This window comes from Mytilus californianus, unplaced genomic scaffold (assembly GCF_021869535.1).
Source record: "Mytilus californianus isolate M0D057914Y unplaced genomic scaffold, xbMytCali1.0.p SCAF_6, whole genome shotgun sequence".
Lineage (NCBI taxonomy): Eukaryota > Metazoa > Mollusca > Bivalvia > Mytilida > Mytilidae > Mytilus > Mytilus californianus.
In genome coordinates this window covers 98,783,741-98,901,203 of record NW_026262712.1, presented here as the reverse complement: position 1 = coordinate 98,901,203, position 117,463 = coordinate 98,783,741, and the positions used below count along the sequence as shown (strand labels likewise).

Genomic DNA, 117,463 nt, shown 5'->3' with positions numbered 1-117,463 from the left:
CAAAATGTTGAAAAAAAATCAAATGGTAAACGTTGAAAAGAATAGTCATAGTGGGTCATTAGTTCACATAGGACAAGAAAACATTCCTTATCATGGCTGTATTTTTGTTGTATTTGAGCGCATGAGGTCATCATTTAAACTTAAAAGTAATCTGAACAGTGTCTACAGTATACAACTATATCAAAACGCATTGTTGATTTCAGCTGCAACTCAAATGAGCCAACAAATTAAGAAATGTTTGATAGATATTTAAAACGATAACAGTCAATTTCATTTCTATGTTTTGGTTTTCATTTATTGAAAAGGATTGCCTTGTATTATGATTACTACACCATACCCGCGACATCGAGGGTCCATGACTGAATTAAAGAACCTACACTACTACTTTTGCATAGGTACTTTTCCAGCACTGTAATTTTGAAGTACTGAAAATGTACCTGAATAATGTAACTTTTCAAGTACTACAAAATTATTGTACTTTTTCAGTACAATAATTTTACAGAAATACTAGGAAAACCCGGGTTTTACTGGGTAATACTGGGCAATACTGGGTAATATGAAATACTGACCTGAATTATAAAGAGGATTAATCACAAATGCAATACATTAAAGATTTTTATAAAAATAAGATATAGTATTTTAATTTATAAGTTCACTTGTTTGAGACTCTTAATATAAAGTGTATAGATCTGAGAAAATATTAACATGATTAATGGTCCAGCAACTCTTAGACAAGTGTACATGAAGACACATAAGACGTATGTAAAAAGCTTTTCTTAATAATCCTCCTAAAAATCTATCTAATCGCCACTCAGTCTAGATTGGTCAAAGTGTTGACTTAAAGTCGAAGAACTCAATTTGTTTTTTTTTAATAAACATAACTAATATTAAGAATTAACAATTATACGTAAGGAAAATAACTTTTATACATTTTTTTATCATTACTAAAAATGGTTACTAAGTTTGAGCATATGTTTATGTACATCACTAATTAATAAGTAATTATTCATATCATAACACAGATTTGTTGATGTAACAATAATCAGCTTTTTGATTTCTGTAAGTGTCCATGGCCTGTCCCCTTAGGGTGCTTATTTAGCAATATGATTGTATAAAAATGAAAATGTACAATTCACTTAAACACTGCCATAAAATTCATTTTTTCAAAGTTTCAAATCGGATTATTGAAACATTAAAGCTTGGAAATTAACAAGGTATCCTGAAGTGTGCCTACATAGAATTAGTGGAGAAAAGGAAAAAATTGAATTTTCAATCTTCAGTAATGGCCCTCAATGGTTATCTGTATAAAATGCATATATTTAGCTGTAATGTTATTAAACTACAACAAGTTTTTACTATTTTGTGTACAAATAAGCTTGAAAAATCATATTACCCAGTATTGCCCAGTATTACCAGTTTCTGGGAGTATTGCACAGCCCGGGAAAACCCGAGTTTCCCCGCCTGGGTAATACTTTGCCAACCCTGAATGCACTTGATGATTGGTTTTTTTTTTTTTGCGAGGGTATCACCGGTTCATCAAATATTCTGTTCAAGGGATCTCGAGATAGCCTTCTTGCCTGATTGATTTTTTTAATATTGATCTTACTTTTTTTTATCTAATAAAGTAATAAGTTCACATATAAGCCTTTATCTGTTATTTATTGTGTTTTCAATTTATTCATCTCTCTCTCTCTCTCTCTCTCTCTCTCTCTCTCTCTCAATGCAATAAAAAAAGAGATTAGTAAGCAGCGTATTATATCCTTTCAAAAATTGGATGATTATGTATAGATGACAATGTTATGACGACAAGCAACATAATACAATCGAGAAGAAAAAAACAATATCTACCTGTAAATAATCGATATTTAATCAGGAATTTGTTTTGTCTAGAATTGTTAATATTTATTTATCTGAAAATCTTCAATTTTGTTTTATTCTTTACATACATGGAATTACTTTTTATCTACTTGCAAATTAGCCTGAAGCGTGCAAATAAGCAGACACGTACGTTGTTAAAACTTGAAAAACAGGCAAGGGACGACAAAACGAAACAACCTACAATCTTTTGAACACTACAAAATAGAAATGACTTATTATTGATTACATTTTTGATATCCTGTACAATACATTTTACTATTTTTTAAAACAACTAATAGAATAAACCGAGCAAACAAAATGATGTTATTCATCATTTGCGTAATGATCTAAAAATGATTTGAAAACATATTTTACTGCATACCTCTGCTTCATACAAAAGGTTATAGTCAAGTTTAATTACATCCGTCTGTTGTGTTATTTTATATATACATTTTTTTTTATCTTTTTGGAACAGATAGACAAGCCCAAACTCCAGTTACTTCGATGACTGGGCCGTATATATTAAACTCCTTTCCTCGTACTTTTGACTTAAACGATTTATTACCAGAAATGGCTGTCTTAGACATCCTAAAAATGGGCGAAAGATTAGTGATAACTGGCTGTAGTAAAGGTGAAAATAAACTTTTTGTTATTAATACATCAGACAGTAGTTACCTTTGTCATACCCTGCGGCATTCCAATCCATGGAAAATAACTGAAGTGGATGTTCTTGGTGCCGACATGGTAGCTTTGTCTTATCCGATATCCCACACAATAGAAATAATAAACATATCAACAGGAGAAGTCGAAAATGTAATTCACGTAAGTGGTCGATGTTATGCTCTATCACAGAGTGGAGAAAACCTATGTTTAATAGTTGAAAGAAGCATTCAAATAGTGAACCTTCATGACGGAAGTGTCATCGACTCACATTGTTTGCCTTCGGATGGAGTGGATTATATTTGCCCATACAAAGATGGGATCTTATATACCTACATTAATGCGCTGTACTATTGTGACTATAAAGGCACCATACATTGGGAATTTAAGAATGAACACATTATGTTTTTATCTGATGTTGCGACAGATAGTCGCGGCTATATTTATGTCACAGCGGCCAAACCTTATGACATAATACTTATTTCATCCGATGGCAAAGAACATCAAACATTTTTGCAAGGAGACGCGCTAATGAAAATCCATTTCGATATGCGAAACAATTGTCTTCTTGTATTTAAAAGGTTAAACAATGTTGTCTCATTGTTTGATATAAACTTTAAAACAAAGACCATGTAACTAAATACTTAATTGAAATAATTTCTATATGAGAATAAAGGCAATATATATATTATATATATATACGTCTGAACCAGTGACAACTCTACAACAGATTTATCCATCGGATCACCAGCAGTGATGGTGATACATGGCTGTGTACATTCTGTATATACAACTCGTCTAAACATCATCCTAACAATGTTAGATCTGTAAATTTGCTTTCGCAAATATTTTGTTCTTCCCTCGCCGGGATTCGAACTCATGCTACTGAGATATCGTGACACCAAATCGCCTCCAAGCAAATTTACAGATCTAACATTGTTAGGCTGATGTTTGGACGAGTTGTATATATATATATATAAACAAGTCTAAATTGAAAACAACGTTCAAACCTTTGATTGCGTTGGATAAAAACCGCAATTTTTATACGTGTGCATGCAAAACAAATTTCTTGGTAGAGTGGTCTAAATACAGCACAAACAACATTTTCCAAAAGACCAAAAAAAGTGAAAAAGTATATTTTAACAAAACGCATTTGACTGGTTATATATATATATATATATATATAAAACCAGTCTAAAGGGTACAACATCACCAAAAAATGACAATAAACGAACAAATGTAACTATAAAAATTTCGGATAACAGATATCCTTCATCAGTATGAGCACGATGTAAAATGAATCAGATCAATCTATTCTGATTATTAAACTATAGCAATCTTTAATTCTATACAATAAAAAAAGTGAAACAGTTTCACCCGAACATCATATGTAGAGACGCTAATAAACTTTTAAAATTTCCCCAAAACATGCCTAAAAGGAAAATAGTAATTAGAGATATGAACTGGCACAACTCTAAAATTCTAAAATGACGTCAGTTAAGATGTTACAACAACTGCGTGTAAATACATTCCCCCCCCCCAAAAAAAAACAGCACTGATCGATATAAGCTGGTAAAATATGTCAAACAGAGGCTTTTATCATCCCAAATAAATATTCAGTATTTGTTGGCAAGTCAGACATCGTTTCTCAGAGGGCATAAATGAAAAAACATAGAATGAGTCACTCATTTTCCCTACCATCACTCATTTTCCTGACATCGTTTATTTCCAGTTACTCCGGCTTCCTTACTTGACCCTTACAGTTTTAAGGATTCTTTTGGACTTTTTTGAATTTTACTAGTTTAAATACCAGGGTTCTTTTCATTTGGTAGGGATGTACAAGTACGCATTCACGTCCATTTTTTCAACCTTATCCCAAATTTACTATTATTTTTTCTTTTCATTATAAAACTGCTATTTATTTGGGATGATAAAAGCCTCTGTTTGACATATTCTACCAGCTTATATCGATCAGTGCTGTTTTTTTGTTTTTTTTTTGGGGGGGGGGGGGGGGGGATGTATTTACACGCAGTTGTTGTAACATCTTAACTGACGTTATTTTGGAATTTTAGAGTTGTGCCAGTTCATATCTCTAATTACTATTTTCATTTTAGGCATGTCTTTGAGTCGTTTTTTGGAAATTTTAAAAGTTTATTAGCGTCTCTACATATGATGTTCGGGTGAAACTGTTTCACTTTTTTTATTGTATAGAATTCAAGATTGCTATAGTTTAATAATCAGAATAGATTGATCTGATTCATATTACATCGTGCTCATACTGATGAAGGATATCTGTTATCCGAAATATTTAAAGTTACATTTGTTCGTTTATTGTCATTTTTTGTGATGTTGTACCCTTTTAGACTGGTTATATATTATATTTTGTAGTGTACTGTATCATATTTATATGATCCATCGCCCAGTAAGATTTATCGTTGGCTATTATTCAGTCATTACACATATATATATATATATATATATATATATATATATATATATATATATATACAAGTCTAAATTGAAAACAACGTTCAAACCTATGATTGTGTTGGATAAAAACCGCAATTTTTATACGTGTGCATGTAAAACAAATTTCTTGGTAGAGTGGTCTAAATACAGCACAAACAACGTTTTCCAAAAGACCAAAAAGTGAAAAAGTATATTTTAACAAAACACATTTGACTTACAGGTCGAACAACTGATGTTCTTAAACCCTGCTGACTGCCATTGGCGATTTCTAAATAAATTGATCACCAGATGTAAAAAAAAAATGGATCTTTCATATTTATTTAATACCAAACAGAAAACAAAAAACTTGCAGTAAAGATAGTATACCGCAAACATGAGGTGTAAAAATTTGTACACCATATCCGGATTTCGACAATTAATGTCTCTTCAGTGATGTTATGGATCGAAACGGTATTTGGAAGGCCATATAATTTACCTCAATTTAGGATAGACTCTTAAACTTTAAAGAGTCGAAATAGGATGAACGGATCATATAAACCCGAAGGAAAATATAATACAAGCTCAAACGAAAAAAATATAAACAAGTCTAAATTGAAAACAACGTTCAAACCTATATATATATATATATACATATATATATATATATATATATATATAAAACATCTGAATAATAGTCAACGATATTTCCCACGAGGGCGCTGGATCGTTACGAGTAACGATACATGTACACAATAAATAAATTATATAAACGCTTAAAAAGTGTACACAACAACACCAATAACAAAAAAAGGAACTATAAATGTAATTATTTATAAATATTTCGGATAACAGATATCATTCATCAGTAAATATGATTGTGATGTTGAATGAATCATATATCAGCCTACTTAAATTAAACTATAACAATCTTGAAATTTATACAATAAAAAAGTCAAACCGAACATCAGGTAAGACACTTGCACAATTCTAAATATGTGTTAAACACGACATAGGTTATATGACTAATTACAGCAGAGAGTTCAAATATATGCTTTGAATAAAAATAATAATGTGCGATATGAACTAGCACAATTCTAAAGCTTTAACGGTGACAACAGTTATGATGTTACAAGAACGATTGCGTCAATAAGAATTCCAAATAAACAGCACTGAACGATCTAAATTTGTAAATATTTCAAATTTGACAACGGTAGAGTAGTTACAACAGAGTCTGCGTATTTAAACATCGCAAACAAACGGCCGTTAAAATATGATAAAAAATTTTGACTATGGTTAACTAGTTGAACGTGGCTTGGCACTTTTACATCCCTCAAAAAATTAAGCAATTTAAATTGGTATAGTCAACAGATTTAGAGATGAGTAAAGTAAAGAAATAGAAACAGAGACTGTAATAATAAGTAATATAACCCAAATGTGAAGCACTGCATGGAGTCGAACTACATCTTTTCATTTATCCCATTTGGTGCCAAAGTTGTTAATGTTCTTATCCAAAATCTTTCCCGAGTGAGTCTATCCTCCCTAGACCAAGCAGAGTTGTGGTCAATGATTGTAAAGGTCAGTCGATTGAGATCTGCCTTAGTGTGGCCAGGGGATCTCAAATGTCGACTGAGAGGGAGGTCTGGCTTGCATTGGTAGTCGCTACGATGACCGTTCATTCGTTTGTGAAACGGCTGTTCTGACTCGCCAACATACTGTTTACCACATTTACACTGTAGGAGATACACAACATTTGTAGTCTTGCAATTAACATTGCAAAATATGGTGTATTCTGTACCAGTGGAGTGACTGTTAAAAGTCTGGGTAACCAGTATTTGTTTGCAAGTCAGACATCGTTTGTTCCCGCAACCCTTGCAAGAGCCCACAGACGAAGAGCCTGCTTGAGAGGATAAATCAGCTCTCACCAGCAAGTCTTTAAGGCTTTTGGGCCTACGGAAAGCCAGTACAGGTGGCTTGGGAAAGATCTTGGATGGTTTAGGATGTTTTTCGATTTCTTTCCAATTTTCGCGGATTAGGTGAGATAAGTTGTCAAATTTTGGATGGTAAATCAACACAAAATGCACCCTCCTGTTGACCTTTTTGACCTTATATTGTAAAAGTTCATCTCGGCTGATGTTGTTAGCACGAGAAAAACCTTTATCAATGTCTTTTCTTTTGTAGCCCCGATGTTTTAGGTGACCGCGAAGTTCTTGTAGTCGTTTTTTTGCAATATCGTTGGTGGAGCAAATCCTCTTTATTCGTATGGCCTGGCTGTAGGGAATGCTCTTGGTGCAATGTTTAGGGTGACAACTCAAAGGAGATAGATATTGATGTTTGTCTGTGGGCTTGCAATACAGATCTGTAAATATGTTTCCATCCCTCACTTGCGTTGTAGTGTCAAGAAATGTGATCTTATAGTCAGAGATTTCATATGTGAATTTTATTGAGGGATGGGCATCGTTGGCATGTTGAATGAACAAATTTAGTTCTTGTTCAGTATTATCCCACTTCATGTCAATATCATCGATAAATCGGAACCAAGAGAGGGGTTGATAAAGAGAGGAATTGAGAATTCTCTGTTCTAATTTCCCCATAAAAATATTGGCATAAGACGGGGCCATCTTTGTTCCCATTGCTGTTCCATTAACTTGGAGAAAGTGTTCACCATTGAATGTGAAGTTATTGCATTGTAATACCAAAGTTAGAAGATGGATGAGACATTCAGTCGGTGGATGTAAGGTGTTACGAGAGTTCCAGACTTCCCTACAGGTTTCAATACCATCATCATGGGGGATGTTAGTATAGAGGGAGGTAACATCAAGCGAGACAAGGATCGTTTCAGGTGGGAGAGGGTTCAAAGATTCCATTTTCTTAAGATAATGTGTTGTGTCTTGTATATAGGATGGTAAATTTTCCACATGTGGTCTCAGATGAAATAAATTCTGATATTTTCTCTGTAGGGTGGCCTCTATACTAACATCCCCCATGATGATGGTATTGAAACCTGTAGGGAAGTCTGGAACTCTCGTAACACCTTACATCCACCGACTGAATGTCTCATCCATCTTCTAACTTTGGTATTACAATGCAATAACTTCACATTCAATGGTGAACACTTTCATGAAGTTAATGGAACAGCAATGGGAACAAAGATGGCCCCGTCTTATGCCAATATTTTTATGGGGAAATTAGAACAGAGAATTCTCAATTACTCTCTTTATCAACCCCTCTCTTGGTTCCGATTTATCGATGATATTGACATGAAGTGGGATAATACTGAACAAGAACTAAATTTGTTCATTCAACATGCCAACGATGCCCATCCCTCAATAAAATTCACATATGAAATCTCTGACTCTAAGATCACATTTCTTGACACTACAACGCAAGTGAGGGATGGAAACATATTTACAGATCTGTATTGCAAGCCCACAGACAAACATCAATATCTATCTCCTTTGAGTTGTCACCCTAAACATTGCACCAAGAGCATTCCCTACAGCCAGGCCATACGAATAAAAAGGATTTGCTCCACCAACGATATTGCAAAAAAACGACTACAAGAACTTCGCGGTCACCTAAAACATCGGGGCTACAAAAGAAAAGACATTGATAAAGGTTTTTCTCGTGCTAACATCAGCCGAGATGAATTTTTACAATATAAATTCAAAAAGGTCAACAGGAGGGTGCCTTTTGTGTTGACGTACCATCCAAAATTTGACAACTTATCTCACCTAATCCGCGAAAATTGGAAAGAAATCGAAAAGCATCCTAAACTATCCAAGATCTTTCCCGAGCCACCTGTACTGGCTTTCCGTAGGCCCAAAAGCCTTAACTTACAAGACTTGCTGGTGAGAGCTGATTTATCCTCTCTAGCAGGCTCTTCGTCTGTGGGCTCTTGCAAGGGTTGCGGGAACAAACGATGTCTGACTTGCAAACAAATACTGGTTACCCAGACTTTTAACAGTCACTCCACTGGTACAGAATACACCATATTTTGCAATGTTAATTGCAAGACTACAAATGTTGTGTATCTCCTACAGTGTAAATGTGGTAAACAGTATGTTGGCGAGTCAGAACAGCCGTTTCACAAACGAATGAACGGTCATCGTAGCGACTACCAATGCAAGCCAGACCTCCCTCTCAGTCGACATTTGAGATCCCCTGGCCACACTAAGGCAGATCTCAATCGACTGACCTTTACAATCATTGACCACAACTCTGCTTGGTCTAGGGAGGATAGACTCACTCGGGAAAGATTTTGGATAAGAACATTAACAACTTTGGCACCAAATGGGATAAATGAAAAGATGTAGTTCGACTCCATGCAGTGCTTCACATTTGGGTTATATTACTTATTATTACAGTCTCTGTTTCTATTTCTTTACTTTACTCATCTCTAAATCTGTTGACTATACCAATTTAAATTGCTTAATTTTTTGAGGGATGTAAAAGTGCCAAGCCACGTTCAACTAGTTAACCTTAGTCAAAATGTATTATCATATTTTAACGGCCGTTTGTTTGCGATGTTTAAATACGCAGACTCTGTTGTAACTACTCTACCGTTGTCAAATTTGAAATATTTACAAATTTAGATCGTTCAGTGCTGTTTATTTGGAATTCTTATTGACGCAATCGTTCTTGTAACATCATAACTGTCGTCACCGTTAAAGCTTTAGAATTGTGCTAGTTCATATCGCACATTATTATTTGTATTTAAAGCATATATTTGAACTCTCTGCTGTAATTAGTCATATAACCTATGTCGTGTTTAACACATATTTAGAATTGTGCAAGCGTCTTACCTGATGTTCGGTTTGACTTTTTTATTGTATAAATTTCAAGATTATTATAGTTTAATTTAAGTAGGCTGAAATATGATTCATTCAACATCACAATCATATTTACTGATGAAGGATATCTGTTATCCGAAATATTTATAAATAATTACATTTATAGTTCCTTTTTTTGTTATTGGTGTTGTTGTGTACACTTTTTAGGCGTTTATATATTATATTTTGTTTGTGATTATGTTCATAGATATACATAGACTTGATTAATGTGTAATGCTACTTTTAACATTCATAGAAAGACTGGTTTTGTGTTGCCTGGTACACAAAATGAGACAGAATAAACCAAGGGGGAATAAAAATCAAAAGTTGAGGAAACACAGACAACACTATAAGTAAAGAAAACACGACAAAAACACACACAAAAAGCAACAAAATAATATACAGAAAACTGGAAACTGAACAAAAGTAAAATAACAAAAATGCGGAACTCCAAGGAAAATTAAAAACGGAAAGTCCTTTATCAATTGGCAAAATCAAAAGCTCAAACGCATCAAACGAATGGAAAACAACTGTAATACTCCTGACTTGGTAAAGGCATTTCCTTATATAGAAAAAAGTGGATTAAAGCTGGTTTTATAGCTAACTAAACCTTTCACTTCTCACAACATGAACACCAGCCAAATCCAGGTGATCTTATGTGCACTGGACGGGTAAGAAAATCCTGCTCCACTAGTGGGATGTGTTTTATGACAAATGAGAAGTTCTATTTTGGTGTTGTCATACAACAGGGAAAGAGGACAGGATTGTGGCTACGCATTTGAAATATTTCCATCGTCATCTGTCATGATGAGATAGACAAATCACCCGGTTACGTTATTTTAGTTTTATAGTTTACCGGTATGTATAAGCAACCTTAGAAAAGAAACGCAGCTCCGACGTTGTAATGAAACGACATTATTTTCACACATTGGTTATACGCCTTATTTTTAGCCTGGATTTTTAGAATTCGTATTGTCATTTGGTAAAGTCACGCTGATTATAAGGTGTACAGTTATTCCGTGTATAATGACGAAGTTCAGGTGTGATTATTACCCGTGTTTATAGCAAATCCTGAATACACCGTTTGGTTGTGCGCCTGACAGAGGCGGAACGTACAGATTAGGTAACAGGGATCGGGTAATTTGGTACATATACTATTGGAATCGGTATCGGATTCGACTCGGAACTTGTTAACTATTGGTAATATTAATTATGTGGAAAACAAAGAGGCCTGGAATGGTGACATTTTTAATCTACACCATTGTCCTATATTATTTATATATAAAAAGTTAAATTCTGCGGGCAGTACGTCGTCTGAGCATGCGCGAAAGCGTATAAGACACGGATCGGTAACGGACTCCGAATCTGGATATTTTCTCGAAAAATTGGCGTTTTCTGCGGAAAAAAGATTGTTCCAAAGACAAATTTAGGAAGTACAAACCACTACATTTATACGTCATATCACAAATATTTCCGACTTTGTATGGTTTCAGAGGAGTTGCGGGTCAATGAAATCGGTCTCTTCCTTTAGTAGTATAGATAAGACACATTTAAAAGCTCAATGTACTGATCATACTATTATATTTTTATTTTAAGTTCCTGCTTAATATGAAACATATTTTAGAATACGGCTTAGTATATCACCGTGATTTCAGAAATAATTATTTTTAATCGAAATGGTGCCATTACGTCAGTGCTTCTTACAGCTATACTAGTACTATCCAGTGTGTGACTAGGGATCTACATCTTTATGCTTAAAATGAAATGATGTGAAACGTCTTCATTAGTTATATATATCGTTATCTATTGGAGGATAATAAATTTAAAACAATAAAATACATTTTAACTTTTGTATTTTTCAGTTTGAATTTGATATTGACACGAAGTAGTATTTGAAAGATGATTATGAAAATATATATATTTTGGTTTCAAGTAACGTGTTTTAATATCCAAATTTAGATTTCAATAAATCTTAACAAAGTTAAAGGAAAAAAGTATTTACATTGAACTTCATCATACTTTCTGCCAAAAATACGAATAAAAAATACATAATCTCCCTATGCTACTACAATGTTAGAGGTATAATCGATCTCACGCACTAATACCGTATCAGTTATCTTTCCGTTTGAGAATCATGTACAATGTACAAGACCCAATAGATCTGATACTGACCTTGTTGTCAATAAAACAGTTTGAATATCATAAATTTCAATCTTTTTCTCAAATGGCTTCCGATAGTGTGACATCATTGCTAGAAGCAAAACGTTTTTGTTGAAAGTCGACTATGACCAGACGTGGTAAAAGGGATACGTAATGACTCATTGGAACGATAAACAATGGTAAATTGCGGTTACAACAATTGGAACATATCCGTCGTCATCTGTGAAACAAATATTCCATACCAGTCAATCAACTCGTCCTGGTGTTTGTAAAATTTTTGAATTTATCAAGGAAATCATGATAGAAAAGCAAGCTCTGGAATATCGTATCAACTGGAAGGTTTGTACTCCATATACAGCCGCTTAGAAATGCCATAGAAATGGAAAGTTCACAATTGGGAAGCTGAAATCATCTCTTTTGTCGTAAAGTTTTGTTCTCAATCGACCCTCTTCGTCAATTTCTAGATGTAAGTTAAGATATGAGGCAGACTTAACTGTATCTGTCGTATCCTTTAGTTCAAGTTCGATGGGATAGATGTGTTCAACATAGTCACCAAACTGATAAAATTGATTTTAGTAATGTATAAGGAGGTTACGAAGAGCACTTGGAATACCCAGCAATATAACGTTGTGTGTAAGGACACTTATATAATTTTAGTATCCAATAAAGTGAAGGAAGATCCTGTTCTTCATCTTTTGTTGAAATTCCAAAAGAACATAAAACAGACCTATGAAAATTCAGGATTTCTCTCTTAGTAAGGGTCGTGGGGGTATACGTTGATTTTCCAAGTAAAATACCAAATTCATTTATCAAGCAGTTTATGTAATGTGATTTACAGACAAAAAGTATGTTGTTTGAGGCTTTATCTGCGGGGACAACAACACATTTGTCATTGAGGTGGGACAGTTGCTTTGCAACATTTGCGTCTTTAAAGATTGGTGTATTCATAGACCCATTCAGGTTTTTTTAAATTCTGATTTGTATTAACGACCTCACAGCCTTAATCCATTCCGAAAGCGTATCGAATCCAACAGTATTTTGAAGTTTCCAATTGATGGATTTAAGCTCACGATATTTCGGTTATTTGGATAATACATTTAGCAGGGAACTGTTATTGACAATGTTTTGGTCACTAGTAATATAGTGGCCAGCCGGATTATATATGAATGGGGAACTAACACAGGTGCAATCGGGAGGTTTACACTTGAAGTCGTCGATATTGAGATCCTGCAATACGTATGTGTAATAGAAAAGTTTAGTTGCAATTAGTTTGGTATAAGATATGGACCAATTTCGTTTTGCTCAAAAGTATTAGGTTGAAACAGAATGCATCCATATATGTAACCTTTTGTTAATTGTTAGTACCAGGAATAAACAGGCCGACTCAATACTTATACCCATGGACTTTGTGACACATTTTTGAAAATGAGAATGGCCAATTTCGAAACATATATGTATATATACTGTTTGAATATACTCTCGATGACATATTTAAAACCCGAAAAGCTGCTTCTAACGAAGCAATTAACTGCTACATCGACATGCTAAAATTAAAAACATATAAAATATAGTTTATGTAATCCATCGCACTTCAGCGTTACCACCAAGGCTGAAAAAGAGCGTCACAATGCCACCATCTTACTTCAGTGTGATCATCAGGTTTCGGACAACCATTGCGGTTTCAGAGTCCTACACATATATAGTATTGTACATTTCTTATGTAAACATGATTTGGAACAAAAATTAACTGAAATTCTTGTGCCAATTTTTATCCAAGTGTTCAACATTTTATGGATATGACTTCAATTTGTAAAGTTTAAATTGTTGCCTTTTTTTAATCGAATAGCAGAGAACTTTTAGGAAATATCAATAAATACATGAAATATGTAGGACTAAAAAATACTTTATTGAAAATTATTAAAGACGGTTGTAAAGTATCTGTGTCGAAACCTCATTAAATTCCATTGCTTCAAAAGTTTCTGGCTTTTGTCCAAACCAACATAACAGTCACAGGTCAAAAGTATTTCACTACTCGAAATTTGCACTAAATATTTTATATACAAACTTTTCTTTTAATTGTCCTTACGTTATACTTTGTCCGATCTGAATGAAATCTGTACCAATAAATAAAGAAATAAAAACAAGTTTTTGCAATAATTCAGAAATGTTTGCGGGGTTTATACATATAAAGAAATGACTGTTGAAAAACAACTCTTACCTTCTGCACGGAAAAAATATATATGGGGATCAATGAAACTTAAGTACAATGTTCTTATTGAATATTATGTTTTTTTTCAGTTATGACATGTCATAAAGATTAACCCACCATTTTCTTCGGAAAATGTCTGTACCAAGTCAGGAATATGACAGTTGTGTTTCACTCATTCCATTGGTTGATAACGTTTGATTTTGTCAGCTTTTATGGACTTCCCCTTTTGAATTTACCTTGAAGTTCGGTATTTTTGTGATACTTGTTTATCCTAGGCATAATAACTATTTAAAACTGGACGCGTTGATGAGTTTGACAGTACAAATTGCATGACAATCGGACCTGAAATTATATTTTGACATTTTTTTAAATGTTAAATGTGTTGTATATGAAATACATAGTGGTATTTTCGAGTGGTGAAATACTTATGACCTCTGACTGTTATGTTGGTTTGCAAAAATATGACTGCATACATGTGAACACTACTGGAGACGGCAGGCCATATTATTTATGAAATGACATTGACCAGTGGAAAAAGTAGGTAAACGCATTTCATCAAAGTCAGAATCGAAGAAACATGGATTCGACTAATTTCAGGTTCTTTAATAGGCATGTACTATTGAATGTGGTGTTTAGTTCGAAAATTATCACTTATTTTCAAATTATTATCTACACTGGTTTTATGTTTCAAATGTATAACTGTTAACAGCAAATTAGAAAGTTACATTAGAAATATGTATACTGCTATCAATAAATAATAAATAAGATAAATCTCACAAAACTGTGAATAAACTGGTAAAATCGTGAATTAATATGTTCATTTCAATGTTTATCATGTTCATCAAGTCCACTGACTGAATTAATAAATAGTTTAATCTGGAGTGAAGTGATGAAATGTTGTCATGCAGAACATATAAAGCAACGACACGTTTAATGCCAGTCAATTTGTTCATGAACAATACGTTAAACATTCCTCATTCACAATCATCTTCCCGATAGCGGACTTCCTTCATGGCCCGAGAAATGACCAACTGTGATCGGTTTCATGTACGGAGCTTCAATAATCATTTTACCACTTTCCGAAAAAAATGCTTTAACAGCCATGGGATCTACAGTGTCGGGCAAATGAAACTCTCGATTCAGTTCTTTTGTAGATGTTCTACTACCAATACGCTCCATTCTGCTAGCACTTATTACAAGTTTCTTGTCGACAGTTTTTACAGATAGCTCCTCTGGATTGAAGTCTTCAATATCAACCTCTACACGAAATTTTTTGTCGGATTCTATCGGTGCCGGTGATGAGTCGACACTATTTCTTGTGTCGTATTTAGACGACGAAACTGAAGTCGACGCCTGTGGTGTGAATTGTTTTGGCGAGGAATTTGACATTGTACTCTGTACACTAGTGTATGGGGGTGCAGCACCTTTTGGTCCAGACATAAAGGTCGTAAACGATGACGTGTGCCCTGAAGGTATTTGAGAGGCACTAGGCGGCGGAGTGTTTCTCGGTGGAGTACTCGACACATGTGGACTCGTTTGCGGAATGATACGATGTGTCGTTCTCGGGTTATCCATTACTTGTGGATACTGCGGTGTCGGTAGTGGTGCTTCAACTGATAAAACACCGTCAGAAGATATTGTACACTGTAGTTGTAATGGATCTACTTCGCGTGGAATGTTTACTTCACGGCTAAATTCACGGCTCACTGATTTTGATCCATCCTTTTCTTGGTGAGATGCGTTAACAACTACCCTATCTCCGTCCATTTTAACATTAACTTCTTCCGGTTGATAATCCTTCACATTAAATCTTGCCCGAAACACTGGGCGGCCATTTTGATCTTTTTCAATTACTGATTTAGCATCCTCCATTCCATCTTTAAATCTGAATTTATCGTTAAGTGATTCTAGCCCGTCATCGCACGGTTTTAGGTTAAAGAAATCTCCTCTCATTCTCTCTATATCCGATTCCCATTCCTTGCGTCTCATATCCATGTCTCGCTCCATATCTTCCCACACTTTACTTTGTCTCTCCTGAAAACTTAAGTTGTCTTGTTGGATTGGGATTCGATGTGCCATATTTGCACAAAAACGTCAGGTGATCTGCAATTAGAATGAACATTCTGTAAAGACATGTATGTCAGATCTAGTGTAACCGGAGATCATGATTCTTCTTACAAAATCACTTTGTCTTCTCTGGGACTCAAATCCGGGACCTCTGTATTAAAATGTACACAGGCAGCGCTGTAACCGACTGAGCTAAAGAAGTACTTCCCTAGCTCAACCGCTTACAGGCGGAAACCCAGTTGAAATTAGACAAAAGAAACGGAACTCTTTGTTAGAGAAGGTTAAAAAGACCAAGTTGAAAATTTGAATGGTTTACATCTGTTTCTATGGGCTTTAAAAGTTTAATGAATGTGCATAGTTTAGGATTTTATGCGTCTTTTTTTTGGCATGTGTTTTTACTTAAATTATGGTATGGAGATTCGAGATATTTGTAAACTTTAAAATTGTACTCAAATTTTCACAAAACAGTCGATTGTGGTAGGTGCAAATTCATGTGGATCGTTTTTGTGCATAAGCATAAATTCCACCGAAAAAAAATTTAAAGAAAGATGATAGATTTATATTTTTAAGCATTAATTTGCATCTCTGCAGTGACAGTTTTTTTTGGGAAAAAATCCTCAAAATGGGCAATAATTTCATCGAAAAGAGAAAGTCCAGTACACTTTTTCATGTTCAGGCGACGCGTGTTTGAGTTGACTATTCTGTCTTGAAAACGTATAAAAAAAATATTTGATACATCATCTCGCTTCAGAATCTATTATTTTTATATATTTAGGCTCTTGGTTGATATAATGACATTATTAATGTACAGTACTAAAAAATAAAATATATGGGTCAAGTGAAATACCTTTCTAATGAGTCATAACAACAGAGTAGGTGTGTTCGAATAACAAATTTTTACTAAAAGTACTTGACGACAGACTTTTCAAGTGGATCTAAAAAATGCATAACTTAAAAAAAACGTCATTTTTTGTGTGTGTTATCTAAGTTAATTAGTCTTCAATCTCTGAAAATTCTTAGTCTGCCCTTCCACGACATATTTATTTAAAACTTTTTTAAATATTTTTGAACTTTCGAAAATTCCCCCTGACAACCGATCAAACAATAGTTTTTAAGTTGATCAAATGCATAAAAGTACATTAAATGATGCTTAATAGTTAGTAGATACATTTGTCTTTTAAAATACAACTGGCATATAAGGATCGTAATGATGCTATGTGGATAAATTTATCGGTTTTCAAGAGCTAAATTGACAGCGCGTCATCACTACAATGGCTTCCATTTTTACGATTACAAAAATTAGGTGGCGTAATGGGGAGATAATTTTGACGAAGTAGAATCCTGACTGCTTATGGCTGGCTAAGTATCTACTACATGTTCTAAGGGAAGCAATCCCGTCACATCTCCCCTACCTCCCATTATGACTCAAACAACATTCCCTGGCTAGAAATCCTCTCTAACCACCGTGGGTTTTTTAGTTGGGCGCCAAATGTAACCGGAGAGCATGATTCTGCATACAAGCAAACGATGGCAGTATCAATGTAAACATTGTACACGTAAAACAGTGTAATCAAATAAGTCTATCAAAATATTAGCATTGTAAAATAAATGTATAAGTTCTATTAAAAAATTGTAAGCACAATGTCAGATCAAAATATTATAGAGCCTAGTGAAAGCCCTTGGGCTACACCTATTTTGCTTGTAAGAATCGGATATTTAATACAGAGAAAAATACAAAGATTGAACCGTCTCTTGTTACACTAGTATAGTTGTGTTATTTTAAAAAAGCTTTTGTCATCGTTACTATTAAATACCTAAAAACTCAATCACAATGCTGTTCTTATAAAACTTTGTTACAGGCGTTTGGTAAATGTAACCCCCTTTTCTATTGTTTTTTTTCCTTGTTTTATAATTTTTTCTGGGTAAATATTCTGTAATATTTTAACTTATTTTCATTTATCTAATGTGTTCTTATATAAGTCTATTGGAGGGTCAAATTTATTAACTACTGTAATACCGTATGCAGTTGCGTTGTCGCTAGATTATAAATTGTAAGGGATCTGGGGGCGGTAGCCCCCATAAGCTTAACGATTATCGTAAAATTATGACTGAAAATCAAAAAAAAAATATTTGTAAGCAAATAATATTTCCTTAAAAAATTAAAATACATGTAAAAAAATATTAAGAAGTAAGGGCGGGTCTATTCCCCAAGCGCTATTGCTTTTTGTTACCAACGTTTTAACTAAACTATCTCATACGTCTTAGATTTTACTCTTGTCGTTGTCCACGGTTTCAATATACAAACAAATGCCAGAAATGGCTGCTATATGATTTAAAACCTAAAATAAATCGGAGTGAAAACAAAATCAACACAATAGACTGAAAAACGGCAAAATTAGGTAAAACATGAAAATGCTGCTTTTCTGTACAATGGATATTATCTTATATTTACATATACATTACCTAACAGTGTCCATTTCTGTACGGTATATTAATTCAATGGAAGTTACATTAAGTCACAACACATTATTGTATCCGTGTAGATGGAATGTATCTTACGCCTAAACTAGTTAGATGTTGTCAACATTGATATACATACTAAATGTTGAGTAACTTGTCATCAATTGCCTCTGGACAGGACGTGAGATACAAAGATGTAAACGATCATAGCAATCGTCATTGTACTATTTGATGTTTCATTTAGATAAACAGTTAAAAGATTAAATAAATGTGAAAATGAAATCTGATGACCGATTTTAAGGTCTTATTTATCGTTTGGTTCAAAAGCAACTTGTATTGTCAGGATACACAGAAGTCATTTAAGTGTCATCATACCTGATGTTACAGACATTAAAACAAGACAACATATATACGGTATCATTTAGTAATAAGGCTTTAAGAGACGACCATTTGATGTTCGGGAGGGGAGGAGGATTTTTGCGGATTGACTATTTATTTACATCTGTTGCAAGCTATGCGTGCTTATTTATTTTTAGCGGCTTAGTCGCGCGAAAATTTTTTCATTACTTTTAAACACAATTATTTCCTTCAATAAAAACAAATATGATATAAAGCCGGATCTCAGTCAGATATCATCGTTATTCAGTATTATACGCCTCCACGACAAAATGAAGAAAAGGAAAGATAGAACGAGATTTGTTTTCTGTCGGTTCAATTGTACTAATTGATTCTCATTTAAATTCTGTTATCAGTAATGACAAATTAAAATGTAAAATTAATGGCTAGTGACCAAATGACCGGACTAGTTATCTCAGACAATTGTCCTCTGGCCAAGGCTAAACATTACTATAACAGATGGTGAGGTGACATTGTCAATTTATGTACACTTATAATTTTATAAGATATCAGAGTTCATGTGAACTTCTGACGATTATTCTGTTTTTCTAACGCTGTAATTAAAGAAACCTTAGTATGTTTTTGAAAATGAACATGTATTGCATCTACAGAAATATACCTTTTTTACTTCACCGAGATAAATTAAATTTAACTAACGAAACATTCAAAAATTGACATGAATTAAAGAAAAAATTATATATTACGCACTTTTGCTTATCTGTGTCTGTTCTTGTCTTTAATACACAATAGACGAGTATGATATTGGAATATAAGTAAACCTCTAGATATACACTGCATACGAGACTCCAAGCCTACGTATCTTTTCAATCATCTGAATCACACAAGTTTTACACATTACATCACAAGAAATTCCACTTATTACAAACATAGCGGCGGAATTAGTTAATTACACAACAATATAAATCGTCAATCTGTTTCTTTTTATTCTGAAACATATGCTCTGGAGAACGTACAAGAATATGGCATTTAGATAAGATCTACATATTTCAGAGAATCAGGAGTTCCATCATTGTTATAGCATGTGTAAGATAGAAACCATGATTTCTGATTTACTTAATTGATAATGAGTTTATAATTATAGCGTAATAATCTTCAGAAATTCATCTATATTTTTGATTTTTTGAGGGGTTATTTTAACCCCTGGTTAACCAGACATAGTTTGAGTAATCAGAGGTGATCAGACAAGTCAACAACACAACTTTACCAAAAATAAACATTTATCTTGTCTATAGGTCAACATGTTACAAGTTCTGTATTCTACTCTGACTATTCCATTGATTGTCCAATGGTCTTGTTTCCATAATATAATATTGTTAGTTCAATTGGCGGAAAAAATAATACAATAGAATATAAGCTTGAATTTTGATAACATGGAACGCTATAATTATTAATTAAGAATGGTCCGTCTTAAGCGCATTCCTCGGTTTACCTTCATCAGAAACACCCGAGCAACCAGGGATGTGTAAATTCTTGAGGGACTGTATGACCAAAAGAGGCCTTAATTAAAGAATATATCCAACACAATGGAAAAGGTGAACCAATTGTATATTAATATGAAAATGGATTTTACCCTTGAAGCATTTCCATTTGTGTTCAATTGCGTTGCGTGAGTGGCAATCATTATATTATTCATGCCATGCAGAGTTCAATGAAAATCGGACATTTTTTATATTCAGTTTAGGTGACGCTAGCTCCTAAGCCAAAATAAATATCATGACTGTTTATGTAACAGTAAACGTCAGCATGTCTTTACAATCTGTACACACATCACTCGTTGTATCTTCTCATCTACAGCTGTTGTTTTAGTAGCATTATATGACCTTTCACCTATGATGCTAATATTTACCAAAATAAAAGTGCAAAGCAATGACTTTCTTCTTAGAGAGACAGTCTTACTCTAACTGACAGAAAGAATGTATGCTAAACTACGATAAATTCGTTATGCCGTCCTCCCTTTATTAATTTCTACCATCGTCTTAAACCATGCAAGTTTTCACAATCATGCACGAAAAATACATTTAAGATACCATCATTCAAAACTACAACAGAAACAGTATAAAAATTCATTGTATACATAAATTCGACTAGAGAAACGAATGATTTTGGGTAGGTTTGGTAAAAACATTAAGATGATTGTAATAACTTGGTGAAGATAATATTGATAAACTGAATCATACAGAATGCTTCATTAACATCATATAATTGATTTATTCAGGATCGATTTCCGTCTTTATACAATACATATTCATTCACATATAAAGGACAACATATCTTATTACTGTCTGTCTTCAAACCATAATATCATTTAACTTGTACTGGTTGATAACAATGTGCGTTTTAAGATGGATACAATGACTTTGGTACATAACTTTCTCCTCATCGGTTTGTCATATTGAGTAAACAAACTTATGGAATGTCAATCATTCTGTGTATAAAATAAGTTGAAACCCATAGGTCAAAGTCTAATAAGGATGTTTGCAACTGCATCGAACAGAAGGAAAATCTTATTGTATACTATTTAACACCCTTATTAAATAACTCGGGTCCCTTGCATATGATGATATTATATAATATGTCTTTGTTTATACTGACTCCCTGTTAATTAATTAACACTGACAAGCGATCTTTTAAGGAAAGTCAAAATAGAACCGACATGAGTATGCTTCCTCATTTAATTCGTTTATCGTTTATTTTAAAAATAACGAATTATAAAGCTATCAATCTGTGTTGTAGACAGTCATTACTACCAACAGCTGATCATCGATCTCCCAGACAACCTTAAAATTGAATAAATCAATAGACCATGTACTAAAATAAATACTACATCCCAATGTCTACTGCTTAATGTCAATAAAACTGTTAAAATATACACTTAAAATTAATTAAATACTCACCGTATTACACGACTATTTATCACTTTATGGCTGAGGTGGTTTCTGATTCGGTGTTTATTCCAGAAACATCGGATGCTAAATTTATCTCCGGCTAGCAGCAAATGTAATGCATAACTCTGACTTGAGGCTACAGAGGGGGATAGGTCGGTGTTAGATTAATGGGATAGTAGTCAGATAAAATTATAATAACATCTGAAGCATGTCCGAACCAAGGTGATCTCCCGACAGCGAATAACTATGTATTGTTGTAATCATATATCAAATTCACAAATGATTACTTCGGGATAGTTATTATAACAGAAAGTTCTTTATATCAAACTTAACGTGTTATTTCGGGCTTTTAAAGAATATATATAAGGTTTGACTCATAACTTGAATGAATTTGATTGTATTCACATGGACGAAATAAACTTAATATGAAGGAGTAAAGTGTTCATAATCTATATTCAAATTGTTTCCGGTTGACTTGAATTCAGCGCATATATAAGTATATAATTAAGACATTTTTAATGTTTCGCTTAAAATTAGATTTTTAGAGATTTCGTTTAAAATTAGATAGCGTAAAACTTTATCATTGGAATACTCAAGTATGTAGCCCCTGTACACTTCCTTAAATTTTTATTTATCATAATTCGGTTATTTTATTAAAGATACGAAACATATTTTTGCCAAAATCATGTTCATTCATACTGTTTGTTTGATAAAGATTGATAAAAAAAACTAGAAATAACTATGCAACAAAAGGGTACAGATCTACACGTCTATCATCATGCCGTTGTAAACATTTATCTATATTGATTGAAATATCATCCGTACACTTTCATCTTTTAAAATCTTTATTTACATGTATATGAAAATTAACTAAGCAATGAAGTACACAACTAGAGAGGAATTAACCCAGCAAGATAAAATAAATCTCATACCAATTCCATCAAGGAAATGTTTGGCGAGGTCTTTCCATAGCTGTGAGGGAGCCCCAAAATTCATTTGACAATAGATACTTTATATTTAACATTCTTAAATATTTCACTGAAATCCATTTTGTTGCAGATAAAAACCGGGGACGGAATAACAATTTACCAGACGGGGACTCATACGAATGGACAGACGGACGAACTTATACGAATGGACAGACGGACCAACTTATACGAATGGACAAACCGTGACCAACTTATACGAATGGACAAACGGACGAACCTATACGAATGGATAGACGGACGAAATTATACGAATGGACAGACGGACGAACTTATACGAATGGACAGACGGGCGAACTTAAGCGAATGGACAGACGGACGAAATTATACGAATGAACAGATGGACGAACTTATACGTATGAACAGATGGACGAACTTATACGAATGAACAGATGGACGAACTTATACGTATGAACAGATGGACGAACTTATACGAATTAACAGATGGACGAACTCATACGAATGGGCAAATGATCGCTACTAGTATGTAAATAGATATAAGAAGATGTGGTACATGTATGAGTGCCAATGAGACAACCCTCCATCCAAGTCAAAATTTATAAAAGTAAACCATTATAGGTTTTCAACGGTCTTCAACACGGAGCCTTGGCTCACATCGAAAAGCAAGCTATAAAGGACCCCAAAAATTACTAGTGTAAAACCATTCAAACTTGTTTTAATGCGCGAGAATATTTTCAATCTAACGGTGACGATTCCGTTCTTTTCAATGACATTACCGCAACGTAATCTACTCGAAATGTACAAACCGATTATATCTTAAAAAAGGAGAGATCCTTATTGTTTGTAACATGTTAATGACGAGATTGACACCACTTTGTTAACAAAAGAGAAGTTATTATCGTTAAAAATGAATTACATGGACTGTAAAATACTGCCTTCAAATTGCCTATGATATAAAATTGAATTTTATACTTTTACACCTAATATTTCTTCACCAGCTATAGTCCTGAAGAGACACGAGACGATGACTAATACTATAAATCATTTGGGTTGTCTTTCATTTATACAAAAAAAAATCGTTCATTTGTTATTGAGGTAACTTACACGTAACATGTACAAATAGTACAAATTTTACATTCTGAATCAATGTGTAATGTCAACAGGGGCGTGGCAGGCGTGCGCCCTAAATAAAGTCAAAGCATGGGTTGCAATCAACATTACTTTAATAACATTTATAAATGACTGATACCTTCCTAGGCCTGTATATGTGCTTTAACACGTTGTTCCCGGATCTTATTTGATTAAACTCGGATCTTCTTGAAATATACAAATGAATGCATGTATTAACATGTGCCTGTCCGACTAAGTCAGGAATATCGTCAGCCATTGTCGTATGGAATTGTGTGTTGGTGACCTCAGTTGGTGACAGATCTTTGATTGTTTCTGTAAATTTATCCCCCCCCCTTTTTAAGACTTATTTAGACGATTTAGAGCTTGTCTAGTGTTTGGACACCTGTATGATAAGCACTTGAGATATATGTTGTTCTCTATGTGTATTTTGGTTATTTTTGTTGTTGAGTTACTGTCTTATGTATTACATACACTCCTTTATTCGCAGTGAAAAGTCATGAAAAACTATTATTCTGGTAAGTGATGACGTACGTAAAACTAGTGTGATTTCGATTGTAGTTTTTCTTCATAACCTTGCTGGAGGCACTCCCTGTTTTTATGTTATGAAGTCCTTATATAATGTGAACATGCAGAGCGTAGCATAAACTCTGGGGCAGTGGGTATCCGACAATAGTAAAATTTTCAATGTCACGTTTGTCTTGATCTTACTAGTTTGAAGTCTTCCATCTCTGTCATTGATTTTTTGGTCATTTATGTCAAGTTAAGTGAAAAAGAAGGTTATTACAACTTGTGTAAAGTTGTGTCTAATGATTTAAATACCTTTTGGACAAAATGATTGTGTTAAAGTCATCACACACAAAACAGAGCAAGCCTTTGTTACGTATTTTTCTACAATAACTATTTGATGTTGGTCGTATCACCGAGTATCACCAAGTATTCCCACTATGAAATATACGTTGTATAACACTGCAATTAATATTTTGAATAAAGAATGTGTTTTTCTATGCCGATCAATGAAAACAAATCGCATGGAACATGTCTCGGTCCAATTTTTAAAGAATACCTTCAAGCACAGCTATGAGTACGGCTGAATACCATTTTGATTTTAAGGAAACATGATTGGAAAATATTTAATTGCATTTAAAGTTCAAGGTTTTATTATTTCCTTCTACAGTTCAATGGGAAACATGCGTGCCACATTGTATGTTATGATCATCAGAACAAGAGGAGGTATAATACCAGACTATAAAATGATAGTCCTAGGCACCTTAATTCAAAATATTATATGATCATCATGTGATTGTTTTTTTTTAGAATCCCCACCCCCTTGGATTACGCTTTGATGCACCATATTGCAGAAACTACTTTTGTAACCTATGTAAATACTGTGTCTATTTCACTGTGATGTCATATTTAGGATACACAAAAGACGAAATTTAAAGAAAGACATTTTTTGGGGGGAGGGGGCTGAGAATTATAAGGATTCAACATATTTTTTATAGTTTATTATGGGGTTAACTGGCAACTTTTCATAAACAAGCCAGTTAGTGAGTGCATCAGCCAAGTTTTCACATCTCGAGTACATAATGGTACTGAAAACATGTTTTTAATCCTATATTAAGTTGGTTCAGTGTTAATCAGATTGAAAAATTATAAACTGGGCCCAATTTTGTATATTTAGATATACATTTAAGAGGTAGTTTCATTTTTAAATTAGTTCGTGACTTTGACCTTATAGGCCTGCATTCAAAACTTATTCAAAACAATATGGTCGTTGGCAGCAATCAATATACATTATACCATCTGTAGAAGTCAATCCACAGACTGATGTAGAGTTATAATAGCTAGCAAATTTTTTTCCCCCAAACTGGCGGTATTAGATGTCTTTAATCTAGCAATGAAGTGCGAGGTTTTCTTCGTGTTGATGCCTCTTTATTACTTTGAAATTCACTGTTTCTTTAGGTTTTGTTAATTGCTTGTTGGGATAATAGGCAATAACATGATAAATCTTATCCATCATAAATGTATACCTCAAACTACCTAAAAATCTAGAAACAAATTTCCTATTCTTTGCTGCCGCCAAGTGTTGCTACAGCTGTACAAGGTAAGATGAGATGGGTTATTGCTGCCTAGTGTTGCTACAGCTGCACAAGGTGAGATGAGGATGAAATGGATTATTGCTGCCTAGTGTTGCTACAGCTGTACAAGATGAGATGAGGATGGAATGGATTATTGCTGCCTAGTGTTGCTACAGCTGTACAAGATGAGATGAGGATGTCGTTGGCAGCAATCAATATACATTATACCATCTGTAGAAGTCAATCCACAGACTGATGTAGAGTTATAATAGCTAGCAAATTTTTTCCCCCCAAACTGGCGGTATTAGATGTCTTTAATCTAGCAATGAAGTGCGAGGTTTTCTTCGTGTTGATGCCTCTTTATTACTTTGAAATTCACTGTTTCTTTAGGTTTTGTTAATTGCTTGTTGGGATAATAGGCAATAACATGATAAATCTTATCCATCATAAATGTATACCTCAAACTACCTAAAAATCTAGAAACAAATTTCCTATTCTTTGCTGCCGCCAAGTGTTGCTACAGCTGTACAAGGTAAGATGAGATGGGTTATTGCTGCCTAGTGTTGCTACAGCTGCACAAGGTGAGATGAGGATGAAATGGATTATTGCTGCCTAATGTTGCTACAGCTGCACAAGGTAAGATGAGGATGGAATGGATTATTACTGCCTAGTGTTGCTACAGCTGTACAAGGTGAGATGAGGATGAGATGGATTATTGCTGCCTAGTGTTGCTACAGCTGTAAAAGGTGAGATGAGGATGGAATGGATTATTGCTGCCTAGTGTTGCTACAGCTGCACAAGGTGAGATGAGGATGAAATGGATTATTGCTGCCTAGTGTTGCTACAGCTGTACAAAGTAAGATGAGGATGAAATGGATTATTGCTGCCTAGTGTTGCTACAGCTGTACAAAGTAAGATGAGGATGAAATGGATTATTGCTACCTAGTGTTGCTACAGCTGTACAAAGTGAGATGAGGATGAAATGGATTATTGCTACCTAGTGTTGCTATAGCAAGATGAGGATGAGATGGGTTATTGCTGCCTAGTGTTGCTTCAGCTGTACAAGGTGAGAGGATGAAATGGATTATTGCTACCTAATGTTGCTACAGCTGTACAAGGTGAGGATGAGATGTGTTATTGCTGCCTAGTGTTGCTACACCTGTACAAGGTGAGATGATGATGGAATGAACTATTGCTGCCTAGTGTTACTACAGCTGTACAAGGTGAGATGAGGACGAGATGGATTATTGCTGCCTAGTGTTGCTACAGCTGTACAAGGTGAGATGAGGACGAGATAGATTATTGCTGCCTAGTGTTGCTACAACTGTACAAGGTGAGATGAGGATGAAATGAATTATTGCTGCCTAGTGTTGCTACAGCTGAACAAGATGAGATGAGATGGGTTATTGCTGCCTAGTGTTGCTTCAGCTGTACAAGGTGAGAGGATGAAATGGATTATTGCTACCTAATGTTGCTACAGCTGTACAAGGTGAGGATGAGATGTGTTATTGCTGCCTAGTGTTGCTACACCTGTACAAGGTGAGATGATGATGGAATGAACTATTGCTCCCTAGTGTTACTACAGCTGTACAAGGTGAGATGAGGACGAGATGGATTATTGCTGCCTAGTGTTGCTACAGCTGTACAAGGTGAGATGAGGACGAGATAGATTATTGCTGCCTAGTGTTGCTACAACTGTACAAGGTGAGATGAGGATGAAATGAATTATTGCTGCCTAGTGTTGCTACAGCTGAACAAGATGAGATGAGGATGGAATGGATTATTGCTGCCTAGTGTTGCTACAGCTGTACAAGGTGAGATGAGGATGAATGGATTATTGCTGCCTAGTGTTGCTACAGCTGTACAAGATGAGATGAGGATGAGATGGATTATTGCTGCCTAGTGTTGCTACAGCTGTACAAGGTGAGATGAGGATGAGATGGATTATTGCTGCCTAGTGTTGCTACAGCTGTACAAGATGAGATGAGGATGGAATGGATTATTGCTGCCTAGTGTTGCTACAGCTGTACAAGATGAGATGAGGATGAGATGGATTATTGCAGCCTAGTGTTGCTACAGCTGTACAAGGTGAGATGAGAATGAGATGGATTATTGCTGCCTAGTGTTGCTACAGCTGTACAAGGTGAGATGAGGATGAGATGGATTATTGCAGTGATAAACAACACAGTTTACCACTAACCAGTACATCAATACAATACAAACACAGTTTACCACTAACCAGTACATCAATACAATACAAACACAGTTTACCACTAACCAGTACATCAATACAATACAAACACAGTTTACCACTAACCAGTACATCAATACAATACAAACACAGTTTACCACTAACCAGCTGTACATCAATACAATACAAACACAGTTTACCACTAACCAGTACATCAATACAATACAAACACAGTTTACCACTAACCAGTACATCAATACGATACAAACACAGTTTACCACAAACCAGTACATCAATACAATACAAACACAGTTTACCACTAACCAGCTGTCCATCAATACAATACAAACACAGTTTACCACTAACCAGTACATCAATACAATACAAACACAGTTTACCACAAACCAGTACATCAATACAATACAAACACAGTTTACCACTAACCAGCTGTCCATCAATACAATACAAACACAGTTTACCACAAACCAGCTGTACATCAATACAATACAAACACAGTTTACCACTAACCAGTACATCAATACAATACAAACACAGTTTACCACTAACCAGTACATCAATACAATACAAACACAGTTTACCACTAACCAGTACATCAATACAATACAAACACAGTATCAATTTTCAACTTTTATTATAAAACATGATGAGCTATAAAATGGTTTGCAGCCACCATGTTTCCTAAGTAACAATGTATAAACAACCATAACAATGTTAACACAATGTATTTATGTTGTATCATTGTGTAACACAATGTATTAATGTTGTATCATCTTGTAGATTATTTAACTACATACTCATTTAAGTTCTACTTTTGGACTAATGTCAATTCCAAAACATTAATTTCCTACAAAATATCATAATTTATGTATACATTTAAGGACCAGTTGAGAATAAATAGTTTACCCATTTTGTGCATATATCACAGTTCAGTTTCTAATCAATAAGCTAAAAGTAACAATGAAATTCTGGAGGTCTCAAGACCAAACATTTAGCTGCAGGTTAGAAAATTATATTCATTCTCTGCAAACTGTAATTTGTTTTTATGTTGAGTACAGTTGTTGTATTTGAAAATTGGTCACTTACATATATATAGATCGTAAACTTTACTAAAATTTCTTTAAGTGCTGTTACATAATATGCAAATCTACAAAAACTTGCACTACTCTTGAATTTTATACGTTGCTTTTCAAAATTTATGAGGAAATTTACTGTATCCTGATCGTATTAAATATTTCATTGAATAAGTCTTACTGACCAAATGTAATTAAATTGTATATTACAATGTAAAAACATATTTATGAAAAAATACCATACTATGCACCAAAATGATCCTTTTAATAATCACCTTTTAGCTGATAACATTATCTTTAAAGTACATAATACATCTATCAATTAACAGCATTAGGTAAAGGCAGAGACAGAATGAGGACTAAGGAGGATACAAATCCAGGCTAAAGTAAATTCATTATTTCTCTGTTGTGATAAAGCTGGGATTGTGCTGTGACAAAACTGCTGCATTGTGGGAAAAGCTGGTCAAAATTAAAATTAAGCAAATTTATGTGAGAATTACAGATATGTATATACTGTGTGAGGTAAGTCTATAAAGGAAAATAGATTAGATTACTGGAATGATGTAGAATAAAACAGGAACATATCCGTGAAGAATACCAACTACTCATGCATAAATAGTTCTGAACCAAAAACACAACCTTTCTGTTACAAAGGTAAGAAAACGAAAGTTCGAAAAGTTGGAAAGATAAAGAATATTTCTACAGAATACAAAGTGGTACCAAGACAATATTCTGCATTTGTTTGCCTTCAACAATAAGAATCATTACATGTTCTTACTTTAAGGTTACACATCAAAGACTAGGGTCAAATCAAAACTGAAATTTTATTTTTTTACTATGCAAAAGATATGAAATTAGTATTCTGTTTTTGTTGTTGTTTTACTTCATAAAACTTTCATGTTGTAATAATAAACATATAATCCACATGTGTAATAAGTATAACTTAACTTAAAATGTATATTAACTAATTCACTTGAACATTTTCGTCTTTTTAAAGATAATGATTTCTGAAGACAAACTATGCTATTCTAATTCAACACAATGTATATAACACTCACACTTTCAATACAAGACTACTTTAGTTATAGTATACCACAGTTTGATTTATCTTTCCTCAATCATACCTTTTATTAATGTCCTTGCAATCACTCAACTAACTCCAATAAATAAAATTTTGTGTGTAAATTTACTTATACAGCTGAATAAATATTTTTTTCATTTAACAACAAATTTATTTTATGTGTGTTAAGTGATTCTTATAATTGTTGAAAAAATGTATTAAAAACTGACCAAGATTCATGAATACATTACTGACAGCAAGCTTGACTAACAACCTTCACCTGAACACATTGGCAATGCTGTTGATTAGCAACCTACTATATTGCACAAATTAAATAAATAATATTGTAAACATATTATCAATGAGTAACTAAGGGGAACATCACTGCTTTCCATGTGCACTAAATACAATTTCCCATATGTTTTATTGTATATATAACACTGGCAGTACTTTTAATATAAATGCTTGGTTGACATTTTTAAAACATGTAGATAAATCTTATCTGTATTTTTAGTAAAGATTTTAACTGAGATCTGACTGAAAACAATGAACCTCATATAGAAATCTCTACAATCGTCTTATGTTGCTACAATAGTTAAACATTATGAAATTTTCTATTTGATAAAATCATTGGTTTTGTATATATGATTCTGTGATGACAGAATTTCGCTCAGATCTAGTCCTGTGATGGAATCTGGGAATATTTTTCTGTTACCCCACTAGTAGGAATCTTTAAAGCTGTGTATGAATACCATTAGACAGTAATCCAGTATGGTCATGGGACAGGGACATTATAATGTCTATCATCCTCTGCTATTAAAGAGATCTGGGACCAGTTACTGTCAGCATCATCTGGGTAGTATGCTACAAAGTCTTCCTGGCCAAACTGTGACAATCGCAATACCTGGATACGCACACTCAATGTGTGACCCAGTAAAAACATTTCAATCTGAAAATATACAAATAAAAAATATCATAACTCATGAGTTGATAGGTTTTGATAAATCAATTGTTTTAAACTCAAATCTCAACTTAAAAAAATTACAAAAAAGATAATTGAGTATGTGGCTGTGCATCAATAGCTTGTGAAAACTGATTTTGTATCCTGAATTTCTATAAATCTTTTAAACTAACAATCTAAAGGGAAAGAGTACATCTACTTCATTTGAACTTTTGTGGATAGTTGTCTCATGGGCAATCATACCACATCTCCTTATTTTTATAAAGATGTAATTTTATCTACGGAAAAAAATTGAAAAAAAACTTGCCAAGGACACCATATCTTCCCTAAAATCCACAGTCACAGAAACACAAATGTAAACATCAAAGCTAATTTGTTTTATTATCTTGAAAATTTTTGTCCATAGTAAAATTATATGATCCTAGATCCTAGCATAGTACAGTTTTTTCTAGAAACTATTTTAGCTGTGTAACTGTTACCGTATGGAGGCCGTAATGTTATGGCCTTTACCTAAATATTTGTTTTGGCACCAATGGCTCTCCATACTTTTAATGGTCAACTGTATGTATTTTCGAAATTTATGCTTTTTCCCTCAATCTAAAGCTATATATTGTCATGTTTCTCAGGTTTAAATGTGCAGTTTGAGCTCAAATAAAAACTTTGAAAATCAAAATTGGATAAAACTGTTTTTTCTGGAGGGGTGGGCTTCCCTTCTGTGTCTGTGTCTTTTAGGAAATACAAGTGCCTAAAACTTCCAAAAACTGTGTAAAACCACGAACATATAACTACTGATTGTGTTTATTATTTAATTACGCTTATGGAAGGACTACTTTTGGTTCCAGATCCAGGTGTAGCCAAAAATCAGGAAAATAAGAAAATTCCAATTTTTTGGTTGAAATTACCGTCTTTAGACTGTCGTACCCAGATCAGTTTCACTGAGACCTAAGCACTTTTTTGGGTAATGTGTTCAATGAGGTTCAATTTATATGCAGACTTCAGTGAGATACATCTATCAGCATCCCTGGGTCTTCCACATCACGAAGAAGGACAAAATAACCTTCAAAATAGATAACCAACTTTGGGGCAGCATATTGCAAAAAGTAGACATGTGTACTATAGTTTACCTGTTCAATACCAGCATTATCCCCAAGGTTATTTAAATGATTCTTTACAAACATTATAGGTGATTCTGATGTGTCTCTAGCAAACAACAACCATACAAAGATTGGAATATCTTCTCCTCCATCTTGTTTATCTTTTAAATCTAACATGTTCAGTAACATCAGCAGTTTTAGACCTTCCATTAGGTGAAGGTCACAAGTAGGGTCAGAGTTCAAAAGGTTGATTGTCCAAAGCTCGCGGTCAGATTGTGATTGGAAAGACTTGGCTTCTTCAAACTGAAAGAAATAATTTAATGTAAAACAATTTGTGGATTATCTCCCATAGACCACAAACTGGCAATCATAAATGTTTCCATTTCTTGGGATATTTTAAGACTTTGGTTAATACAATTTATTGTATATTGAATAAAAGTGAAAAAGTTCAGTACATATATAGTAACATGAAAAATATCTCTATTTCCTGAAGTTACAGTTATATATTGAGATTTGTTAACTGATTTTTAGTATATATATCACCTACTATAATAAAGCTTATGTACAAGTGTATTTTACATAGGTATACATGTGTGGTTAAAAAACCTTATCAGTCTACTTTATACCAATAAATCTTGTTAAAAAATAAATTTATTTAAATCATGTTCAACTTAAGAAATCCTTCAAGGTCGTGTAAGTTCAATTGTGCATTGTCACAACAGCTGTTCCATCTGATCAATATTAATTAAAACATCTGTCTCATGACCTGCTTGGGTTCAACTATAATAATATGCTACAAGGGGCCAATTGAAGGTTATATCATACATTTATATTAATATTTCAAAGGACTTTTAAGGAATATTAACCTACGTGAAAATGTAGTTTAGCTTACATACTTCTAGCTTGGATCATTTTAATGAGGAGGTCAAACATTGAAAAATCTTGGTATGTTTCTCCTCAAAATGCAAGACAGGAATAAACCTTTTTTTTGTAGAAGTATATGTAAAAACAGAGTCTGATAAATCATGCTTGAAACGTCTGCCACACTTACAGAGGTATAAAAAACATATGACCACCTTTTCTAATGATTTTTTAAATTATCAGATCTATAGTAAACTAATTTGATGCTAAGAGTAGTTTTATTGATTAAAAATAAATTTAAAGAAAAATTTAACAATATTTTTGAAAATAGAATAAATATATAGTTACGATGAAAATAGAAAACTGTTACTTTATAAAAATTTACAACTTAGCTTGGATAGGGAATTTGATTTAGCTTCCAATGACTTTTCTATAAGAAAATGCTTCTTGTAAGTTGAGAATTAGTGACCATAACTTAGAAATAGAAAAGGGTCGCTATTATAAAATTCCTAGAAAGGATAGAATGTGTAAACTGTGCCACTTGCTGGAGGATGAAAAACTCTTCCTCCTTGAATGTAAAATTTACAAAAAACTAAGGGATAATCTATTTGAAAATTGTTTACCTTCTCATTATTTTATGTTTCTTACCCAAGAACAAAAAGTAAAAGAAATGCTAAACCCCTCTATCGTGGAACATGTTAAAAATATTGGCTCCTTTATAAAACAGTCATTAGAATCAAGGGCAGAAGTCTTATAATTTTTTTCCATGTGTTCATTTCTTTTAGAATTGTTATTTCTTTGCCATATTATATAGATATAGGAAGATGTGGTATGAGTGCCAATGAGACAACTCTCCATCCAAGTTACAATTTATAAAAGTAAACCATTATAGGTCAAGGTACGGCCTTCAACACGGAGCATTGGCTCACACCGAACAGCAAGCTATAAAGGACCCCAAAAAATTACTAGTGTAAAACCAATCAAACAGAAAAACCAACGGTCTAATCTATATAAAAACGAGAAACAAGAAACACGTATGAACTACATAAACAGACGACAACTACTGTAATCAGATGTTTGTTTTTTGTTTTTTTGTCACAAACTAATTATGTTTATATGACAATAAAGATATATTATTAGTATCTGTTTTATTTTATACAAAATTATTCATAGCTACCAAATATGTTTTTTTGGTCATTCCATTATTTTTTCTCATTCAAGCTACATATAAATTCTACCCAATGAAAGTTCATATTTTATGATTTATAAATAGAATTAACAAGACCTCTTTATCATCCCATTGATTAAGTGGATATTGTCTCAGGAAATCCTTCAAATTTAAGTGAACCAATTGAGTATTGTCACAACAACTGTTTCAATCTGAACCATAATCCATAATAAAAGAATTCTTGTTAATATAGAGCATTACATTGGTTGAATTGTATGTAATGCAATAAATACTGTGATTTCCTGATCAAATAAAAACCCTTATTTCATGTCAAATAAATCATATTATTTAACACCTATGTCGTCATGCAACAAAATAAGGTGATGTTAAGATATTGTTGTTGAAAACAAGCAAGAATGCATAAAAAAGATATAGCTCCTAGTAACATTACTTCATTTAAATTAAATGCAATTCATTAATAAAATATCTAATATCTACAAGAGTTCAAATGTTGATGACAAAATTGCAGATTCTGGGGAGGGAGGGGTTGATTTAATGTTAGCATGTAAAATAGGTAATAGTATTATTATATTACCTTTGAAAACAATAATGACAAACAGTGTGACATCAAAGATAACTTTTGACCATCCTGACATGAAAGTCGACCAGCGAAAGTCCATTGATTTAATCCTGAACTACTCTCTTTATATCTCCTGCTTAATTTATCTGTAATATTGTTAATATCTGACCAATGTTTTGATATATCTATGCCGTGACAAAGGCACTGAAATAATGTCCCTCGTAAACCACAATAGTTATCTCCCCTTACTCTGCATAGATGTTGGCACCCTGTTACTTTTGGTATTTCTTGGTAAGCCTGAAAAAGTCAAAGAATATTTAAATTATTGATTTCTTTAACTAAACTTCTGACATTTAAGTATAAATATCTAAGCCACAGCAGATCACACTATTTCATGTGTAAGTTGCTGCGGTATGGCAGATTAACACAAAAGTATTGCTAAAGTTTTTTTATTATTATATCAATTGAATTACATTGCCTAAAGTAAACTAAGTAAAGCATTTCATTATTCCCTGTAGCAATGGTAATATAATTATTATTAACCATAATAATCAGCTGATATCACTATTTTCCTGATCTTATTCTGGTGTTTTATAGCTTGTATTTTCTGATGTTTTGGTCGTGTATCATTTGAAGTTATGAACGTTTTATTCTTGTGTTGTTTAATGTTTTTGTATTGTCTGATGTGTTTTGACTTTTTGATCTTGTGTTGGCTGAAGTTTTATTAATTTTTGTATTGTCTGATGTTATCTAATAATTATGTACGTTACATAGATGTTTAATAAGGATTCAATCATTGGCAGATATTAATCACATGATGTTTAAAGTAAAGACCAATTAAATGCAACATCCATGAATGTACATGTTCTCCATGACAAAGTGTACAACATTGTACAGAATGAATGTCTTTGAATGAGTCTTATCACCACATTTATATTTACATGAGCAACACAATGGGTGCTACATGTGAAGCAGGATCTGCTTAGCATTCTGAAGCACCTGAGAACTTCCTGAGTTTTTGATGGAGTTGAGTATTGCTCAGTCTTTAGTTTTCTATGTTTTATTTTGTAGGTTGTTGTTTGTCTTTTTGTTGTTTTTTGTTTTGTTTTTTGACATGGTATTGTCAGTTGGTCTTCCATTTGTGTGTTTGAATATCTCCTTGGTATCTTCCACCGCTCTTACATAACAAATTACACACACCACATTAAGCATGTTAAAACTTAGTTTTGCCTGGTTTTTCCTGGCATTGAAATGTAATTATGAGTTGAATGCCTCTTTTTTTATAGTTTAATATGGGGGTAAATAGCATTAACCATGAAGAATACATTGTTTGAATGAAGCATTTCCACAATTCATACAAAATAAGCTTCCATCAATGCTTCTACATGGACCCCAATAAAAGTACAAAAACAACTTCAATTTCTATTTATTTTTTGTAATGTAAGATTTTGTGTTTCCTGGTGTCTTGTTTTTTTGTAATAATTAAATTCATGTCTTATAATTTTTGTTTTTCAACTGGTATTGTCAATATTTTTTTCATAAATCTTTATTGTCTAGTGTTTGGTCTTTATTTTGTTTCTGTGATCTTGTACTGTCTGATTGACCTTGTATGAATTTCTAGAAAGATTTTTTTGTGGGAGGAGGTGGGGTATTCATCATCTTTCATGTGTATTTTTTCTAATTTAAGACTCTGTTAATCTGTTGTTCCCATACACTGTTTACATACTCTTAATAGTATACTAACCCTCCTGATGGTATTAGCCCTGTCTGTCTGTCCCTTCCATTCTTTGTCAACATACTTTGTTATGTGCACTCTATCACAAATCTGTACAATTCCTAGTGAATATATATATATATAAATATACATTTATATATTACATATCTAGACATAATAGCATGAATTTCTGGTTAATAAAGAACATTGTTACTTAATGGAGCATTTAAAAGTGGCATGATGTCAAGCATCAAACAGCAAAGATTTCAACAGAACCTATATCACCTTTGAACAGGTTCAGATGTATAAGTATTTAAAAAAAAATGCTTTTTACTTCTAATTTCAATCTAAATTAACTGAATTTGTAACCATCTTTCTCTGTTGTAATACAAACTGTCAACATATTGACCAGAATTTGTTCGCTTCATTGCCCATGACTGCTCATAATTCATCTTGTTAAATTGATTTTTACAATATTTTAAGACCTTATCTACATCATTGTGTACATGTATGAAATTGACAAATTAAAGTTACTAGAGAAAAAACTTATTTTAAATTGTCAGCATTGTAAACATATATATAATACTCAGTAAGATAGAAGATAAATGTCCAATCCGAAAATAAACAATGCAATTAAAAAATCTTACTTTTAATAAATTAAAATAAAATTCAAACAGACTAACTGTTTGAATTATCTTATCCTCTAGATGTCTTTTGTTGTTTTTTGTGTTGTTAATGTTATTGGGTTGCTGTCTCATTGACCATTATCACACCCCCTTTAGTCATATGTAATGGTAATCAAATTAAGTTTGTAATCCCGTGAGAACAATTATACTTTACCATTATTATTAGCTTCCTGTTTTCCATTGCAATAATTCTCTTCCTTTATTCCGTTTGACTTTTGACCCTGACTCTGACTAGAATCTCTTGCACTCTCATATAAACTACTTGAAGATGCCTCAGATGACATTTTAATACTGGATTTACTGTTTAACTGTGAAGACTCTTTAGCTGAGGAACTTGATGTAGCAGTCTCACCATCCATGTGTGATGAATCCTTTGCAGAGGACGAAAAATTTAACTTTGAATGTGAAGGACTGTCTGAAAAATCCTCTTTTGGCCAATCACTTAGATTAACTTCAAAGCATTCATCAGTAGATATATTATCTAATGTGCCATCTTTTTCAACATCTGATTCCATCGGACTTTCAAAGCTAAATCCATTATTTGTGTCCTTACTGAATAATTTTGAATGAAATTTATTTCTTAAAGAGTTTCCTGGTTCACTACATCTACGACTGCTTGGTGTATTTTTGTTGGAATTATCACCATGTAACCCCTCTGAGTCCCACGACAGATCAGGTACATCCAAACTGCCATTACAAGCAGGAGAGCTATCTGTACTACTAACAGACAAACTACGAGATCGACTCAGTCTATTTCTAGTTTTATCTACAATTTCTACAGCTTTCTTGGCTAATGGATGACTTGGGGAATATTCTATGCTACTGCTATCACTTTGTAAAGCTATGTTCTTTAATTGATTTAATTTATTGGTCAGACTAGCAAACTCTTCCTCAATGTCTACTACCTCTTCCTCCAATTGATAGAATTGGTCCTCTGTAGAACGTCCTACTTCATAAACAGAGCTGAACATTTCATTGTCTGGTGTTGCCAATCCTGACAGGCTTTCGGATTCAATACTGTACTTACGGTATCTAGCATACGGAGAAAATTCTGGTGATGAATCTAAAGACGATGAATTACTGGATCCAGCACCATTATGACATTCCTGTAAACGATAAAGTAAAGATTCACGGAAGAATCGATCGGGGGACCTGAGTTTGGGTAAAGAGGAAACTGAATCTTTTTCATCGCAACTACCTGATTCATCGGCATTGGACACCCGACAATCATCCGTACCTGACTTTTTGGAGTCTGTGTTGTAATCTGAACTATAGGAAGACAAAGGTTGCTGCAGAATATTGGTTTTATTATGATTTATCTGAGTGCCTTGATACCTATCTTGACCATCATCCTCTGATGGTGGTGTTAGTAACACACTACTGACCGTCAGTAAATCATCAGATAGTTCTATATGGTATCTGTTATTACTAGTCTTACTATCACAGTTTTCTTTATGAGATAAATCTTCAATTTCTACTTGTATATTAGCCTCTTTGTCAGGAGCACCTGTTGAATCAGGTAAATGGCTAATTAAATCATCTGATAACTGTGCTGCATGGTTTGCATGTCTTAGTGATTCTCTCATGTTTCTATCAGTCAGGGACTGCAGACTAACATTGGCTTTAAGTGACCCTTCTAGATCTAGGTTTGAGACATCCGAGGCAGAATGAACTAATTGGTTAATACTAAGTTCACTTTGACTAGAAGGTACTTTGATTGGCAATGATCTTGTTAGGTCTTTATCTGAGGAGGTCTTCCTTCTTTTTACCTTCTTTCTCTGTCTGACATGTGAAGATTCTGTTTGTATTTTGAGATTGTCCCTGCTACGAGATTTTCTTCCAACATGTAAAGCTACACCTGTGGTAGGACTGAAATAAGCTGAGGTTTCTGCTTTATTGGAGTTAGAATTTCCCATACTTGTTTCACATTTTGTTCCATCAATTTCCTGAAAATAAAATCGACAAATATTACTTTTCTTAAGGGATACACTATTTTTAATATACAAAATCCTATAGCCTTCAAAGTTCTCATAACATGCATAGAGTATGATTTGATACTGTAAAGTAATGTTTTTGTTATTGGAAAAAATTGACTGGATTGGTTTTGCAAAAAATAAAAACTCTCGTTTTAAATTTTGATAACATTATTTGATATACAACAATTTCCTGAAATCACAATAACTAATCTGACATTTTTGTCCATTGTTTAAACATCACAATGATAATGCAAAAAAAAAAAATTCTGAATTTATAGTACACTACTGTTAATAATCATTAGTACTTTTTTTTAAAAAGTTTTATATCTAACTTAAATAAAATCAGAACTTTGAGTCTTCAGTACCTTTAAATTTATAATAAGATGAAAAATTATGTGAAACAACAATTTTCTTTTTCCTATTTTTTTATTTCCGAGTATTGCTTTTGGTTTCATATTATAAATCACACATATATTTATGTTTACATAATCTCTGACAACCATCTTAAACTTCCGGATAAAAACTTGGTAAACAACATTTTCTCAGAAACCAAGAAGTTTTATCTTCAATGAATTGTTTGTTTTCACCAATGAATCTTTGAACTGTTCAGTGTAGGGTTAGTTTACATGATAAATGACATGACATACACTGTCCTTTAGTTCACAGGTTTACAAAAACATTCCCATTTTGGGAGTTCTTTGGCATAATCTTTAGTTTATACTGTTCACTGTTGGAATACATCTTTTTCTTGTTTATCTTGTACCATGGTTATAGTTTTTTGGGTCTCTTTGGTTTTATATTTGCGATTTCACTCCTGAAATAACTGGTTCAATACATTCTACCTTATTATTGTATACCATAGCTGTCTTAAAATGTATTTACACTTACTTAATAAACAACTGAAATACCTTTAAAGATTATCTTTGGTTATAATCCATGCACATGTACAAATGTATACATAATATATGTATAGAAACCTTTATTTCAATGTAATTATTGTAGCGTATTAAATTCTCATCTCAAGAATGCTCACATGTACAAATACACGATGTCTCCAAGATAATTTATATGAACATTTTCTCAGGATAAATTTTAACCTTTAAATTAATGTGAATGCATGTGAAAATTAGTACCTGACTACCAAACAAAGGCCATTAATTGTTATTTTAATATGTCATTAAGCTTTAAAAATTCACAAATCTGAAGTTTTTGAAGAGTGATAAGATAAAACCTACCCTTAAGCCATTGATCTGTATAATATAAATGATTACACAAGATCAATTTATCATTTTCATTCTCGTGACAAGCAGAATCTTTAGATGTCATTATAAAATATTGACTAGGTACACTTCCTGTTGTTTACCGAAGGGAGCTAACTCTAGAAAAACTTCAGAAAATTGGGGATGTTTCAAAATAAATAAGACAATATTATTTCCAACATTCAGAGTGGTTACTTATCATCACTTTAATGTGTTGCACATCACTAGTGCTGTATTAATTATATAGTGCTGTATTAATATTATATAGCGCTGTATTAATATTATATAGTGCTGTATTAATATTATATAGTGCTGTATTAATATTATATAGTGCTGTATTAATTATATAGTGCTGTATTAATATTATATAGTGCTGTATTAATTATATAGTGCTGTATTAATTATATAGTGCTGTATTAATATTATATAGTGCTGTATTAATTATATAGTGCTTAATTATATAGTGCTGTATTAATTATATAGTGCTGTATTAATATTATATAGTGCTGTATTAATTATATAGTGCTGTATTAATATTATATAGTGCTGTATTAATTATATAGTGCTGTATTAATTATATAGTGCTGTATTAATATTATATAGTGCTGTATTAATTATATAGTGCTGTATTAATTATATAGTGCTGTATTAATATTATATAGTGCTGTATTAATATTATATAGTGCTGTATTAATATTATATAGTGCTGTATTTATATTATATAGTGCACTATTAATTATAATGTTAATAATTCTTATACATCACACAAGTATATAAATATTGTGTTAGAGTCAACATTAATGAGAAGGTAACTAAGCAACACAATATTCTAGAAAGGACATACAGAGTGCAATATATGGCATTTAACGTTAGACAAGTGTCTATACTATACAGTCAAGCTAAATCTCCCAGAGTCTCAAACTTAACAGAATCAGATGCTACCACAGTAGGCCATACAAACCCAATTTCAGGTATTTTTTGTTTGTTTCATAATTAATACTTGTTTTTATCAATATCAAATTTTGATTACCTGTGAACCATTCCTCTTCTGAGATTTTTTCTTTTTTAGTGATTTCTTGAACAGCGGTTGTATAAATCTACAGTACAGTCTGTATAGAATGAAGCCACCAAGTCCAAATGTTATACCAACAGCACAGATCACTGTCGCTGACTTGGCTGAAAAAGAAAAAGTGTCCAAATGTTATACCAACAGCACAGATCACTGTCGCTGACTTGGCTGAAAAAGAAAAAGTGTCCAAATTTTATACCAACAGCACAGATCACTGTTGCTGACTTTTGGCTGAAAAAGAAAAAGTGTCCAAATGTTATACCAACAGCACAGATCACTGTCGCTGACTTGGCTGAAAAAGAAAAAGTTTCCAAATTTTATACCAACAGCACGGATCACTGTCGCTGACTTGGCTGAAAAAGAAAAAGTGTCCAAATGTTATACCAACAGCACAGATCACTGTCGCTGACTTGGCTGAAAAAGAAAAAGTGTCCAAATGTTATACCAACAGCACAAATAACTGACTTGCTTGAATTATATGATTAACAAAAGCACACCTTTCAGTCTTAATTAACATTTTAATTCGCTACGGAGATTCCTTATATCATCAAGTTATTGGAATTCCAATGGGGACTAACTGTGCACTACTTATTGCGCACCTGTTTCTGTATTGTTATGAGTTACAATTTTTGACTAAAATCAGCAAAGACCCATCGAAACAACATCTGATACAAAAATTTAAAAACATTTTTAGATATTTGTATGATATATTGGCTCTCAATAATGACGACTTCAGTATGAGTATGTACACTAAAGATATTTATCCTGCTGAACTGACTTTAAATAAAGCTAATACTAACAGTGTGAACACTGCCCTTTCCTGGGTCTTGATATCTATATCTTTAACGGGAAGCTTAATACCAAAGTTTACGATAAAAGAGATGATTTTTCATTTCCTATTGTTAATTATCTATTTTTAGATGGTGACATTCCCTTGAATATATAAAATTCTAAAATATGAATGGTGGTCATTCCCTTGGAATATATAAAATCCTAAAATATTTGTGAGCAAAAATAAAAATGGAGGTGCACAATGGCATTTATGTGAGGAAGATTTTAAGAAAATTCCATGAACTTTGATTTGGGGTTCAGGAGAGGGGAATGTGTACATGATTTGCTGAAGGATAAACCATGAAAAAGAGTTCAACTTTAATGAAGGACAATTATCTACAATATGACACTGTATGACAAACAGTATTTGACACATGTTACATATTTTACAGTGAAAACCTTCTATGGACAGAATAAATATGAATATTACCAACACCTTTTACAAACCTAGCATAAATCTGCCCATTAACCAGCAGGTCTATAGCACATGCCAAGTGTACAATTTTTTTAATTTATAATTGACACTAAATATCAAATTTTATAATCAATAAGGTAAAGTCATGGCAGTTATCAAACATATTAAAATGATTTGACTATAATATTACTCCATATTATATAATGACAACATGTTGCATTTCTTTATTTGACTTTATATAAACATTGATCAATAGACCATTATACAACAATCAAATATATTTTATTGTATATATTTCAAAATTGATTAAAAGTCATGGTCTGTGTATTTTCATTTTAGGGTATATAAGTAGATAATATAAAATTATCAAACTATAAATAAGTGTACAACTTTGTAGCATTTATTTTTCTGAATAATACGAAATTATCATTTTTACCAAAAATCAGCAAGAGCCTAGAAAAGATTTAAAAAAAGATAATAGCATACCGTAGTAGTCAGGACAATAAATAACAGCATATTTGTTTTTTTTTTCATTGTTTCGTACATAAATCAGGTCGTTTTAAGTTTTCTCCTTTGAATTGTGTTACATTTGCCATTTCAGGGCCTTTTACATCTGACTATGTGGTATGGGTTATTGCTCATTGTTGAAGGCTATACGGGGACTTATAGTTATAAACTTTTATGTCATTTGATCTCTAGTGGAGAGTCATCTCACAAATTTGTTTTTTGTTCATTGTTTTGTACATAAATCAGGCTGTTAGTTTTCTCGTTTGAATTGTTTTACATTTGTCAATTCAGGGCCTTTTATAGTGGACTATGCAGTATGGGGTTTGCTCATTGTTGAAGGTAGTACAGTGACCTATAGTTGTAAACTTCTATGTCATATGGTCTCTGGTGGAGAGTTGGCAATCATACCACATCTTCTTATTTTCATAGATAAGGTATTATTATTCAAAATGGTGCATGTATCACCAAAGTGTGATTTGAGAAAGGAAGATCAATAAATCAGGAAAGATGATGTTAGGTAAAAGTCAGACAGACCTAAAAGAATGATCAATGAACCATGAAAGAAGTCAGAGTCTTGATTCTGTCAGATAGTACTAGACAGACATGTAAACTATAGTCCAAATACATTTCTCCTAGTACTTACAGTAACATAGACATGTTAGACATTGGACAACCATAATGTTAATCAATGAATGACTAAAATAAACAGTGGCTGATGAGTATTTTAACCTCACAATGATTTTACAGACCAAATATGGGTGAGATTTTACTATAGTAACTGATGAGATCAATTATTCAATAAAACTAAGCAATTTATTTCCTTACAAAACAATACAAAGAGGTCAAGGACAAGGACAATGTATATATAAACCAAATGGGAAATTTAGTCTTAATGATCATACTGTATTAAGATATGAATGATAAATCTGTTTATCTATTAAAATAAAAAGCTTTATGCACACAGGTTACCCCATTACATTTATGCTACTCAGAAACCACTGCAGGACTTTCATACATTTACAATATACCTTAGGTCTTAAAAAATCACATGTTTCCCCTAAGCCTACCTACCCTAAAGATGTTTTTGTCATTTTTGAACAAGCACTAAAGTCAGACTGTTTTCTCTGTTTAAACCAGTCAAAAACTTGTTGAAAACTAAAATTAATTGCCTCACTACCTACCCTTACTTTTACAGCATGTTGGCAGAAACACAATTATGATTTTTTAGACCTTATTTACACTCAGCACCTTTTATCATAAGCAAGACAAGAATATGCTGTCATTTCGGGGCCTTTTATAGCTGACTATGCGGTATGGGCTTTGCTCATTGTTGAAGGCTGTACAGTGACCTATAGTTGTTAATTTCTGTGTCATTTGTTCTCTTGTGGAGAGTTGTCTCATTGGCAATCATACCACATCTTCTTTTTATACTTATAATATCCTCACAACTCATTATAAATTTGCCTTAAAACTTTTTTGCAACTGTAAAGTTACCGTTGTGAAAATTTAATAACAATGTTGAGGCAAAACTTAGATTGAAAAGGTATATGACCTCATTATCTTTTGGCAATCATGTTGATAACAATTACTCAAAATAATAGAAAGAGAATTCCAATATTAGCCTTGACAGTATTCTTTGTATTAATGTATTGTCAGATGTCTTTTTCTATAATGTATATTTCTTTGTTTTGATAGAAACCGTATCTCACCTGTCAAATGAACAATATCATCAGGAGTATACAACACTTCCCCCACAAAACAGAAACATAGGTCCTCATAAAAGTTGACATCAATATCCATATTATCAAACAACACGTACATGTTTTACAACAATCCTAGAGTTTTACATTCTGACAATGTTTGAAAGTCCAGTTGGTCCTAAGACCTATATATGGCCATGTTTTCCATTTAATTGTTTTACTATTCTTCTGGTTTTCTTGAGCCATTTAATTTTATACCACAATGTTTTCATATTATCCAAAGAAATATAATATCTGCATGAATGACATCAAACAGACCTAATTACAGTAACACATCATGGAATTTAATTCATTTTCTTCTTGTTCGTGTAACAAATAAATATCAATATAAACATAGGATCATCATAAATACATGTGGTTTCCCTTGATACCCCTCTTAAAACACAATCAAGGTTTGCACATTTCTAGACAAATTCACAAATGAAGATGTATGTGTAGATATATACTGAGCCTGTAAAAATAAACTACAAAGAAACCAGCTGTTGGCAACTAAGATGTAAAACTTGCATCTTGGTATTTAACATGTTTAAGTGCAAACTAAGGTACATACATGAAAATTATTTTTACTTATCATGTGTGTAATCACATCTGAAGCTTATTTCAGTGACTGCATAAAATCTAAGTAACTTTAACTTTGAACTAAATGTTATTCTATTCAAAGTTGTTCTAGAGCCTTGAGCCATAAAAATTCTGATGTACTGTAATAAAAGATCAGGGTTCAAATGTCGCTCGCCAATGGACATATGTTATTTTTTTGAGGGAAATACCTCCTAATATTTTTTGGGGTTCTTTTAAATTTGTCATCAAAATATGATTATAGATCTAGTTGGAGACCTAATGCTGATATAAATAAACCTTTGAATATTTATAAATTTCATAAAAATCTTAAATTTGTTTTGGGGTGATAGTTCTGGCAATGCTATGTTCAATATAAAATATATATTTTAAAAAAAACGAAAGAAATAAAAATTACTAAATTTATCAAGACATTACTGTATAAATTTAATAAAATCTAACAAGAAATGTAACCTTAAGAGTGGATACAATGCAATTTTCCATGGAACCAAGGGACATAACTCTTGTAAAATAATTGATCAGTGCTGATAGTCAAACTCATCCAAGACATTACAGATATATCAAACCTTTGATATAAATTTCATAAAAATTTTACAAGAATCATATGTGTGGTAGTGCTTTCAAAGCCGAACAAAGGGACAGACTAACATTCAGACAAAACTTTATTGCCGTGTATTTCTATGTCCCTCCACTGTACGGCAGCAGGGGACAAAAAGCAGAGACTTGGTTTTAAGTCACTTTTCATTGTTAATTTTTAATTTATGTACATGTACACCACACATCTCCTTTTTTCAGGGTTCATTGTTTATTTAGTTTAGGTTGTATTGTTTGGTTGCTGTCTTATTGATGTTCACCCCACATCTTTAAAACAGAAATGAAAAATACATTTTGAGTTTGATTTGTTGATTTAATATTGAGTAGCTAATTATTCAACAACCAACACAGTCATGTTCACTTGAAAATCAAAATAACCAAGTACGGTAGTTACTTTGTACTTTGTCTACGTTTAATAATCTTTAAATATTTAACAAAAAAATGCCAGTCTAATGCATTATATACCATGTTCACTGTATAAGATATTTCATAAATTGTCATTCAAATTTCAAATAGACAAAAGAATTTGACAATCCACAGAAAGATCTGATACCATAGAAACATAAACAAGTGTGAAATCATTTAAGATATTATGGCTATCAGCCATAACTTTGGCATTTACTTAGGAAAGAATTGTATAAACTTAAATATATTCTGATCTATCAAATAATCTGGTAACAGCAATTTATAAACTTTGGAAGCTTTACAGAAACAATATTTTATTATGAATTAAGGTAATAAAGCTTTATAGGAAAAATTGTATTATATAATATATATACTATAAAACTTAAGAATGTCTTAGTTGAAACAATTAGAAAAGTGTTATATGATGATGAAGACATTTAATGCATTACCGGCATATACTATTTGAACGATTTAGACAAATTAATTTAAAATATGATTCTTTATTTGTTTCAAGTATTAATAAAAGCGGAATTTTGATATAATATTTCGCTTTAAGCAGTCTGTTCTGCCCAAATTTGTCAAAATAAGCTCAAAAACATCACTGAGTCAATAAAAAAATTAACCTCTTTGAATCTGTATTCATGTGACCTTCAATTTAATTAACCCTTTAGCTGGAGATTGGGTTACACATATACTAGGAGTGTATTTATTAAAAGGAAAAGAATGTCAACATTGAAAGTGAATTAAGGTCACCATGAATTAAGGTCACCGTGAACCAGGCGGATCCGATTTCATTAACTATTTCGATCCACAAAAATTCATTCTTATACAAACAAGGAATTATTGGAATCATGAATAATAATGAATTCTGGAAAATTGATCAGTAATTTTTGATGAAAACTAACTCAGATTGGGAGGGTTAGCTCGGATGCATGCATGGCTAATTGAGTTAGTTATATCAGTGAAATTAAAATGAAAAATCCAATTGCACATGCTCACTATCTATTTATGATTATATTTATGTTTATATCAAGTTATATGACCATCAGCAGTCTTTGGATGTCATCTTGATGGTTAAATAAATGTAATCTAGACTAAAATACACATAAAATGCTGATACATATTATTGAGTCCATGCATTGTTAACTGTTTATTTTAGACTTTTTGTAATTTGAATATACGAAGGTCTGGATGGGGGTCCATCATTTCTGCATTCTTTAATTTCTTAGGCCATTTTAATCTATTCTGTATTTATTTTGCCAAATATTCTGTAATCTTTATATTTCAGCACCCTATTTTTCTCTATTCATTATTTTTTTGGCCCATTTTTTGTTCTTTATATTTTCATCCTTTATTCGGCACTTTGTGCCACTTTTTCTTTATTCTGTAAACCCTATCCAGACCCTCATAAAAGTTTTGTATGTTATAAATCAAATATGAGAATTTGAGTAAATAAAATGCTCCGCTGGGCGCAGCTTGATACGACCGCAGAGGTCGAACCCTGAACAGTTGGGGCAAGTATGGACACAACATTCAAGCTTGATACAGCTCTGAATTTGGATTGTGATTAAATATTTGACACAGCATAAGTTTCTGACACAGTAAATTATGAAGGGGCGCTCATTACTATATATATTTGCAGGTAATATTCTTTTTCCTTTTCGAAGAGCTTCATACCACATCTTCTATTTTTATAATAACAACTTAGTTCATTAATTGCCAAAATAAGTCCAGTTCTTAAAATTGTCAAAATTGGCATAAAAGTCATTGCTCACAGACAAAATTACCAAATGGTAAACATACATTTGATTTTCAGGCTTATCTTAGCATAATCTCGGGTAATCATTAAAAGAAGATGGTAACTTGAACTGTTCTAGCTACAATTAATGATGACAACATATCTTTAATTACCATATACATGTATACTGAAAGCATTCGGCAAAAAATTATGTCTTGATTGAAGTAAATTTGAAGGCAGTACTTCAATACATTTTAAAAATTTTAATAGTCGTTCATTTTTTAAATTGTATTCATATACCAGTAATATTTTCAATTTATTTTCTTTCAGATGAAGTCCTCCAGAACTAACAGAGACGATAAATTTTTCAAACATTAAAATATTTTTAAGCTTCTAGGCAGTATTTTAGACTTTTGAATGCAAATGCATCATGAATTAAATGGGCAAAGCAAGGTGTTCTGAAGTCTACAAAAGACTTTCTTTACCACAATCCATGGTGAAAGTCATTGAGGCATTGATCACTATGGTATTTCCATCTTCACTGCGAATTGATTTGAAATTGTTCATTCTTCTGTTGTTTGATTTTAACTTGCCAGACATTACATGGGCATTTTGGCTTGTGCTTCATAAATAATCCATATCCCCCTTTCTGTTTTGAGTGCCAAAGGTTGCAGGTTCAATCCCCAGCCAGATAAAATAAGACATTATAATGGTCTTTGCTGCTTCTCATCCAAGCCGACAGCATCTAGGAGCAAAAGCAAAGGTCAGCTTACAGAGGCAACAGAGTCTGTATAATGTGTCTTTGTGGAAAATCCTGCTAAGTGTGTCGGTCTAGTACAAAGCAGAGATCATATTACATCAACTTGTTCTCGTCCTAATGTGCACATACTAGTTTGACACTGGACCTTAAACAATAATTAATCCATCCATCCATAAAATCTGGTGTGTCAGTCTGGTACAAAGAACAGTTCTTATTGCATTTGGTACTCATATCATATCAACATCTCAGTTCACGACTAAAGATATGAACAGATCTGGAAGAATCATTCAGTTACATCTTAAAACTTTTTCGATAAAGATATCATGAATCTTATTTTTCACCTCCTGTAACAATTTTGGCCCCATTTAGTGCGACCCATCTAGATAGCAAATTTTCTTAATGTATTACTGAAGAAGATGTTGCTAATGTTACTATTACAAATTGGTTTCTTGTGTATTCATTTTATACAAAGTACACCTGCCAATGACATTCTGTATATTTAGATATTCTAAACCAGACTGTACAATTTAATTACTCAAAGCATTTATAAAGCACGACTGTGTGCATACATTTTATTTTTTAAAGATGCTGTTGCTAATGTGACATGTCCAAATGTCGCTAACGTTACTCATTTTTGTCTCCGTCACATTAGCAACAGCCTTAATTCAAAACATGTTTTCTTTCAAAAATTTGGCACAAATTAAACTAGTAAAAAGTAAATATTGGCAACACATGCAACTTTATACTTATTCAATTCTTTTTACTGTGTATTAGATGTCATTTACTTTGAAAAACATAAACTTTTTGTCCCATTTTCCATATGTCACATGTCCATCATCTTAAACATATTTTTTTTCCACTAATATATTAGAAATAGTAATGTGTAAGATGCTGAATATCTTCCTAAATCCTTTACCTTTTAGAATTTATTTTGGTTTTATTGCTGGTTAAAGGCTTTAAACCAAAATTAATGAAAATTTGGTCCAGGGTGCAAAAGGAGAAAATGTGGGTATCCCTGTTTCCTTGTCAACCATTCAATAATCCCTTACATTATTTACTCCTTTTTTGAAGAATTATGATCTACTGATAATAAATTTTCAGAAAATATAATTTTTTTTCGTGTTATGCCTTCTTTAATTATTTATCATGGAAGTAGGAGGCAGAACACAATACTGTAAAATCTGCCATAGGTTTCTGACACAGAATGAATGTGGTCTAAGAACTTTAATTTTTTTAATTTACCTATTATGGTCCAATATCCAAAATCTAAATACATGGTAAGATTCAGCATATCAAAGAATCCAAAGAATTCAATTTTTGATGAAATCAAACAAAGTTTAATTTTGGACCCTTTTGACCTCAATGTGGACCAATTTGATAACGGGGCCCAAAAATCGAATACATGGTTAGATTCAGCATATCAAAGAACCCCATATATTCAATTTTTGTTGAAATCAAACAAAGTTTAATTTTGGACCCCAATTTGGACCAACTTGAAAACTGGGCCCATAATCAAAAATCTAAACACATGTTTAGATTCAGCATATCAAAGAACCCAAAGAATTCAATTTTTGTTAAAATCAAACTAAGTTTAATTTTGGACCCTTTGGACCTTAATGTAGACCAATTTAAAAAACTGGACCCAAAATTAAAAATCTATATACACGGTTAGATTTGGCATATCAAAGAACCCCAATAATTCAATTTTTGATGAAATAAAACAAAGTTTAATTTTGGACCCTTTTGACCTCAATGTGGACCAATTTGATAACGGGGCCCAAAAATCTAAATACATGGTTAGATTCAGCATATCAAAGAACCCCATATATTCAATTTTTGTTGAAATCAAACAAAGTTTAATTTTGGACCCCAATTTGGACCAACTTGAAAACTGGGCCCAAAATAAAAAACCTAAACACATGTTTAGACTCAGCATATCAAAGAACCCCAAGAATTCAATTTTTGTTAAAATCAAACTAAGTTTAATTTTGGACCCTTTGGACCTTAATGTAGACCAATTTAAAAAACGGGACCCAAAATTAAAAATCTTAATACACGGTTAGGTTTGGCATATCAAAGAACCCCAATAATTCAATTTTTGATGAAATAAAACAAAGTTTAATTTTGGACCCTTTTGACCTCAATATGAACCAATTTGATAGCGGGGCCCACAAATAAAAAATCAAAATACATGGTTAGATTCAGCATATCAAAGAACCCCATATATTCAATTTTTGTTGAAATCAAACAAAGTTTAATTTTGGACCCCAATTTGGACCAACTTGAAAACTGGGCCCGAAATCAAAAATCTAAATACATGTTTAGATTCAGCATATCAAAGAACCCCATATATTCAATTTTTGTTAAAATCAAACTAAGTTTAATTTTGGACCCTTTGGACCTTAATGTAGACCAATTTGAAAACTGGACCCTAAATTAAAAATCTAAATACGCGGTTAGATTTGGCCTTTCAAAGAACCCCAATAATTCAATTTTTGATGAAATAAAACAAAGTTTATTTTGACCCTTTTGACCTCAATATGAACCAATTTGATAGCGGGCCCACAAATAAAAAATCCAAATACATGGTTAGATTCAGCATATCAAAGAACCCCATATATTCAATTTTTGTCGAAATCAAACAAAGTTTAATTTTGGACCCCAATTTGGACCAACTTGAAAACTGGGCCCGAAATCAAAAATCTAAATACATGTTTAGATTCAGCATATCAAAGAACCCCATATATTCAATTTTTGTTAAAATCAAACTAAGTTTAATTTTGGACCCTTTGGACCTTAATGTGGACCAATTTGAAAACTGGACTCAAAATGAAAAATCTAAATACATGGTTAGATTCAGCATATCAAAGAACCCCATATATTCAATTTATGTTGAAATCAAACAAAGTTTAATTTTGGACCCCAATTTGGACCAACTTGAAAACTGGGCCCGAAATCAAAAATGTAAATACATGTTTAGATTCAGCATATCAAAGAACCCCAAGAATTCAATTTTTGTTAAAATCAAACTAAGTTTAATTTTGGACCCTTTGGACCTTAATGTAGACCAATTTGAAAACTGGACCCCAAAATTAAAAATCTAAATACACAGTCAGATTTGGCATAACAAATAAATAAATGTGGTCAAAGATTTTACAAATCTAATGCGCCATACTGTGCAATTAAAGATTACTTCTTGAAATTTTTCAATATTTGAAATTTGAAAGAAAAAAAAATATTTGAAGAATAATTCTTTTTAATTTCTGGAATCTGAAATGAAAAAATTGACCCCCCACAATTTCTTTTTACCCCTCCCCCCCCCTCGCTTTTTCCCCCAAAAAATTCTTTCCCTCAAGATATGGTCATAATCTCAATTCAAATTTCCAATGGAATTTGCAACCATAATTACCCATTTAAATTTACCATAGTGCTATCTTAATCTATTTTATGATAGAATTTAAAATATGGTGTCAAATCTTTCACATGGATTTTTTTTTGTAAAAAAAAGAAGATGCAGCATTTGCAGATATTTTTACTGGTCTTCCTTTATAAATATGCATTTCTTTAAACATAATTTAAAAGCAGTGTAAGGGAAGTAATCAAAACGTTGTATGTGGATTACCTCCCTTACACTGTTTTAAATTGTCTTAATTGTTCATTAACCATTACTTTATACATAATTTAAAAGCAGTGTAAGGGAGGTAATTCTAATGATGAATTTGATTTATCTCCCTTACACTGCTTTAAATTATGTTTTGTACTAAAGTATTTGTCCATATAAAAATGCTTGTTTTTTGCCCCTTTTTTGGCCCCTAATTCCTAAAATTTTGAGGCATTTACCCCCAAAATCAATCCCAGCATTCCCTTTGTGATATGGAACCTTGTGGTACAATGTCAGAGAGATCCATACACTAACACACAAGTTATGTCTGGAAGTTACAAAAATGCTTATTTTTGGCCCCTTTTGGCCCCTAATTCCTTAACTGTTGGTACCATTACCCCCAAATCAATCCCCACCTTCCTTTTGTGGTATTGAACCTTATGGTAAAATTTCATTGAGATCCATTCACTTAAACTAAAGTTAGAGTGCAAAAACTAATGTGTCTTCGGACGACGACGACGACGACGACGACGACACCAACGTCATACCAATATACGACCACAAAAATTTTTTTGCGGTGTATAAAAATCAGTGAACATGAATTTGACAGTTTAAATGCCCCTTTAAAAAATGTTTAGAACAATTTTCAATAGTAGAACAAAAAAGAAAACAAATGTTGACAAGATTTGGGCAACTTTTATCAAGAAGCACTAAAAATTTGTCATGCCTGCTGGAAAGGCCTTTAAGTTTTAAAGTAATAAGCATAGTAAAAGCTTTTTTTTTGTAAATGATCATAATCACTTCAGTTTGTTATTGTTTTTTTTTGTGCATACTCCTGGCTTTCAATGTTCCATGAACTCTGGAAAATAACACCTTATATAATGGTACAATTACTCTGACAGACAATCTTAAGTTTGACCTCAACAAATTTTCTTTCCAGACAGTAGATTGATTGATTGGTGTTAATGCCACTCTCAGTACTATTGTGCTATTTAAAGGCGGTCAGTTTGTACTGATGGAGGAAGCCGAAGTGACCAGAGAGAACCACAGACCTTTGGTAGGAAATCTGACAATCTTAGTCAATTAACATTGGAGTCGAGCGCACCTGCCACATGTGGAATTGGAACCCACAACCTCAGTGTAGACAGGCTAGTGGTACAGTGACTACTAAGTCATTAGGCCACCGTCACAGGCTCTCTCCAGACAGTAGACTGTTCATGTATATAATGTGCAACGTTTACTCCATTCACAAGATAGAAATGATTAGAGATGGATCCACAATCATGATCATATCTAATTTATCACAATCATGATAGGTTTTAGTGTGTGCATACTCATATAAATACAAATGAATGTTTAAGAATTATGACTGTTTTTATTTATTATGTTTATACAGAAACTTAATTATCAAGTGTAAAATCTAACAACCTAATTTTTTAAATAGTCATTTAAAAAATAAATAATTTAAAAACTATTTACCTTTTCGACGCTGATGAAATGTCAACATACTGTCAAAAGTTTTTTTCTAACACCTGAAGAAACTTTTAATGACAAATGACCTTCAAACATTTTACAAAATTTAAATATCTAATCTATTTTTAGAGTGTATGGATAATATAACAGCTGATTTCTTTAAAGAATTAGGATTACACACCGGAAATGAATACTTCTTCAATATGAGACCTTTTAAAACATCTGTATTACATTCAAAATTTTACATTTAAATCTTTAAAATCATTTATAATTCTTCTTCCAAGTCCTAAAGTTTACAAGCAATAACGGATAACTCCTGGGCCTTGAGCCAAAAAAAACTAAAAATGGATAAAAAAATTGTGCACATCAAAATATAGACCTTATCATTACATGAATTAAAGGAGAAGTTGGGTACAATGTATATGTCAATGATACAACAACTAAACAACACAATAACTAAAAAAACATCTAGAAGGCAACTCTATAATTTGTACTGCTTTAATTTATAATTGACATGAAGTCATGGAAGTCCATACATTTCTGTTAAGTCCATTTATTTCTGTTAAGTCCATACATTTCTGTTAGATTTAACATAAAAATATGAAGATGTGATATGATTGCCAATGAGACAACTCTCCACAAGAGACAAAATGACACAGATACAGTAAAAGAAATAGAACAGTAATATAATAGAATATGTAGACAGCTCTCTCACAAGCAAAAAACCCTAACTGTAAAAATATAATGGCGTACAATACAGGCACATTGGACACATTCTACTGCATCCACACAACACGAGGAAAAAACCCTGCAGTAAATATAAAAATAAGAATAACATGCATATTATCATTGCTATGAGTGCAAAATAGAGAAAATATTAAAGGGTTAAAAAGATAAGTCATCCTGCAAATTTAATTATTGGCCAAAAACTTTTTCATGAAGACTTTAAGAGTCAAGTTGTAGGTAATAACATCTATACACTCTATCAGGTATTCACATTATTCATGATTTTAGCACATGTAAATAAAATAAAAGAACAGAGTTCCAATGTCCCCTGCATTGAATATATTTAATCTATCCAAGGGATATAACAATTAAATAAACTTGTTTTTTTTGTTCTTTAAAACATTTTACAGTTAAATATCTTAGAGAAATGAAGGCCTGAAATATAATACAATTTCCAATATAATTAATATTTCCACATGCATAATTCCTTTAAAAATATTTGCTCAGCACTGATTTTCCTTCTTGTCCGAGACATTGCTTTAATATAAACCTTTGATATAAATTTGATAAAAATCTGACAAAAATTGTACATATAAGACCGCTAACAATGCAATTTTCCATATAATTATTATTTCCAAGGGTCATAACTCTTTAAAAAATATTAGATAGGAACTGATTTTCAAACTTGTCTGCGACATTGCTGATATAATCCTATGATATAAGTTTTAAAACAAAATGGCAAGAATTGTACACATGAGAGTGCTAACAATGAAATTTTCCATATAATTGATAATACCAAGGGGCATAAACTCTTTTGAAAATAGTTGATCAGCACTGATTTTCAAACTTGTCCGAGACATTGCTGATATAAACCTAAAACAAGAGCCTGAATCGCTCACCTGTAACTTTTTGCTTTAATCTTTCATCAGTGATTATTTTTGCTTTTCAATATATATTAATGAGTGGCTTAAAAATGCCATTTAACTCTTCTTTGTATCTTGTCATATTTTCTTCAAAAGCAAAAAAATGCATTTTACCCCTATGTACCATTTTAGCCATCATAAGTGGCTATGTTTCTTGACGTACAAGGAAATAAAATACAAAATTTATACTAGATACTCTGAAACTCATTCAGCCCAAGTTTGGCTGAAATTGATTCAGCAGTTTCAAAGGAGAAGATCTTTTAAAGTAAGCATACTAGATGAACAAATTGTGAAAAAATTGTCTTTAAAGGACAATAACTCCTTAAGGGGTCAATTGACAATTTTGGTCATACAAACTTATTTGTAGATCTTACTTTGCTGAATATTTTTGCTGTTTACAAGTTATCTTTTTCTATAATAATATTCAAGATAATATCTGAAAACTGCAAAATTTCCTTAAAATCATCAATTCAGGGGCAATAACCTCAAAATCAGATACCCGATGTGGCTGATAATTTCAGGGCAGGTAGACCTTGACCTAAAGAATACTGTAACTTCTTGTCTGATTTGCTCTAAATGCTTTAGTTTTTGAGATATAAGTCAAAAACTGCATTTTACCCTATGTTCTTTTTTTAGCCATGGCAGCCATGTTTTCTGAGGAAACAGAAAATAATACACAAACTTTATTCTAGATAACCTAAGAATCATTATGCTTAAGTTTGGTTTAATTTGGTTCAGTAGTTTCAGAGGAGAAGATTTAAAAGTTAGAAAACATGATAAACAAATTGTGTAAAATTGTCCTTAAAGGGCAAAAACTCCTTAAGTGGGCAATTGACAATTTTGGTTATATTAAAACTTATTTGTAGATCTTACTTTGCTGAACATTTTTGCTGTTTTCAGTTTTTCTGTATCTATAATAATATTCAAGATAACCGAAAACTGCAAAATTTCTTTAAAATTACCAATTAAGTGGCAGCAACCCAACAATGGGTTGTTAGATTCATCTGAAAATTTCAGGGCTGATAGAGCTTGACCTAATGAACATTTTAGATTTGCTCTAAATGCTTTAGTTTTTGAGATATAAGCTAAAAACTGCATTTTACCCCTATGTTCTATTTTTAGCCATGGCGGCCATGTTTTTTGACGAAACAGAAAATAAAACACAAACTTTATTCTAGATAACCTAAGAATCATTCACCTTAAGTTTGGTTGGAATTGGTTCAGTAGTTTCAGAGAAGATGTTTGAAATAGTTTACACCAGACGGACGCAAAGTGATGGCAAAAGCTCACATTTCCTTTGGAAAGGTGAGCTAAAAATCTGGCAAGAATTGTATATGTGAGAGCGCCAACAAGACCAGATAGACAGACAGACGAACGCCAGGTAGTTCTATGTCCCCTGCAACGCATCATGTGGGGGACAATAACATTAACTGAACACTCTGAGAATCGACTAAACAGAAGTAGATTTTACTTAGTGTCTGCAAGAAAAGTTTCTTAAAACAGCACTGAATTAACTTCTGCGCCAATGTCATTGACTGAAAGTCTTTTAAGACTGATTTAGATTAAAATAACTGTTTCAGTTCATACTCTTCATAATTATTATTAAATTATTTTTAATAAAAATAAAATGCAGCTTGATACGACAGCAGAGGTTAAACCCTTAACAGTTAGGGCAAGTATTGACACTACATTCAAGCTTGATACAGCTCTGAATTTGGAATGTGATTAAATATTTCAATTTACACAGCTAAGGTTTCTGACACAGAATAAATGTGGTCTAAAAACTTAAAAATTTGAAATTAGACATTTGCCTATTATGGCCCTATTAATCCAAATTCTAAACACATGGTTAGATTTAGCATATCAAAGAACTCCAAGAATTCAATTTTTTATGAAATCAAACGAAGTTTAATTTTGGACCCTTTGGACCTCAATGTAAACCAATTTGATAATGGGGGCCAAAATCCAAAATCTAAATACATGTTTAGATTTAGCATATCAAAGAACCCCATATATTCTTTTTTTTTTAAACAAACAAAGTTTAATTTTGGACCAACTATTAAACTGCGGCCCAACAAAATCAACCAGATTTTTGATGAAATGAAACCAAAAAAATTTAATTTTGGACCATTTGGACCTCAATGTGGGCCATTCCAAAAAACAGGGCCAAATATCTTAATATCTAAATACACAGTCAGTTAGTTTCCGCATATTAACGAACCCCATGAAATCAAGACTTTGAATTAAACCCCATTGAAATTGGTCAAGAAATAAGCAATTTATACAAAGTATTAGAAAAGTATTGTTTTTTGGCCCCTTTTTGGCTACTAATTCCTAAACAATAATGGCCATAACCCAGAAAATCTATCCCAACCTTCTTTTTTGGTATGGAACCTTGTGGTACAATTTCATAGATCGAGATCCACAGACTTATACTCAAGTAATTGTCCAGAAACCAGAAAATTCTAATGTATTTTGGCCTTTGATTCCTAAATGGTTTGGGCCATAACCCCCAAAATCAATCCTAACCTTCCTTTTGAAGTATGGAACCTTGTGGTACAATTCCATAGAGATTAATACACTTATCCACAAGTTATTGTCCTGAAACAAGACGAATGCTTGTTTTGGCCCCTTTTTGGCCCTTACTTCCTAAACAGTTAACCCCCAAAATCAATCCCTACCTTCCTTTTGTGGTATGGAACCTAGTGGTACAATTTCATAAGGACCCATACACTAATACTCAAGTTATTGTCTGAAAAACAAATGTTTTCAGACAACAACCACATAGACGACACAGCCATACCATTATACGGCTGCAAAAAATGCGGTAGAAAAAAAATCAATTTAATTTCAAAATTATTTTGAGACAATTTAATGTCAATTCAGTCAATACTAACATTTGTTTCTTGACATGTAAATTATAAATATTTGGTAATGTTTTTTAAATGAAATGATTGGATATTATTTAAATCGAGCCAATAAAAACATCTGGTGGTTGGTACTGGAGGAAACTTCGAAAAAGCCATTAGCTGGATAATATATTCATTGTATACATGATAAATAACATGTACAGCCATATTGTAAAACAGTGACCAAAGCAACCATGTGACAACTTTTACAGATCTAAACCGCAATTTATTGGCTATATTACCAGTACTATCATTGACCATGTTGACCACAGCATGTCTTGGTCCTGAGAAGAGGGAATCTCTCAGGGAACATTATGGATAATGAAAATAAAACATTGGCACCAGATGAGATGAATGTGAAGAGGTAATTTACTGGGATATTACTTAAAAAAAGGTCTGCCTAGCTACACTGCTGACTAGATATTTACTTTTGATGTATATAAATTAGGTCAAATATATATGTCAATTTCAACATGTTTATGACATCATGGTGACATCACAAGTGACAACATAAAGTGTCCCTTATCTATTCATCAACAAACTTAACCAAAATGTTAAAACCAATGAAGAGTTTTAGTATTTTTGCACTTTCAGGAGCCAAAAAATTCATATTTCATTGCTTTTAAGAAAATACCATCACCAGAAGTAGACCTGAATCAAGTTTTCACCCCTTTTTCCCTTTTTACAAGCTATCGTAGCTTTATATATATATTTTTGATTGCAATGAAATGAAAGATTAATTTTCTACAACTGTCAATTTCAAAGGAATATTTTTTTTCAACCCTTTTTCGTATGAAACCAGATGCCAGATGTGATGTACATGCACTATGATGTGGTGCTATTACACCCAAACATTATATAGATTTTGATAATATTGAAATAATAAATAATCATGATAATATTGATATTCCCTGAGTATTGTAATTTATAAAGCTTTATCAGCAACATCTAGTCTGATGCAGATCATTACAAATGTCAATTATCATTACCAAGAAATTGTAATTGCTGAACTGTTTGAATGATTTGATCAACACAAACAGAAATAAATTACAATATTTTGGCTCAGACTGGCTTTATTCCATTTTTTTTTAGTTTTTTCTGTTGTTTATATTTCTTGATAATATTATACATGCAAAACAAATGGAATGTTTTGTGTAAAACATGAGTGCACACGCTGAAATGTCTCCCCTGCTTTACTGACCATTGATTTTATGATGAAAGTTTTAAAGATAAAGGTTTTACTAAAAGCATTACAGAAACTTAACATTTTTAAAGATCTATGAAAATGAGGTCAAGGTCAGATAAATCGTGTCAGACAGACATTATTATAATACACCTTACAATTTTTTTATACACCAAATATAGTTGACCTATTGCGTATGCTATTTGAAAATCAGACAAAAACACAATACTTAACATTGACCAATGAACCATAAAATGAGGTCAAGGTCAGAATTGATACCTGCCAGACAGACATGTACATCGTACAATCATGCCATACCACAAATATAGTTAATGACCTATTGCTTATAGCACTAGAAAAACAGACAAAAACACAAATATTTAACATTGACCAATGTACCATAAAATGAGGTCAAGGTTAGATGATACCTGCCAGACAGACATTTACACCGTACAATCATTCCATACACCAAATATAGTTGACCTACTGCTTACAGTATTTGAGAAAGGGACCTAATCACAAAACTTTAACCTTGATCACTGATCCATGAAATGAAGTCGAGGTCAGGTGAACTCTGTCTGATGGACATTGCAAGGAACCCATATACCAAATATAGTTACCCTTTAAATAACTCATAATAAGTGAGAAATTCACACGACAAAAAAACTCAAATTTATTTCAAGCAGTCGCTGAACCATGAAAATGAGGTGAAGGACAATTGACATATGGTTGACGGAAACTTCGTGACATAAGGTATCTGCATACAAGATATGAAGCATTCAGGTCTTCTCCCTTCTGAAATATAAAGCTTTATACAAATAGTTTATGCCACCGCCCCTACCGGATAGTAATACCTATGTCTCGCACTTCCTTCGCAGGCGAGACAATAAATATAAAAATAATAAGATGTGGTATGACTGCTAATGAGACAACTCTTCACCAGAGACCAAATGACATAGCAAAACTTAAACCGCACTATGTCTCGCACTTTCGTCGCAGGCGAGACAATATAAAAATAAAATGCTTCGCTGGGCGCAGCTTGATACGACCGCAGAGGTCGAACCCTGAACAGTTGGGGCAAGTATGGACACAACATTCAAGCTTGATACAGCTCTGAATTTGGATTGTGATTAAATATTTGACACAGCATAAGTTTCTGACACAGAAAGAATGTGGTCTAAGAACTTCAATTTTTTTAATTTACCTATTATGGTCCAATTTCCAAAATCAAAATACATGGTTAGATTCAGCATATCAAAGAACCCCATATTATATTCAATTTTTGTTGAAATCAAACAAAGTTTAATTTTGGACCCCACCTTGGACAAACTTGAAAACTGGTCCCATAAACAAAAATCTAAACACATGTTTAGATTCAGCATATCAAAGAACCCCAAGAATTCAATTTTTGTTAAAATCAAACTAAGTTTAATTTTGGACCCTTTGGACCTTAATGTAGACCAATTTAAAAATGGGACCCAAAATTAAAAATCTAAAAACACGGTTAGATTTGGCATATCAAAGAACCCCAAGAATTCAATTTTTGATGAAATCAAACAAAGTTTAATTTTGGACCCTTTTGACCTCAATATGAACCAATTTGATAGCGGCCCACAAATAAAAAATCTAAATACATGGTAAGATTCAGCATATCAAAGAACCCCATATATTCAATTTTTGTTGAAATCAAACAAAGTTTAATTTTGGACCCCAATTTGGACCAACTTGAAAACTGGGCCAAAAATCTAAAATCTAAATACATGTTTAGATTCAGCATATCAAAGAACCCCATATATTCAATTTTTGTTGAAATCAAACAAAGTTTAATTTTGGACCCCAACTTGGACCAACTTGAAAACTGGGCCCATTATCAAAAATCTAAACACATGTTAAGATTCAGCATATCAAAGAACCCCAAGAATTCAATTTTTGTTAAAATCAAACTAAGTTTAATTTTGGACCCTTTTGACCTCAATGTGGACAAAGTTGATAACGGGGCCCAAATATCAAAAATCTAAATACATGGTTAGATTCAGCATATCAAATAACCCCATATATTCAATTTTTGTTGAAATCAAACAAAGCTTAATTTTGGACCCTTTTGACCTCAATATGAACCAATTTGATAGCGGGGTCCACAAATAAAAAATCTAAATACATGGTTAGATTCAGCATATCAAAGAACCCCATATATTCAATTTTTGTTGAAATCAAACAAAGTTTAATTTTGGACCCCAATTTGGACCAACTTGAAAACTGGGCCAAAAATCTAAAATCTAAATACATGTTTAGATTCAGCATATCAAAGAACCCCATATATTCAATTTTTGTTGAAATCAAACAAAGTTTAATTTTGGACCCCAACTTGGACCAACTTGAAAACTGGGCCCATTATCAAAAATCTAAACACATTTTTAGATTCAGCATATCAAAGAACCCCAAGAATTCAATTTTTGTTAAAATCAAACTAAGTTTAATTTTGGACCCTTTTGACCTCAATGTGGACAAAGTTGATAACGGGGCCCAAAAATCAAAAATCTAAATACATGGTTAGATTCAGCATATCAAAGAACCCCATATATTCAATTTTTGTTGAAATCAAACAAAGTTTAATTTTGGACCCCAATTTGGACCAACTTGAAAACTGGGCCAAAAATCAAAAATCTAAATACATGTTTAGATTCAGCATATCAAAGAACCCCATATATTCAATTTTTGTTAAAATCAAACAAAGTTTAATTTTGGACCCTTTGGACCTTAATGTAGAACAATTTGAAAACTGGACCCAAAATTAAAAATCTAAATACACGGTTAGATTCGGCATAACAAATAAATAAATGTGGTCAAAGATTTTACAAATCTAATGCGCATACTGTCCAATTAAAGATTACTTCTTGAAATTTTTCAATATTTGAAATTTGAAAAAAAAATAATATTTGAAGAATAATTCTTTTTAATTTCTGAAATCTGAAATGAGAAAAAATTGACCCCCCACAATTTCTTTAAACCCCCCCCCCCCTTTTTTTCCCAAAAAAATTCTTTCCCTCAAGATATGGTCATAATCTCAATTTAAATTTCCAATGGAGTTTGCAACTATAATTACCCATTTAAATCTACCATAGTGCTAACTTAATCTATTTTATAATAGAATTTAAAATATAGTGTCAAATCTTTCATATGGATTTTGTTGTAAAAAAAAAAGATGCAACATTTGCAGATATTTTTACTGGTCTTCCTTTATAAATATGCATTTCTTTAAACATAATTTAAAAGCAGTGTAAGGGAAGTAACCAAAACGTTGTATTTAGATTACCTCCCTTACACTGTTTTAAATTATCTTAATTGTTCATTAACCATTACTTTATACATAATTTAAAAGCAGTGTAAGGGAGATAATTTCAATGATGAATTTGATTTATCTCCCTTACACTGCTTTAAATTATGTTTTGTACTAAAGTATTTGTCCATTAACCAGGACAACCTTGTTTTTCCCCCTTTTTTGCCCCTAATTCTTAAACGGTTTGAGCCATAACCCCCCAAAGCAAATCCTAACCATCCCTTTGTGGTATGGAAACTTCTAGTATAATTTCAGAGAGATCCATACACCGTTCCACAGTTATTGTCTGGAAACTAGAAAATGCTTATTTTTGGCCCCTAATTCCTTAACTGTTGGTACCATAACCCCCAAAATCAATCCCCACCTTCCTTTTGTGGTATTGAACCTTATGGTAAAATTTCATAGAGATCCATTCACTTAAACTAAAGTTAGAGTGCGAAAACTAATGCGTCTTCGGACGACGACGCCGGACGACGACGACGACGACGACGCCAACGTCATACCAATATACGACCACAAAAATTTTTTTGCGGTCGTATAATAAGAAGATGTGGTATGACTGCCAATGAGACAACCCTCCACCAGAGACCAAATGACATAGCAAAACTTATATTGCATAGTCAGCCATAAAAGGCCCCGAAATGCAAAAGAATTTCAACAAGAAAACAAACGGCCTGTCAGACTTATGTTCAAAACAATGAACATAAATCAAATATGATATACAGCAACAAACAACAACAACTGAATAATAGGCTCCTGGCTTGGGACAGACACAGAATGTGGCAGGGTTAAACTAATTTTCTGGCGCCAAACCCTACCCGAAACCTGGGACAGTGGAGTAACAGTACAACATAAGAACAAACTATAGAAATCAGTTGAAAAGTGCTTAACTCATCAGATCGATACAAAGCAGAAAAATATCTAGCAAACTGGATGTTGCAGGGTATTCATATATTCCCACAACTAACAAGACACTAAGTACAGATCTGAGAATACTAGCAGCTACTTTAAAAACTATTTAAAGTACGTATTGTTCATAATTCACTAAATCATAAGATCCTTCAATGGACTATTTTTTCATCTCTGAAGGTGTGTATGATACCAAGATTAGTTTCACAAAAGTTTAATAGAATAATTCAGTTTCATAATTTAGCTTATAATATGATATAAAATGAACAAGTAAAATGCTGGCACTGCATGCCAATTGATGCTTGCCAAATGGTCACAATTATTGAGAGAAAATTAATGTTCCCCAAATGGTCACAATTATTGAGAGAAAATTAATGCTCCCCAAATGGTCACAATTATTGAGAAAAAAAAATTTAACTAGAGGCTCTAAAGAGCCTGTGTTGCTCACCTTGGTCTATGTGCATATTCAACAAAGGACTCTCCAACATTGTAGACGAGAATAGACTTCATTACAAAAAACCATATTTTGTTGATCTTGTATTGCTGATCATTTAGTCTGTTTAGATTCTCTCTATCTTCTTTAGATTTGCTTAAAACACAAAAGAGGGTAAAACAAATACTCATTTAAGGGCAATCACTCCTATAAAGAGTGACAGTCTACTAACTATATATTGGAAAAAATTGACTTGCTCATTGTAGAAGGCTGTATGGTGACCTATAGTTGTTCAATTTCTGTGTCATTTGGTCTCTTGTGGAGAGGTATCTCATTGGCAATCATACCACATCTTATTCTTTATATTGTTAGTAGATCTTGCCATGCTGATCATTTTTGTAATTCAAAGTGCCTATTTATCTATTATAATTTTTGTCATACAAGGCAAAACGCAAAAAAAAATGTTAAAATTGTCATTAAAGGGCAATAACTCCAATAAGGAATCATCAGCTGATTTCCTCTATATGTCTTAATTGTAGATCTTGTCTTGCTGATCATTTCTGCTTATTTAAGTTTCCATCTATCTATTAAAATTTTTAAGATATAAGGCAAAAACACAAAAAAGTTAGTAAAAAATCTTAACCAAAGGGCAATAACTCTTATAAGAGGTCGACTAACGATTCCTACCACGTTGGACTTTTTGTAGAACTTGTCTTGCTGATCATTTTGAAATTTAAAGTTTCTCTCTATCTATTATAGTTTTCCAGATAACAGGCAAAAATGAAAAAAAATGGTAAAATTTCTCATTTAAGGGCAATAACTCCAATAAGGAGTCGTCCAACGATTTCCTCCATATTGTCTCATTTGTAGATCTTGTCTTGCTGATCATTTTTCCTTATTAAAGTTTCTATCTATCTATTATTATTCTTAAGATATAAGGCAAAAACACAAAAAATTAATTAAAATTGTCATCAAAGGGCAATATTCTGTATAAGGAGTCGACTGATGATTTCGACCATGTAGACTTATTTGTAGAACTTGTCTTGCTGATCATTTTTGCTATTTAAAGTTTCCCTCTATCTATTATAGTTTTCAAGATAGTAGGCAAAAATGAAATAAAATGGTAAAATTTGTCATTTAAGGGCAATAACTCCTATAAGAAGTCGTCTGACAGTTTTGACATATATGGAAATTTGGTAGAGCTCAACATTCTGAACATTTCTGTTCTTGTCAGATTTTCTCTATTTATAACAGTTTTCAAAATAATAGACAAAACTTCCATTTTACCCCCTATGTTCTATATTTAGTCATTATGGCCATCTTGGTTGGTAGGCGGGATCATCGGACACATTTTTTTAAACTAGATACCCTAATGATGACTGTGGCCAAGTTTGGTTAAATTTGGCCCAGTAGTTTCAGAGGAGAAGATTTTTCAAAATTTAACAGAAAACGACGGATGACGGACAACAAGTGATGAGAAAAGCTCACTTGGCCATTTGGGCCAGCGAGCTAAAAAAAAAGTTTCAAAATATCAATAAGCCAGAGGGACAAATAATTTTCCTTTTTTGGATGCTGATGTTCCTTTTGCACCATCTTACAGTGTTTATATATCACAACTCACTATGCCCGTGTCTGTTGTAATGTTTTGGATTTCAATGAACATGATGAACGTAATCTATTTATTACTGGTAAATTACTAAGTCAGGGATTTCGTTACCACAAATTACTTAAAACCTTTACTAAATTCTTCCATAGATATAAAGATTTGCCAATTTTGGTTTGGAAGTTTGGTTGTACCTGTAGAAAAACTTATTTTAAACGGGATAGCACATCCTAATTTTTACAGAGTTGTTGTTTATCAAGCCAAGATATTTAAAAACGATCCGGGAAAACTTATCGATCCTTTAAATAAACTTATTCTAAAAGGTTACCAATTCAACACTTTAATTAGATCTTTGAATATTGTTTTTATTGGTATTTATATTGATTTTGTTATCCGTAACTTAAAATCAAACAAAATATTATTCTTATATACATATGCACATTCATGCTCTACAATATGTCGATATCTGTATCTTGGCATTGCACAAGGTCATGTTTTTTTCTATTTATCATATTTGTTTTTTGTTCATTATTTTGTACATAAATCAAGCTGTTAGTTTTCTCGTTTGAATTGTTTTACATTTGTCATTTCAGGGCCTTTTATAGCTGACTTATGCGGTATGGGTTTTACTCATTGTTGAAGGCTGTACGGTGACCTATATTTGTTAAATTTCTGTGTCATTTGGTCTCTTGTGGAGAGTTGTCTCATTGGCAATCATACCACATCTTTTAATTTTATAAATAAACATGCACTATTATTAAAAATTTTTCATCTGTATAAATGTGTTACAATTCATACTGATCAGATGATGGATTGATGTTTAATGTTCATTGGCCAAATAAAATGCATATTCAGGACAAGAACATGTTAATGTGATATGAATATGAACCCTGCTTTGAACCACACCAACATGCTGTGTCAGATTTTTAATGTGCTTAGATCACATGGTAACAGTCCACAGGAAGACAGTTTGACCCAGCTTGTGACCAAACCAACAACCTCCTGCACTAGAGACAAGCACACTTTTATGAAACCACTGAGGCAGTTACCATGGTTACAATACACAGTCTGAAATCATAAACCTTTTAAAAAAAATCTGATTTTAGCAACAATGACCTTTATTTTTGACCTACAAAATCAATTTGATTTTTCCTCTTCCCTATATCTTATCATCAGTTAATCAAGCAAGTACGGTACAACTAAAACTTATGTAACCATCCGGAAACCATTTTCCCCAATTTTCGTCTATTTTAAATAACTGACACCTTGAACTTTTACCCTAAAATCATTATGCTTCTTTCTTTCCTTCATCTTCTATCTGTTTAAGTTTCATTCTAATCAAGCAAGGGAAACTCAAGTTACCATCCATTTTTTTCAATTTTTAGTAACTGTAAACTTTACATTGACCTTTTGGCACATATCAACAGGCTTCTCTCTCTTTCCTATATTTTCCACAGGTATTATTACCTATAATGTGTTATTCCAATCAAGCATGGGATACCCAAGTCTCCATCTGGAAACCATTTGTTTGCAGACACATGGATGGAGGGACAGACAGAAAGATGGAAGGACAAAATGATATACTACTATTACTCATGATGCTCCTGGAAGTTTTAAATGGAGCATAAAAAGAAATATCTATGTGATTACTACAACGAAGAATCAAAAAGGAAGTTATCATTCAGGAAAATACAGTTCACATACAACTATATAAGTGCTTTATGATGAGTCAAAGTTTAAATAAAATGCACACTATGACAGGACAATAATTTGTAAGCAATTTATATGTAGGTGAAAGCCAAATCAGGACTAAGTGAAATGAAATAACCTTCAGGACATATGGATTTTTCACTACACAACCCAGTACATGTGAACTTGGGACTATTGAGCAATATGTTAACCCCGGGTATGATGAGGTAAAAACGTGCTAGGTATCAAATAAACCAATACTTAAAACCTTCAAATTTGATGAGGAAAATTACTTTCTAAGTTTATCATACACATTCTATCAAATAAATTTAAACTGATAATTATGAGTAATATATACATGTATTAGTGTACAATGTGTATTAATACTAAAACCTACTTGTTAGTCTGATTGGTGGTATCCATAATTTTGTCAAGATAGGTGACAAAAATTTTTTCTCTCGCATTAAAATAAACATCCTGAAATATCCTGGGAGCCTGTAACCCTCTGAAAAGGGGGTTAATGAGGCTCCCAGTTCCTGTGTAATGATTTCTAGTGTCTCTGTTGATACACATATGCAAGACTGCATGTATATATCCAAGCTGTCACATACATGTAATATTGTTATGTATTGGACTTTACATATAAAACTTTTATCTATAATCTTTATCAGGAAATGTTACCTGTAATGATCAGCTGATCGGTGTAAACAAAAACTAAGAGGTGTAATATCCAAATATTGTGTTGTAGTTATAAACTGGACATTAGACAAACATCAATCAAACATGAATAAGGGAGATGTGAGATAAAAGTCAATGAGACAGCAACCCAATAACACAAAAAAATAAAAGGCAAAAGAAGTCAACATATGATTATCAACAATTGACAATTTGAGGGTAGTTATGGGAGCCATCACAGTACATTGTGATAGGTTATTTGATTTAAACATAGTAATTTTTGGGGCATTTTATAGCTTGCTGTTCGGTGTGAGCCAAGGCTCCGTGTTGAAGGCTGTACTTTGACCTATAACGGTTTACTTTTATAAATTTTGACTTGGATGGAGAGTTGTCTCATTGGCACTCATACCACATCTTCTTATATCTACAAGTTTATATTCATGGAAGGTGCAAATTTTTGGATGCACTGCTTATTCAATCCAAAACTGTAATGGGTTTGAATTGAAAGCTGAAACAATTTTTGTACATATCCACAGAGAATCGAATACCAAAATGATACTCAACTAATCGGTTTCCTGTTAGAATGTTGTTGCCTTCTTAAAGAAAAAATATTCTTATTAAGAGCACCTCCCGGGAAATTAAATATAAATCAAAATTAATCAAAATTTAAATAGTTTTTGAATGTTTGCGTTTAATTGTCATTTAAAATTCCTCATAATGGAGTTAGGCTATGAACAACAGCACCTTTCCAAGGCTTACACTTTTCGCTAATCAATTCTTAGTCATTCCACCACCTCTGTACCGTCAGAGCAAATATTTTCATCAGCAGGACTGTTAGTTACGTAACAAGGTTGAGAAATCAAATTGTCCAAGAAAAAGTTGACAAGATAATGTTTCTAAAATATAAGAACAAATTCGTTGCACCTGAGGGTCAGAAAATGGTTAAAGGCATCAGTAAGTTCTAATCATCACCCCTTTGTTGATCATTAAATGTGTTTCTTTGCGATTCCTAAATACTGTCATTTGACTGTTGTATGAGTAATAATTTTTCTATAAATGTTTATTAATTAATTGATTAGATTATTGCCGGTTTACATAATTAGTACATGTAGTAAATGAGCTATTAATTATGGTTTAAAATTCCTGGGACTATTATCTAGTCCTATGTAATAATGTTGAGGGTTTTATGTCCATAAGACAACGACCCAGAATACGTAAACTGGGTATAATTTTGTGTTTCCATTTTGTAGATATTTTTCCGAGCGAGTAGTCGAGTATCGCACAGTAAAGCCAATGAGTACTCGATTAGTAAATCTTTACTGAGTTGACATCCCTACTATTTATGTATGGTTTTCTTCCTTGTATCTGACACACCTTGAGCTGAATAATCATGCCAATTTTCATTTCCCAACTCCAAGGGATTTTAAAGTGGAAACAAATTTTCTACATATATATGCACAGGGGTGACTACAGTTCAACTAAGTTTCTGACCTTCACCTTCATTGTAGGATTTTATCCCTTGTACCAATAACACCTTCTTGTATTGTATTGGGTGAATAATCACTCTAAGTTTCATTACCAAACCCAAAGGGTTTGAAAGCTAGAGCTGAAACTATTTTTCTACATATGCACAGTGATAACTAAGTTGAACTAAGGTTGTGACCTTGACCTTCGCTGTAGTTTTTTCCCTTGTAAGCTACACACCCTCTAGTAGTGGTAAATAATCTTTTCAAGTTTCAATATAAAACTCCAACGGGTTTCAAAGTTAGAGAGCAGAAACTTTTTTTTTGTGTCTATATATATGCACAGGAATGACTAAGTTGAACTATGTTTTTGACCTTGACTTTCACTGTACAGTTTTCTTTCTTTTGCATGACAAACAGTCTAGCATTGTAGTAGAGGTGAATAATCATGCTAAGTTTGGTTAATCTATAGATTCATCTATGTAATTTGTTCATCCTAACATGCAAAGATAAGATTGGTCATTTTGGAAAAGTGGGGGTATTTTTGTTTTTGTTTCCTTATATTCAATTCTTTGCTTAAATTTTACACAAACTCACCTCTAATTAGCTAGACCATGCATTGCATTATTTATCTAATAAACATGATAATATTGATTTATCTGCAAAGACAAATATTTCCTTAAAGTTATTGATGAGCTTAAGTACCCTTCCCCAGTTGAAAATTTAAAAGTTCTTCTTTAATTAGTTAACAATGTTTATCTAAATAATACATAAAAGGATAAAAGGAACAACCAAAACTATTGTACAACATGTACAGCCCCTTCTAAACCACCAACACCTGACTCTTACCAATAATAGATACACAAACAGAAACAAACAACAATGTACTACACATGATAGTCTGAAGTCTTCTTACTAAATGTTTGACTGTTCATCAGAACTTAGTAAAGGACTGAAAGATGGTGATATCAAATTTTGTGTCAAAAGATTTGGTAGACTTTAACATCTATTGACTAAGGTGTTTAAAATGAGGTAAAACTTACCAGAAGTTAGATCAAACTTGTAGTTTTGTCCAGAGCAGGCTACACACACAACCAATCTTTTATTTCCTTGGATGACAGTAGCTTCGTATAAGTCTTGACAAAGATCAGCTAAAGATTCCCAGGGGTGGGGCAGCAATGCCTTGGTCTGTAGTACATATCTGTCTTTGCACAGACCATAGCATGCCATCCCTTCACCACCCTACACCTGTAAAAAAACAGTCAAAAGTTAGCTGATAATATCCCTATAATATTAATTTAAACACAGTATTAACCCCACCATGAACCTATCAAAAAATAAATAAAATTTTGGTCAACAAATCAATCTTTGTTTAATGGCAACTGCTTTGGTCTTTAGTAGTATACCATGCCTTCTTCCCATTAACGAGTAAAATAAAGAAAAAAGACAGCTTCTTAAAGTAATGAAGAGTTTACTAAGGATGACACTCACAGGCAACACACAATTGACACCATGTGATGGCAGCTGCTACCCATTGGTCACATAAGCTGAAAACATCACATGAATTTACAACACACAGATTCTTGTTGCAGAAAACCTATATTATTATTTTCTGGTTTTCATAGTTATATATTGTACATGCATTAAAAATGCAGCAGAATCAAATTCTATAGGCAATGCCAAACATTTGTTAATTATATATAAATGACAATAAGTGAATCAATCTTAGACAATAAGATGTATCTTTCACCTTTACTCAATGATAACTTTGCATGTGTAGGTATATACAATGATGTTACTGCTCATTTTAATATATCTGATAGGAACCTTGACTGTTAATGAAGTATAAAGATTGTAGTATTGATCACAGAGACTACATGATCAATATTGGAACTACTACTCTGGTCAGGCAAATTTCTAAATACATTTTGTTGTAAATTTTGTATTATGCCAATTTTGATTATACATCAATTTGTTTTATATATATGCTTCTATTTCAATAGTGCCCTTGTCCTTCATGAAGGTCATTGATGTGAATTTGTATGTTTATTCTACATTGGTTAAGAGGTATAGGGGGAGGGTTGAGATCTCACAAAACATGTTTAACCCTGCCGCATGTTTGCGACTGTCCCAAGTCAGGAGCCTCTGGCCTTTGTTAGTCTTGTATGTTTTTTAATTTTGTTCATTTATATGTTTTGGAGTTTAGTGTGACATCCATTTACCCTGTTCCAGATCTCAGCAATAAATACAGGTAGGCATAAAGCCTAGTTTTGGTTATAAGGATGTACGTAGGTCAGGTTTAGGAATTTGTGTCAGATGTTCGGACTACTTAGTTTTTTCCTACGATACAGGGTAAAATATTTTGCCCCATAACACCCATTTTTCTTTTCGTATAAGACTTCAATATCCCATTTAAGGTCATTTACCAAAATTTAAGCAGATTCTAGATTTCTTTTCTTTCGATTTGAGACCCAAATTATACCAATGCAAATACATGTATAAGGTAAAAATCTGAGTCACCTTTTTACCCCCAATTTTAAATAAACTGCTTCGCCAAGCGCAGCTGGATACGACCCCAGAGGTCCAACCCTGAACAGTTGGGGCAAAAATGTACACAATATTCAAGCTTGATACATTTGGATTAATGTAATTAAATATTTGACACATTATAGGTTTCTGTTACAGAATAAATGTGGCAAAGAACTTGAAATTGGTTGTATGATTTGAATTTATATTCAATCGAAGATTTCTTGCTGTTGTGCAATACACTGCTGTTGCTGTGCAATACACTGCTGTTGCGCAATACTTAGTAAATCTGTTTTCAGACTTTATACAAAGAATAAGAAAAAAAAAAAATTGTGACCCCCAATATTTTTCTTTGGAAAATTGACAATTTTTTAAATCTTGAGGAAAAAAAATTAACCCCCCTCCAAAAAAATTTTTTTTTACCCCCCTCCTCCAAAAAAATAATATTTGAAGAGAATTTTCTTTTGAGGAAAAAAAATTCCCCCCCAAACAAAATTTTTTTTTACCCCCCACCCCCCTTTTTTCCAAAAAAAATTATTTTGAAGAAATTTTCTTTTTGTAAAATATGGTACAAATTAAGAGACATCCATACACCTAATTACAAGTTATTGTCTGAAAACTAGATAAAAATGCTTGTTTTGGACCCTTTTTGGCCCCTAATTCCTGAATGGTTTGGGCAAATACCCCCAAAATGAATCCCAACCTTCTACTTGTGATATTGAACCTTGTGGTACAATTTCAGAGCAATCAAAATACTTATACACAAGTTATTGTCCTGAAACTAGAAAAATGCTTGCTTTGGCTCCTTTTTGGCCCCTAATTCCTAAACGGTTGGGACCATCACCCCCAAAAAAATCCCAACCTTCCTTTTGTGGTATTGAACCTTTTGAAAAATTTCATAGAGATCCATATACTTAAACTAAAGTTATATGTCTTCGGACGACGCTGACGACGTGAAACCAATATACAATTTTTTGTGGTTGTATAAAAATTAAATATCTCGAAAAGGAGCTCCATAACCTATCAATATTTTTAGCTTATTTTGTTCCATAACTAATGCTCTTCCAATTAATAGTATCAATTTTAAATTCTAGATTTTTTTAATTTCACCTAAGTACATACTTAATGACTTTCATAATCCACAAAATACAGTAACAGGAATAGCTGGTAAATACTGTTATTGATCTGAGGGTAATATTTTTATACCTAAGTTTTGACTTTTATTGAATATTACTAATGCTGAATGTGAAATACCACATGATTGATTAGGCCAAAATAAAAATTTGGGTTGAAGGTTTCTCTACTGATCTTTTTGCTTATACTTGCATCTCAAAATGCATACCCTCAAGTTTTTATTGACACATTTTGAGGTGAATAAGGACAAAATTGCATGTCTCCTCTTACATGTCATAGCATACCATTTATACTGGTATCTAAAGAAGTAAAAACTAATGAAACAACATGACAGAGATGTGTTAAATGCAGCAAAGGTAATGAATGTTACTTAAATTCTTATTAAAAAATGCAGAAGATACAAAAGAGACAATTAAAATTCTTCAGTCAAATGTTGGATGTATATATTCAAATATTTTGGCCCAGAGCATTACTGAAAAGACATTAATTGTCTAAATGCCCATCTTGAGCATTAAAATTGGTACCATTTATGTTAATTGTTATCAGAGAAAACATGACAATAAAAGAAAAACCACAACAGAGAAACAACAGTCTACAAAACACTACATAGAAAACTAAAGCAAACAACAGTCTACAAAACACTACATAGAAAACTAGAGACAAACAACAGTCTACAAAACACTACATAGAAAACTAGAGACAAACAACAGTCTACAAAACACTACATAGAAAACTAAAGACAAACAACAGTCTACAAAACACTACATAGAAAACTAAAGACAAACGACAGTCTACAAAACACTACATAGAAAACTAAAGACAAACGACAGTCTACAAAACACTACATAGAAAACTAGAGACAAACAACAGTCTACAAAACACTACATAGAAAACTAAAGACAAACAACAGTCTACAAAACACTTCATAGAAAATTTAAGACAAACAACAGTCAACAAAACACTACATAGAAAACTAAAGACAAACAACAGTCTACAAAACACTACATAGAAAACTAAAGACAAACAACAGTCTACAAAACACTACATAGAAAACTAAAGACAAACAACAGTCTACAAAACACTACATAGAAAACTAAAGACAAACGACAGTCTACAAAACACTACATAGAAAACTAGAGACAAACAACAGTCTACAAAACACTTCATAGAAAACTAGAGACAAACAACAGTCTACAAAACACTACATAGAAAACTAGAGACAAACAACAGTCTACAAAACACTAAATAGAAAACTAGAGACAAACAACAGTCTACAAAACACTACATAGAAAACTAAAGCAAACAACAGTCTACAAAACACTACATAGAAAACTAGAGACAAACCACAGTCTACAAAACACTACATAGAAAACTAGAGACAAACGACAGTCTACAAAACACTACATAGAAAACTAGAGACAAACAACAGTCTACAAAACACTACATAGAAAACTAAAGACAAACAACAGTCTACAAAACACTACATAGAAAACTAAAGACAAACGACAGTCTACAAAACACGACATAGAAAACTAACGACAGTCTACAAAACACTACATAGAAAACTAAATATTGAGCAACACAAACTCCATTCAAAGTTTGGGCAATCTCAGATACTAAAGAAGGTCAGTTAAAAAACATAGTAACAAAACTCACTTTTTTTCACTTTAAGACCTTTTTCTGGCTTTCAAAGTTTAATTCGTTCTATCATGTCTATATAAATTTTTTGTAGCATGAACACTTGAAAAAAATGTACATTAAACAAACTTTCCTTTATTGCTTATTAATAAAGCTTGAATTTCTTATTCATTAGGCAGTTAGGCAAAATTTATGAGACATACAGAGACTGATTTAGGGGGCCCAGGTTTCCCGGGCCCCCCTTTTGTGGGAAAAATTTAGTTGATTATTTAGTGAATCACTAAAGCATGACTAAGCGGGTCCCCTCTTTAAATAATGGCAGTCAGTGGGCCCCCCTTATGAAAATTTCTGGATCCGCCACTGACATATAACATCTATGGCAAAATGACAGGACCATGCTATGGCCAGTTACCGGTAAACAACCCAGTAAACTGTTAATGCACTGATAGATCAATACAATCACTATTCAAGGACACATTTCTTATTGGAAACTCAGCCTACACACTTTTTGAATGAAATCAAATATATTTGGTACCTAATGAACAACTTGAATGAAGGTCATTGATTCCAGAAGCATATGTATTGATAATGATATCATATGTTTATATAGTTTATATAACTTTATATATCATGTATATTACATTATAACTCATAAATGAGAATAACACATTTTTAGAATTGTGTGCACTCATAGCACTATACTGGATTTATCTTCATCAGGAAGGATTAAAACTTAAAAGTTGAAAGCCAAGGATGTTTGACTACATGCTTGAATGAGGAGCTATATATATGGACAAAAGGGACATTAAAGAATATAAATGTGCTGACTTTCTAAGATCAACAACCACCTTGGTGGTCTCATGGTAGCATGTTCGCCTCTAGTGCGGGAGGTCATGGGTTTGAACCCCGGCCAGGTCAAACCAAAGACTTTAAAATTGGTATTTGCTGCTTCTCCCCCAAGCACCGGCATTAAGGAGTAAGCGCAAGGACTGGTTGGCTCAGAGTCGGAATAGTGTGTCTGGGTAAGGTGACATGTCTTCCTGTCGACTGTTATCTTGTGAGCTAGCACATTAAAAATTCGGTTCAGTGTGTCGGCCTAGTACAAAGCAGGGTTAATATTCATATTACATTAACATGTTTTCGTCCTGAATATACATATTAATTTGCCGCTGGACGTTAAGCAGCCACCTGTCATCATCATCTAAGGTCAACTTTGCCTGAGCAAGCTGAGAGAGTTGGAATCTTTGTTTCTTAAAAAATTTCTATATTAATTTTGTTGACTGAAAATTTTTGAAATTTATGAAATATTATAATTCATATCAATATTGAAGAATTACATGTAATTACAGGGCTAATGATTCTCTCAGGGACTAACAATCCATCAATAGCCAATGACAATGACCAAAAGTACATAAACAAGATAAAAGCAGTATCACTTTCTAGAATTGTTATATAAAACTATTATAGACAGATACATGTACATACACAATCCTAAATTTAACATCTGCAATTTGTCTGTGCTCAATTTTTATATGACCGTTTACGGGACGTATTATGGTATACTGTTGTCTGTCCGTCCGTCCGTCTGTTGTCAACATATCGGACAATAACTCAAAAAACGCTTTGCATGAAACTTTGGTGAATTGTTTATATCTATTGACATGACAGTCAGGGGTATTACTTGTACAAGTAATTTTTATTTACTTGAAGAAGTAAATATTAATATCTTATATAAGTAAATTTGTAGGATACTTATACAAGTGTATTTTATTTACTTGTATAGGTAAATAATTTTTTGTCTTAGTTATGTCCCTTAGACATTCAGATTTTTTTTACTTATACACATGATACAAGTAAAAAAGTCATCCTATCTTCTTTTCTTGAATTCTTAGGACTTCTTTGCTCTAATAGAATTTTTAATTGTCTGTCCTTTGCAGATGTCTTTACTAATCATTAAAGTGTAATTTCATGAACAATGAAAATCATATTTGTCTGTTATCTTCAAAACACTGCTCATTTACAAGCCCCCAAGCAAATACTTAAGATCTTTGCGCAATCAGTTTCTTTGTTGAATTAATGAGATGAAACATTGAACTCTAATCAAAAATTATGAGCTAACCTGAGAAAAATTGTTAAAGGCATGTTTTTACATCTCAAAACTTTTTTGTGGGATTGTAAAAAAAATTACTTAAACAAGTAAATTTTTGAGAAAATTAAGGGGAGATTATTCAAACATTATAATTAACTTATATAAGTATATTTTATTTACTTCTTTAAGTAAATAAAGATTACTTGTACAAGAAGTACCCCTGACTGCATGAGCTCCCTTTCAATTTTTATAAATTTTAGATTTTATGTTTCTGGGTTATGGGGTTTTATTCATTTTAAAAATAAAATGCTTCGCTGGGGCGCAGCTTGATACGACCGCAGAGGTCGAACCCTGAACCCTGAACAGTTGGGGCAAGTATGGACACAACATTCAAGCTTGATACAGCTCTGAATTTGGATTGTTATTAAATATTTGACACAGCATAGGTTTCTGACACAGAAAGAATGTGGTCTAAGAACTTGAATTTTTTTAATTTACCTATTATGGTCCAATGTCCAAAATCAAAATACATGGTTAGATTCAGCATATCAAAGAACCCCATGCCATATATTCAATTTTTGTTAAAATCAAACAAAGTTTAATTTAGGACCCCAACTTGGACAAACTTGAAAACTGGGCCCATAATCAAAAATCTAAACACATGTTTAGATTCAGCATATCAAAGAACCCCAAGAATTCAATTTTTGCTAAAATCAAACTAAGTTTAATTTTGGACCCTTTGGACCTTAATGTAGACCAATTTAAAAAACGGGACTTAAAATTAAAAATATAAATACATGGTTAGATTTGGAATATCAAAGAACCCCAAGAATACAATTTTTGATGAAATCAAACAAAGTTTAATTTTGGACCCTTTTGAACTCAATATGAACCAATTTGATAGCGGGGCCCACAAATAAAAAAATCTAAATTCATGGTTAGATTCAGGATATCAAAGAACCCCATATATTCAATTTTTGTTGAAATCAAAAAAAGTTTAATTTTGGACCCCAACTTGGACCAACTTGAAAACTGGGCCCATAACAAAAATCTAAACACATGTTTAGATTCAGCATATCAAAGAACCCCAAGAATTCAATTTTTGTTAAAATCAAACTAAGTTTAATTTTGGACCCTTTGGACCTCAATGAAGACCAATTTAAAAAACGGGACCCAAATTAAAAATCTAAAAACACGGTTAGATTTGGCATATCAAAGAACCCCAATAATTAAATTTTTGATGAAATCAAACAAAGTTTAATTTTGGACCCTTTTGACCTCAATTTGAACCAATTTGATAGCGGGGCCTACAAATAAAAAATCTAAATACATGGTTAGATTTAGCATATCAAAGAACCTCATATATTCAATTTTTGTTGAAATCAAACAAAGTTTAATTTTGGACCCTAATTTGGACCAACTTGAAAACTGGGCCCATAATCAAAAAATCTAAATACATGTTTAGATTCAGCATATCAAAGAACCCCATATATTCAATTTTTGTTGAAATCAAACAAAGTTTAAATACTGGACCCTATCTTGGACCAACTTGAAAACTGGGCCCATAATCAAAAATCTAAACACATGTTTAGATTCAGCATATCAAAGAACCCCAAGAATTCAATTTTTGTTAAAATCAAACTAAGTTTAATTTTGAACCCTTTGGACCTTAATGTAGACCAATTTAAAAAACAGGACCCAAAATTAAAAATCTAAATACACAGTTAGATTTGGAATATCAAAGAACCCCAATAATTCAATTTTAGATGAAATCAAACAAAGTTTAATTTTGGACCCTTTTGACCTCAATATGAACCAATTTGATAACAGGGTCCACAAATAAAAAATCTAAATACATGGTTAGATTCAGCATATCAAAGAACCCCATATATTCAATTTTTGTTGAAATCAAACAAAGTTTAATTTTAGACCCTAATTTGGACCAACTTGAAAACTGGGCCAAAAATCAAAAATCTAAATACATGTTTAGATTCAGCATATCAAAGAACCTCATATATTCAATTTTTGCTAAAATCAAACAAAGTTTAATTTTGGACCCTTTGGACCTTAATGTAGACCAATTTGAAAACTGGACCCAAAATTAAAAATCTAAATACACTGTTAGAATCGGCATAACAAATAAATAAATGTGATCAAAGATTTTACAAATCTAATGCGCCATACTGTGCAATTAAAGATTACTTCTTGAAATTTTTCAATATTTGAAATTTGAAAAAAAAATAATATTTGAAGAATAATTCTTTTTAATTTCTGAAATCTGAAATGAGAAAAAATTGACCCCTCACAATTTCTTTTTATCCCCCCCCCTTTTTTCCCCCAAAAAATTCTTTCCCTCAAGATATGGTCATAATCTCAATTCAAATTTCCAATGGAGTTGGCAACCATAATTACCCATTTAAATTTACCATAGTGCTAACTTAATCTATTTTATAATAGAATTAAAAATATAGTGTCAAATCTTTCATATGGATTTTTTTGTAAAAAAAAAGGTGCAACATTTGCAGATATTTTTACTGGTCTTCCTTTATAAATATGCATTTCTTTAAACATAATTTAAAAGCAGTGTAAGGGAAGTAACCAAAACGTTGTATTTGGATTACCTCCCTTACACTGTTTTAAATTATCTTTATTGTTCATTAACCATTACTTTATACATAATTTAAAAGCAGTGTAAGGGAGATAATTTCAATGATGAATTTGATTTATCTCCCTTACACTGCTTTAAATTATGTTTTGTACTAAAGTATTTGTCCATTAACCAGGACAACCTTGTTTTTCCCCCTTTTTTGCCCCTAATTCCTAAACGGTTTGAGCCATAACCCCCCAAAGCAAATCCTAACAATCCCTTTGTGGTATGGAAACTTGTAGTATAATTTCGGAGAGATCCATACACCGTTCCACAGTTATTGTCTGGAAACTAGAAAATGCTTATTTTTGGCCCCTTTTTGGCCCCTAATTCCTTAACTGTTGGTACAATAACTCCCAAAATCAATCCCAACCTTCCTTTTGTGGTATTTAACCTTATGGTCAAATTTCAAAAAGATCCATTCACTTAAACTAAAGTTAGAGTGCGAAAACCAATGTGTCTTCGGACGACGACGCCGGACGACGACGACGAAGACGACGACGACAACGTCATACCAATATACGACCACAAAATTTTTTTGCGGTCGTATAAAAAGGGGATTTTCCAGTTTTCGGACAATAACTCAAAAATGCTTTGAGCAGTTTTCATGAAACTTTGGTGACTTGTTTATATCTATTGACGTAAGCTCTCTTTCGATTTTTATAAATTTTAGATTTTACATTTCTGAATTATTGGATTTTATTCATAATAAAGAGGCTCTCAAGAGCCTGAATTGCTCACCTGTAATTTTTTGCTTAAATCTTTCATCAATGATTATTTTTGCTTTTCAATATATATTAATGAATGGCTTAAAACTTCCATTGAAATGTTCCATGTATCTGTCATATTTTCTTCAAAATCAAAAAAATGTATTTTACCCCTATGTTCATTTTAGCCATAGTGGCTATGTTTCTTGATGTACAAGAAAATAAAATACAAAATTTATACTAGATACTCTGAAACTCATTCAGCCCAAGTTTGGCTGAAATTGATTAAGCAGTTTCAAAGGAGAAGATTTTTTAAAGTATATATAAGCAAACTAAATGAACAAATTGTGAAAAATTGATTTCAAAGGGCAATAACTCCTTAAGGGGACAATTGACAATTTTGGTCATCAAACTTATTTATAGATCTTACTTTGCTGAACATTTTTGCTGTTTACAGTTTATATTTATCATTAACAATATTCAAGATAATAACCAAAATCTGCAAAATTTCCTTAAAATTACCAATTAAGTGACAGCAATCCAACAATGGGCTGTTAGATTCATCTGAAAATTTCAGGGCTGACAGAGCCTTGCCTAATAAACATTTTCCAGTTTTTGGACAATAACTCAAAAGTGCTTTGAGCAGTTTTCATGAAACTTTGGTGACTGGTTTATATCTATTAAAATAACCTCCCTTTAGTTTTTTATAAATTTCTGATATGACATTGAGAAGTTATTGACCTTTATTCTTTGAAAAAGCGATGGGCGTATCATGCGATCATGGCGCAGCTGTTTATTTTATTATCTCAAACTTGTCAGGGATTTAATAAATTTTTGTTATAAAAAGGCTTGGAAGAATCAACCAGCTGAGGCACCTTATCTACAATGTTCTAAGGGCCTGCATATATCATGTGTATTATCTGGCATCTGTGTTTAACATGATACCTGGCTGAAATATATATCTGGGCAGCCTAAGTATGACATACCCATGTATATTATCATGATTATGTGATTATAGTGATGTTTTTTTTCATACAGGTAACCTCATGAGAGGAGACTTAATAATAGAGGTCTAATATTAATGTTCATACTCTTACGAATTTTCTGCCTATTTCCAAAATCTTATCGGATTTAAACATGCATGTTAACATATAAGAAGATACCCAAATTAGCTGAGCAGCACAGAAGTACAAAAAAGGCAAACTAAACATGCTAAAGGCCACAAGGATCATGGTATCTAATTTCCTATCTTTCATGTCTTTACATACATTACATGCATCAAATAAAACTGTTCACATAACTTATATAAGAATGAAATTCCTGGAATCATATTTCAGAAGATTACATTGGAATCAAATGAGGATTTTTTAAGAGGACTTCCATAAATCATTCCTGTATATTTAGTTAAAATTTAATTAATTTGTTTCAGATAAGATGATAAACACATAAAGGTTTAATTTTCATAGGATTTTAATGAGATCTAGTACATGTATGATCATTAGTCCCATGTTTGCCCTCAGACATTTGTCAAATCACCATATTCAAAGATTTAAGATTTTTTAATAATTCATAAACCATGCTAACAGACCTTAGAAATCATTTAACTTAATTATACAATTCTTAAAGGGGATCATGAGGCTATCATTTACCTCCACTTTAAGTTTAACCATGTTAACTGTTTAGTTGTATTTTTTTTTTATTTAATTCTAACTATTCCTCAATCAACTGTTGCCACAAAAACTTGTTTACTATAGGCTGATTTTTTTACGTCATTTACCTGTTTTATGGGCAACTTGTATAAATTTTCTAGCATGAAATTGTTCTGTAAAGATGACCAAGGCAACAAAAATATGACCATTATAAAAAAATTAAGTTCTAATTTCATCAATCTGCTCATGCATGACTCAATACATCAACATGATCAATATTGTTTATCTTTAGTATTGCCAATGAAAAGAAATTTAATCAATTATAAGTACCAATTAGCTTTCAAAGATAAATGTTTGATGGTCTTAGATAATGGTTAAATCATACTTAAGGGGGACCAGAAATGTTTCATTTACTCAAAGTTTGGTAGCAATTACCTAGAAATATTTTATTGATTGTTTTTGAATGATAATATCTTACCCTGTATTAAAAAAGGAAATGTGTTAGATTGACAATGCGATAACTACATGTATCCACAAGAGACCACATGATGTACACTGTTTTATATAAACTACCATATGATGTAGCTCATTTTTACAAACAAAGAGAAAAACCAAAACCTTATAGAATGCAATAAAAGGCTGTGACATAAGGCTGCCAAATAAATGAAGAATGTGTCATTGGGACACAGATGATGCCCTTTCTTGCATATTATGTTATAAAGGGACATAACTCAATAACGGTAAAAGTGACACAACCCATATTTGAACAAGATCTGTGTTTTGTCAATGTTTGTGGTAATAAGCACTGTAATTAGATCTTTAAATATTGTTTTTATTGGTATAATTATTGATTTTGTTATCAGTAAATTAAAACCAAACTAATATTATTGTTATTTACATATATATATATATATATACATTATGCACATTCACGGTTCTACATCTGTCAATACCTGTATTTTGGTATTGCACAAGGTCATGTTTTTCTCGGACTGTTAATGACGTCTTTACCCTAAATCCATTGGATGTTGGATGTGTACTGACTGATATTTTAGTCTTTGATACATGATTTTTTTATTAGTTGTTATTGGCTTTGAACTAGCTGTCAGTAACTGCGAGTTACTCTCAGATCTGTACTTAGTGTCCTTTTTGTTGTAAGGGATGAGGGATGGATAAATACCCTGTCACGTCCAGTCTGTGTTTATGTTTGATGTTTTTCTGCTTTGTATCGATCTGATGATCGAGTTAAGCCTTTTATAGTTTCTTATGTTATGCTGTTACACCACTCTCCAAGGTTAGGGGATGGGTTGAGCGCTCACAAACATGTTTAACCATGTTAACCCAGCCACATTCTTTATGTGCCTATCCCAAGTCAGGAGCCTGTAATTCAGTGGTTGTCGTTGGTTCATATCTGTCATATTTGTTTTCCGTATATTGTTTTGTTATAAATAAGGCCATTAGCATGGATAGTTTTCTCAATTGAAATGTTTCATATTTTTCAAGTTGGGGCCTTTTATAGGCGACTATACAGTATTGGTTTTTCTCATTGTTGAAGGCCGTATGTTTGTTTATATGCTGTACTGTTTCATCGCTGTCCCAGGTTAGGGGACAGTTGGGCACCCGCTAACATGTTTAACTCCGCCACATTCTGTATGTGCCTGTCCCAAGTCAGGAGCCTGTAATTCAGTGGATGTCGTTTGTTGCTGTATATCATATTTGTATTTCATTCATTGTTTTTTACATAAATCAGACTGTTAGTCATGTTAGTTTTCTCCTTTGAATTGTTTTACATTTGTCATACGGGTCCTTTTTTAGCTGACTATGCGGTATCGGTTTTGCTCATTGTTGAAGGCTGTGACCTATAGTTGTTAACTTCTATGTCATTTGGTCTCTGATGGAGAGTTGTCTCATTGGCAATTATACAACATCTTCTTATCTTTATGTTGGACAAGGGTAACACTTAATGCCTAACCGCTGCTATGGGGGCATAAAAATACAAACAATGATTCACCAGTAGCCCAATTTATGATAAAACAATAAACAAAAGACAAATATTATAGACCTGCTAATGACTTGGGACAGGCATGAATATATCTAAAATGAGTTTTTCTTTTCCTGAAGGCAGTCATGTTAGCTACATGTAGATGCCGTAGTTGCCAGAAACTACTGGCCTATTTTTATAAGTAGACACGCTAGAGATGATTGGGGGACCTGCATGTAGTTTCATTTGACCTGCTGGTTAAAATATATTTTAAAAGCTTTATACAGATTAGATGAAGACAAAATTAAGTGAATTCATACTTAAAATAGACATGCTAGATGTATTTAATTATTTTTTGTAGTTTGGTTGGTGTCTCATTGATGTATACCACACAACTCTTTAATTCATATTATACATGTATATACAATCTATGATATCAATGGTCTCATCAGCTGGTTAGAGAATTGATTATTTACAAAAAAAATTTAATTGGCTTCAGACATTAACTCTTAATCTAAAGACAAAAATTTCCTTAAAAAAAAAAAGATTGCTGTTTCATCAACTTGGTAAAATTGGATTAACTGATGAAAGCCAATGTCATGACTGTTGTAAACAGCCAGCAGCTACATGTAGATATTGCTCTTTGCAGTCTTTGCCAAAGTCGGTTTGTACATGTACATTGTAACATGAGCCCTGCATGTTAATAAACATGATAAACCTTCATGACCTTTGAGCATGTACATTTTTGTAATCAAACACATGAAGAAAAAGGGATGTGGAATAAAAATCCATGAGACAGGTACTCAACAATACAAAAAAACAACCAGAAAGACACCTAGATAGAGGTCAAACACACTGGATACAGTAGATATAAACAGTCAGAGCTCAGAAATTAACAAGTCTTATTTTTGTTTCTGACTTATGTATCATGATAAAAATCTGTTGATACTTATCATGCTTATGGAATTTGTGTAGGTCAATAAATGTTAAATCAAACAGGATGAAAACCATTTATTTGACCTTCTGGTTGAAGTACATAATCAATCATCAATACTTCATTAATAATAATAATAACAATAATAAAAATAACTCAATCACATACTGTAAATTCAGAAATCATTGCGTGCATTTATTATTGTGATTTAAATTTTTGCCATATTCAGAAAAATCCTGTTTAATATAAAAAATTTCAAAATGTGAGTTTAAATTATTGCGATTATAACCCTGTTGCCTTTTTTGCAATAATAAAAACATCGCAATAATTTCTGAATTTACAGTAATAAGAATCACTTTTGGCTACTGAAAGGTCTACAACTCAATAATGAGAAAAGCTCAAATCATGAAAATTGAACTTGACCTTCATTTAATCGCAGGAAACAACATATCTAAATTTGAAAACATTTCGTCAAAGCGTTTTCATGTTAATGAACGGACACTGTTTGGCAGCCGCCCACCTGCCGTACATCCCCAAATCAATAACCGATTTTTCCTTGGAAAATCTGGTTAATAATAAGGATAATAATAATAATAATAACAAGTATTCTGTGAGTATTGCATGGCAATACATAGTCTCCTACCGGTTAAAAATTCATTGTATTGGAACAAAATTCTAACTTGATCTATAACTTGTCATGGTGTAAACTATATAACAAAAATCAAGTCAATATCTTCAAGCATGATGAAAAAAAATGTTGAAAACTGATTATTTAAGAGAATTTTCTAAGTCCAAGGACCATAACTCTGCACAAAATCGTCAGACCAGAACAAAATGTGAACTTGATCTGTAACTTGTCATGATAAAACTATAAACCAATTATCAAATCAATATCTTCAAGCATGACGAAAAAAAAGTGCGGAAAACTGATTATTTGAGTGAACTTTCTAAGACCAAGGACCATAACTCTGCACCAAATCATCAGACCAGAACAAAATTCGAACTTGATCTGAAACTTGTCATGCTTGTCATGATAAAACAATACACCAAATATCAAATCAATATCTTCAAGCATGAAGAAAAAAAGTGTGGAAAACTGATTTGCCGGACTGAGGACTGACGGATGAACAGTTAGACAGACAGACAGAAAGATGGCGTGCAAACCTAAAGTCTCCTTCCACTTCGTCTGTAGGGGACTTAAAATTTGTAAGGGTTCCGCGGAACCCAGTGTCTCTCCTACTTTTGCTGTTAGTCGCAGGCTCAACAAAAAAGGGGAAAAAATTATTAAAAATTTTCCTCTAGATACTATCTTTTGATTGTAAGATTTATTAGCTTCTATCCAAATTTGGCAAAAATCCAGGAAGGTGTATGAATCTAATAAATGTTTAAAAAACTTAAACTGCAGACTGTATGTAGTGTTAACTGGAAGAAAAACTAAGTCGATTAATAAGTAATATACGGAAAAAAAGGAAATAAATTTTTACAAAATTTTCTTCTAGATACTAGCTTTTGATCATAAACAAGCTTCTGTCCAAGTTTGCTACAAATCCAGGATAGTTTAAGAAAGTTATTCAAATTTTAAAAGCTTTAACCACAGAGTGGATGTTATGTTAACAGGCAGAAAAACTAAGTCCATTTATAAGTAAAATACGGAAAAACAGGATTTTTTTTTTACAAAATTTACTTTTGGATATTATCTTATGATCATAAACAAGTTTCTGTCCAAGTTTGGTAGAAATCCAGGATAGTTTATAAGAAAGTTATTAAAATTTCAAAAACTTTAACCACAGAGTGAATATTTGTGGACGCCGCAGACAGAAATTAAGATCGCTATGTCTAGCTTTTGCGACAAAATTTGCAGGCTCGACGATAATAATAATAATAACAACAATATTAACAAGCATTCTGAGAGTATTGCATGGCAATACATGGTCCCCTACCTGGTAAAAATTCATTATACTGGAACAAAATGCTAACTTGTTCTATAACTTGTCATGTGTAAACAAAAAGAAAATATCAAGTCAATATCTTCAAGCATGACTAAAAACAGTGTGGAAAACTGAATATATGAGTGAATTTTTTCAAGTCCAAGGACCATAACTCTGCACAAAATTATCAGACCGAAACAAAAATTTGAACTTGATCTGTCACTTGTCATGATAAAACTATATACCAATTGTCAATCAATATCTTCAAGCATGATGAAAAAAAGTGTGGAAAACCTGTAACACTCTAACATTAGATATGATTAATAGTTCTCTAAAATTAGATATGATTTAATACAACGTATATCTATTTTCAAATTACAATCAAATATAATTAATAGTTCCAAATATTTTTTCTTTCATTTGTCAGAAACTAATATAGATTTGTAACTTATCTATAAAATGTCAACAACTTTTATCTACACAAAATAATGTAATGAAATATATACCTTAATAAAAATAGATAATTATCTAATTAAAGGATTTCACTTAATAAAAAAAAATATATATATATACGTAGCATTCAGAAAATTAGTTTATACAAAATAACATATAAACCTGCCACAAAATTCCTCAAACAATTTACCAAAGAATGTCTTTTAAAAAATGAGTTATCTCCCTTTGTACAGATTATATGACCAGTTTAACATAGTACTCTAACATTAGTTATGGAGTTTTTTTATGGACCATAACTCTGGACTAAATCATCAGACCGGAACAAAATTCGAACTTGATCTATAACTTGTTATGATAAAACTATATACCAAATATCAAATCAATATCTTCATGAACGAAGAAAAAAAGTGTGGAAAGCTGAGTTGCCGGACTGACAGATGGACAGACAGACGGACGGACGGACGGACAGACAGACGGACAGAGTGCAAACCTAAAGTGGTCATCTATTGGTGTTTATATTAAATGAACAGGTTTGTGTCAGAGCTTTTTGAGGTATTGTTCGACATGTTGATGATGGACGGACGGTAAACGGTATACCATAATACATCCCATAAACGGGCATGCATACAAAAATTATAATAGATAGATAGAAACTTAAATAAGCAAAAATGATCAGCAAGACAAGTTCTACTATTAAGACAATATGGAGATGGGTTATATTTCATTTGTGCCACAAGGGTTATATTTCATTTGTGCCACAAGGGTTATATTTCATTTGTGCCACAAGGGTTATATTTCATTTGTGCCACAAGGGTTATATTTCATTTGTGCCACAAGGGTTATATTTCATTTGTGCCACAAGGTTATATTTCATTTGTGCCACAAGGGTTATATTTCATTTGTGCCACAAGGTTATATTTCATTTGCACCATTTTACAGGTAACACATAACTGAACAGTTTAAAATATTCATTGCTTCATCCTGAATAAGATTTTTTTTAGAGTATTCCCCCTGGGTAACTAAGTAAGTGCATACTCATTTCTAATATCAAACTGAGAGTCACTTAGGTTTAAAACTATAGGGCTCACATGTTTCAGGTGTCAAGATGGACATTGTCAGTTCTGAGACAAACAGGCAGTTAGTTTTCTCAATTGAATTGTTTCATATTTTTCATGTTATGGTTGCTTATAGCGGACCATACGGTATGGGGTTTTCTCATTTTTGAAGGCCGTACGGTTGCCTATAATTGCTTTTATCCACTTCATTTGAACTTTGGTAGATAGTTGTCTCATTCAGGCAATCATACCACATCTCCTTATTTTTATATAGAGGAAAAAATTCTGTAATTTTTTATGACCACACATATGGTCAGATCAAATGTTTTCGTACGTCATATGAATTCGTTCTATGCATGCTTTTTCAATGAAAATTGTGACGTCACAATGCATTCTTAATAGCAAGAAAACCCATGAGACGAAGATATAGGTTATCCAGTGTACATGAGTACATTCGAGCCGTTGCTCACAAGTCTTGTGTCAGAACAAACTTTTGGTTTTACTCCAGTGTATAATACTGTCTTTTAGGTTTTATGATCTCGTTAATTTTTACAGAACTGTGTTTTAACATTATTATGAAAAGTCTCCTAGTAGGCATTTGTGGAAACTAGGTCTATACCAAGGATTGCACTTAGACTTACGATTACAGTTGACGAAAAACAAGGGGTCATCTCAAAATATAAAAAAGTAACAATAGATATACCTTACTAAACATGCTAAAACCAAATGATTTTTTAATGTAAATAGGTCTTTCTGACAACACACCTATGCAGCGCAATTGTTACAATAGATTTGAAGGCTGTATTGAACATGTTGGATATTTCAAAAAAAAAATCCCTATTACATGTATCACTTTGGTTTTTTTTGGTATTTTTCCGATGGCGTGTTCAAGCTTTACTCTATAAATCTGTTTGATGTTTATGACTTTCTCTATATATATTCTGGGGTTTTCAAACAATCTGTTGTCTTGTATAAGGTGTCAATACTGGATGTTTGTTCACATATAATTTGTCACCGACCAAAAAAAGCAGAGAACCATACGTGTTCCTCGAGAAACAAAATACTTCTCTTTATGTTATAACCAAAATTGTGTCATACCTAATTTTAGTATAGCAAAATCAGCAAAAATTTCGTTCAAATGGTACTCTACTAACGGTGCACTTGAAAATCACGGGAACATGCGATATAAGCAAGTAACACAATATAATTATTAAGCCCTCGTAGAGCAGTGCTTTTGAAATATTTATGTCCTTTGTTTTTATGATTTCACTTTTGTATCCGAAACAGCTTCTTAACCGACTTAAACATTTAAAAAGTGTGTGATTGTTTTAACAATTTATTCTCGCCTGATATTCCTTTGCACATTTTATCACTTTTAATCAATTGAAAAATTGTGCGGATATTTTTTGTGTGATCGTCATAAGTGCACTCGAAAGTACAATTTCAAGAAAATTGTATCGGTCTCGGCTCATAAGTGTACTGCTTAAGCTTTGATCAGACCAGACCCACCCATGTTCATTGGAGAGACAGAATTATCAACACCATGAAAAAACTGTCTATACTGTTATGATTCCCAAGATCTCTAAAATTTGCACAAAAGCAATTATCTCAGAAGGAACCTGGTAGTCATTTTTTCCTGCGTCGCTGAAGACGAAAGCATGTCTAGTAATCGCTCGATAGGGGTTGACTGGGATGATGGGGAGGAAAATGAGTGTTATGTGATAGGAACTGAAATTTTGCCTTGCAAAAGGCCACCATCAGACCCCTCAAAAAGTTGTTGCAAGGGTTCTTTATATGAAAGGGGACTTGGCACTCCCTCTCTCTAAAAGAGGCATCAGATTTAACATCCCCATTCTCACCAGACGTACATGTAGCTGCAAATTTACGCACAACCAAACTGACACCTCACTTTGGAAAGGTTTTACTGCAGAAAAATAATAATATTACCTTGAATCTTAATTGGATGACTAAGCTTTCCTGCACTAATTATAGAAACTATTTGTTTTGACTACACTTAATTTCAATGAGACAGGGTATTTTGGTGACAGATCAAATGATGTAAGCTTTCAATGATTTTTCTATCAGATTGATGATTGCTACAACGTACAGTAACAGAGGCAGATTTAGAGGGTTTTCCCGGGGGCCCAGGCCCCCCCCCCCCCCCCTTTTGTGGGAAAAATTTGGTTATTTAGGGAATCACTGAAGCATGACTGGAGCGGGCCCCCTCTTAGGCAGTCAGTGCCCCCCCCCGCCCCTTATGAAAATTTCTGGATCTGCCACTGAGTAATGAGCATACTGACCTTTAGATGTCTTTTTTCCAGTTTATTTCCTTATTGTATTGATGGCTTGCTGTCTCCTTATTTATTAATGCCTACAGGCTACACTCAAAGCTTCACAATTTTATCCTTTCTCAGTCAGTCAATTCACGGTCATTGCCATTTAACTATAAGATTATTTTAGGTTATGATGGGTAAAATAAATAAAGGTCCTACATGCATAAATGCAAATTCATTTACCTTTAAACTGCAGTTATTTATGTAACTCATCTTTGATTTTAAATGCAGAACATCATCAACATTTTCACAGCAACATTTTACAAGCTATGATTTCGTATTTTTGCTATTTTGTTTAGTTGACATTGATGAAATATATTTTTAATACCATTTAATATACCATTGCTCAATAATCAGGGGCGGAATTAAATTTGCTGTTATTCATATGAACTTTTTAGGAAGAATAAATGCGAAAATATACGGTATAAAGGCCTTAATTAAAAGGGAAGCAACTACTGTGTGAGAAGTGATGATGATGTGCCGGCTGCTATCCTGCAGTTTTGTTATCTTTTGTGCTTTCATTCCTAATGCCAATGTTCAGAAAATACCAACAATAGGTAATATAAACGGAAAACTTGTGACAATAAGATTGAAATATACACACGAATGAAAATTAAACACTATTGTAAATGGGGGACTTTCTCAAACTGGATAAAAGTAAAAGGCTTTACCATATGGTTTCTACTTTCCAGTGGTTAAATTGTATGTTCTTACATGAAACAATGTTATGGACTAGGCATTGTCTTATAAGAAAGGGTTGACAGGGGGTCCCTGACTCCCACTTCCCTACTCAACTCCCACTTCTCTGGCTCTGCTCCTGAAGAGTGAAGTAGTGGGTGCAAACCCCGGCAGGGTCAAACCAAAAACTTCAGAAATTTTGTATACACTGCTTCTCCACTTAGCACACAGCATTTAGGAAAAAGAGCAAAGACTGGTTGGCTCGGAGTCAGAAAAATGTGTCCGGGGAAGGTGACATTTCTTCCTGCAGACTATTACCTTGTGAACTATCACGTTAAAAATCCAGGTCAGCGTGTCATTATAGTACTAAGCAGGCTTAATATTCATATTACATTAACATGTTCTCATCCTGAATACACATATTAATTTGCCACTGGACGTTAAGCAGCCATCCATCATCAACATCTCTGCCCCTAATCCCTTTAGGGATTCTGAGTATAGAGCAATTTTCTGATGAGGCAGCCAAATCAAAACAATCACTCCTGACTCGGTATCCCTAAAAGGATTACCCTGCTCCCAATTACCTTATCCCTACTTCAACTTCCCTCCCCCTTACTCCCAGACAAAAATTGGTCCAAAAATCTTTTTCTTGCATATATATCCATATTTTTATGCACCCTCTTAACCCGATTCCCACACTCCAGACTCCCGTGCTTTCAAGTCTCATGCAATTTTGTGCGAGACTCGCACATTTTCATGCTTATTTGGTGGCGTTTTCCTTTGATCTATTGTTTTTATTTCTCTTTGATCTTTACAATTTTTGCCAAATCCAACACATTTGCTTCATGAAAACTTGACAGCCCTAGGACTCCCTCTTCTCTTCCCTGACTCCCGCTTCCCACCCTCTCAATTCCATTTTCCCTTACCCCTGTCCAACCCTCTTATAAAGCAACTAAGCAGTGAGGTACATTTATAATTCCCAAACACAAATACACATATAGTACATGTAGTAGTGCTTCTCTACAGGTCTAGGAAACTGGTTGTTTTTCCCAGGCTATAGAGACGATCATAGACCTTATCATTATTTGTGACTCCGAGACACTTCTTCTCTTCTTCTTCTTCTCTTCTTTCTTTTTTCTTCTTCTCTTTATTATATACAGAAAAACATCAACTGATTGATGATTACTTTCTGGCGCATGTCTGGTTTAACAGTATTTTTAATAATTACAAATTTATTTTTCTACTTTCATATAACTTAAACTTATTAACTATTGAAATCATAAAACCTTCAGTTTGCTATGTGTTATCAGACATTTTCTCTTGTGATGTCAAAATTTTACCGAAATGTTTGATGTGTCCAGTAAAGGCAGACAAATATAGGTAAGGTGCATTTCTTTCTCACCAGATCATTTTGCTTCGTGTCATAGATATAAGAAGATGTGGTATGAGTGCCAATGAGACAACTATCCATCAAAGTTCAAATGAAGAGGATGTAAGCAATTATAGGTAGCTGTACAGCCTTCAACAATGAGAAAAACCCATACCCTATAGTCAGCTATAAAAGGCCCCGACATGAAAAATATGAAACAATTCAATTCAGAAAACTAACAGCCTAATTTATAACAAAACAATTTACAAAAAGCAATATTACAGACATGAACCAACGACAACCACTGAACTACAGGCTTGGGACAGGCACATAAAGAATGTGGTTGGGTTAAATATGTTTGTGAGTGCTCAACCCTCCACGTAACCTTGGACAGTGGTATTACAGCACAACATTAGAACAAGCTATGAAAATCAGTTGAAAAGGGCTTAACTCATCAGATTGATACAAAGCAGAAACTCATCAGATTGATACAAAGCAGAAAAACATCGAACAAAAACACAGACTGGATGTGGCTGGGAATTTATACAGCCCTAACAGCAAAAAAGACACAAAGTGCAGATCTGAGAGTACTCACAGTTACTGACAGCTAGTTCAAAGCCAATAACAATAAATAAAAAAAAGTAATGTACCTAAGACTAATATATCAATCAGTACACATCCAACATCCAATGGATTTAGTGTACATGGTGTAAAGACATCATTAACAGTCAGAGAAAAACATGACCTGGTGCAATGCCAAAATATAGGTATTGACAGATTGTAGTACATCTACCGTAAAAAGTGCATATATGTGTATAACAGTACTATTTAGTATGCTTTTAATTTACTGATAACAAAATCAATATTGATACCAATAAAAAACAATATTCTAAGATCTGATTACAGTGTTGAATTGGTTGCCTATCAAAATAATAAAATTGAGAAGGGAAACAGACAATGTGTCAAAGAGACAACAACTCGACCAAAGAGCAGAAAACAGCGCAAGGCCACCAATGGGTCTTCAACACAGCTAGAAAATCCCACACCCAGAGGCGGGCTTTAGTTGGCCCCTAAACAAAAATGTATACTGGTTCTGAGAAAATGGAGGTCACAGTAAACTCTGAAACATATAAAGAACCAAAATGAAAAAAAACATACAATACTAACAAAGGCCAGAGGTTTATTTGAAGGATTGATAAGTTTACCCAGATTGTATCTAAATTTCCAGGCTCGGTAAATAATCACTGTAAAATTTAGGATGTGCTATTCCGTTTGAAATAAGTTTTCTACATATACAAGTATATATGTTATATAGAAATAGCATGAATAAGAAGATGTGATATGATTGCCAAATGTCACAACTATCAACCAGAGACCAAATGATGTAGATACTAACAACCACAGGTCACATATGGTCTTAAACAATGAGCAAAATCCATACCAGGTAGAAACCGATAAAAATCATTGAAATGACAATGTGAAAAAAGGAAACAACCTGATTTTGTACAAAACGAAGAACAAATATTTATATACAGCAACAAACAACAACTTATGATTATGAATTACAGGCCCCTTGACTTTGGACAGATACAAACACAATGTACATGTAGTGGTGTTAAATATTTGTTTCCTGCAGCTTTTTAAAAGGGCACGGTAATTTTTTCTCAGAGTACACTCTTGTGGCAACACTTTAAGGGCACTCTTATCTTGGAGGACTACACTTTTAGGGCACCCATAATACAGATATAAAGGCACTGTTATTGAAAGAGATTTATTCAAATTATACCATTGTTTCATATTAACTGTTAAGAAAAAAAAAGATTCTATTCCTACAGAGTGACAGACTTTGCATTGAAATGAAATTATTAAGGTAAATAAAAATGAAAAATATTATAAGTTCAATATCAGTAAATAATTTGTGTTCAAGAAATATTGCCAGAAAAAATTGCAACTATTGATAAAGAAGATTAAATCGAAAAATATATACCATAAGATTTTTTATTTAATCAATGCAAAACATTACACGTGTGTTCATTTTCTTCCATTCTTATTTTGTGGTTATTAGCTAGGAGAAACGGTCATCTGCACGCTTTTAATTACGGAAAATTTGACAAATGATTAATAAGATTTTAATTGATTTTAATTTTTCCCAACATTCACCAACTTGGGTTAAAATGTCACAATTAATAAAATTACCCTATGACCAAAAAATTTATAAATACTTGATTTTCTCCGTTTTTAGAGGGAATATAAATTTAAAACTTTGTGAATGTGTTTTTTATGTTATGATGAACATATTTAGATGATAAGTTAAAAATCAGGGATTTTCCCTTTAAGTTACTAATTTCTTTCCTTTTAGTTATAATAAAATGTTTATTTTTTTACTCAGGTCAAAGTGCAACCATCTTATTTCATTGAATAATTCCAGATATAAACTTTAATACTGGATCCTAGGGTTTCTGTGGATTTGTTGTGAAAGTGTCAAGACTTGCATGACCCAGAGCATATTTATTGCTTTTTAGCTCCACAAAAGAATTCTGACAAATACTTGTTGGATCTTCTTCATGTAATTAATTCTGTGTTTTTTTGCTTTTAAATTGAAACTGTGTTGGATTTTGGTACTAAAAACCTTATCAGTTAACTTACATGACTTATAAACGACTAATTGTCTTTCATGATAAGTTGTAATAGTTATCTCCCTTCTTCATTGTTCTTACCAGCATTCTAAGTAATTGGTTGGGTTATAGAATAACAATTGGACAGCTCAGGTCATGCATTGTATAGTGTTGTAGATGCAATCAAAACTATGTCCATGATGTCAGCTATTCTCTTAATTTTTATTTTATTTAGCATGTTTAGATAACAGAAAGAGTGATAAATTCCCACTCCTCACTTGATGGAATAGTTAGATCTGATGAGTTAAGCCTTTTTCAACTGATTTTTATAGTTTGTTCTTAAGTTGTGCTGTTACACCACTGTCCCAGGTTAGGGGAAGGTTGAGTGCTCACAAACATGTTTAACCCCACCACATTCTTTATGTGCCTGTCCCAAGTTGGGAGCCTGTAGTTCAGTGGTTGTCATTTGTTCATGTCTGTCATATTTGTTTTTCGTTAATTGTTTTGAAATAAATTAGGCTGTTAGTTTTCTCAATTGAATTGTTTCATATTTTTCATGTCGGGGCCTTTTATAGCTGACTATACAGTATGGGTTTTTCTAATTGTTGAAGGCCCTACATTGCCTATAATTGCTTACATCCACTTATATGAACTTTGATGGACAGTTGTCTCAATGGCAATCATACCTCATCTCCTTATTTTTACATTAAAGTTGTTGCTATCTTCTTCTTTGAACAACGGGTCAGATAAGTTAGTCCTCTGTGACGTTACGTTTTTTTTGCTGAAAAATTAAACAGGCAGCCAGTTTAGAAAATTTTAAGTTTTCTGACTTCTAATTCCTGTTGTGGTCTTTCTATTTCTTCATCTTGCATATATAGACCATTTGTCTAATTGCAATACAGCTTTTTAATGATGCAAAAAATGGATCATAGTCAAAATTTTATTGTCTTTTAGCATGTTTAGTTATATAGAATAATGGCATTTTCATTTTTGATACTGACTTTTATCAGCAAAAATATCAAGCGAGCCCGCTATGGCGAGCTGATATTCGAGCTGATAAAGTCAGTATCAAAAAATAAAATGCATTATTCTTTTTATCAGCAATTTGTCTTAACATTTATGTTTTTTTGGTCGAAAATATGAAATTAAATAAAATAGTTAGTAAAACTATTTATATGCCTGCATTTCATTGATAAACTGATGATGATGGACATCAACACGTGACGTTGCTGCACTGATACACGATGTCATTGCCTAATATTTTTGAGTATCAAGTCCTGAGTGTCAATGATCTTGGAAATATTAGGCAGTAAGATCAAAGGGAAAAAGTACAAATTGCAGATAAATAAATATATCAAAGCTTTGTTTGAAAAACACTTGTAGTCTAAGAAGTGATATTTGGAATGTGTGCTATAAAGATGACAATATACATGTATTCTCAAAATGAGTTAATTACCCTTTCTTTTGTAGGTATTATTGGAGCAGGAATTGGTGGAACATCAACTGCACATTTTATGAGAGAATTATTTGGTGATGAAGCAAAGATTGATATCTATGAGAAAAACAATGTTGGGGGTAGGCTAGCAACTGTTGCCATGGGTGACCAGGAGTATGAAGTTGGAGGAGCAATCATTCATCCCAAAAATATGTACATGGTTAATTTCACAAAAATTTTAGGTCAGTTTAAAAAACAATCAGTACACTTGAAAATTTATTTGTATAAAAAACCCTGACTATTACAATTATGTGATTTAAAATTTTTATAATTTTCCTGCTTATTTATTTTTCTATTTTTTTTACATTACAAACTGGATTTGTGCAATGAAAGTTTCCATCTCCACATGTGTTTACCAATACTTTTCCATGTTGTCAGTTTTGTGTAGTCACAGAAGCTTCAGAAATATATGGAATCTATTTAAATCAAAATTCTTGTAATGAAACCACTTGATACAGTATTAAATGGAGTTGTATTATTGTTGTAAGATTTGTTGCAGAATAAGTCAATTCAGAGATAGTACAATATTGAATATGAGCTATATATCCAATGTTGATGGTTTCCTTCACTATTAAAATAACAACATATATGTGTTGGTAGGCACTGAACAAAAAGATATGGCATACACACACAAAAATAAAACAAGATTTAATGGAAAAACTGAGTGAGAAAAAATTTAAATTCCATTGATTTTTATGCTAATTGAAAAAATGTTATCGTTACATTTGTCTGTGTGTTCAAAACAATGGTTTCCAGATGAAAACTTGAGTTTCCCTTTCTTTATTGGAACAAAACTTATACAAATGGATAACATAGGGAAGGTGGAAAAGCCTATATAGTTTGGGGTTATCTGGACACAGTTCAAGGTCAATAGAACTTTTATTGAAAAATGGTTACTCAAACTTCCCTTGCCTAGTTGGAATGACATGACACCTATTGATTTGGGGGTCAATAGATTAAAGTTCAAGGTTGTGGGTTTTTTTTTGGGGAAAAACATAGTTTTTATATGCCCCACCTATGATAGTAGTAGGGGCATTATGTTTTCTGGTCTGTGCGTCCGTTCGTTCATCCGTCCGTCCCTCTGTCCCACTTCAGGTTAAAGTTTTTGGTCAAGGTAGTTTTTGATGAAGTTGAAGTCCAATCAACTTGAAACTTAGTACACATGTTCCCTATGATATGATCTTTCTAAATTTAATGGTCCACTGAACATAGAAAATGATAGTGCGAGTGGGGCATCGTGTACTAATTGGACACATTCTTGTTTAACACTTTAAAAGACCATATTTGTACAGCATGTATTGTTTTCCCTCAATAAATATGTAGGTTGGGGAGCATCTCCTGAAAGTTTCAAAATTTTGTGACATCTTCATAACAGCATGTCAAAGAATTGTTTTCAACAGAGTCCATTCATGTCATTGATGTTATTGTATAGGTCTTGGCCAGACATCACATTCTGGAGGTACTCTAGGGATATGGAATGAAGAGGAGATGGTTGTAAAGACCAGTAAATACAAAGTAGTTGCCATGGCACAGTTACTATGGAGATATGGAATGGATATATATAATATACAGAGCTGGGTACAGAATGAACTGATGAATCACTTTATGAAGTAAGTTTCCCAAAAAAAGATCTAATTTCAACTGGAAGTTCAGATGTTATTGTTCTCATTTATCACATCTGTAGCCAGGAGGTGCTCAGAACACCTCCTGGCTACAGATGTGATAAATGCGTACAATAAAAACAAAATAAGAAGGTTAATAGTGTTTGATGGTTTTTAAGACCCCCTTTAAAACCATCAAACACTATTAACCTTCTTATTTTGTTTTAATTGGAGCTTTTAGGGGCCTTGAGTTGCATATAGATGAAAGTACCACAAAAATTTCTGAATTAACATTAGCGTACTAATTATACTAATACTAATAAGAGGCATTTATTGTATGAAATTTTTTTATGGACCATTACATGGGAATAGTGGTGCATTGAACACTTTGGGTAGAGTAAAATATACTGCTCTGTCACAGGTTATCTGTAGATAGCATCCTTGTATGAAAATGGCAGTCCCTTAACTCTTACTTTGGGTTTAACTCCTCCAATCAAACTGGATACTTGCTTAGAGAAAAGAATTTATAACATTTCAGAAATAGGGGACAGCTTCAAATTTAAAAGTGCACTTTATCTTGACCTTAACACAAGCTTATAATATGGTTACACCTTTTATAAACGTACCTTTATACTTCAGAATTTATGATATACAGGCAGGTGGGCATGCCTATACCTCTGTTACAGATTTACTTGCAGCCATGAATCCAAGATTTGTTGATTTTCTGTCTACCTCAATCAAAGATCTCATGAAAAAAGAAGGGTATTCTGACAGGTTTATCAATGAATTGGTAATGGGAGCTATGAGAACCAATTATGGACAGACCACAGATATACCAGCATTTGTTGGTAAATATGTAGTATTTCTGAGCTACTAAATTATAATAGTCCTGACCTACCATGTTGAACAGATTATTTTTGAATGGCTTTAAGCATAAAAAAACTAAAATAAAACAAAAAGAAAATACCTACTAAAGATTCACCTGTACTTGTATTTTTCACCTGGCTTATAATTTCTATGTGTTCACCTATATCATAACTGTGCTGCCATCTTAATTGTCTTCTTAAACCTTTGAGGCAAAATTAAAGAACTTTTCAAAGGTAACAACAACCTATAATTGATGACCACATGATAAATGTCTTTATTACAAATACAAAGCAAAGTATCAGTCTTATTATAGAATTCTGTACTTGCAATGTAACTTATACTTTATATTTACATATAATGCCTTTGTACCGGACGAACGACATGATTCATTTATCAATATGAAACTCGATTAAAAATGAAGTAACATTACAAATGCGTTATATGTATGTGAGATACCTCAGATACTTTAGTAAAGCATACATTATATCACAAATGTGGAATTTTCTATATGGAAACGAATGATCACCTTTCATATGTTATTTATAAACCATCATGATTTGAAGTTTATGCAATATGGCATGTTTAGTTTTATTCATATATAAAGTATACCTACAAACCACATATCCTATTCAGTTTACCTACAAACCACATATCCTATTCAGTATACCTACAAACCACACATCCTATTCAGTATACCTACAAACCACATATCCTATTCAGTATACCTACAAACCACATATCCTATTCAGTTACCTACAAACCACATATCCTATTCAGTTACCTACAAACCACATATCCTATTCAGTATACCTACAAACCACATATCCTATTCAGTTACCTACAAACCACATATCCTATTCAGTATACCTACAAACCACATATCCTATTCAGTATACCTACAAACCACATATCCTATTCAGTTACCTACAAACCACATATCCTATTCAGTATACCTACAAACCACATATCCGATTCAGTTTACCTACAAACCACATATCCTATTCAGTTTACCTACAAACCACATATCCTATTCAGTTTACCTACAAACCACATATCCTATTCAAACCACATATCCTATTCAGTTTACCTACAAACCACATATCCTATTCAGTTACCTACAAACCACATATCCTATTCAGTATACCTACAAACCACATATCCTATTCAGTATACCTACAAACCAAATATCCTATTTAGTTACCTACAAACCACATATCCTATTCAGTATACCTACAAACCACATATCCTATTCAGTTACCTACAAACCACATATCCTATTCAGTTTACCTACAAACCACATATCCTATTCAGTATACCTACAAACCACACATCCTATCCAGTATACCTACAAACCACATATCCTATTCAGTATACCTACAAACCACATATCCTATTCAGTTACCTACAAACCACATATCCTATTCAGTATACCTACAAACCACATATCCTATTCAGTTACCTTCAAACCACATATCCTATTCAGTATACCTACAAACCACATATCCTATTCAGTTACCACATATCCTATTCAGTATACCTACAAACCACATATCCTATTCAGTATACCTACAAACCACATATCCTATTCAGTTTACCTACAAACCACATATCCTATTCAGTTTACCTACAAACCACATATCCTATTCAGTTACCTACAAACCACATATCCTATTCAGTATACCTACAAACCACATATCCTATTCAGTATACCTACAAACCACATATCCTATTCAGTTACCTACAAACCACATATCCTATTCAGTATACCTACAAACCACATATCCTATTCAGTATACCTACAAACCACACATCCTATTCAGTATACCTACAAACCACACATCCTATTCAGTATACCTACAAACCACATATCCTATTCAGTATACCTACAAACCACATAACCTATTCAGTATACCTACAAACCACATATCCTATTCAGTATACCTACAAACCACATATCCTATTCAGTTACCTACAAACCACATATCCTATTCAGTATATATACCTACAAACCACATATCCTATTCAGTATACCTACAAACCACATATCCTATTCAGTTTACCTACAAACCACATATCCTATTCAGTATACCTACAAACCACATATCCTATTCAGTTACCTACAAACCACATATCCTATTCAGTATACCTACAAACCACATATCCTATTCAGTAAACAAGGTCAACACAATGTCATTTGATTTCTTGTTTCTTAGTTTTACCTCAACTTTTTCTTTATAATCCAGGTGTTGTGTCTATGGCTGGTATTGATGATGGACTCTGGTCAGTTAAAGGTGGAAACAAAAAGGTTCCAGAACTCCTGGTCAAACATGCAAAGGCTAATCTTATAGAAGGGGAAGTAAAAGTTGTCAGATTGATAGAGGAAGATCCACCATTGTATGAAATTGATTACAAATGCAAAAATTGTGCTTCTATGAATGAGATCAAGACTCGTGAATATGATATTGTAGTTGTAGCTAAACCAATACATCCTGACATCAACTCTATCAAGTTTGAAGGATTCACAACAGAGATTAAAAACTTTCCACAGAAATATCACGTAGTGACAGCTAACATGGTTAAAGGTAGTCCCAATGCTACATATTTTGGTTTAAATTCTCCTGATGATTTTCCTACGGAATTACTCACAGGAAGTGATAAAGTTCACTTTAATTCCATTGGGAAACATAAACCTGTTAATGATGAGGATGGTCCTTCTGTGTATAAAGTTTTTACCAATACACCTCTAGATAAACAGAAAGTTAAGACTTATTTCAATAATGAAGACGATTTACGTATGGTATTTTGGCGAGCTTATCCGGAATATGATTTTAAAGCAGATACTTTACCTCCCTTTGTTTTACATGATAAGATATATTATGTAAATGCTATAGAATTAGCGGCATCAGCCATGGAAATGAGTGCCCTCTCTGCCAAAAATGTGGCCTTACTAGCACACCACCACTGGACTGGTAACCTAGATAAGATAGATGAACCTTATGATGTTAGAGGAGGCACAGATAAAACAGAATTATAGGAAATTAATGATTATACTCATTATGATTAAAATTGCCAATCAATATTACAATCTGATTAAATATTATTTCTTATTCTTTGATTATTTGAAAACAAAATAATCATAAATAATCTTCATTTTATACAGGAGAAATAATCTTCATTCTATACAGGAGAATATGATGCTGATTTTTTTCCTTCAAAATTATAGTTTAAATTTATATCTTTATTGAAATGATATGTATGGTCTATTTCAGACATTTGTTGTTTACTTGGGAAATTTTTAAGATTTTAATAATTTTATTTCATCAACTTCTCTAAAAAAAATTTAAAGATATTTTACTTCATGACGGGCCTGTCTTATGGTAAGGGCTGTTCTATTTAAATATACATGGTACCCAGTGAAGGCACTTTCAAAATGAGGTAACCCTTTATAGAGTCAAATTTAGAATTTCACTTACATTGGGGTTGTCAAGAAACAGACATCCCACTGGGATTTAAGATCCACCTCCAGTTCATGTATTGATTTTGCCATACACATCTTTCATTAGAAGATCATAACCCATCAGGTATACAATTTGTGACATCTTTATTAGATGTTAACGACATGGGATCATTCATATTAATTAGATAAAAAGCTTAGTACACAGTTCCCACAGACATTATAACAGTAGATGAACATTTATGTACCATTGACATATAAATATCTACCTACTGTTATATTACGTACCTGAAATTGTACCCCATTGATATATTTGACATTCCAAAAAACCCATTGTCTATATCTTATAATTAATATAGAAAGAGATCCCCCTGAGTAAACAATTGTTCAGTTTTAATATGAATCATTCCATGTTCTTCTCATGTAAAAGTCAGTAAATTAAATAAACAAGCTTGATTACTTTTATAATGAAGACTTATCTGTGTGTTGCATACATTGACTAAGCTTTTTGTACATTTAGGTAGATGAATTTTTTAAAGGGACATTTTTTAATTTACTTGTATATGTATATGTTTGTAGAATATGAATAATAGACACAATTGGTACTTATGTGTTCATAATTGTTTTTTTTTTTATTCAAATTTGTATTGTTTGTGTTGTGAAAAGATGCCTGTCAGCTGGAATTTTTAGTTGGAAGAATGGCCATGATGGCTGTGTGAAAAAAATTACAAACCATTATTATTGTGCAAGTACAATCTTATGTACAAAACCATGAACTAGAGGATTTTTGAAATTTGCATCTAAATGATATCGACTTATGAGTTTGAATGTCCCTTTGGTATCTTTTGCCTTTCTTTTGCAAACATATAAAGCGGTTAACCTCCTTATATAAGGAAATTTTTGGTAGTGGGTTTTTATTTTTTTTAAATGCCTATTGCACTTATTTTTTGTTGTTGTTGACTTTTTTTACATTTTTTGCATTAAAAATAGGGTACTGGTATTTAAAGACTTCCCCAAAAGAACTTCCAGATGAATGAAATCGTTGATGAATTAGTTAACAACTACATGTAGTAAGGAAACTTTGATTCACTATTTACTGGAAATGAAAAATCGGTACAGGAAAAAACACTTAGTTCTATAGTAAAGGTATAATAGATTTAAGCAACCATAAACAAAACAATAATAAGTAATAGCCTAAGAATGCTCACAGTTACTGAAAGGAAAGCTCAAAGTACTTCACCTGCTCACATGAAATCATGCAATCCTACACTTTTTATTAGAAGATCATATACAGCAATAGTATATCTAGTTTTCTTTGACTATTATATGAGTTGAAACATGAAGATATTTAAAAATAAATCCTTGATATATAGTGGTCAATTTTGTTTCTGATAAGGAAAACTACCTTCAGACAATTCAGCTCCTGAAAGTTGGTGCATAATGTCTTTTTTTTTCAGATCATATATATGCTGCAATGAATATATTTCGAAATCCAACAGTTTCATACTTTTTTTGTCATACCTTAAATATTCACTGCTTATTAGTTTATAACTGTATCTAGATGAGTTATATGCAATTTTACTTTTGAAAAAATCAGCAATGTGTGGATGTTTGTCATTTCTTATCAATAATACTGATGTAAAGTTAAGTTAAAGATCAGCAGAGTTCTTCATATGTGGACATAAAATTTGATTTTTGTATTTTTATAAATAATACTGTCTTTTAAATATTTTTAAAAAGTATGTAACAGTGAAGTTTTTCAGAGCAGTTGGAGAAGAGAAGTTCTTTTGCTGGGCCAAACCAAAAACCCAGTTGAAAGTTCTGTACTCTTGTTTTGTTTTTGTTTTTTCCTTAGCTTATATTGAGACTATTTGCAGCTTTGAAATTTAAGTAGGATAGATTTAATGAAATCTGTACATTTTTTTCTGAATTGTTTTGAAATTTGAAAACAATAGTTTTACATGTTTTATGACCATAACTTATTTGTATCCATGCTCTGTCAACAGTTCCAACATAATTACAACATCTGATGAATTCTACAATGCCTTTAGTGTTGAGGTGAAGTGTAATACTGAAGAAATATAATGACTATATTAGTCCATATCATAATTTGAATTTTATTCAAATGTAAAATGAATGTCATAAGTGAACGTGTTTTTTTTTTTGTGTTTTCAGTGCAATAGGTATGGTAAGCAAGCATGCTAATTTTATATAGGATGGATAACAGGTTTTTTAGTTCATTATTTGTTGATAGAAATCAGAGATTATTTTGAATAAGCATTGTTTAATTTTTCATATTTGATCATAATGCAGTTGTTTTCGAATAACTGTTTATTAGGATATAAAATTCATTAAACTATATGTTTAAATTATATGTATGCCCTGTGAGTTCAATCATTCAATATTGCAATAGAAATTACAGATATGAACTGAAAAATTATGAAAAAAGATAGGATATGTTGTATAAATTCTCGACGGGAATGCCCTATGCACACAAGAAAATATCTACAGCAAAGGAATTGTGATATGCACCCAAGAAAATACCCAAAGCAAAGGAATTGTGCTTTTTCTGCTGTTCTTCATCTCAAAGTCACAGTGATGTATTCAATATACATGATATAGAGCAAACTCTCACCAAACTTCATATATATGACAGTCCCTATTACTCATGCTGAGTTGATTTTTTTGTGAGATGTGAATCTTGCCACATCTGTACATTGAAGAACACTACTGTATGATGATATAAATAAAATAAAAATACATCTAGCTAAGAAATCTAACAAAGCATTGTATTGAGAAATGAAAACTATATCCTATTACAGATACTGAAAATGACATTTATATATATATACTGTAAATTCAGAAATTATTGCGTTCATTTATTATTGCGATTTTTGAAGAATGGACAAAAATGCTAGATTTATTATTGCGATTTCAGGAAAATCTGCATACAGATGAATGTATTATTATTGCAATACTCGATCAGTTGCATTAATATATTATTCGTTATAATAAAAACGTCACATTAATTTCTGCATTTACAGTATATACAAATATATTGATTATCCAGAAGAAGAAAGGTGTTGCCTGACTAACAATAGCTATATTTTATTTGCTCTTTTGGTCCAGTGGTCTAAGGCACTTGACACAGTTCAAGAAGTATTTATTGCTGTTGACATTTTAGGTCTACCTATATACAAAATGACCTGATGAAATTGTAGTGGGATGCAATCTGGAACTTTTTACCTCACAATGTATGGATGCTTGCCTATTTTGAAGTTGTTCATGGTCCAACTGTTACAGAATTTCTGATTTTCAAGCAAAAATTATAGGTGCTTTAAATTTTTCTGTAGAAATCTAAAGATTTCCTTTTTTACTATAACCATATCCGTTTCACAAGGTATTTTTTCATCAGCAATGAGCTAACTGTTACTCTAGATTCTATGCAACATTTAACAAGAGGCTTTCTTCAAACTTCATCATTAACAATCAGTTACTGTAACTCTAAATTCTATACAACATTTAACAAGAGGCTTTCATAAAACTTCATCATTAACAATCAGTTACTGTAACTCTAGATTCTATACAACATTTAACAAGAGGCTTTCATAAAACTTCATCATTAACAATCAGTTACTGTAACTCCAGATTCTATACAACATTTAACAAGAGGCTTTCTTCAAACTTCGTCAGCAGCGATCAATTAACAGTAACTTGAGGAATGCTGATATGAAATACAGCAGCTGTTTTGTACTAATCATTTTGTATATCATCTTTGATGTTTTCTAACTCATTTGTATAAGTGTCTATGATAAATTGAGTAATCAAAAATGTTCATCCCAGTATTTTTGGGTTTCATGTTTTTTTTATAATCTTCGGTCTTTGTGAAGTGTTTTGTCTTTTTCTTTAGACATGTTTTTTTTTTTTTTTTCTTCAACTCAGGTTTCCTCCTTGGTATCTTCTTCCTATTTTTGAGGATTTGATGTAGTTCTTAATCTTCATAAAACCCAAGTACAAATATCGGAATTGGACAAGATGGGTAAGGCTAAAAGTAAAATAACATAAAATACCGTACTCAAAGGAAATTCAAAAAGGAAAGTCCCTTATCAAATGGCAAAATCAAAAGCTAAAACACATCAAACGAATGGAAAACAACTGTCATATTCCTGACTTGGTACAGGCATTTCCTTATGTAGAACATATTGGATTAAATCTGTTTTATAGCTAGATTTATAAAAACCAATGTCCACATATATTGTTCAATTTCGAAAAAAATATCTTCAAATGAGAGTTTCTGCCTGACTGGTAACCATCACCATAGTTGACAATGATCTATTGGTACAAAATAGACTAAACCCCTCAGTTTTCATGAAATTTGGTACAAGTTAACAGCACGAGAAGAGGATAAAACGTTTCGATCGTGAATATCACAGGTCTAAGCGTAATCTGACGGATACTGTTTATTTCCTTGGGTAACTAATATTCTAATCATGTACACATATAAACAAAAGATAATCACTGCAAGTGGTTTTCAAACAGTGTGTCCAATGTTTCTGAAAGGCTAAGAAATCATTGATATGACAACATCCTACCATATTTTTTGTAAATAATTTCATGTCTCCTAATTTTCAATTCGAATCAAGAGTCAATCTGAGGTCTGAGATCCTGGACAAATACTTTGCATTAGTACAAAATGTGAAGCCTGGTTTCTATGATGAGTTTAAAAATGTATTTACAACCAATGGGTCGATTCCACTGCTTGTGGAGGTTTCCTCCCCGAGTGTATCGCAAGCCCAGTAGTCAGAACTTTTTCGAAATTTTGGGTTCTCAATGCTTTTCAACTACGTATTTTTTTTTGGTCCTTTTAGCTATTTTATTCGAGCATCTTACAAATGTATGAGTTTGAATATCCCTTTGGCATATATCGCCTCTCTTTCACTAACGAGCCTTTTGTAGACAAAAAAAAACCGCGTCTGGCGTTCAAAATAGTAAGCCTGGTATCTATGATGAGTTTATTTATTAATCTTTGGTGAGATTTACATACCAACTTAAATATTTGGGGAAAGCTTGTACAATTTAACCTATTATAAGAAAATGATGATTCCTATGTGAATTATTGGTCTAGGTTGAGGTCTCTTCAACAAGAGAAGATTGATGTCTTACTTGGAATTTCCAATTAGCAACTATGATATCTAGATTATGTTCAAGCTTTGAAGTCACCGATATCTTAAAATATATTATTTTCATAAAGGACGTAACCAGTGCAGTTCAACAGCTTTTTCGCAAATTATGTCACTTTGGCATATTATTCATTCTTCAATGTGTGACTTGCAATTATATATGGGCTATGGATGTAATTTAGAAAATATAAAATCATTCCTTCGAAAGTCACTCTTTCCTAATTTCAAGCTTACATAACATTTATTTATATTAGCATCAAAAATCAGTTCTAAGATACGAAGTTCTCAAAAGTCATATAACGTAGGGTGAGCTGGGATCAACATAGGTTTTAGTCCTATGTATGAGAATACATCTAGCTGAGTTCAATCGCCGAAAATAGCTAATTATAATCTATATATATCAGCCATCAGTGACATTGGTAAGTATTTCACACATATTCGGGACATGATATATATGGGTATGAACATATGGCTTTGTACTGGATTTTCATGGGTTAGTTCACAAGGTACGCAAGAGGACATGTCACCACACAAAGACAAAATATTATGACACTTATTCTCCCAGTATTTGTTCTTACAATAAAAATGCAGAATGCTTATCAGAGAAGTAGCCTATACCAAATCAAACGGGGAATCGAATCAAGGACTTGCATAACATGGGGCGGGCATTATTTCAAGAGACCATTTATTAAATAAAGTTGCATCGGAATTTCATTTATCAAATAGTGGATAACTAACTTTAATGAGTGTTTACAACCACTAGTCGATGACACTGCTTGTGGAGGTTTCATACCCAATCACTAGACCGGTGGTCAGCACTTTTGTGTTTACATGAAATATCATTGATATCAGAGACATATATGTCTCTGTTGATATATTCATTGTCTGTATTTGCTGTTAGTAAAATGAATTATTCGAAACACTAACTAAAGGTTATTCTACCAACAGGTATATTTTCCCTTATAATAAGCATATTTGGCACAACTTTTAGGAACTTTTGGATTTTAATGCTCTGCAACTTCGTATTTGATTTGGGTTTCTCAACTGTTTTTGATTCGAGCGCGACTTATGAGTCCAAGTTATGTAAAAAAAAAAGAACGCAAAGTGTACAAAATAGTAAGCCTGTTATTTTTTATGAGATTATACAATTATATAACGTGATACAAGAATGCATTTACAGAAGAATAATAGCAATCCACCAATATAGTATGTTATTCTTTAACTTCCGGTTACCTTATTTCATGATTCATTGCCATATGTTAAATAAGTTTTCCATTCGTGTTTATAATTAGTTCTTAAAAGTATCAAGTGACCTACAGTCATACAGAAAACTAAGTAGATTGATGGATGTTTTAGGGGCAAAAGTATAAGCCACCAAAATGAAGTCACCCGATGTTAATGTCATGCTCCACTGACTTCTGTTGAATTTGAAATTCAAATTTCTTACATACTGTTTAGCTTGCAAGTAAGGAATAAAGTGTTAAAGCAAAATTTTACTTTTGATTTTTTTGATTTATTTGATTTAATTCTTTAAAGATAAGATTTGTTTGCTGTGCTTTGAGGTTTCGTCTAAATTCTATAAAACGTTCATTCTGTAATTTGAGCCATTAACGATTGCACAATTATGAACCTGGTATCTATAATGAGTATGTTTACAACCACTGGGTCGATGCCACTGCTGGTGGAGGTTTTCTCCCTGAGATTATCACCAGCTCAGTATTCAGCACTTCTGTGTTGACATGAATTATCATTTTTATGGTCTTATTTATAAATTACCTATTTTCAAACTTTGAATTGTTCTAAATACTCAAGATTTTCTACCCCATGGAATAGATTACTTTAGCTGTATTTGGCGAAACCTTTCAGAATTTGTCTTCTCCGTGATCTTTAACTTTGTATTTTGTTTGGCCTTTTAGTTTTTATACAAGCGTCACTGACGAGTCTTTCATAGACGGAACGCGCGTCTGGCGTACAACATTTAAAGCCTGGTATCTTTGATGAGTGTGTACCCTTCTTTTAAGGTGGTACCTAACACTACAGGGAGATAACTCTGTAAAAATCAGCTAAGCGTTTTAATTACGTTGTATTGTTAAGGAAATACTAAGCTTCTCAATGATCAAAATTAGTGTTTGTCAAACTGCTATATAACCAATGAAATTTTTCTGATAAAGTGGTTGGTTCAAATTTTTTGAAACTTTTATGTTTTTGTCAAAGGGTCAAAGTAAACATTTTGTCAAAATTTTATGAAAATTAAACGAGCCAAATTAATATTAGTCAAGGTGTTGGGTACCACCTTAAAGGACTTTTTTATGTGTCTTCACAAAAAACAAGTCCATCTCCTCATTACTCAAACAAAACAAAATTACTGAAAACGACTTCTAAATGAATTTCAAAATTTGTCCAAATATGTCCTTGCATTTCGCAGGTGTAAAATCCTTTCGGCCTGGTTTTACTAAAATAATATGGAAGGAACACATATACTGTATCGGAAGTTTGTCCACAGCATTGGGCACTATTCCTGTCATAAATAAGAAATTTCAATAGTAGTGAAAAAGCTTTAATAAACAATTGTTTTTAATGTAAAAACTATGGATCATAATGAAGATGATTGTCTTTGATATGATTGCATGTATTTATATTCCAGCCGTCTCATTTGTATTTTATACAAACATACATATATATACAATGCATGCAGTTTACCAATGAAACGTGCATTACATACTATTACCCCTTTTGTAAAGTAATTCATGGTACACTAACATTAATTTACACTATATAACTGTTTTAAGTTTACAGATCACACATTCTTCTGTCAACTGTGAGCCACAACCCATTCTCTGGTCTCAAATAAAATGTCTTTGCTAAAGTGGGTGGATCCTAGAAAGGAGAAAAATATCAAAATATACTATATGCTATTTTTCAATCCGTTCACATTGTCCTCAGTATATGAATAGGTTAAGTTTTGTAAACATGACTTATGTTGTTTTCCGTGAAATGCCAATTAAAAAGAATACATTTTTTTTTGGCAGGGACTATTTAAAATACACATATATTTCGTTCAAATTGCAGCAAAGTGAAAAATACCGCAATATTGTTGTTAGTTTTTTTATGTCTAAATCATATGCCTGGAGAAACAAAAGATAAAACAATTAAGAACCTGCTTTTTTGAATGGTGTCTTTTATAATTTCATGTATGCTTGTTTTTGACATGCAGGTTATTGGAACAGTATAATATCGTCTTGAAAAGAATGCCCCCCTGACGTTTTTTATTTGAAATGTATTGGAGGAAGGGGATGTAAAACTGTATGAAAAATGTAGTAAAAAACCAAGAACTTGCAAATAATTTTCCAGTTGTGTTTTGAGAGGCATGGGTTCAAGATGGATGCTACACAAATTTAATGCAATGTAAAGGAAAGGCCAGAAGGATCACAAAATATTAAGGAAACATTTAAAATGTATATTACATACCCTTTTATTCACATCTATAAGAATTATTATCAATATCCGTAATGTATTAATTACACTGCGATTATGTACATATTTACTAACATTTAGTATACTGTTACTCACATTTTGCTTTGAGCTAAGTGAAAACTTATACTTCTGGATTAAAGATACAACAGCTACTTTCACAGCTAGTTTAGCATATGATTGTCCAAAACAATCTCTTGGGCCAGCACCAAAAGGTATGAAAGACATTGGATGTCGTTTCGAGACGTTTTCCTTTCTAAATCTGAAAAATAAGAGAAAGGTTGCATATAAAAATAGAAAGATTTGGTATGATTTCCAAAGAGACAACTCTCCACTATATCATGCTTTCGTTTGGATTGATATCAAAAACACTGTCACACGCATATTTCTATACTTTTCTCTTAGATTAAAAAAAAACGTTTTCTTAAACTGGGGATTTATGGACGAAGTTGCAAGTCTTGCCTTTCGCATGTACAAGAATTACGGACATTTCAAGGCGAGATAACTCGTGTTACTTTTCTATTCTGGTTCCCATCTTGTTCTCATCGTCTGGTGACCAGTAGATAAGAATAGATAACTCCCCTAAACGAACGCCCCGCCAATAGATGTCACTTTGACGTTATGCCTATAGGGTAATTTATGATATTATACAAATATAGCCTTTGTATGAGGTCGATACAAGGATATATTGACCTGAAAGAAGTATATTGACTGAGGACGAAGTCCGAGGTCGATATACTTCTTTGGGTCGATATATCCTGTATTGACCTCATACAAAGGCTATATTTGTTATATTATTAATTTTCGACCATATTTGCATCAAAATCGTCATTTGATTTTGTTGGAATTTTATAGATATTATATTGTCTCCTTGACAATAACAACATATTAGTTGTTATTTCATTTACTTTTTTTTGTTTGTTTGACATCTTATGTATTTGAAAAAAAAATTTGTCAAATAATCGATCACAGATGTCATTTGTTTCAAAACGTTGAACAATATCCTGAAATTCATTACATGACGTCACAAAGTATATCGGTTTTTAGATATTCTAAAAATAACCGTGCAATATGCATTTTGCTGTGCAATATGCTTTTTGCTATCCGCCGTTTTCTCTCTACCTTCGAAAATATAGTTTAACATGTGACTATCCCTAAACGAATCAAATTTGTTAAAATATACGAATTAATAATATTAGCAGTTATACGATAATTCCGAACGCAGTTAGATTTAAGAAAGAAACCCCGCGTACACTATACACAGATGAATGATGAAGAAATTGCCGATAGAAAAGAAATAATTAAAAAAACAAAAGTTTTGCATGCCCTATGATGATCTATGATGTAGAAAGAATATTTACTGTTAACGATGGTTCAAAAGAGATACGTTTGTTTACATGTTATTATATTTCCTATATTTATAATATATGTATATCTCTTGATCAATACTTTTAAAAAAAAAAATTTCTTAATCTAGTAAATTTTCTTATTGTATGAAATTTGTAACCCTGTTTATACTACATACGACCTTTTCGGAAGCTTTAAGATAGTCCAAATAATTTATCATCGGTGTTTCTGATTTTAACAAGTTCAATAAAAGAAACATTTTAAAGCCGCAGGCAAACTGATCTATCCTTGTATATTTCTTTTTAATTGAATTAGATGAAAATCCAATATACAAATCCTTTCAACATCAAGCAGGCTTGAGTATTATCTAGATTATTATTACTTCCATGGTTTTATATAAAAAAAAATAGCATTTAACTCTTCAACGTGATTCTGGAAAAGGATAGACAATTTATGAATATGACGAAGACATAATCTTTCAATCAGTTTAATTGAAGTGTGGAGCTGGCATGTCAGTTGTTGCTAATAGTCCTTTAGTGTATTTATCATGTATCATTGTCATTTTGCTTAGTGAAGTGTCTTTTGTTATCTATTCTGACATCGGACTCGGACTTTCTTTTAAACTGAGTTTTACTGTGCGTATTGCTGTGTTTTGTTTATTCTACATAGGCTAGAGGTATAGAGGGAGGGTTGAAATCTCATAAAACATATAAATAAAAGCTACAGAAAGGCAATATCATAAATATGACAAGATGTACATTACTGTCAATTTTAGATTTTATTTGATATGGATAGGTCACATGTATTCGATATTGACATTGTATAAGCCAGATGTATACTCCATGCTGAATTTTATTTGATCAAGGTAACACGTAAAATCATTAACACCTGTGGATTAAATTGTAATATTTTTCTGTCCACTAGGAACATAAAATTTACATAATTCACTACCCTTAATTAGACATAGATATCAGTAAATAAAACCGCAGACTTTCTCCTTAAAGTTTAGTGGTTTGTACATATATTGAAGGTGTGCATGTGGTCAGGGTTTAATATTTGCTCTTTTGGGAGATAGTTGAAGTTATTTTAAAATAACACCATGCATCTGCGGGGGCATCATTTGTGTCTCCCAGACACAATTAAATCTCAGATAAAGTTCTACATTATCTTTGTTATGATACAGTTACTTCAGAGTGAAGTGCGGGGCATCACTTTGTCTAGTTAATTTTATAATTTTTTGTTGTTGTAATTAATCTTATTTGAAAATATTCGTTCATATTTCAGCCGTATCTCAATTTTATTTTGACTTTATAAAATTAGTTTATATGTGTTACCCTATATTCGTATGTGTAGAATACTCTTAAACATAAGAATAGAGGGCAACATACATACATTATTATTGTTAAATCGCATTGATAAGAGTTTGAACACTTTAGACAAGGTAAAAAAGTTGATGTGAAAAGACTATTTTGGAATTATATATTAATATCAAAAAATAAAAAAGGGGGTCTCCCAACAAGCTCTTGTGCATGGACTACTATATTTTCAATATAATACTTAAATGATAAGATAAAATAGTAACATATGGTATTGAATAGTGATACAGCACCGGAAAGGATTTGCCGTGGCACCATGGGACGCTTATACAATATACTATGTAAATATTGACACATTCGTGTTAATATGTTAGCTGAGATCGATAATTATGGAGCTTTTCTTAAAAAGGACTTCGTTGTTTTTCGTCATTTGTATTATTAAACGACATTTTATGAATAAACTAAACAAGGATTTGTATAGTACTATACAAATCCTTGTACTAAACAATAAGATTAATGTATGAAGGAGAACATAAAGATAGCATATCTAGCATGCTATGATATCTTACTGTATACATTCAAAATACTTGCATTTACTTCTTTGATCATTTCTTAAAATATTAAGAATAATATTCCCTATACCTTTTCATTATACAAAACTTGTATGAAATTTTGTATGTTTTGAATAACATTAAAAATTGCACGTTGTCACCTTTTCTTTTCTATTTCAATTTAGTTTTTCAGATTTCGTAGACATTTTTTTTCAATAATACAATCATGCAATTGTGTATTCAAATATTTGATAATAATAATATAATTTACTCAAATCAAAATAAGATTAATTAGACAGAGCCCTTTAAAAAAAAACAAACAAAAAAAAACACTTTTTGCAAAGTTTTCTTCAAGATGTCAACAAAACCACACTACTTTTAAAATTTTGATGTTTAAAGAACTCTTTGGTATAATAGAAATTAATATATTGTTTAAAACCTAACTAGATATTAAAATGATGGATGTAATTAGAAAAGAAGTTCACATCATAAAAATGAGAATTTAACTAAATAACAAGACCAATTTGTCTTTGAATACGGTCAATCTTAGTTGAATGAATATACATCGCATTCATAAATAATGAAGTTTCACTTTCAAATGCTTAGGGACAACAGTAAACATTATTTTAAAATGACGATTCTTATACCATTTTATAAAAAAATTATTTGCCAGTACTGTATAATTTGTTAATTTGATTTACAATAAAAAATGAATTTAATATGATTTTTTATAAAATATGCATACCTCGTAATTTAACATATCTCAACCAAAAGAGAACCCGGCGTTCAACATGATAGGGACACCAGTAAATATCAAGATAAAGTGGATTTTATTACACCATTTCAAAGCTAAAAAATTGGTGAGATCTCTATAATTTATTAATTTTATATGAGATTTATAAAATAGACACAGTATTCGTTTATTTAGCTAGTGGTCATAATTCCCCATAGACAATAACGTTAAAATTTTTTCAATGATTACGGTTCTCTGTGTGGTAGCTGATAAAGCCATCCAGCTGAGCTGTCCGCAATTCTTGAGTATGATATTTATTTTGAACTATACATTATGTAAGGTATCCAATCTGACTGTTTCACTTTGATCAACTTTATTTTATATTCAGTGATTTAGGAATCCGTCAACAGTTCCAGCATGAAGCATAATTTGCAATACAAATGCTACATTAAATCTAATACGGGACGAATATTTCACAATAGAGGGTAACCTAGGTGTCGTATGTTATTTCCAGTACTATATAGTTGTTTAAAGTAAAAAATACCCCCAAATATAATTATGCAATGAAATATTGTGTCGGTAAATAAGTTTACTGAATATATCTTTAAATACTATTGTTTTATAACCGCTAGTTGTGTAAAGTACACAATATAAAATGTCATATATTCATAATAAGTGACCTATGTGGTCTTAGGAAATAAAAAAATGTTTTAAAAGTGAAACAGAGCTTTTTTCTCGTAATATGGGTAATGGAGAATGAGTTTGATTTTATAAGAATTCTTAACTACATAGCTAATTAAAAAAGACGTAATTTGGTTTCGTTGTTATAACTTTTTTGTAATTCCACTATAGTCAGTACTTTAATTGTCAGTGTGTGTGTTGACCAGGAATACCAGTTTTCATTGACCAATCCAGGAGGTTCGATACTTTTTCTCACCTATATACAAAAACCCATTCATCCCCTATTCACCTTATAAATATCCGTTATATATTTTCAGTACCAGGTTAATAACATTTCAGCGTCAAGTTCTATATATTTCAGTTAGGTTACATAATTATACATATATTTCAGTGTCAGGTTACATTTACATATATTTCAGTGTCAGGTTACAAATACATATATTTCAGTGTCATGTTATACATATTTCAGTGTAAAGTTTTATATATTTCAGTGTCAGGTTACGCTGATATATTGCAGTGTCAGGTTATATATATTTCAATTTCAGATTATATATATTTTCAGTGTCAAGTTCTATATACATGTATTTCAGTGTCAGGTTATATTGCCTCATTGGCACGCATACCACATCTTCTTATTTCTATATGTATTTAATTATATTTTCA

The 117,463-nt window shown here is 32.4% G+C and overlaps 4 protein-coding genes and 2 long non-coding RNA genes across 18 annotated transcripts in view; 1 reads left to right on the top strand and 5 right to left on the bottom strand.

The window, feature by feature from the left end:
- Positions 1–13,841: 13,841 nt before the first annotated feature.
- On the bottom strand, positions 13,842–22,286 carry LOC127704464 (major egg antigen-like). 3 transcript variants are annotated; one of them, XM_052208549.1, is made up of 3 exons: positions 22,002–22,286; positions 19,795–19,918; positions 13,842–16,266 (listed from the first exon to the last, which is right to left on the bottom strand). In XM_052208549.1, exon 3 carries the CDS (start codon positions 16,240–16,242, stop codon positions 15,148–15,150), a length of 1,095 nt encoding a protein of 364 aa, XP_052064509.1. In that variant the 5' UTR covers positions 16,243–16,266; positions 19,795–19,918; positions 22,002–22,286; the 3' UTR covers positions 13,842–15,147. The 3 variants fall into 3 exon arrangements, with proteins under 3 accessions (XP_052064509.1, XP_052064508.1, XP_052064510.1); XM_052208548.1 differs by lacking the exon at positions 19,795–19,918 and having other exon boundaries at positions 22,002–22,284; XM_052208550.1 differs by lacking the exons at positions 19,795–19,918; positions 22,002–22,286 and adding an exon at positions 18,694–18,802.
- A 6,688-nt stretch (positions 22,287–28,974) lies between these two features.
- Positions 28,975–91,702, bottom strand: LOC127706201 (uncharacterized). Of its 6 annotated transcripts, none has more exons than XM_052210680.1 (8): positions 91,626–91,702; positions 71,412–71,616; positions 41,820–41,965; positions 37,709–39,500; positions 36,899–36,990; positions 35,170–35,451; positions 32,576–32,848; positions 28,975–31,439 (listed from the first exon to the last, which is right to left on the bottom strand). In XM_052210680.1, the coding sequence occupies exons 2-8, from the start codon at positions 71,596–71,598 to the stop codon at positions 31,266–31,268; spliced, it is 2,946 nt and encodes a 981-aa protein (XP_052066640.1). In that variant the 5' UTR covers positions 71,599–71,616; positions 91,626–91,702; the 3' UTR covers positions 28,975–31,265. The 6 variants fall into 6 exon arrangements, with proteins under 6 accessions (XP_052066640.1, XP_052066642.1, XP_052066641.1 ...); XM_052210682.1 differs by lacking the exon at positions 91,626–91,702 and adding an exon at positions 64,954–65,094 and having other exon boundaries at positions 71,412–71,542; XM_052210681.1 differs by lacking the exons at positions 71,412–71,616; positions 91,626–91,702 and adding exons at positions 64,954–65,094; positions 68,628–68,861.
- Positions 61,266–63,076, bottom strand: LOC127706204 (uncharacterized). The gene is made up of 2 exons (XR_007984315.1): positions 62,366–63,076; positions 61,266–62,229 (listed from the first exon to the last, which is right to left on the bottom strand). It is a non-coding gene; the product is annotated as an uncharacterized LOC127706204 (long non-coding RNA).
- LOC127706203 (prenylcysteine oxidase 1-like) lies at positions 67,992–105,882 on the top strand. 2 transcript variants are annotated; one of them, XM_052210686.1, is made up of 5 exons: positions 67,992–68,313; positions 97,575–97,781; positions 99,032–99,209; positions 99,840–100,048; positions 102,311–105,882. In XM_052210686.1, exons 2-5 carry the CDS (start codon positions 97,619–97,621, stop codon positions 103,099–103,101), a joined length of 1,341 nt encoding a protein of 446 aa, XP_052066646.1. In that variant the 5' UTR covers positions 67,992–68,313; positions 97,575–97,618; the 3' UTR covers positions 103,102–105,882. The 2 variants fall into 2 exon arrangements, with proteins under 2 accessions (XP_052066646.1, XP_052066645.1); XM_052210685.1 differs by lacking the exon at positions 67,992–68,313 and adding an exon at positions 91,880–91,999.
- On the bottom strand, positions 100,580–101,929 carry LOC127706205 (uncharacterized). Of its 3 annotated transcripts, XR_007984318.1 has the most exons (4): positions 101,692–101,929; positions 101,155–101,211; positions 100,821–101,020; positions 100,580–100,734 (listed from the first exon to the last, which is right to left on the bottom strand). It is a non-coding gene; the product is annotated as an uncharacterized LOC127706205 (long non-coding RNA). The 3 variants fall into 3 exon arrangements; XR_007984317.1 differs by lacking the exons at positions 100,580–100,734; positions 101,155–101,211 and adding an exon at positions 101,298–101,383 and having other exon boundaries at positions 100,771–101,020; XR_007984316.1 differs by lacking the exon at positions 100,580–100,734 and having other exon boundaries at positions 100,771–101,020.
- A 5,360-nt stretch (positions 105,883–111,242) lies between the features above and the next one.
- LOC127706845 (cytochrome P450 3A13-like) overlaps positions 111,243–117,463 on the bottom strand; it is a 40,868-nt gene continuing 34,647 nt past the window's right edge. For all 3 annotated transcript variants that reach the window (XM_052211563.1, XM_052211561.1, XM_052211562.1), the window contains exons 13-14: positions 112,272–112,434; positions 111,243–111,578 (exon numbers count right to left, since the gene is read on the bottom strand). In XM_052211563.1, the coding sequence (XP_052067523.1) occupies positions 111,492–111,578; positions 112,272–112,434 (250 nt within the window). In that variant the 3' untranslated portion in view covers positions 111,243–111,491. The remainder of the gene's footprint in view (positions 111,579–112,271; positions 112,435–117,463) is intronic.

Coding starts and splice junctions, on each gene's coding strand:
- LOC127706201 (XM_052210679.1), bottom strand. CDS start 68,817: ATGCAGTCTTGCATATGTGTATCAACAGAGACACTAGAAATCATTACA. Junction 36,991..37,708: donor ACAGGAAGCTAATAATAATG/GTAAAGTATAAT, acceptor TATATTCACTAG/GAATTGTACAGATTTGTGAT. Junction 32,849..35,169: donor TGTCATTATTGTTTTCAAAG/GTAATATAATAA, acceptor TATTTCTTTCAG/TTTGAAGAAGCCAAGTCTTT.
- LOC127706203 (XM_052210685.1), top strand. CDS start 91,912: ATGATGATGTGCCGGCTGCTATCCTGCAGTTTTGTTATCTTTTGTGCT. Junction 92,000..97,574: donor TCAGAAAATACCAACAATAG/GTAATATAAACG, acceptor TTTCTTTTGTAG/GTATTATTGGAGCAGGAATT. Junction 97,782..99,031: donor TAATTTCACAAAAATTTTAG/GTCAGTTTAAAA, acceptor GTTATTGTATAG/GTCTTGGCCAGACATCACAT.
- LOC127704464 (XM_052208549.1), bottom strand. CDS start 16,242: ATGGCACATCGAATCCCAATCCAACAAGACAACTTAAGTTTTCAGGAG.